The following is a 144,179-nucleotide window of genomic DNA, read 5'->3' as shown; positions in this document are numbered from 1 at the left end:
GAACTTCAGGGGAAAAAACATGAGCAAACACATGAAGTAAAGTAGCCTTGGATTTTTCCAGGTCCTCTAAGTGCTTCGTTTCAGTCCATCAGGCAATAAACTAAGATTATTTAGGGAACACATATACAAGGCACGTGTAAAATGTTCCCTGAATGGTTAGCTGGCTATAAGACTGATCACCAAAAACAATGCAAAAAGGCCTTTCGTTCTCACACACAATCATTCTTTCTTGATTGGCTAAGTGTATGGAAAAATCCCTTGACATACATATACTACCAATTTCCATATAAGTAAGTGCAGTCCAGCACTATTACATTCCAACTAGCTGTGCAGTGAAGACAATTGCTCATTGACAGCTATTGGGAAGACAAAGTTCATGTGCTTTTCTTTGTTCAAAAAAGAAAAAGCAAACTTTTGACTGTTAAAGTCCATTATGCATTTTGCAGTTCTTTACTTCAATGAAGGATCTCACAGAAAAGCTGTTACAATAACAATGAATAACACATTGCTTTACATGGTGCTTCATTTGCGAATTCCCTGTGGCTAGTGCATTTCTTTCCCAAACTGAAAGAAATGAAGTGTCATGTGTATCAGCTTGTTCTTCATTGCTCACATTCCTCTTTGTGTTGACTAGAATTTTGCAGTACAAGGATGCAAGAATGGTGCTTTACTTAAAGATACTGCGTTATCTTAAGCAGACAGTATTGTCATTATTTAGCTGCTGTGGTAGACTATGGATGCAGTCCTGTTGATTTTATTAAAGAGGCTGTCAGGATCTATAATTCACACATCATTAACCGCTTCATTAAGACTACAGCAGCTCTGTGAGCCCTAAACTTGTAGCAGTTTCAAGACAATACAAGTAAATGCTCACTGCCTGAGACATGCAGGCATCTCCAGTGACTTGTTCACTGGATAGTTAAAAGGCAATGCTGTTTTTTAGGAATTTTTTTTTTCAAATTATAAGCACAAATGCATAAAACATGTTCACTTACAATTGATTTGATTTAAGTTAAAAGCATTACTTTGCAATGAGGTGTGCACTCTCACATCGTCAATCAGGAAAAAAAGGCAATAACATACCAAAATGTACAGTTATTTAAGTAATGTCATATGTTTTGGTTTTTCTTTACTGGAATATGAAGCAGCCTGTGTGTTGAAACAATGCGAAGCAGAGCTCTAATAGATGTGAACAATGTGAAACTTATTTATTTAAGAATTTAGAGTTAATGGAGCATTAATTATATAAAAATAACTTCTATTTTCCTGTTATTTTCCCAAAGTCTTTCTGTATTTCCATTTTACTCTGCTCAGTCCCTTGCACTTGCTTTCCCTTCCTCACCTTCGCTAGCCACCTCCTTCCCTCTCTCTCCCTGCTTCTTTTGTTAGAGCTACCAGCTCAGACATCAACATGTAACACTAGATTTTAAGCTGTACTTTGGAACCCGATACGTTTGAGTGGATTTAAAAAACAGTGAAAAGACTCTGTGGGTGGGATTGCTATGCATCTCTTTGGCAGCATTGCCCAACTCTTCCCCTGCTTTCACAGACCTTCTTGCTTTCTTCCTTGCTTTCCTGTTGCATCGATGCAGCCATTTGTGCACTGGGCCGGGGAAGGGGTTCTGTGTCTTGAGGTGGCCCGTTTAGGCTGGTCTGATGTCTCCCCTGGAGGAGTTCATGCCTCCTCACCTGCTACCAGGGCACTACTTGTTTCCTGCAAACACACAGTTGCTGGCAGGGAAGGACCTTTCCAGCCTTCCCCCAGCTTGGGAGCTGCGTGTTCAGCTTGCTCGAACATAGCTACTAACCATCATTCCCCCTGCAATAGGCTCAGGGCTCTTGGCTCTATGGGGGTCTCCACAGAGGTCCTGCCTGCCCACACTGGAGGCTACCAGTCTCTCCCCACAGCTTCTTCTCCCTTTAGTGACTTGGCACCTCAACCACCCACAAATGGAGCAGATGCTACCCGCGGGCTCCAGGAGAGGCACCTGCCCCTGGGAGCTGCTCTGGCTCAGGACAAAGATGCCATGGACAGACCCAGGGGTTTACACCTTGCAGTGGTCTCCACCATCGCTGCACTGAGTCTAGGTGTCCTGCAGGGTCTCCAGCAGCGTATCTGGGCTACATACATGCTCTCCAGTGATGGGAGCCTGACATTCCCAAACCGGGGCTGAGCAGTTAGGCACTCCCTAACAGGAAACCACAGACGAAAAGAGCCAAAATCCAGCTTACTTTGAAAAGAAAAAAACAAGCAAATGCTGCGCTGACCACTGGGAAAGGCAGGTAGGCTTTGTGGGAGGCTCAGCCTGGTACTAGGGTTAGGGTTAGGGTCAAGAGAAGAGAAAGCTGAAAGCTACAGTGAGAGTGGGTCTGCTAAGGGGCCGCCAAAAGAAACCGAGAGTCACCTTGCAGCCATACTCCCTGCAGTTTTTTATGACGTACTTTTTGAAGGATGTTGAATAAAATAAATGGCATTGTATTGTATTCGTTGATATTACCCTAGGAGCACTATGCAAAGCATAATTGATTGATGTTGTCCTAAAAGTCCATTTGAATTTTACTAACTTAATTCATTGAAGCTTTACTGACAATTTAAATAGTGTATTTGTTGCCATAAAGCAAGTCTCGGGGTAAACATACTGTCAGCAAACATATTGTACCTTTCTTGGAGCCAATATGGGAATATTTCTGTTGACATTTTTGTAGGGAAATAAGTCAAATTTTTATTTATAAGAAGTTTCTTCTCTTCTTCTTCTCTGCATTTACTTAGAAAGATGTACATATGTACCGAAAGATTTCTGCTCAGTCACGGTGGGTTCTTTCAAGGTTAAATCCCAAGTGTCCATGGGAATGTATTACTCTCGCTGTAAGAGATCAATCTTTCTTAGAATGTTCTAATCAGGAAAAAGAAATCTTTTATCAGCCCACTGCTGATAACTCTTTTTGCTGGGGGAGAGCGATTGCATAATGGTCACAAGTTAGAACACACAATATATTGGGACATCTAGGAGGTAAGAGTGTAGGCAGAGTTGAGATTACTCTTTTTATGCTTTGGTGTGCTGGTGGCTGGTGAGAAACAAAATGGATGGCAGTTTTCCAGCTTTTGTCTCCAGACCTTTACAAATATATGTCAAACAGTATAGGACAAACTTAGCTATTGTAAAAGGGGAAGAAATGAGGAACTCTGTATTTTTTTCCTGTAATTATCACTGGCGAGTATTTGTATTCTTAACAGCAAAAGTGCTGGTTATGTTGGGAATTGGCAGATCTTGTACAAACCAGAAGGGTAGTCACTGTGTAAACAGTTAGAGGCCAAGATTTTTCACAGTGACCTTGCACTGACCTCAGCCTTGAGGTAGAAACTTCTTCACTAGAGATAAAACATTAATGCCTTCCTGTCTGCCCAGGACAGATGGCTTATGATATGGCAGTAAATTCGATGTGCCCAAGGCCGTTCTTTGGCAGTGAGGCCAGCCGACATGGAATAGCACAAATCTCTTCCTTTAAACTATCTGATTTTTCAAAATACGGTGGCCAAATGCAAATCAATAACGGGGAAGGGTCCCAAGGGTCCCACTCCATGCCAGAAAGAGTCCTTCCCATGAATTGGCACAGGCCAAAATTGGGCTGAGGCAGCCCGGTATGCTGTCAGTGTAGATGGATGCGTCTAGTGCCCAGCAGCGATCCCCAGCTCTCTTTAATTTAATAGTATAGAAATAGCAAGAGGGTTTGGGTTTTCTTTTCTAGTGCTCTTCCTTTCTTTCTGGGAAGTAAATCTAACCATTCTATGTTCAATTCACTTTGAAAACTTGAAAGAAATACAAGTAGTTACCTCTTAAAGGAAGGTCAGTAGTCATCACGAAAGTGTCTGAGCAAGTCAAGTCGTATTCATACATTTTCCCAACACAATTAGCATATTCCTTTCACAGCTTCATCCTTTCCCTGAAACCTTTTTTTTTTTAATTCTCAAGTTAAAAAAAAAAAAGATGAAAAACATACAATTCAGCTCAAATATTTTCAGCTGACCTGACAGTATGGAAGACTTTCCACTTAGGACTGTTTGAGTCCCGAGCCAAGATGCCGAGAGGATTGCAGCTATGGTAAATCAATAAGCTGTAAATGCTGCAGAAAGTTAACAAGGCTTAATTAATTAGTCCTGCAAAATACCTTTGCTGACTATCTGAACAAGTCAACAGTAAAGTATTTTTCCTAAAAGATCAACTGCAAGAGCTGAAAACACGACAACCTGTACTTACTGCAAACAGAAATCTATGGAAATGAACATGAGCCACACACGTGGAGAAAATATTTGTGACTGATAATTGTAAAAAAAAAATGTTAAAAAAAAATCCCCAAAAGAAAGTTTTTTTCCAATAAATGCAGATAAAAGCTAAGGCAGAACAGCCATATCCATTCCATATAATTCCAGAAACCTACAAACATTAAAAAAATATATTGTGAAAGCAGCAGGTCTATCTATAACGTTTGTGTGAGCCCCTTTCCTAGTGACAGGGGATCATCGTCATTACTGCACTAAAGCAAACAGTTCATGTTTAATCCGTGCAAAACTAAGAAGTTCCCTTAGGAACATGCAGATATCACCACAACTTTATAGAAAAGAAAAAAGAAAAGAAAAGAAAAGAAAAGAAAAGAAAAGAAAAGAAAAGAAAAGAAAAGAAAAGAAAAGAAAAGAAAAGAAAAAAGAAAAGAAAAAAGAAAAGAAAAGAAAAGAAAAGGGAAAGGAAACTGGATATGTTGGACAGATCTCAATATGAAATGCTAGCTTCCAGAGCTCAGACCTTACCAGGGCTTGAATAATCAATACTAGATGGTGGCCTAGATGGCCAGTATTTGGGCTACAAGGATTTGGAATATGACCCAGTATGGTAGTCCTTAATAGCTTGCCTTTCTGGTGTGCAATTTAAATCTCCCTTGCTGAGATTGCTTTCCTTTTCAGCCTATCCACGTTAGCCAGGTATAATAAGTTACTTTCCTGTTGGTTGCTTCTTTTATGCCTTTGAAGACTTGTACCTCTGATCAGACTCTTCTCAAAAGTGACATCCCTCATTTCTGGCCATTCTTATTCTCCTTTTGACTCACTCTAATCGGTCGCATCTTGAAGTGTCATGTCCAAAACCAGGCAGAGCATGGAGCTGAGTTCTTGCCATTGCTCAGGAGAGAAGAATCATTATTTCATGTGTTGCAGACTATGCTATTTCATATCCCAGCATGATGGTTGATGTTTCCACAAAAGCATGACATTGCTGACATTGTTCAGTTTGATCTCTGATAACCCCCTACGGAGCTGCTACATAACCAGTGCTTGGGTGGTTCATTGTCCTTACCTGCATATCATATTTTGCATTTGTACTGTTTTTTCCAGTGCATGTTGCCAATTTGTGAAAATTATTCAGCATTGCAGTACCACCAATGAATTTCCAAATTGTTCCAGTTTGGTAGAAGCTGTATATTTTTTAAGGATATATACTCTACTTTGATATGTAAGTTACTCATTAATATACTGAAAATAGTGGATGAGGATCAGCTGAATGGGAATCCCTTCTCACTACATATACTTCGGGTTTGATAGTGAAGCACTGATGGTTTCCAAACACTGTCTTCCAGTTGGGTTTGTTCCCACTTCACAGCCATTTAATGTTCAACCTATCTTCCTCACTTATATTTGAGAGCATTGTATAATAAGTAAGTCAATTATTATAATTATATATGTGGTATATAATTATAAATTATTATAATTTGTCTTATAAAAAATAAGACAAAAAATAAATCAAAAGCATACTAAAGTCAAGACAGGTGGCATCCATAGCTATTTCCTAACTGTCCTATTTTAGAAGGAATTCAGTTGTTTTGCCTTGATTTATTGGTGATTAGTCCTCTCTTTGTTCTAAATTATTACAAACAGTGTGTTGTATCATTTTTTTGAGTATCACGCTGTGAGTTTGAAAATAGGTGGTTACCTATCCTCACCAACAAGCTGAGCTAACCTTGGATCTCCTGTTTTCTCCCCCTTTGCAAAGCATATGAGAATATTTATGCAGTGTGACACACACAATAAATCCAGCTGGCCTTACAGTTTAGGCAAAGAACTGCTTTTTGCACACTTGCATAGACACAATTTTTTTGTGATAGGGAGCTTTTTGAAGCTGATGATATCATCCATAAACAGTTGTCTCTTCTTTGTCCTTACAGCATGTTTTACAAATAAACTCTGAACTATCATGTTCTACAAGTCCTAAACTTGTTAAGAAAATAAATAAGAGATGATCAAATCAGCAGCTGAAGATGAAGGAACTATATTAAAAACTATCAGTAATTAAATAGAAGTCTCCTGGTGTAAACACTTTCTCCCATTAGGCCCTTAGCCTTCCCTCTTGGCACTATGTCCTTTTGCTGAGGTAAAACTGACAATTCACACAGCTTCCCAGCAAATTTTTTTTTAAATCCCTTTAAGTTCCATTATGAGGTTCATCTTCCACTACATTATTACTTTAAACAGCATCCATCAGATACAACATATGTTAAACTGTTCATTACTAACTGGGCATTAAAATCTCTTACCAAGATCCTAGAACAACTCTACAAGTTACAAAAGCCAGTCACTTATGGATCGTTATGACTGTGCAGAAACTGAAGTCCCAAAGTAGTCCCATTTTCATATTTATCACATATTTCACATTTGTCATGTATTTCACATTTATTTTTCATATTTATCAGGTATTTATCAGGTATCTCGCATTTGTGGTAGATATTGTGTCTTTGATATTGTTTCAGGAAAATACTGCTCGAGTTCTAGATCTAGAGTAAGCTGCGCAGTCATAAGCACTACAATAAGCCCTCTGCTGCATATGCTCTATAAAATGCCTGTCTGACACCAGTGTGATAACAGGAGTCCAAAATATTGCTCAGCTGATACTTCTCCGAAAAAAGCTTTTTCTCATTTGAACTATATATTCACCATTATCTGTTACAACCAACAGCTTAACTGTCAGACAGCTGGTTATCGGCAAAACTAGTCAGCTAGTGTACTTGTGAAGCCTGGGATCACAGAAAATCACTATAAAGATATTTGTACACCCCATATTTGTTTTTCTGGGATTTGGCCCAGAATTTCTGATCTATTTTTGCTGTATACATCAAATCTGTGGACATGGCCAGGGTGTATGTAATACACAGAGTACGCACGCTAAGGAAGGTACTTCTCAGATGTGGCATCATGCAAACATGGGTACAAGCAAGTGTGAACAGTATAGTGATTCCTTTTTGTAAGCTGATAGCCTTTATCTTAAGTTTGTGTCTTCTCTTTTTTGGGGCAGGGGGGAGGGAGGCTAAATATTACTATAATGGAGTAAAACTTCATGTATAGGTAAGTAGATTTTAGAGAAATAAATTAAATTGCCACTGGCTTTAAAAATGTCTTTTCTGTCTTGGAAGTAATGTGAGGACAACTAATTCAAGATGATAACATTAATGGAAGTTGATAAAGTGTTTGAGTAGACAGTTGTACAGATTTATCAAGTGAAGCATGCATCTAAAATGATCATTTCATACTGATTAAGGACGTAACATTTCTTTCTATTGAGATGTGTTTTATATCTGGGAGGCTGCAATGTGTCTTGCAAATGGCTTCAGTATTTCACAGACAAATTATGTTCCTCACTTCTGCCCATTCTGTCACTAAGTGAGAGGAGATGCTAGAGAAGTTAGAAGGCTCTAAAAAAATGTTCACTGGTTTTTCTATCCAAAGCAGCCTCTTCATTGTGAACCAACCCTTTTCAGGGGCCTTCCTATATTTTATTTCTCTTCTATTCCATTAGTACATTATGACACAGTTCGACAGACATGAAGAAACTTCAGCCCTGTGAACACTTGCCACTAGAGACATGCAATCCCTGGCAGGAGCGCTTAATCACATTCCTCAGTCAGGTGTCAACAGAGCAAAGGCACAAACACACAAGCGAGTTTTGTTTAGAGGACCTCAAAAAACCAGCCAAGTGGCAAATTTGGACATCTGTGCTAGACTGTGGCTGTCCTGTTTTTTCAGTCTAATCTGTCAAGATAACCATTTCCCCATTCTCTTAAACAAACACAGACTTCCTTGTTTAAACACTATAACAGTTCTAACAGAGCACGGAGTTTTTTAATCATTCTCTGCTAAGTACACTAGCAAGAGCCTGAGAAAAGAAGGAAAACATCTTAAATGTAAGCTGCTGATTCTGCTGTGTGCAAAAGAATAGAGTACGCAACCCTCAAATTTTAGATCGACTGTAAATAGTGCTTGTAAGAAAAAGTACAGCTTAGAAGTGGGTGAGCTCTTTTTTGGCCTCTTAATTAACAGAGCAGCTGAATTTAATTTTACTCCAAAAAAACAATTAGGATAATGAATGGGGAGGGGGTCATTTTTCTTTTCCTGTAGGGTGTCCCTTCCTACAGATTTCCCCTACTACTCAGATTATCCTAATGTAACATTAATAACAGATTTTCCACAAGTAATAGAATCATAAAATATGGTAAATGTGGAACAGTAGTCTGTAGGTAATCTTTGTATTTAATACTAAAATTTACAAAAATAGGCCTGCTGCAGAAAGACTATTAAATATGGGCACATAAATAAATCCAATTAAAATCACTGATCTATTTTTGCTGAATATTGACTTTCCTTTTCACTCTCTCCAATCTTTTTCTCCTCTTTTTCTTTCCTATTACCTTGGATTAATTCTATCAACTTCTGTATTTTATATATATATATATATATATATATATATTTTTTTTTTTTGCTTTACACACTATTCTCTCACCTTTCTCTTCCGTAACTACTTGTTCTTTTTGTCACTGAAAGGAGCATTTCCTTTCTGTTCATTCTTTATTGTCTTTATGCTCAGTACACTATGCTGACCCTCTCATTCTCCCTGCTTTTCCTACGACCTTCCTCTTTTTCTCTTTTGTCCGCTTCTTTTTGTTGCATTCTATTGTCCCTGTCTTGCTCTCCACCACCACATTCTTCCTTCTTTGTCTTTTATCCCCAAAGTCTCCTTCTTGCCTTGAATTCTTCCCTTTAGCTGTTTCTCAGTATGGAATTTTCCCATATCTTAGTCTTACATCTTTTCCTGATCTACTATATGATGTCTCCTATTCTCTTGTTTCTCATGGGGGTCTTTCTTCCTGGCCTGCTCCAGAGGATATATTTCTATTGATGGGAATGCTCATTGGAAACCACACTTAAAGAACACACAATGTCTGCAGAGGAATATTTAAAACACCTTATTCTTGGGCAATACAGGAACTATACAGATCCATGCACAAATAAAAACATTTAGATATTGTATTGCAGCAAGAGTTTATTCTCACTTCTTTAGGGATTCTTTAGGTCCAGTCTATGATTGAGGTAGCTATAGTTCTTTTCTCTTTGTTGCTCCCCTCATTTCCAAGGATGGTTCATTAGTGAAGGAGGGAAAGAGATCAGGCAGCTCTGGAGAAGACACCATCTTCAGGAAAAATTTCATTCACCCTTGTCAGGTTACTCATCATTTTAAATATCCTGGTCAGATGGCTCACACACACCTCTCAGAGAAAGACTAAGACTACTGGCTTCTATTAATTTAGTCTGTCTCTAACTGTTCTTAGCAAAGACAGTTAACCAAGTATCTCCCTTCATCTTTTACATTCAGGACCAAAAAATCCTAGGCATCTGGCTTTGTAACATGAGTGGAAAGAAACAATCCCCCCAAAGTGCCATGTACAATAAGTCTGAAATATAGTGGGTTTCAACAAAATGAGATGCAGACAAAATCTTCAGATCATCATGTTTTCTTGCACAGGATTCCAGTCATGTCTAGACAGTGGAAGTAGCAGGTCACATACCTGGAAAATGTTTTTTCCTACTCAAAAGGTGTAGTAGTCTGCCAAGACCAATACTTCAGACTGAGCAAAATCTGAAAGTGCCAAAAGCTGTGCATGAAAGGAGTAGTAGGCATGAAGTCTCACATGCCTAGAAACCAGAACCAAAAGTCTGCAAATTCACCTAGAAAGGAACCCACCACTATTGAGATGCCAGTTGTAACAATGTGGGACAGGAGGGGAAGGAAAAAGGGCCCTGAATTGACTAATAATAAGCAGGACAGAAGAAGCAAATTTTGCCAACAGGACCCGTGACCTGATTGCTTCCTGAGTCTCCTTAGTACCACGCGTATGGAACACAAACTCCGGTTTGCTATAGCGGGCTCCTTAAAGTGCCAAGTGCAGAACAGCTGGTTGTCCATAGTCTGCACCTGAAAGCAGTCATGTTAATGGTTTAACAAAGTTTCTAGCAGCACTTACACAGAAATTCTTTCTGTTGCTAGACAGTGAGAGTGTTAGGTTTGAATCTGGAACTCATGTAAAGATCTCTACAATAATTTTGTGCTTTACAGTACTTACAAAGATAACTTTATCTTTAGATTTTCTATAAATGCTGTCATCTCAGTATTGTGCAAAATAAGTTGCACCCTTCAAAACAATGAGGTCTGTTTTGGAAGATCTGTGGTGGATTTGTTACGTCTACTCTGCTGGGGTCATACATCAAACCAATGAGGTGGTCCTCATTGCCATGCTGAGCCTTCCACTTAATGTTAGAAAGCACTGCTGAGGGCATTTATGTTTATACAACATTATGGTGCCTTTCATCAGTTCTGATAAGAAGGCTAACAAATTCATGGAAGGATCATGGATTAGAGACACAATGTTCAGATTTCCTTCCATAGCTGAATCCTGGCCTACAAGGAGGTCAGCTAAACAATTTCATAATCCATCAAATACTCCAACACTTTTCAATTATTAGTCACTGAGAGGAATTTACTGTTTGTGAAAAGGTTATAGTACCAACGTGAATCCAGATACTAGTGAAAGTTAAGGTTTTAGGGTCAACGAATTTTCTCACAAAGGGAATATTGTGCTGAAGATTTAAATGTCAGAAGTCTATGTGGGAAAATATGAATGACTATCTCAGGCAATGAAAAACTAAGGTTTTCATAAACCTAGATGAAAAGCGTGTGAAAAAAAATGGAATTTAGAGGAAAAGGGAGTAGATTCTGCAACCAAGGACAAAAATTAGAATAGAAATATCAGAGGCATCAGAATGGAACAAGTGGCTACAAAAGGAGAAATCTGGGAGTGAATAAATAGGCCTGTAAAAGATCAGATCTGTCAGATATGGTACGTGACTCCAACTATTTCAGGTTGATGTCCAGACTAGAATAAAATTTGGCCTGTCTCACAACATGCAGGCAGGATGAGCCCTCTCAGAGAGGTTTGAACACGTAGAGCAGGACAGCAATTTGTGAGCAGGCAGAGCTAAGAAGTATGCACAACTGCAGAGAGGTATAAGCTGAAATATTCCACATAATATTCAGAAAACAGAATGATATCTAAATCCTGAAAAAGGCAAAGCTCAGTTTAATGCAGACTGACTAGGGAACATTTTATATGTATGGTTATACCTTGCATTAAATATAGGATTATGAGGACTGAACAGAGTAAAGTGAAATGCAAGTATAATTAAATGAGAGACAATACCTATCTGTATCCATAACTAAGGTGAAAATAAACAAAAAAAAATGGTAAGGCCAAATATTCAACTTAAGGTATTAAAAATTAGAGAATGACAGAATCACAGAAAAGTCTAGGCTGGAAAGGACCCCTGGAGATCAACTGATCCAGCCTTCTGTTGAAATCAGGGCCTTAAATTAGGTTGACTAAGGCTCCATCAAGATAAGTTTTGAATATTTCTAATGAAGAAGATTCCACCACTTCTCTGGGCAACCCGTTTAATTGTTCTGACAATGAAGATTTTTTTTGTTTGTTTTATCCAGATGGAATTTCCCCTGAAGCAACTTGTGCCTGTTGCCGCTCATCCTGTCACCATGCAACTCTCTGAAGAAAGCACCTCCATTTTCTCTACATCTGCCTTTTAGGTGTGGGAAGACTGTGATTAGATCCCTGCAAGCCGCATCTTCTCAAGGCTGAACAAACCACATTTCTTCAACCTTTCTACATATGTTAAGTTCTCCAGCCCACTAATTGTCCTGGTGGTCCTCCTCTGCTGGACCTACTCGTATTTTTTTGTCTCTCTTGAACTGGGGGGATGAACACTGGATGCAGTATTCAAGGCATGGTCTGTCAAGTGCTGAGTAGATCGGGATAACCACATCCCTCAATCTGCATCCAAGGAGCAGGATTTAAGATTTACCTCTGCTAAATCTCATGCAATTCTTTATGGTTCAATCTTCCACCCTGTTAATATCTCTCTATGCAGTGACTTCTGCTGTGTACGTACTACTCCACCCTGTTTGGTGTCATACACAAATTTGGAGAGGGTGCATTCAGTCCTGCCATCTGGATCATTTATAAGGATATCGCATTTGAGCAGTATCGCAACTAGTATTGAACCTGAAGAAGTCCATTTGTGACCGGTTGCCATTTCAACTTAGAGCCATTGACTACTACCCTTTGAGCTCAGCAGTTCAGCCAATTTTCCACTCATCCCCTGGTCCATCTATCCAGTCCATATCTACCATTTTGTCAGCAAGCACAGTGTGAGAAACCATGTCAAACACCTTACTAAAATCAAGATAAGTGAAGGCCACAGTTCTTTCCTCACCGGCTGAGCAAGATTTCTCATCAAAGAAGGCAACTGTGTGGGTCAAACACAATTTACCATTGGTGAATCTGTGTTGGCTTTTCCCAGTCACCTTCTTGTCCTCCATGTGCCTGGAAATAGCTTATATGAGGATCTGTATCACAATTTTTGCAGAGACTGAAGTGAAGCTGGCTGGTTTGTAATTTTCCGGATCTTCTTAATTTTCAGTGTAATGTGATATATATTGGAAAGATAGAAAGGAGATGCCTCTATAATTTGTATATAACACTCAAAGAGAGGTCGTATAAAATGGTGAGGTAGAGGTAGATGCTCCTGTAACATATTTAGACCCTAAAAAGCTCTTTATAGGCTTATTTGGGTCTTACAGCATCCTATAGTGTAGCTCATGGAACAATTACAATAAATCTATGGAGAACTATGGAAGGAAAAAAGAAGAAAAATCCGCTCTAGAAGCTGTAAAGAATGTTTTCAATACGTATGCCAGGGCAAGGACCGATGACAGTACCTCTTGCCTTTTCCCCAGGACCCAATACATGTCCATACCATGGTACCTAGTCATACACAAATACCGTATTTGAATGTCCTCTGGTGAGGCACTGAGCACCTGTAATACCAGTGCCTTCCCTCACATGCCCTCCAAGGAAAAAATGTGCATATACCCTTGGGGTTTTGTCTGTGGATGTGTTAGCATGTGGATGTGTTTATTTGTGAAAGCCAGGATGCCTTGACTTACACCTTAAGATCTCTCTGTTGAGGAGCTGCATCTCTTGTCAGAACACCCCCCCCCCAAAAAAAAAAAAAAAAAAAAATCCTAATGGACCAAAACCCAGAAGGTAAAATGAATATTTGTTTGATAAACTCAATAGATTTGAAGCCTGAATGCATTTTTATGGGGCACCATAAAAGAGGTCTTATAAAACAACAGAACGCTACTTTGAATATTTGCTAAGAGAAGAAATAGGTTTTGTAGAGTTATGCAGTAGTGAAGGAACAAAGTTATCTCTAATATATTTCAATGGTAGTATATCTCTGCTTTCACTTTTAGACATGGTAATTTCATCTTTTATACTGTATAGATAACTGAGATAGATAAAGTCATGGAAAGGCTGCAATTCTTTTTCAAAGGAATGTGTATTATTTTAGCTATTCAACAGTGAAGTGCATTCGAAGCCACGTTGGCACAATCAATATAGTTTTATGAATACTTAGTTTATTGGTGTCATAAATAATTAATTCAATCCAGGTAGACTCCTTTAAAAAGCAATTTACTAAGCTGTCAACCAATACAGCAACAACATACCAGGAATACTCTTTGCTAAGAGGCAAGATTTAAAAAAAGGATTAATTATAAGATTGAAGACATGATGAACACTTTTCTTCTGAACTCTGCAGTTCAATTGCAGTGTTGTCTTCACAAAAATTCATGACTGTAAAATGGGAGACAAACAGAAGATTTTATTTTAAATAATAAAAATTTTAAAAAGTGACATACTGTAAGAGATATTTCCCAGCTAAAAGAGGTGGTAAATGAATGTATTACTTCACAATGATTTAAATATTGTTCAATAATTAATGTGGTGCTGTGCTAACATGGCATTATAGAGAAGAACTAATTCAAAGGCAATTAGTAGTATTAGATGAAAGTTTTGCTTTGGGGACTTTTATTATTTAGAAGCTATTTTTTATCATTAATTTAAACTAGATATCGCGTATATTTAAGGTTATGCGGTGGTGGCTGCCTGCTACTTACTGAGTTTGGAAAAGCTGCGTATTCTCAAGCCAGTCGGCCTTACAAGCCGGAGATAGCCAGGCCAGGGCAGCCTTGCGCATTCAAAGTATCCCATGGGTGTGCAAACATTTTTAACCCTGCCACCTCCTCGCTATTGTAGCTAAGATATAAAGGAAGAATGCGGCAGCTCAGCTTTGTCTTGCACTTCAGTCCCAGGGAGAGGCAAAGGTTAAGAAATGAGGAAAATTAGGCAGACAGCCCTGTGTGGCCCAGAGGAGGACGTGCTAGTCTAGGGGGGGCCGAGTCCCCTTACACAAATGGGCGAAAGCCCCATGAATGAGATCATTTTGACTCCCTTTGCTCACATGCTAATGCGGGCTTTCGCTCCTTTAGCGAAAGCAGGTCAGCCGTGCACCGAGGTTCAGCGCCGCTTTGTGAAATGTTTCCGAACCCCTGGTGCCCGTGCCGTGACTCAGGTCTGGAGTACGGGACTCAGCGGGGCTCCTCCTGGCTCTGCATCGAGCGCGTAAGGCCGGTGCCCCCCGCCGAGGCCACCTTCGTGGGCCCGGTGAGGGCTGACCGGCGAAGACCTCGGCAAGCAGCGTGCCCGTGAGGAAACACGGGCAGTGGGGTTTATTATTTGGGACCGCTGTTCAAGGGCTTGTTAAAATGGTATTTGTCTATGCTCTGCCCTCCCTGACAGCAAATTAAATTTTAATGGGGAGCAGTTCTGGGCATTTCGGAGTGCCAGTAATCACATACTAGTCAGAGTGAGAAGATTTCAGACTGCCAGTCTTTTTGCTGCTGTTTTTGTTGTTGTTGGAGTTTTTTTTTTTTTTCTTAATCTTTGAATTACTTTGCTCTCAAATTCTCTTACAGTTTGCTCACTGAATTATGTTCACTCCAAAGAAGTGAATCCAGTTTCTTCTGTTCCCACAGTAATCATCAATTCAAGCTAAAGTGAAAGGGTCAAATGCAGAGGCAAAGTAAATGATGGTGTAAATTTCTCATTAGCAAAGCAATGCAAATCAGTGAAATTCAGTGTCATTGAACCAAAGTCAGCCCTGCTTTAAGTGAGAACCTCCATCAATTTCTGCAGGAATAGCTTCTTTTTACTCTGCGTTTGATCCATTGGGCCAAATTACACTTACACCCTTGACATCACTGTGAATTTGAATTAATCATGGGAGGGCACTGTCTCTGGCCCCGTGGATGTAAATCTGTATAATTCCCCTGCCGAAGGGGGAAAGGAGCTGAAGTAGCGAAAGAAAAAGAGTGTGAGCAACAAAATAAACTTGGCCTCTTTAACCCTTTTAGCATCCTCTTGAACCTTGCTACTGGTCGCCCCTTCTAGGGGCTCCGTGACCAGATTCATACACGCTCAGTGCAGGCTGGGAGGTGGGCGAAGAAGGGGCTGAGGGGAGGTGGCGGCGCCCGCAGAGCGAGTCGCAGCCCTGCTCTCCATGCGGACGGCGGCTGGAGCTCTCTGGAGTACGGCCTAAGTATGTGCTGGCCAGCAGCAGGTTAGCTCGTACGTGTTCAAATTCTTTTAACCAATTCGGAAATTGTGGGGAAACGTGGAGGGAGAATCCAACGCATCTTCTTGCCCCAAACCTTTAAGATTTTTCTTCAACTAACTAAAAAGCTAAACCACCGGTCACACTCCGCATATGCTGTCTGCTCGCCTTTCCAGAGGCTCACAGCCGCCTTGGCCGCGGGGAGCCCCGTCTGTGACTCGCTGCACTGAGGAGGAGACTGGTGCAAAATCATTTCTTGTGGCATAAGAAAGGAAAGCTGCCACAGCTGCTGGCTGGCACTGGGGCGCAAGCTGGCCCACAGGAGACAGCCGTTCGCCATTTCTATACCACAGGTTTTGCATATGTTAATGATGCTCCGTGATCCCCACCAGTGGTTATTATTTTATTTGTGTCTCTTGAAAATGCAGTGTGTAATTTAGCCTTTTGAAATTCCAGAATATGTAGTTGTGTGTGTGTGTGTGTGTGTGTGTGTGTGTGTGTGTGTGTATTCATATATATATCACAGAATCAGTAAGGTTGGAAGGGACCTCTGGGGATCATCTGGTCCAACCCTCAAATGAGTAGTCCATACAGGGCTCAAACCTGTGACTTTGGCATTTTATATATATATATATATATATATATATATATTTTTATATATATATATATATATATATATGTGTGTGTGTGTGTGTGTGTGTGTGTATGTATATGTATGTATATGTATATGCATATATATACGTATATATACGTATATATATACGTATATATGTATGTACATACATGTATGTATATACATATATATTTGTATGTATGTATACACACACATATATATTAAATATATATAAAACACTTTAAAAATAGACTTAGATATTTATATTTAAATTGTAGCATATCAAAAGTAAGAAGAAAAGAAAGGGAAAGAAATATTCTTCATTGTGAAATTAGGTCTAACCATAAGCTTTTAAATGAGCTTTCATTCATGCAAACTTTCCATCAGATCTATTTTTTTTTGCCTCCTTTTCCAAGACATCTTTGCAGGTACTATATCATATTACAAAACCACTGTGAGACTTTTAAATTCTTATGAAATGGATGCATTAGTCAGGATAGGTCACCAGCAATATTGTCAAGGATAGATTCTGTTGCTTTTTTATTTATTTTTCACATTGTCCACATTTGCTTGACGTTGTTTTGCACATTTAGCACTGTTATCTCCGAAAAACAGGATGAAGCATTATACCAGCATCTTGTTATAGTCTCTGAAATACTTATGAACAAAGGCATATTCTGCAGTGTAAGTAAGTAGTTTGGACAAAATACTATATTCAACCCTAGAAATATTTAAATGGATCACATACTAGTTGGTACCTTTAGGCAGACCTGATTCCCCCCTCCCCGCCCCAAGGTTATTAATATATTTTTAAAACAGATTGTTGGCTTAACTCTATGTACTTATATATATACTTATACTTACCTGTATAAGAGCATTTATAATACTCCTATTAAGGCTAGAATAAATCTGTGAATGAATCAAAACAGGATGATAATTCCTACAGGTGTAAAGATCATTTAACTGTATGCCACAGACAGGAAGAGTCGTCCACATTTTCAGCAATACGTGTCAAGTTAAGTTGGCATGGACCATACTCTAGAGTTAGCACTGGAGTCTGGGCTGTTGTCGTGTATTTGTGTACAATAAAAAAGTTTGGTTTGAAGTCTGTAATGGTGCTTCTCATTTGACACCTACTAAACATATGTTTTCATATTGGTAGAGAATTACAATAAATTTCAGGATTATAGATCTGAGTAGACACAGCCGGTGTTCAAATTCTTGGCTCTGAACATTTTAGATTTCAGATTTGGATCATAACGTAAGTAGACAGTGTCGGATTTGCTGTGGTCAGAGTCTCATGCGAGCTGCCAGTCGTATTTCCTATCAAGATAGCAGGAATTTTATGAAAGCAGCTGTTCAGGAGAGATTTTTGCTATACTCCAGCATAAGCTTCAGCTGATTTGTCTTTATCTATCTGCTTCACAGTCATACTTTGGGAAGTGTATTTCAGTGTACTCTTCAGATTGACTGAGAGATATTTATCACCAGCAAACTGAAAAGACTCAGCCCACCTTCCCACTTTACTCGCTAGTGGACTCATACATGAAAAAGGCAGTGGAGATGTGTGTGGTATATACTGTCATCTAACATACCCTCAGACAGGGGAGCGGTCACCCAGAAACATAGGCTTGGACATGGAGCTCCATCACTTCTGCCAGGAACCACGTGGACATCAACCACGTGGCATGGTCTCTGGTGAGCGTAAGAGCCAATAGTTCGAACTACATCAGTGTGGCCAGCAGTTAAAACCTCAGCTGGTCTTTGCAGAGCTCATCGTACACTGATGGATCATGTATTGGAATTACTTCAGTGCAAGTTAGAGCATCCTGAATTGCTTTAATTTCTACCAGCTTTTGATGGCCCCCTCAGGGGTCGTTATTCTATTAGGATTGTTCTTCCTAGCCCACACGTTCTATCCTGGTATGTACTGTACATGTTACATAATTCAGCCGGTTCTTAAGGAGGTATTAGTCATTGACTTCCAATGAAATTCTTTAGATCTAACCACCTGTTCTTGAGCAGCCTAATTAAGAAACTCGTTAAGGATTTCTTCCGACTCCATGTGGATAACACTAGCCTATCCCATTCATTATTAAGATCAAGATTTGAAACATGCTGCTGCTGTCAAACCAATGTATCACGTCTTTTTGGCTAAAAGAATTGGTTTGTTCAGCCTTAAGAAGAGATGGCTGAAGGGAGATTTGATTGCTGTCTGCAACCACCTAATTGGAGAATGTAGAAGAATGGAGCCAGGCCCTTCCCAAAGGTGGACATGGGCAGGAGAAAAGACAACAGACACAAGTTAAAACACAGGAAATTCCAATCAGGTATAAGGAAAATAATTTTCACCATGTGGGTGGTGAAAAGCTGGAACAGGGCCAGGAGAGCTCTGGGATCTCTGTCCTGGGGGTTATCTGAAACCCAGCTGGACACAATCCTGAGCAATGTCATGTAACCAGACCTGGCTGATTCCAGGGTTGGACTAGAAAGGTCCACAAGTTTCTTCCAGCAAAAATTATTCTGTGGTTGTAAGAACAAAACAAAAAGGTGGACTTAACAAAATGCTGCTGAGGGCACCTGTCCCTCATATTCCTAACTTCCATCCTGCAGAGTCTCACCTGCTCTATTGCTCTGTTCCTACCTTGACTGTATAAAACCATAAGAGAATTCACAGAACTAGATTAAAAAACGTCAAAGTTACCATGACTTTGAGCAATTCCCTTTCATACCAGTTACTAATACAAAATACACTTCCAGACTTGGCTTCTGTATACAGTTTCTGACAAGGGAAGTCTTGCCTTGTAAACCTCTTGATGGTCTCTCACGGGATGACCAAGCATGTGGAAAAGAGGGCATCAACCATGCCATGACATTAGAGAGCAACAGAGCAGTAACTTGCTGAAACCTAGGAAGCCAAAGGTAAATGGGCAGTACTCACAATGGAAATGTTGTGTGTTCCTACAACTGTAAAGGATATAGTAGAAATAACAGAGGTTCAGAGAAAGGTGTCAAGGATGATTAATAGGTTCCATATAGGGAAAAAAAAATAAAAAAGACGACGATTAGGCTGAGAGATGTTAGTGTAGGGAAGAAAAGATGGTTTGAAATGTTGATGTTAAAGTCTACAGATCATGAGCGGTATGGGGTAAATGACTAGGAAAGAAATTGTTTGTTATTTCTTCTAATACAAAAACCTGGAGTCACCAAAGAAAGACAACAGGAATTACACTCAGAACAAACAGAGGTTCTTCGGGTGATGGATAGTGGATCTGGGAAGCTCCTTGCCAAAGGACATTCTGAATACAAGTTTATATTGAATTCAAGAGGAGACTGAACAGGACTTTGAAAAAAGATTATAAATTATTGAATAGACAATGAAGTCAGAAAAATCCCCTGGCTGAAAATTGCCAGGAGATGGGAGAGTGTTAGCACAGATATGTACCCTGTTCTTGCTCTCTTCTAGGTTTGTGGTCACTATTGACGACTGAGCTAGCCAGGATATGGTTGAGTTTGTATTCCTTGACCTCCAAAGAGATTGACAACCTGGATGATGATTTTGACCTTTCCTTTACCCAGAGCTGAGTCAGTAAATCCTCATGCCATGTCTCAGTGCAGTCTGGAAACATTCAGCATTTACAAAACGCAGTGCTGAGCTCCTGCAGCTGCACTGCCGCTGGACCTGAGCTGGCTCACCTATGCCATTAGGTTTTCTCCCTCTTGACTCCCCAGCACCTCTAATTCCTGGGACGGCTGGCATATGTGCGTCCTCCTGAGCAACGCAAGCACATCCGATTTCAGAATTTTAAAGCTTGGCCCTGAATCTTGGAAAACCTGAGTGGTGGAAGGGGAAAGTGAAACCGCTGGTCACTTCTGCTGTGTTGTCTGAACTTTTCTACTCCAAAACCGACTGGAGTCTAGGTAGCAGGCACCTAGACAAGCTCCTTGTGGGCATCCCAAAATCTGCTTTACAAGATAGCTGCCAGATGCCAAACTGCCCTTGACTTCAGTGCGATAGTACTTCTGAAAATCTTTTTAAGACACCTATCTACATCTTTAGGTGCTTAAATACCTCTAGTGTGCTGACCCTGTGCCCCCCAGAACTTAAAAATAACTTTGTCTAATTGGAATCCTACTTGACCTTGTGTGGTTTGAGGCCTGCTCCATCTGCATAGGCTGACGGGGCAAATGAAAATATATTAATATCTGAAGTGAAAAGAGCTTATTGCAGATAGAGTAGGATCCCTTGAGGTACATGTCTGATTCCAAAGTTATGGACAGGCACAGCAATTTTAATATTAATACTATGTTTTAAATAATAGAGAAGTGTGAGATTATCAACTTATGGCCTAACAAAATATGAAGCACACAGTTATATGCTAGATTAAAGGACTGCAATCTGTAACTTTTCATGGTTCACTATCCCAACAATACTATGATGGTAAATAACATTAAACAGGAAATTACTGATTTTTGTGTGATTTTTTCCCCCAGAATGCAGCAAAAGAGAAAGAAAAGAAGAAGGAAAATCACTGAGACAGGACCCTGTCCTTAAAAGTGTTTGTATAGCATTGAGCTAAGTGGATTGAAATCTCTGGACGGCAGGATAAAATAAATTAACCAAGAATACTAAATCACGACTCCAAACAAAAGAGCTCAGAAATGCAAAAGACAGAGCAGGAGGGATGTCAGCCAAGAGCGTTATAATCACTGCGTGTGCGCATGTGCCAGAGATGTAGCTGATCACTAGGTGATCTTGTACATATTTAGCTCAGAGTTCCAGTATTTTTTTCTCTCTGAGAGCAATTTTGTTATTAAACAACCACGGGCATTTTCTTGTTTGGCACATTCCGGATTCATCCCTTTGCTCTGTTTTGCTTTGTTTTCTCCATTGCAATGTCGGGAGCTGCAAGCACATCTTTTCAGCTCCTGATTAGGTGGAGAGGTCTTCTTGTCTAATTCAAGGACACACTCACTCTCAGTTTCAAAGCAGATGATTAGCTGTCCCGGGCTTTGCCAAGACAGTGGGAGTTGTATGACTGAATCCTTGTGCAGGTCTTTTTGAAAATATTCTCTCTTGATAATTAACTGGAGCCGCTGACCTTCCTGATTTCACGCCCCACCACAGTCTCCGAGCAACGGTGCAGCGTGCCACCTACAATGCAAGTTAGCCAGTGGCCATTATCTGCAGAGCTGCACCAAAATTATTTTTGTTGTCTGTACTTACTCCACTGCGTTACACTCCAAAGCAGTTAACGTCGTCACCTGTTTGCAGTAACCTTGAAGGGGCTTCTTTGGATTACAGTAACAGTTAGCTGAGTGTTTGCCAAATAAATTCAAAGGAGAACGAGATGTCTTCAGTAACCCAGCAAAGGGCATTTGGTTAGCAGCGCAGACCAGCCTATACCAAAGCTTGGGTTCAAACGTTTCAGCTGCAGTCAGGATGCACTCTTGCCTCAGCTGTTTATTTAGCTGAAATGTGTAAAATACACTTGTCCATGCAGTTTGGGTGGGGTATTTCCTTTTTTTCTCTTCCAAGAGAAGCATCATTCTCAAAGAAGAAACAGCTCATGACTAAGAGTAAATAAGTTATCAAAACAGCTGTGTCAATGGGAGGCACGAGCACTCTCCCTTCCCTCACAAAGCAGCTCATTTATTTGGACGGAGAAGTAAGAAAATAGATGTGTGACTTTAGGTGCCCAAGTTTGCAAGTGTTGGCCTGTGTTCCTGAATTGAGTCTTCTCATGCCCTGATTCAACTCATATCTACCTTTTTACAGCAGAGCTGTGAATCCTAAAAATGGATGTTTGCTGTAAGAAAATCACAGCTGCAGCTTCAATTATAGTTATCTAAGCTCAGCACTGTGATACGGGTATGGTCTTTGCTTGGTATTTCCTAACACTAACTGAATATGTGCATGAAAGGGAAAGAAAGACCCCAGAAAAGACAGACCTCGCCAGCCTCACTTGAACATTAGATTATTCACTTTCCCAACTAATCAATAATCGTTATAATTAAAATTGATAGCTGCAAATAACATGACAGAGTGCTGCTGCCAGAATACTGATTGTGTATTTGGCTTGGAAAGATATGCAGTAGCGTGGAACACTTATTTTCCAATTTGCTTTTAGCTGTGTGCAAATTGCTTTAGCTGTATCCAGCTGATTTAGACCTTGCCTGGAGGTACACTAGATTAATTGGGAGCCACACATTCATTGCTTACAGAATGGACTCTGTAATTGGTGAAATTTGTTAGTGCCAGTTATAAAATAACTATATAGTTCTGCTTTTCTTCCTGTTGTTGTTGTCCCTTCATTACTCTTTCAGGAGAGGGGAAAAAACAATTAGAACCTTTCAGACAATCAAGATCGCTTTCAAGTCTTTATGTAAAACCGCCAATGTGACTACAGTCAATATTTTATGCAAGCAAACACTACTGTGAATATGGTATTGATTTTTTTTTTTCAAAACCGAAAGGCTCGTCGGCATACACAAGAGGGATTTGCTTCTTTGTCCTTGTTGTGACTGAACTTTAGATAATGAAACCATTATGTTGTTACTACCAGTGGCTTTCAAAACTAACTCTTTGTTTCTTTTTTTATCTTAACTAGCTTCTTATTAAACAGCGGGAAAATTCATCGCTGTTTGTTGGCACCTAAAAGCACGAAAAAAATATCTATGGTCATAGCTTTTCTTAAATCTAGGCTCCTCTTTTGTTTACACACACACACACACATACACACGCACACACACACACAGTAGGGATGTGTAAAGCCTACAGCTAAAAACATAAATATCTCTATAATGGACTGACTCAAAGTTATAAATTCTTCTGCTTATTGATGGATTTAGGAGTTGAGAGCCTGACCCAGGCTTATTTCAGTTTCCCTTGCTGTTCATGTCTTTACCTTGAAAACGAACAAATGACAAAACTGTGTTTACAACCTCTGCATCTTAGATGTGGTGCAGAGCATGGGGCAAGAAACTGGAGCCTGGAGTTCATTTCACAGCCGGGGGCTGTGCTGGGCTCTGACCATGCCCCATTTTTGCGAGAGCCAAAACTGTGACGCTCACGGCTGACTCCGCTTGTCCACAGCTCACAATTCCTGCACCGCCGAGACCCTCGCACAGCCCCTACGCTCACAGCATGTGCGTGGCCTTTCCCTCGCACTAGCACTTGAGCCTGTTGACCAGCTGCAATTAAACTAAAGGTCAGTACTCCAAAGATGTTCCTCTCCTATAATTTAGCAAGTATCGGTAAGCAGGAGAGGACAGACAGCCTGTTAGTGGCCTCACATAGGAAAAATACCCACTTTACTGAACATCTGAGAGCCCAAACAGGCATTGAAGACTGGTCTTCATCAGCTCCACTGGTCCCAGAACTACCGGTTCCTCTTCAAATCGCTTTAGCTATTAACCAGCAATTTGCTTTTGATGGTTTTGGAAGATGGGAGTATTTCTACTGCTCATTCAAACTAAGCATCCGACATTGATGCTATCACTTGGGAATAATGGATAGTAAATACAGTAAGAAGTGGGGCAGACACGTGAACTAAAAAAAGCGGGTATGTGAAAGGGAGAGGGGAAAGGGGCCTGGATTGGCCACCACCCTTAGCTGTCCTGAAAGATGCATAGACTCAAGAAGAACGGAAGAGCTACACTGAACCAAAATGATTGCTCTGTGTCAGGGGACCAAACTCTTACCTAGCTGCAGCAGCACAACTCACCCGAGATTAGTGAGAGGTGCCCTGGCATAAGAAACAGTGGACTCTGTCCTGCTATTTTGGGTATTTTCTTTCTATGGTAGTTTCCTTTGCAGCTTTTTGGTTCTTTAGAGCCATAAGCTGATGGAGACCAACCTTCGGCAGATGAAAAGGGAAAGAGATCAATTGACTTCAACAGCGTTGTAACCATCTCCACAGGCTGAGGATATGGCAAATTCTCTGTTAAAGGAAGTTGGGTAGCCAGCCAACTTATTTTGAAGTAGGAAGACTGTGAATTAGCCCAGCAGATATTTGAGGCAAGGGTGTAATGTTCAATGGGTATTGAATTGTAATGTTCCAGGACACGGTATGGGGAGACATATTGAGCCATCAACATTTTCATGTAATTTTTCAGTATGAAGCTCTACTTAAAAATCAGTGCCTTGATGAGGCTAAACACTGCAAACACTGGAACTGACTTAGGACAGATCTGGAGAAAAGTGTGGACAAAAGGAGACTGTAAGAGCCTTGCTCTGGCATGTATAGAAATGCATGAACAGAACCTTCCCTGCAGTCCTTGGCCTGCTTCCTCCCATGGTCTCTGCCGAAACACAGAGACCCAAAGGAAGGAGGTCGAGTCGTTTCCACAGTGGCCAAGAGAGGTGGTGACCACTGCTGAACGGGGGGTGGATCAGAGAGGAACACGAGGAAGCTCCCCACGGTTGAGCACACATAGTAGAGGCCAGTTCCTGTTAGAGTAAATTGCGAATTTTGCCCTTTTCACTGGCCCATATCGGATGAGGAGACAAAAATTGTCCCCTCTCCCCTCTATTCATTTCTAGTGTCACTGAGATAATTCTTGGATTCTTAAACACAAGTTTATATTATTGAGAAAATGAGGGAAAAATAATTTTAAAGGGGAATATTTTTTCATGGCAATCTTTCAACTATGCAGGAGGTTCTTAAACCAGAAAACTCTAGCACTTTTTGTACTACACCTCATTTCCACTCTGCTGTACAAATTTGATCTGAACCACATAAAGCCAGAACTCCTCTTTCACTTTTCATTTGGCTAGTTCTTGGCTAGTTTATTTTAGCCAGCATTGCTATACGATTCAGTTCCATGAACATGCATTACTCTCAAAACAGTAAATAAGCACTAGTTCAGCACCAGCAAGTTCACATGGCCGAAATCCTGTAATTAAGGTATGTTACTGCACCATCCAAAATGCCTTCCGAATGCTGCTGAAATGATCAGCTGCGAAGCTGTGGAAACAGAACTACAGGCACTAGCTTGGTCTACAGCAGTTCAGTCATCTATAATGAAAACTGCTTTCAAACTCCTCAAAGCACTTCTGTGTAATATTGCGGTGAAGAATAACAAGCTTTCTGCATGATTAACACTGCCAGGTTGCAGCTAATAATTACCTTTGCTAAATCCTGAAGTTTCCTATTTTGTCAGTCCAGATGAGAAGTTTCTGAGTTGCTACCGAGGCTGAAAGCACTACTTAGCGTACGCTCCATAAAAATTACTAACAACCACCGTGAGGATTTTAATAGGGCCAGGCTTCCCATCACCGCACGTGTGTGACTTCAGCTTATGCTAATGGTTTTCTACATGCATCACAGAGCCTTAAAGAAATGGTTAAAAGTAAGTAAAAAAACACACTGTCTTCAAAAGGCTTTCTCCCTCCCCTCATAATAAAAGAGATTCAACCAGTAAAAGTCAGAGAAACCAAAAAGGACATTCCTGGCTCTCAGGGTAAAGCAGAACGCTCACCGGCTCAGTAAAAAGACAACCAGGGGAAAAAAAAGCTGAGAAGTTCTTGTAAGTCATTAGACATTTTTGTTTTCAAATCTCTCAGAAAATACAAAATTTTCTAAATCTCATGCTATAAAGAAAGGAGTAAAGAAGATAGAGATGACAGCACAAAGCAAGACTTAGGCGTTTTCCACACTGAATTGGAAGGGAAAACTTACTCTGCCACCAAGTCAAGTGTCTCTTCTGGCTCATGCAACCCTCTTGTGTCGCTCAGTAAAAGTAACAGAAAAAGACCCCCACAAAAATAAAAAACTTACTTAAAGGAAAGGAAACGCTGAAATTAAGTGAACATAGGAAAAATTGACCTGAGCAAAATAACTACCTCAAGGGAAACCATAGTTCATGCTAACGGTATAGAGAGATTAGTACGGAAAGCCAAGTAGAGGGCTAAAACTTGAATAAATGAAGCAAATAGAGCTGCCTTTCTTTGTAAAACAATACAAAGCTGGTTCGGTAAGAAATGACCGTATGTCTGCAATTCACTCTGGTACATGGAGATAGAGCTTCAAAATGCCTATGTGGGCTTGGTTTCGTTCCCAGTTTTTGAGGGGTAAGGAGCTTTCAACAGACCTTTTAAAATTGTAATGGCTTTTGTCGGTTATCCTCAGCTCCCGGTTAATAGTGGCCTGCTCTAGCAGCCCATCAAACATCTCGTGCTATCTCCTGTGAGATGCTAAAAGTATCCACTGCTGTTATTCAGAAGGAACTATAAATATGAACTATGCCGTATAAATTTGAAGTGAGACATGTTCCCTGTCCCAAACACTTCAAGCTGAAGAGAGACAGGATACATTAACACAGCGTAAGATATGGGGGGGGAAGTACAGGCTGAAGTGGGGAGTCTGATAAAAGCAAAGAGAGAGAGGTCGTCACGGGCGGAGAACACAACTGCATGCAGATGATTTTAGCTGTACAAATAGAAAGAAGAGTGAGTTTTGATGACACCAGATGGAAGTAAGTTAGAGGGCTTATTAAGTGGGCAAGAGGAGGAGTGCGAGAAGAGGAGAGAGAAATGGGAAAAAGAGAGGGGAAAAAAGTGAAAGAGCACAAGCGTACGGTAAGCAAATGCTAGAGTGAGATTCTGGGGCAGAATGATGAGGACGGCAAATGCGTCAGCTGTCAATAAAAGTGTGTGACAAGACCACGACTCTGGAGGGGAGCAAGAGCAGGGCTCCCTGCTTGGTGCTCTCCCTGGCAGAGCCGGGGCAGAGGAGCTCTCCGGCCTCCCGGGTGCAGGGCCGTTTTTGTGCTCTCAGCAGCGCCTGGCATATTTTAGGACAGATTCCCTAAGGTCACCGGGGAATCCAACGACGACGAACTGGAGGAAGGTCGCTCCGCGCCGCCACGTGAAAAGCTCCAGTGCCGCTCTGCTAGCCGTTCGTTTGAGACCCGTCCTTCTCCAGCCTCTGAAGCTACCTGATTGCTCGGGGAAAAAAAAACCTTCTCCGTACACATCCATTCTATTGCCACGCAAGCCCCACGGGCAGCAACTCCCGGGCTGGGGTTTCCGGGCCCCTGTGAGAGGCTCCCACCGGCAGACCCTTCGTTCCTCTGCCCCTTCCCCGTGACCGGCTCCCACGGCATTTCGAGAGCTCCCTGGTTTGTAATTCTCCCTCCCGCTGGCGCTCCGCTGTGCTCGCCCTTCGGGGTCTCCCGCAGCGGCGGAACGGTCGCAGCCACGGCGCGTCGCAGCCCGGCGCGCGGACGCCTCCTGGCTTTGGGGAGCCGGGGAGCCACGCTCAGCGCTGCGCCGCCTCCGAGAGGTCAGCGCGGCAAGCGTTAAACCAGGAGGAGCGCCACAGAGACGGAGGGAAAGTAACACCCTGAAGTGGAGGAAGGCAATAAATGGCAACGGCCGCTAGCCCCTCTCACAGACTTCAAGGATATAATAAAGCTATAACATTAATTATCATTTAAAGTGCTGCTTACCCCGTATCAATTGGAGTAATTCATTCCAGTTCCTTACGACACTAGGCCTTAAACCACACTAAATCAAAATCACCAACAGTGTGAATTTATAAGATCTGTTTTGCTGCAGAAACATTAATGGTCTAGGCTGAAAAAAAAAAATCAATGGTGCATTTCAGTGCAAAAGCCATCAGACTTTTAATACAGAAGTAATAGGGCACTTATTTAATTGCTCAGGAGCTCTGCATTCGCCACATCCCCACCCCTCAGAAAACACCCCTTCCTTCCCATTTCTGATGAGGCTAATTTGTTGCATGTCAGCGCTGGGAGATTTCTGGATGTGTTCAGAACGAGATGATAAGAGTAAGCCAGAGATGAATAATGTGCAGTAAAAAAAATCAATAAACCTTATTACCAGTCACTAAGGGGACTGATTTTATGTCTATAAAAATAAAACAATTACAGCAATATTAATGGCAAATTCATCATAGTAATATAAAAAGTCCAAGTGTGCTTGTCTGTTGGGAATCTTTAATTCATCCTTTATATTAAGTATTCACAAGGCAAGAGAAATGGAATCCACTTCATAAACAAGCTCTGACCTCCAGTAATTCATCTTGTCAAAAAAAAACCAGACAGTAAAACTTTAAAACTGATTTTGCCGCCCAATGTAAATGGAATGTGCAGGAAAGGATAAAAGTTAAAGCCTTAAAAACCTGACCAGAAAATCTTTTTTTTCATGTCATAAATCAGTGCTCTTTCATGTTACTGTGTACTGTATTTACAGCACGAGAACAAAATAGGAGGCAAGCCTATAAAATTACTTATTTTTTGGTAATATGGGTAGGAATGGGACCTTTTCTATCCGCATGTCCTTCGTTGTTAGGTGTCTGTTCATTTTATTGGGGCAGTACAGATCAAATATAAAAAAAAACACCCTATAATTTATAGTGCACGCAGCTGCTCTACAAAAGGCATTAGAGATTTAAGTACCTCTAATACCAGCCAAGGTTATTAGGGGCCTTCCTCGAGCCAAGGGAAGGAGACCGACGGCAGTCGTCCAGCTCGGGCGCCGTGCCGCCACGCGGGAGAGGCGGCGGAAGGTGCTGCGGGCCGGGGGCCACCGCTAGCCTGAGCCGCGGACTCAGGGGGCTCTACGGCCCGCACCGATGGCACCGCGGGCCACAGGAAAGCAAGCTGAAACAGACACCAAGGAAGTACAAAAACAACTTTTTTTCTTTATTCTGATTGCCAAATTATTTAAGGCAGGTATAAAAATGAAAGCATTCAATATACATTTTACATAAAATAAACTAGATTACAGCATAAAACAAGTAACCAGGCAATGGCATTAAAGTCTCTCTTCTAAAACTGGATAATTGTAAACATTAAAAAAAAGACTGCAGGACTATTCAAGTAATAGAACAATCACAGATGTCTTCTGGTATGCAGGCTATTGGGTTATTTGCCATTCAAGATTATCAAAAAAGACATTTCATTATTCACAGATGCTCATTATTTCCCCATTTAAAATCTATACATTATGTACAACACAGTTTTTGTGGTACTGGCAACCCCATGCCTTCCAAATGTATATCTTTCACAATACACAATTACAATGAAACAGTGAATACAGTAACATTTTACACTGATGCATCTTAATAGGAGCCACCAAATAGACATCTACATTGTACCAAAGTGTCATCACAGTTAGCCTCTCTGAGGGCTTGTAGGAAATATCAGAAGGGTATGCAAGGTTCAGGCACACTGATACATAACATTATTTATTTACAATTAGAAAAGCAAAAAAAAAAAAAAAAGGGGGGGGGGAAGGGGAAGAAGAAGAGAAAAAAAACAAACAGCCTTTCGCGGTTAACACTTTCTAAACATGACAAATACGTTTCTCCTTTCTGTGTGGTTTGCAACTTAGCAGCAGACCCTGTGTGCGAGCCTGGTTACTGATACAAAAAAAGTAAAGAATATATATATATTTTTATATATATATGTATATATATATACGCATATATATATATAAAAACAGAAGTCTAATTACAGCAACATTTGTTACTCTGTGATAAAATCTGCAATTTACAAAAATGAAATGACTGGTTTTTGCCTGCCATTAAGGCATTTCAAATTAACACCATGGAACTGATGTCTGTAATAAAGCGCTTCCTCATGTGATCCAGTCACATGACAATGTACATTTCCAAACTCATCATTCTCTGAAAAGAGAAAGAAGAACGTTTAAGTATGACATGTCCTTTTCTCTTAACGTTTTCTGCACGTCGGATATGCTGTGAAACGAGATCTGCACAGTACTCAATCTCAAACCGCAAAGAGAGCAAGTCACTTCCTCTTCCCTCCCCCACAAAGGTCAACATACTACTAACAAACGTGTCGGGATTTATCTTCTGAGTTCCAAAACCCTGGACTGCATCGGGTCTTTCTGAGTCAGAAACCTCCTCTCCTCTTCAAATAATTCAAGCTACGAGTCTTACACAGTCATTTGTTTCCAGAAAGACACCAAATAACCACAGAACTTTATAGCGCTATATAACACGTTAAACTCTCTGAGACTTAACACGCAGGTGATGAAAGAGATCCTATTGCTACAGGTGCAATGGGTTTTTCACTTAAAATAGGATGATTATTACACAGAGGGGTGTCTCTCCTCTTGGAGGTGAAAGAGTAAATCTTATTCACAACCTGGTAAATAACTAACAGGTGAATGCATGGAAATCCTATGTAACTGAAAAATGCTGTAACCTCCAAGGGACTCCCTAGCAAACCCTCTGAAAATAAAATCAGCAAACCAGATTTGCAGATTGCATAAAAGCCTAAGTTTACCTGGTAGCAGACGGATCTTAACTGAACATGGAATTTTATCCACATCTTAAGATCATTTGGATCTTAATTATATTTGATAATCACTTGTTTTTTAAAAGCTAAATCTAAAACACATTCTACGGAAAAACTCAGAAAACAGACTATTTGTTCCCCCTTAATGATCTACATTATAATTAAAGCACACATTTCAAAGACAAAATGTCATCTTAATGAGAATAAAACTATAATTCGCCTCAAAAACCAGCCAACCTTTCCCCCCTCCTAAAAAATCGTGTCTTACAAGGAACTGCAGCCCTCTAGCCTATAAAACCTATGCTTTGCTTTCTGCTCTCTATATTAAGATGTAGAATTCAAGATTTACTGGATATTTACCTTCTTTGTGCAGGAAACATACCAGACGCAGATGCCTGAGCAGCCACCTGCTGAGTGGCAACAAGGGCAGCAGAGGTCAATCCTGAAAGAAAGGAGAAACAAAAGACTGTGGATGCACTTCTGGTTTTAATGGATTTTTGTGTTCAGAGAACGGTAGGAAGAATCCCTAACACAAACAAATAAAAAACCTCACCATCAGAAAATGGCTTTTAGCACTACACAAAAGGCGAATGTTTCAGGCAGCAGCGTTGAGACAGCCTGCCCAGTACGACCAATATGCCTTCATAGAGCAAGCTGAATTCTCCTTGATAGGTATTTTACAAGAAAATACAGCATTCCGACTTATTGTATTACTTTCCAAGTACTGCACTGCATGGTGCTAAATGGTTTATATGAATTCCTGAATAGGAAGCTCAGTAGAAATAATAGGTACCAGGAAACAACAAGAACAAAAAGTCACAGTGAATTACAGAAACGACATGCTAGCTGCTCAGAATACAATACTTTCATAATAACTTATCATTTTTACATTTTTCCTACTGAACAAGCATAATGCATCCCATAAGGCACATGGAATCACTGAATCAAACTGAGAAATTTCAAGACTTTTACACAGGAAAAAGAAACTGCTGAGGCACTGAGTGAACGTAATGAATTAATGTCATTTTAGCTGCCAATTGTGATAGTGTGTACTTTGCTGCATAGGAAGAAATCTCCTTTTAATTCAGCTAGAATCCAGGGTTAGAGAAAACCAGTCAAAGACTGGTATAAAACCTAGGGAGAATGAATCGTGCCTTACTGTTGTGCCTTTTCCCTGACTGCAACTCTGTGCGCTGCATTTGCTGAAATACAAAGAGTTCTCTTTCAGAAGCTCAAACTGTAACAAGCTGGAACCCCTGTGACTGCAATGCCCTGTACGTAAAATATGTTCCGTATAAAAAGCTTTTGTCTTTGCTAGACTTCTTCCATTGCCCGCACAACCCTAATTATATAAAAAGAGGGTTGTTTGATTTGTTCTTTTTTAAACCGCCTTTTACCCAGTTAATGTCAGTTTGCAGTAGGATTCAAAATGTTCAAGTGACTAGTAAACTAGTCACTAACTAGTAAATCTTTAATAATGTGCTGACAACTGGTTGTAGAAACAAACTTGCTATTTCTCAGGCACAAAGCTACTTACTTGAGGCTCTCCTTGTTGTTAAGTCCTTGCCGGGAATCTTCAAGCCTTCTGCCTAAATGTAAAGCCCTTCTGCTTTAACAACGGGATCTCTATTCAAAACGCTTCATGTTTGTACACATGGCTTGCAATGTCAAGGGAACACCTCCCCCAGGCAAGCTAATCCCATTGCTGCTCACCTTGAAATGGGTCGTATTGACCAGGTATAAGTGGGTAACCCATTCCAACGTGTGTGTGATGATGCGTATGGAGATGCCGCTGGCTGAAAGGAGAATGACGGTCTCGTTCCCTCTCTGCTTCCCGTTCACGCTCAGCTGCAGATTTTTCCACAGGCTGACGATAAAATTGTGAAAGAAAACTGACATGAGAATCTTGAAGGAGAGGAAATCGTAACCAAGATACACTTGCTAATATTACCTGGCAATGACCTTTTAAATTCCGATGATGAAGCTGATTCTCCAGTGTACTGGAGATTTGCACTTGTTCTTGTACAAAGCTAGTGTATCTGGTTATTTCTGGTATTCTGGTTATATATAACCTGGAAGATTTTCAGAGCACAGATTTTCAAGTGACACCCTGTGGCATGAAGCCACCATGCTGGCCTCTATTTTTGGGCTCCCTTAAGTCTGGCTGACCTGCCAATATCTGAACATCCTCTTTGGGCTGCTAAGAGCTGATGTAAATTAGTCATCAGCCCTCTTTAATGCACACTAGGGAACAAACCTGCCTAAGCAGTAAGAAAGCCATTTTAAAAATAGAATCAGAGTCAGTGTCTTGCTCACAATTAAAGATAGCACCAGCTTATCTGACAGCAAAATACCAGTGTTTGTTCCAATATGGAAATATTCAGAAGTAGATGCTAGAAATCTGCTATTCCGAAGATATGACTTCATGGCTAATCTATTACCGAATTCCACAGCTGGACTTCTTACTTCATTATCTGTTCTCAAACAGGAGCCTCCCATTTGACTGCAATAAACTCTGCCATGCACCAAGAGTTATCTCTGAATCTAGGTTTCTATAGGAGTCCATTTATTTAAGTTAGAAAGACTGTGTGTACAGAACTCTGCTATACATATCACTTCCAATTTATGCTTTGGAAGCATCTGGACTTTAAACTACTTTAAGTAGCAGTAAAGAGAAGCATCATGCATTCATAGCTTGATGTCAGATTGTGTGTGCGTATTAAAATGATATTCTCTAGCCCTCCCCGAAGGTACAGCTCTTCAGGAACAACAGATGAAGCCTTACAACAGGGGACTTGCTGCGATACTGGTTGGCATGCTGCTGGAGCAAATCCAGTGCTTTGGACTCAGTGGTTGATTTCGCATTGAGGCTCGGGCTGGTATTGACTTTCTCCGCCTCTTCTCTCCCTGACATCTTCCCATAAACAGGATAATGAAATCCTGGAGAGAGATAGGCCCCTGCAGGTAAACAATAAATGTCACATCAGGTTACTGCTTTTACATTTGGTTATATCAAGGTTGGAGGGGGGGGATGCCAAGGCAGAGAGTAACATCAGAAAGGGATCACCTGACTATCAAACTGTACCTTTGCTCTTCGATTTTTTTCGCCTAATTTGCCCTGATGAATGGAGGTTATAAAGAGGGCTGAGCTGATAGCCATTTCAGGCATTTATGGGTCCTCTTTAAGTGAAAGAATAGTAACTGTAATGGTTCTGACAGTAAGTGTTTAGAATATTTTTATAGACAATAAACTACCTGTCAGTCTAACAGCAAACTGTCAAGGGTTGAGGAAACTGTAGCAGGGAACTCTGACAGCTCCTAAAAGGAACACCTTGTGTTGACTTTTCCTAGCATAAGCACGAGCAAGAAAATGTCATCTATGAAACTTCTAATTTACTCCAGCAGTGAATGGAAATATTAAAATGCAAGTTTGCTTAATTTTGAGTCTGTAAATCTTTACCAATGAGCAAGGCAAGTTTCAGGATACGTACCAGGATAGCTGTGCATTAGGACAGGAGAGACTGCACGATAGGCTGGATGGTTGGGATCGTACATCTGTGGATAAGGATAAGCATGCAAGTACTGGATATATGACTGGTGTTGACTCATTGGTGAAGAAACTGCCACTCTAGCACCCCGAGAGTCCTTCCAATTTACAGGAGTCTTTCGATCATCGTTTTTTATCTTGCTCTCATCCACTGATTGAGAATCAGAACGCTTGATCTCTTTAGGCTCCTCTTTAATGCTTGCTAATGAGACAGGAAGGTTAGGCAGAGAACTTTCCTTGTTAGGTGTTTTTCTTGGACTGTCTTCTTTTAACTTTTTCTCACGATCAAGTTCTTCTGATTTTTGCTGATCAAGGTATTTGGGCTGATAGACATAATGATGCCATGTTCGTGAATCTGGGTCCTAACGCAAAGGAGAAAAAAAAATTTATTCTGAATTTAATGTTGAAATAGGATATTGGCATTTCCCCTATTTTGGTTAATGGTAATGGTAACTAATGATAGGTGTTCTAGTAACATATCTCTAATATATAGGAGAGAGGTGTACTTGCTACAGAGCGCCTTAAGCTCAAAGTCAAACCAGTATTACCATGGAAGAGTAAGAGACTATTATCAAAATGTAATTCAGTTGTTTCACCTTACATCCTCTGTCATCCTTTAAGTAGTTTGATCATGAAATACATACACATTGTATCAAAGTTCTGCAACCACACTGTACATAAAACATGTTAATTAAAGCCTGCTGAGAGATTTTCCCACTAGAGAGCAAAAAGTATCTGTGAACCACAAAATTAAAGCTGCCTAATGATATGCCAGAGCACTTAGATTACCTGGAACAGTGAACCTGAATAACTGATCTAGCTGGAAAGATGCTTGTGCTACCTCAGATATTGCACACACTGACGAATTAGTGGAATAGCAGACATTTAGGCAGACTCCTGCACCCGGCAGACAGTCCTGTTCTGAGTTTTTAAAATGACACATGTAAGAATTTATAAGATCAGGACCACAAGGTTTAAGGAATGAGTACAGGATAGAAAAAAATATATTTTTGCATAATTATTATCTAGACTAGTTTACAAGTATTGTATAGAAGTAGGTAGGTGTATTCTTTACAAGACTATATTAAATCCGTACTGAACAACAAGAAGACTTCTCTTTTTTTTTTTTAGCACACGCTACGCAAGGGCTAATTGTAAACGTTGCCTCCAACAGATACACATCATGGCAGATGCAACAGAAACACGAGCACAGAACTAGACGCTTGGACAGTCTGGTTCAAATACTCATTTGAATTAGCAGAAACCTCCTCCTCTGGCCCGTATCATCCCACTTCCTTTATAGCTCCCAACTCCCACTCACCTGACCCCACCGAACCTTGAAAGACGGCCTGTTACGGTGAAGTCTAGGATGTACCGTACACCAGAACATGAAAGCGTTGACATTGAGGCTCTGGCTCAGAGCACAGAGACAGTAACATTACCTCCAGTGAAGGAAATACGACATCTAGGAAGGTCAGCATGAGCCACTGGATGAAATTCTGGTTCCACTGAAGTCAATGGCAAAACTAACACTGACTTCAATGGAGAGATGATTTCATCCATTGTGTTGGCCTGTAGGGGCTTGGGGTGGGTTGAGGAGAGAAGGGGAACTTAACTGTTTTGAAAAGGTCACCTTGGGTTAAGATAAAGAGCTGAGTTTCAAGCCAACTCTTCAAAGAATCAGCTCACCCATCTTTAGTAAATGCCAACTGTCACTTAACAAAAAAAAAAGAAAGAAAAAAAAAACACTTCAAACCATGTTTCACATCTACTTTAACTCCTCTCACAATGAAAGCTGCTTATTTTCCTTCAGATTTCTCATTTCTGAACTAAGTAAATTGCTTGGAATTTACATCTAAAAGAGAAATTTAATTCTATTTTATTCTTGCATGTAATTTTAAATAGTCTATTCATGTCTTAAGCCTGGATTCTGTCACCACCTTGCTATTTTTTTTTCTTTTCAAACAGCTCAACTGAAAGATCTGTTGCTTTATTCACCAACTATAGTACAATCCAGCAAGAAAAAAGGGATAGTGGTGCTTGTTTGGCTGCAAAGGTGAAAGACTGTAACAAAATCAGGGACAAAATCTCACACAATTTAAGAATGAATTGAGACACCGGTGTCTCATCTCCTGTGATCTCACCTGTTTAAATCTTGTGGTTGGATCTACTCCCGTCTGCTTCATGGAGTCCATAACAGATTTCATCTCCACAGCCTCTTTTATGAGTTGATGGTTTTCCATTTGCTTGGCTTTGAAACTGTCAGACTGAAGCTGCTGCTGGTGATTGGAAAGGATCTGTGATTTGCTCGTTTCCTCACCTTTGTTAGGGATTGATGACCCTATTTTAGTGTTATTTTTGCTCGACTCTGGAGTCGAAGGGGCCTTTGAAATAGTAGCAGATGGGATATTCTTTTGCTTATTATCATCTTTTCCTATTTCCTTCAAGGGAGGTTCATTCTTTCTTTCACAGTCTCTTCCTGTTTGTGCCATTTTCTGTTCTGCTAGTCTCTGGTCCTCATAGTATTTTTCATACTGCTGTCTGTAAGCGGGGTTGGAGGCCATTAAGGACTTTTGGTCCATATAGAGTCCGTAAGCATACTGTCCGTAATAAAGTGACTGGGCAAGTGCAGGGTGTCTTTGTGTTATTACTGACTGATGCTGAGGCTGCAAATTAGAGGAATTGGTTTCACTTTTCTTGGGGTCCGATGGTTCAGTCTTCTCTTTCTTTTCGGCCTCTTCCTCGGCCTCTTTTTTGATCTTCAGTCCCTGTGGGGTATTACTGTTCCCAGCCACCGGGGCACTGACCTGGCCAGAGTGCATGTAACTTGGAGAATAATAAGGATCGTAGCCATGGTAATAGGGAGAATGGGACTCTTTTGCTTGAGCCGATTGTGCTGTGGTTGAAGAATGTCCTTTTACAACACTGTCTTTACTAGAAATAATATCTGAAGGAGAGCTGGCCTTTGACCTCATGCCCTCTGACCGGCTGTCAGAGCCGCCGTCATCAGCCGCATCAGAAATATCGGAGTAAGCAGGGCTGTTGGTTTTAGCGGCTGCGCTGTCCGCGCCATTTTGCGTCAACACATGCAGCGGCGCCATCGAGGACTGTCCATTCACCAAAGTGCTGCACTCCATCCGGGAGGCGCTCCCTATGGACGGGCTGGGCGCGTTGTCCGTGAACGTGTAAACCTTATCGGCTTCGGCCTTAATACTTGCCATCCTGCTCTCTTGTGACTCCGACAGCCCGTTAGCTAACACTTCGTTCTTGTTGAGATGGTCCTTTAAAAAATGGCCAGATAAATCTTTCCCAGACCCTTTCGAGTCGTCCAGCTTTCCCAGCTTAGAATCCATCTTCGGGCTCCCGGTCTCTTTGCTTTCTTTGTCCTTTAGCTTTCTCTTTTCTTTTTTCTTTTTGTCTTTGAGCGATGCGAGAGCTGGGTTTACAGTGCTTGGCTCTCCCATAATTGTGGGCTTTGGTTGAATGGGTTTTAGCGGAGGGCTCTTTGGTGTAGCCTGAACAACAGTCGTTGTTAGAGAGGGAAGTCCTGGTATTGTCCCTGTAGTGGTGGTTGTAAAGGCCGTAGTAGGTATCGCTATTAATTGGGGAGGAGTCGGTGCTGGCGCTGGGGCAATGGGCCTGGCTGTTTTCAGTTTGGAAAGGTTTTTATCCACTTTGCAATTATTAGCTTTTTTGCCTTTGTCTTTATCACCCAAACCTTTCTTGTCTATTAACCCTTCAGCCTCCAACTTGGGCATTTCAGTCTGCAAATTGCCATCCGCTACTGAGCAATTGTCCAGGGTGGCTGCCATATTAGAAATTACCGGAAGGCTGTTTAATTCACTGTTCAGACCCTTCTTTTTGCCCGAATTCTTGCCAGTTTTAGAACTGATAACTGAACTGGGGCCATTGCTGGTCAGCTCCCTTTTCCCCTTGGGGGTTCCTGGGGTAGTGATGGAAGAAGGAGACATTGGTGCTTTTAGCGGATCAAAGCCGGACAAATTTGTGCTTGGCTCGCTGCATTCAAGTGCCACATTACTCAGTGCTTCCTCGCAGTCTGAAATTTTGTCTTCGCTGTCAGGCTCAAACTCCAGTTTGTTTTCTGGGTCTAAATGTGCATGAGCCTGGTGGTATCGCAGTCCATTAATGTGCTTGTACTTTTTGTTGCAGTTGGGGTGAGGACAGTCAATCAGCACTGGAGAAGAGCAGCCTTGGTCCAAAAAAGTGGCCTCGGGTTTGCCCTGCGGAGTGGTGGGAGTGCTTCTAGAGTTAGTACGAACACGTTTTCCAGATTTATTGTCCTCTGAACTGGAGTTCAAATCTAGCTCCATCGGAGGCTTATTTTTCCTCTTGTTGGTGGATGAGGGGCTGGCTTTGACGTCATCTACAGCGCAGTTTGGGGGTGTCCTGCGCCCACTCGAGTTAAGGCTGCCCCTCCTTCCCTTCCCGTTGGCACCACCTCGATTCTTGTTCTGAAGTCCTCTAGACTCCGCAAAACTCGCGTCGCTTCCAGGTACAGCTGCAGCAGCAGCAGACCTTGCCCGCTTCCCTCTGCCCCGACCTCCTCTCATTTCCAGGTCACTCGTTGGCGATTCACAAAACCTATATAAACAAGAGCAGATGTCATCAGCAGGAGCTGTGAACTAAATAAATACAGAAACAACACTGCTTCCTGTAACAGAGCCTTCAGCCATGTTAACGGAAGGATGTGCTTCTTCCAAATGAGTCTCAAAGGGAATGTCAGTTTAAAAAGGAAAAAAATGGAAAAAACCCCATCTAATTAGAGCAACAGAGAGAAAATTTTTCCTAACTTATAAAAATTTATTTTAAAATTAATTCCCCTTTGATTTAATCCCATATACTTCTCCTCCCCTCTCAAAAACACAAAACAAAATAAAATAAAAATGCTCACCATAACCTCCCCACTTTCCAGTGCGGAACAGAGAATTACTCATTTCACTGATGCACGTTTTTAATTACACTCAGTTGTTTTTTTAATCAATCTCTGTATAGTTTCTTGACAGGGTTGAAAACACAAAAGAGTAAACCCAGACCCAGGGCGCTTGCTTACCTAGGAGGGGCCCAGTCGTGCTTTGTGCAGTCCAGCAGCGTTCCCACGTAGGTCTTGTTCCTCCATGTAACATTTACCACCAGAACACCTGCCGGGGGGATGAAAATGAAGTATTATCACAGTCAGAACAGTAACTACGGTAGGTTTTTTGTTTTGTTCTATTTTTTTTTTCCTTCCCGGCAAAGTGAGAACTTTATTCTCATTTGTTTTCAAAAGCTGTGGTCTGTACTCTTCCTCTTTTCTGGTTTCAGTGACCTCAAGCTAAAACCCACAGGAAAGAACAAGCAAGAAAGAACAAGAGTGTGTGTGCATAAACGTGTGTGCGCGGGTGCAAGAGAGAGCATATGCCTGTGTGACTGCGAGTGTGTGTAATCAAGATACAGCTGACAGAAGGAAATGGTTTTTGCCATGTCCTGCTGTAAAACAGCAACACTCACCTCTTAATTTTGCTATTATTGCACATAATTGCTTTCGTTTGGCAGCCAGCCAGCAAAACTGAGCACCAGTTACAGTGTTTAAATCAGTAGGTGACTGAGAAGAATCTGCTTTGCTTTAAACAATATGATAATGATGCTATTTATTTGAAATTGCATATATCCAAACACACAAAAACACACACGTATATGCATCGTAAGTTTTGTTCAGCAGAGAGAGAGATGAACACGTATTATCTGCCTTGCCTCTTCCTATGTAGAAAGGGAGAGATTAAATGAGAAACTACAACCTTACAGTAAAGCTAAGAGGAATCAAAATATAAATATTTAGAAAGAGGGTTATTAAAAAAAATGTATTGTGTCATTTAATTGCTTTTCCATTTAAGACCTCTGCTTAAACATAAATACATCTGCCCACCTAAGGCAGACTTAGAGTTTTGCTTTATTCAAAACATCTGTGTAAAATGTATACATGGTAAGGATGTCTTAAATAAAATTAAAAGGTGGGGGGAGGGTCAGTCAAATGTTTTCAGGCTCCCCTCAAATTGGCCTTCCTGGAGATAATTTATCACCATGTTTATGGACTAGTCAACGTAATTACCCCTTTAATTCATTAACTGCCGCAGATAAACCCAAGGTAAGCTCTGGAGCCAGCCCTCTCTTCCCTTCCCCGCTCCCACTGAAGTAAGAGATTATCCCTCCCGGCCCAAGGAAAACGTTTCCAGCTTGTAGGAGGTATTAAATGCTGAACGCAGCTGCCAGCCCCGCGTCTTGCTTTTCTCCTGCGCTTGCCTTGCCCCAGCGCTCGCCTTCCCACAATGGATGTAACAACGGCGCGCTGCCAAAACGGATCCGGCCTGCCGCTGCCGCCGCGTTACCAGCGCCATTTCTGGTACTGCACTAAAGCTCTCCCTCTCTGCTGCACCAAAGTAAAGTAAACATGTAACCAGCAGCTTATTTCCTCAGGGGCCTGTTAACAGCAGGGAAGTATTTGAAGTGTTGTTAGCAGAGGTACATGGGAAGAAGGGATTTCCGTGAAAATTCTCAATAGCAGATTTGAAAATTATTCCCCGTAAGGTTTTAAAGTTGCCATTGTGATGAGACGCCTGTATGGTTTCAGCCATTGGGGGTAACGTGGTCTGAGGGACAGAACAGCCTTCCCAACAGGGCCAAACTTGCGATACGGACAAGGATTAAGCTGAAGCTGACACGTAGGCAATCAAAATGAAGCTTATTTTTATGATCTGCAACACTTTCGTAGCCTGGAGAAAACCGCGATTTGCCGCTGCCCCCCGCATACGCCAGCAGGCGCCTGCAAACGCGCCGGGGCGGGGCCGGGAGGGCGGCGGCTTCAACCGCCACCGCGCAGCGCCCCTCGCGCCGCCCGCCAGGCCGGGGGGCGGGGCAGGCGGCGGCGCGCGCAGCGGCCGTTGCCTCGGGCGGGCGCCGCGCCGCTAAATGGCCGCGTGCGTACCACGGAGAGGCATTGCAACGGTCTCTCTCTGGTGACCTTGCTGCTTTCCCCCGCTGTCATAGCTTCTCCGTGGCGACGCTGTAGCGCCGGGGGCCAAGACGATGGTATTTACCCTCTCCGGGCGCTGTTGTGTCCCACCAGCCCGCCGGCGCTTGTCCGTCTCCTTGCGGAACCGCAGGCGAGGAGGCTGTTACGGTCTCCCACAAAAGATTACCAGAGGATTAAGCCTGCCTTCCATCCCCTGCTAACTAGTCCACTTGTATTTTCTTGTATTGTTACACTTGTATTAAGAGTAACATAATTGTTACACTTAATGACGGGGTACTTCTAAATAATTCTGCCTCTTCAACATTCCTTGCCTCTTTCTGTGTCCTGTATTTATTAATTTATGCAGCAGAACCATAGGTAGTCTGTTACCTATTAATGGAGCAGAAGGCAAAAGAGAAGGCATAGAGTAGGTGTAATTAAAAAAAAATGAAATCAGTAAATATTTCAGTGATTCTTAGAAGACATTCAAATGACCTGCCAGTGTGAGAAAGACAATACTTCAAAGCAAACACAAACAAGCTCCTCCTCTAGTCAGTTACATTTAGCATCTCATTATTTTGTTGGTCTTAGCTAAGGCCCCGGTATGTAAGTAGAAGGGAAGATTAATCCCCATGCTGTGGTAGAATAACTGTAGTAAGGAATAAATTTCCTTTCCCTAATGAACAGCATATTACTCAGCCACAGGTACGATTTCACAGAACAAGCACTGAAGGGAGCTCATTTAATCTATTAAAATTATCATAGAAATGGGTCAAAAGAATAGAAGTAACATGGGAGATAGGACCGACCCCTATGGAAATGTGCAACTGGGAGGCTAATTAGACCAAAGCACTGGAAAGCCAAAAGGGATCGCAGAAAGATGCTATATGCTGAATCTAGAGAAAAGGAAGGACTCGCCTTGCTGCACCCCATCAGGGTGTACTGTTACCAATTCTCTGCTCCAAAATATATGTCCTTGGCACAATGCTCAAGTGAGCCTACTTCGAAACAAGAACCTCTCCTGGGACTTCCTTCCAGGAAGCAGTACACAAGTAATACTGCAGCAGTCTTCAATACGCCCCTGGGTAATGCATCTGAATACACAGCACAGGTAGTCACAGACCCACCAGCCCATCGCTAATGCGGGGTGGTGGTGTGTGGGGAGGGCTCCTAGTCACGAGACTGCATGTTCCATAATAATCATTTCTTTATCATTGTCTCAACAGGAAGGAAAATGAGGAGATAGTCTGAGGAACCCACAGGTTTCATACTACCTGAATACAAAATTGCATTTGCACATGAAAAAAGCAAGAGGCTAAACTATTCAAAATAACCACTACAACAGAAGGGGGGGGAGGGGAATCAGATGCTTGTAATACAGTGTATCTAAGGGTATCTGGACTCCTAAGATTGCAATTCAGGGAACCTACCTGAAATCCTAAATTGAAGCTGCCAGGAATAAGAAACCATCTTTTCACTATTTCAAAAGTTACTACCCATGCTACTCGTTATTACTGAGCAGTAGCTAGAGTAACCAGTAAAAATATGCTCAAGGGCTGTCAAATACAATCTAGTACAGAAAGATGGGGCAACGTTACCTAGAAATTTTTGACCACCTACACTAGTCAGTGCCTTTTCTATCCAAAACAGTTAGCCAAGACAGGATCATACCCCAAAGCCTTAATGTAAAGTGAAGGTGCATGCTGGATGTCACCCAATGCCTACCACTGTCACTTTTCTAACATCAAGGGGCATTTCATCAGCCTGTTAAAAGCAAGAAAAGATTGTGTATTTGGGTATTTTCTTTCACACTGGATATACTTTTATAAGCTTTTCCTTATCACACTGAGAACTACAATGTGGGAAACTGGATTCATGGCAACAAAAACACCCAAGAATAGTTAGAGCAGCATTAAAATGTCATTGGCTATTTACTATTAATTAAATTTAAAGAACAAAGTATGCCACCACAATTTGGAAATGATCTAAATTACTTCCAAAGCACTTTAAAAACAAAAACAAAAGTAATTCACAGTGGTTCTGTATAAGTTATCATTAAATCACTTCTTAATTCTGTGATGCGAACACATCACAGAATGTAACATGATGACACATGTGACACTGATTGTGACATTAACAGAAGACTGAAATTATGAATACTGTCCAATGCCCAGCCTTAGGCTCTTAGCTGTATAATACTGATCTTCTGTAGGTCTCATACCTGAAACTGCAGATTAACACTGCGACTCTTTACAGGGCTTGTATTCACAATACAAAGGAAGCAACCCACATTCTTTCAATGTTAGCATAACAAATGTAGATGTACTATTTTGACATAAAAACATCACAGTGACAAGGCATCTTTAGCACCACGCTAGGATACTGTGCACATTAATTATCTTGAAGTAAAAAAGACATGGCAGTTTTAGCAGCCACCTCAAGCTTGTAGGGATCTACTCACATCTAACAAGATCTGCTCTTGCAGATGTTCTCTCTTCTAATGCAGGAAAGACCAAAGGATCTAATCTAAAATAGACACTTAAGTTTTTTGCTTTCATGACTCCACTTTCTGCATAGCAATAAACATAAGCCAAGAATTTTTATGCTTTGTATTCAAAACTTTGAAAATGAGATCATGTGTTTAGGAATCAAATTTATCACATTAATAGCTTAAATGTAGGTCCCAATTTTTGAAGAAGTTGGCTTCAGAAAATAAACACCTTCAAAGTCCAATATAAGTAGACATTACTCAATTAATTAGACTAAAAAGCCTGACTTAATGTTTACAGCATAAGCTGCTTTGGTGTTCAGATCATAGCACATGCTACAAAATTCTGCTTTAGTTCAAGTTGATCATTTTCCCAGGCAACTCAAAAGACTAGTTATCTGAAAGGATGAATGGGTATGGCTTCATTTTTGTAATGAGAAAGCGGGAGCTCTCCCTTCTTAATACAGAATCCAACCCAGAATAACTGCAGAATTTTGGCGAAAGCAGATCTGCACACAGGCTTTCTCAATACGTATGTAACTCATTTGTGGAAGATTATCCAGATGATCTTCCAACAGTAGGAATTGTTTGTTTGCTTTTCAGTTATCAAAAACTACTGTTTAAACATCAGTGCGGTCCTGCTTGCTCAAAATTTCTATTTGGATAACAGTTCTGCCTACCGCCTTTATTATGCTGAGCATTATGTTAAACAACCTTTGCTGATGCCAAAGCAAGACCCACCAAATTATACTGTGCTTGGTAGTCATTTTTACAAGATTATTTTTAGAAACTTTAATATTACAAATTCTTGCAGCAATACTCCTGTGGTACAGCAGGTCTTCAAAGTTGAGTTGGAAGTCTCAGTACTGAGATGGCATCATATCATCACTTGATATAACATCAGAGCAAAATCAGCTCCTCATATCTTTACGATCGGTGAATCTACAAGTTCATTTGCAAGTCAAATTCAATTTGCCTTTTGTGCCAGCCTTGCTAAGTACAAACAATCCCGACATGCCTGGAATAGCCAAATTGTGTGGTGTATGCTTCATCTCTGGGTTCACGACCATCACGGATTAAATCAACACATCTTATTCTGCATGTGGCACTGTCAACATTTAATCCCACACATACCTACTTGACATCATTATTCTAACAGTAACTAAAGCATTTCAAATGCCAAAAGCAGCAGGGTGAAAATCCGTAACTTTAGGATTATCTCAAGCTTTTTTTATTGCCATTGGTTTCGTAAAGAACGCAGTAACTCATTTGCCTCACAACATCTACCACAGCCTCATCGAACCCTGATCCACATATACACCTGCCATCCATCCAGGCATAAAACCCACAGAACAATGTTTACATTAGACTTGCGATGCAAATGCCCCACTCTCTCCTGACTGCTTCCGTCAAGGAGGTAATCTAAAATTAACAGCACACATTCTACGTAGAAAGTCAAGTCTTCTCTGCTGAACACTGATGTGGTAGCCACACAGTTTGTTTACTGCCTTAATCATACGCTGTGCCTAAGATGGCACAAGAACTTAACTGTGTCTACAGCAGGTGCACATGTAACAGACATCAAGATCAGCAAGGCTGAGAATGTAATGACTGTCAGGTGGCCAGAAAATGCAAGACTGGGGATTTTCTTTTTTTTAAGCACCACGCTGCTGGGCTGTTTGAAGAGTCGCTTTAACCACATCCTGTAATCAAACCATCTGGAGCACAGATCTGCAATTAGTCATCCTGGACATTGGACTTTATCTGAACAAATACTGTATGGCAATGAAGCTGAGAAGATTGGACAGCATTAAGGAAAAGAAGCAAAACGAAGTACTGCTGCTACAGTCATAAACCTTTGAGACACTTGGATGTGGTGTTAATTTACTACTTTATGAAAGCACTGTAAGCTTAAAGGTTAGAGGGCTGAAAGGCTAAAAACTGCTGGTTTAGATAATGTTGCCCTGCTGGTAGCTAAAGCAGGTTGGCATTACTTGAGCCACATAAATTATAGTCTCTTCAACAGCATAACAAACTTGATTCATATCCGTGTGCTTTCCAGTGGGTTTTGAGTAACGCCAACCTAAGTTTGATGGGTACTTTATCCAAATGTCATGTTCTTTCTTTCTGCTTTAATTGGGAAGCCATCAGCCAAGATACTTAAAGTAGTAACCACCACCTTAACTTAGCCTGGAAACTGCTATTTCCCCCTGGGTCCATGTGCTTTAATACACAAAAGAACACGCAGCCACTTCCATCACTGTCACGTCTCCTGCAGCCTTTGTTCTGAAGCCTGATGAGCTGTATTGATTTGGGAAAATCGTTGAGCTTCTTGGAAAACTAGAGTCTAGCTTATTCACCACCATCTATTTCTTTCTCGTGAAGACAGTTGGTCAATATTCAGTTGACTAGTCAGCTGCAAGAAGCTCTGGTTTCTTTTCTTTCCCTTGCCTCCCTAGTAACGCTATCCTTTCCCAGCTTTAGTGTAAAATAAATGTTAGGAAGGCTTGTTGCTAGGGGTGATATGAAATGGTAGTACCTCTGGACAAAGCAAAGACCTAAATGCTAAAGTTAGGTTGGCTCTGGAAGATGAGGCAGCATCTAATCAAAGAGCTAATGTCCCTTAGCAGTTATAATAATAACAGCACTATAATGTTTTCAGTGTAAGTTTGTCTTAAAGACAGTCTGCCTAACAAATAAGCAATAAGCAAAATCTAAATGCAAATGGAAAGCTGGGAAAAAAAATGGCCCTAATTAAATACAAGGCTAAATTCTATATTCATTAAAAGAGCAATAAAAGACTCACTGAAAACTGGGAAGTAACTCCAGAAAATACACCAGATTGGGTCCCAACTGGCTTGTAGGTTTATCCGCAACTGAATAATTCTACTAAAATATGAGCTTCTTAAAATGGTGATTTCTAAAACTATGAAGCCACAGTGACCAAAATAGTTTTCTCTTGTGAGATTTATATCAAAATGATTAGTTCTTGGCATAACTAGGAAAATTTGGGAATAAACTGCTGTTACACCTCCTGAATGTCAGACCACGTTTGCAGTGTTTACAGGAAAAAGTGCCATTAATGTTACTATAAACTAACCATAGGTTTCTGACCTCCAGAGTACAACTAAAGATTTATTTTTATACAAAATGTACCTTTTCTTTGGCCAGAGTAACTGAACCACTTCACTGTTCTACTGAAGCTTGAGAATAAAACTTCACTCTTACCCTATTTCAGCCAACACTGAAAATGTTAGCTGAAAATCATTTAACATCTGTGTGTTCTGAAGAAAACCAAATCTGTTTAAGACATAAAGTATTTTGTTTCTGGAAGATCTTTTTCTCTTTGACTTCTATAATCACAACTACCATTCACATAGCCTGACACTAAATAAATAAATAAACAAATAAATAAAAGACACATAGTCTCAAATTCAGACAAGGAAGTGCTCTTCTGTAATCCCCTAAATTTCCCACTCACTTCTCAAAGAGTATTATTTCAGCCCCTACATTGCTGCTCAGTGGAACACATGGCCACTCTTCTGCTTTCTACCAGAGTGAAAGAAAGAAAAAAAACAAAAAAGAACAAAAAACCCCACCAACCCACAACCCACTGCCTTTGCTTGTACTCCTAGGACCATATGTCACTTGAGATAAGCAACAGAACACAGGGCTTTTCAACTCATCTGTCACACTTGCTTCCTGCAGTTTATATTAATTACAGGATCTCTTCAGCTAGTTATTTCTCTCCCAAACTCTTTCACCCTGCAAAGCAAGTAAATAGGAAAGCAAAATAAGGCTGCAGTGTAGGGAAAAGCACTGTTGTTTAAATATGAGAACTAAGACCAAAAAGGGAAAACCAAAACCATTTTTTCTCACCCTGACAAGCATTCAGGAGTTCCTTTAATAATTATCTGCCTCCTTCCTATTCTTCATCTTAGACACTAGACCACAGAAGTACTGTTTTCATCAGCAGACTGTTGAGAAACAGCTGCAGAAATAAGGAAGCTGATATATATATATATATATATATATATATATATATATATGTCTGTATGTGCATCTACCTACCTATCTAAAAAAACCCTTAAGGATCTTATACTTTTTTATTTTTCTTCTTCAGGTCAGTAATAGCACATGTCAACACAAGTTTGCATCCCAGCTCCGAACTCTGCTACCGTAAGAACAATTCATTGGGCGAGCAAAAAACAAACCAACAACAGATGATAAAAAAAACCCTCAAACCCTATAACCTTTCAAGTGTCTTTGGTGATGAATCCCCCAGTGCTCTACATCACGATAAAGAGTTGTCAGGTGCAAACAGTGGCACAATTCTTTATTGAACAGCAGAGCAGCTAATGCAACATAAAGGAGTGGGAAAAGGAAGATGTGGAATTTGTAAAAAAGAAAGCAGCATGGATAAAGAAAAAATCCCAAGCCAAAACCATGAAAATGCTCTCCAATCTGTAGACTGCAGATATCAGAATGCAGTACAGCCAGGCAGACAATTCTGCTCAACCTCAAAAAGCTGCTGCTGATCCATGTACCTCACTGGGACTGAGAAGCAGAGCCTCTTATAAATTATGATGCTTTATTTAAAGTCAAAGCATTTATTTGCTTTTGTGCCAGCTTTGGATCCTTTTCATCTCTAGCTACCAGGCCCAGGAGAGAACACATTCCTATAGCTCTGCTGGCAGCCAGCTGTGGCCTCAGTAAATCATAAAGCCTCCTAACAAGCCATTCTTTTACAAAGGCCAACTGCAGTTACTAGACATGATAACTTCTCTATTATTCCACTCACTGGAATTTAAAATAGCAATTTAAGGTAGTGGCTGAAAACACTGAAATCTCTTGAACTGCATTTTTACCTGTGTGTGTATGTGTGTGCGCATTTATCACATGAAGACATTATTGTCCTCAGCCTGGTAAAACTGTAAGAAAACCTGAGACAGATGCATCTGAGGAAGTTGGGGGGAAGGGGGGACATTTGGGATTTATTTTGCACAACGCCTTCAGGATTTCTTATTACAGCTAAAAAGAGGTAAGTGCTTTCCCCTCTCCCATCCCTTTAATTCAGTCTGTGGGGCTTGCAGGGCCACATCTTTTATACTTGTGAAGGTAAACTCTCTTAAGATCTTAAGATAGTAATACTGCACTATGAAATGTCACAGTAAAATACATACAGCTACAATTTGTGAATAGTTGATCGTGGGATGTACCTCGAAGTCCTGTGAGTAAATGAAGAATTCTGTCCCTCCTACCTCTCTTTCCCACCCATACACCTAAAATACATCAGTCGAAAACAGCCTGGTGAGGCCCATCATTCCACTTTCACCTCTGTCTAGGAAAAGCAGATCAAAACCTTGTAAGGCCTTCATACACAATTCTTAAAATGAGTGCCTCAGTTTAGGATTTGGAGTAGGATTGCTGAAAGGTCTTTTGTGGCACAGTTAACAGATAAAAAACAAAACTCTGCCTGAAACTCTACTTTTTAGATTTCAGTACCACAATACATGTATTATGCATTGCCAAGCTCTTAAAAAAAAGACCTAGAAGCATAAAGGTGGCTAAATGCCACATAAATTTTACAGTTCTTACCTGACAGGATAAATTTTCTCAAAAATAATAGGTAATGGTATCCTTCCTATTACAAAATTCTTGTCTTTTAGCGGGGAAAAGGGTGCCCAGAACAGTCGCAAGTATTTCAGTAACACACTCAGACACCAGCTCTTTTTTGTAAGCAAGCCTAATGAAGTATGACTAATAATGTTCTCCTTGAGCAGAAGAAAGGTAAAAGGCCCTTTGTTAGCATCTACTGAAGCAAAGTAGTCATTTCGCAGGGCCCGCACAAAAGTTAGCTACTTACAATTGACCAGCTTCAATAGGTGTCAGGGTTCTGCGGAGAACTTCAATGTGTGTGTGGTTTGTTTCTTTTTCTTTTTTTTTTTTTTTCCTCCTCACTTATAAATTACCTCCCAAGTGGGTAAGCTAGTAAAATGTCTAGTTAACCAGTTGGCTTTGCCCAACTGCTCATCAATACCTACCCAACGCAACAGGGAGTTACCAGCAAACTGATTTCCCATTAGTGTTCAAGTACACTCCATGGCAGGCTTCTCTTCGTCTGCTAATGACTGCTTGGACTATTTTCCTGCAAGTCTCCTTTGTGCAGCATGTCCCAGTATCTCCATTTAGTAGTAAGTGACAGGCAAGTTTTCCCTGACCTGCTGTGATCCAGGCTGCTACTACCGCTTCACTTGGCTTTTTCATGCACTAGAGCTGATCCACCTCTGACCTTCAAAGGTTTATAAGTGAAAATATCCAGAGACAAAGTATGTAAATAAAATCTTAAGTTTCCAGCAATCCTGGTACTTAGGACTAAAATTTGCTGGATTAAGAATCCTAAATTCAAACCTAATCTGAGATTAAAAATCTCTGCTTTTATTTTGGCAATGCAACTTCCCTCAAATGACCAACACTGGCATGCCCTTCCTCATTAAGGCACCACTAACAAGACGACAGAAACGTATTTCAACGCTATTAAACGATTTTCCCACATCGCTAGGAGTGAAAAGAGGTTGGACTTTCAGCCATGACTTATTTCTTTCTTTGCTCAGGCAGACAATGCTTCGATAAAACTTGCTTTGCTCCAGAACCTACACCCAACTTTGCAAATAAATTATTGACTGCGCTTCGGCTGCGTCTGAAACACCGGCCCCCGGGGGCCGATAAGCTCTGACCCCAGGCAGCACACGCAGCCCTCTCAGCAGAGGCAGCGACGCTACTGCTTTGCGTGGAGGCCTGCGCTGGGAGAGCCGATCGATCGAGGGCCTCGACAGCTTTTACAGCCTCCCCGCACTCGGCCCATGTCAAACTCCGCGGCTCCTCGTGCTGCCGTTATTCGCCCTCTCGCTGCTCTGATGAAGCTCAGGCGAGTCTGAGGCCTCAGTGAGGAGGACTGAGCAGCTCCCTGCTTGTCGACTTGGCCAGGACCACAGCCCCAAAACAATGTGTCCCTGAGGCACATTGGCCCTTAGATACCCACTGCTAGGAGAGGAAGGTATAACTGATGTGCAAATAGCTAGTCTCATGATCTTTATATACTAAAAAAGACTTCCTGCAGTAACGGTATGCACAGCAAGAGCTGTAACCGTTCAGTCACACAGAACCGTCAGAAAAATACTGACTTTTTCCATAATACAACCAGTGTATCAAAAAACTAGTGACCAAAACAGATTGTGATTAAAAATATCTTTTGCGGGATCATGCTATGCTAGCTGTGGGCAAGCGGGTATGTTTTTCTTTACTCACTCTGTAACATTTCAAGATCAATATCATGTTGTGCTTAAAATAGAACAACACTTTATTTCTCCTTAGCATTTTTCTGAGGCCTAAAGATCATTTAAATGAAACTCGTACCTACCTGACATGGAACCATACTGACTTGCCAGTGATAATATTAACCCTTAATTATTACAATTATTTTTAAGCAACTGCATGTCACTCTAGCTGCACATATAAATCTTACTACCACCAGCAGGTCATTTACACCCTCTTAATGTTCCATTGCCAAATGCACACACACACTCTTCTTCGTGTAAGAATTTCACCACGGCTTAGTGTGGCTAGATTTTACAGTCAGTGAAGGTGTCCATCTCTATTTCCTACCTATCAAAGCTAAAACTGGAACAAATAAAAGGAAAGGAGAAAAAAAAAAAAAACCCTAAGAGCTTGTTTAGGTAGGAACGGAACTCTTCATCAGCTAGCAGAAACCCACTGCAGTAACTCCAGAAACCATTTTTTCTGGACGCTGAGGAAACAGAAGGAAGAGAACGACTCTTTTCTATCTTAACTGTAGCTTAAGATGATTCTGCCATAAAATCTTCAGCCTTTAGGAAAAGATTACCTCATTTTAAATTATAGAACAGCCCTCAATACGAGTACATGAATATTTATTTACTTTCTTAAACCTGAATATCAAGATAGCGAAGGGCATTTCCAATTAAAGTGTTTCACCCGCACGTTTGTTAGTGCCCTGCCTTCCCAGCTCGGCTGGAGCGGGTAAGAGATTCAGTGAGCTTTCTGCAGAGATGCTGGTTGAGGGAACAGCAGTTTCCTCCTGCTAAATCCCCTGATACAGCAGCTTGCTCTTTCAGCTGTCATTCAGTCCAGCACAGCTTTTCATACAAAACCAGAGGAGATCAAGTGCAGACTAAACGCTTGTTTCAAATGACAGATTTCCCTCCCTCTCTGGCTTTCAGCTTCCCATATTTACACCCTGAAGAATAAAAAGAACTCATAATTTGTAGTCCATCAAATAATGTGTTTTCAGATTGTGCCAAAGATGAAGTTTCACAGTTTCTTAGATGGACACCTGAATAAATAGAGCAGTAAAAGAAGCACTAAGAAGCACTTCTGGAGTAGAATAACAGAAATTAAAATACAGCAGGTTTTCCAATTTATTTATGTAGTTATTGCGGATGAAACAGTCGCACAGTACTTAATAACCCATGTTCTTCCCCTTACAAATATTTTTTTATTTCCTTTCTTAAAAATAATAATGATCAATGCATGCAATATCACATTTCTTGTCCCTACAGGCCAGAATCAATCTTCTTGGATTTTAGTGAGGTCAAGGAGAGAATGAACAGCATAAGAGGCAGCTGAGAAAAACTGGCAAAGCAGCAAAAAGGTGTGAACTGCAGCAGCCTGCACCCAGCACCTGCACTTGTGCTGCAGGTAAAAAGAGGATTCCTGCTTACAGCGCTGTCCATTAGCTATCGCTCACAAGCGCTGCATTCAGCTTGAGAATTTTTTTTAAAAGAGAAATAAAATTAGAAAATCAATATGGCATGCTATTCTTGTCAAGTTACAAAGCTGAGAAGTAATGCTGCAATATTTAACCTAACCTGATTTTCATAGGTCCTCTGCAAGGTGGATGATACCTGACTTAGAAAAACGACAGTGATTTTGCTGAGCTTTCCAAAACCAACAGCCATTTTCCTTGAATGAAACCAGAGGCTGCTGAAGCACATTTGTCTTTCCGCTGATATACGTTCACTAAGTGCAGCCCATATCCCACCTACCCACGGCAGCTCCAGACAGTTAGCCTCACCCACAGCTCCTTGCAATTTAATGAACAGTCACATCCAACAAATCTCTTACCAACAGCCTGACAGTAGTTAGACGCTGGGCCCAAAAGAGAAATTTGTCACTGCTTAAATAAATTTTACAGATGTAATAGATAAAGGCAATAAAGAAAACGGGGCGTTTATAAAACAAAGTCGACCGAGCAGAAAGCTGTTCCTCCAGACGGCGCGTCTGCATGCGCAGGCGCGTGGCGCCTGGGCGCACCGACAGCACGGAGATGGTGCGGGTTAGGGAGCACGGAGCGACAGCCTGCGCTGCCTCAAAGGCAGTGCAGATTTTATTTGCAGAATGTAAATCTCAAAGCCGTGCTTTTTAATCTGCGTGTGCGATCACCAGAAATTGATTTCAAGGAGATTTGGAAGTATTTAACTTATTGCTCAGAGATGCAAATCCTATCTTGTACAATTGCTCTTGTATAAAGGGAGGAAACCTGGGTGACATTTCTGGGTTCTGCTTATACGTTTTCATTTTTCAGCTGCTCACAGCTCATTAAGCTTTCATTTAAAATAAGCACCTGTCTATACTGAAGCACACAAACAAAACTATGCATGTTCCATGTGTTTTAAGCCAGTTTAAAACTCTTAATGAATAATACAGTTTAAAAGCAAGACACTCTTGAAAACATTTGCCACGATATAACAGAAACATGCTTACGTCCCTCCCTAAATGGGCATGAAAATACTGTTCAACGGCTTCAGCAAACATGGCAGTGGACGCAGTGCTAAGAAGTTCTCGGCAATGCACAGAAACATTTCCTGACCTTGGCATGCCTCCTGCATCTCACAGTGGCTTTCTTATAATTTGATACTTTCTTCTTGATACCTCACTGTTCAGCACAAAACCGATCAGGTAGAAAAGCTGTTGCTGTTAAATGAAGAGAGCCCAAACCACAGATTCTTATGCGTGGTGTGTCACGTTCATGCACAACAGTGTTAAAAATATCTCTGAAGCACAGCTCTTTCCAACAGAAAACAGAGCTATTCTTGAGCACAGATGAGCTTCCTCTGTGTCAATAAACACAAATTGACTCTGTTTAAAACACAGAGGAAACTGGTTAATTTCTATCTCAATAAAATTTATGAAGCAATAAAAACTTTGTAGTACATGCTGTGTGGTTTGCTTCACTTCCTTGTCACATGAATTCATGACGAGAATTTTTCCTCTCCCTCAGATGCTTTTTTTTGGCTGCTCAGCCACACGCTACAGAGTACCTTGCAGAGATCAAAAGCCTAACGAGGCTAAATCTCATGCCCACTCTCACCCTCAAATTCTCCTGGAGTTTGGCAAGGAGCATCTTAATTCCTCTGCAATCTTTGCAATGACAATATTTGCAAACTCAATCACCACTACAGTGTGAATTGTGCTGAGTAGTATAGTCTAACTGGGAAAACAAAAAAAGAAAAAGAAAATCATGTCTGAATTTGGGTAACTGTCACTAGACGACACTAGTATAACTCTTAATCCTAGCTTTTTACGATAGTGAAAAGGTCAGGCAATTCAAACTCCTGCAACCCCTGAACTAGGACCGAAAGGAAAAAGCAAATATACTGTCTGAAACCATATGTCTGCAAGAGCAGGAGTCAAAAAAGCTGATAAAGACTTTGTGCATAGTATTTGGTAAGATTAAGTATAACTCTTCCCTGCATGTTTTACTGTCATTTATGTTCTCTCTGACCACTCGCAGAAAGCTACTTTTGACAGGCCACAAAATCAAGGCTTCTGGGAATGTTTTGTTCTCTCTCTGCAAATCCCCCAATGCATTAATTTCCTGACCTCTCTCCTAATATAAAACTACAGCTCGCTCCTTACATGATCATCTTTGTCGGAACAACTCCCATTCAGACAGCAGCTAATCCACTCCAAGTAATGGTTTCTGTCAGGAAGGAAGCCGGCGAAATGATGCTATCATTACACTATACAGAAGCGTCTCTGCGCCTCGTGTGGCGATCCCCCTTTCGGCAAATACCACCACGATGGATGCAACCCCTAAGAAGTCTAGCTTGCTTGGTCGCAACGCGTGCAAACTCAGTTCCACTGCGGCCAGGTTACACCACTGGAGGCTGCGGGGCCTCGCTGCGGGGAGTATTAGCTCTCTCATCAGCTGGGAGGTAGGCGCGGGGGAAGGTTCTCCCTTGCTCTTGGTCCTCTGTGCTACTTGTAGAGTTGCTGCAACTTGCTAACTCACCCACCATGAGACGTAAAGATGGCCAGGTTACACCACCGAAGTCACTGGCAAATAAAATACCGTCTTTCTCTCCTCCCCCTTCCACTCATCCCTCCATACCTTCTGTGCAATAACCACTGACAAATTTAAGGAGACTTGGGACACTTCATCAGGAAAAGCAGAAGGCACCAGTGACAGAGGAAGAGGTGCCGACGGGGAAAGGGCAGACCTCCGTATGTCCCCTCCTGCGGGTTCCCGCTAATGGACCATGTCTCTAAACAGCCGACAACCAAACGCAGTATCAACAGATGCCGTGACAAGGAGTCTGTAACACGTCGGGAAGGTGTGAGAAGAGCGACAGTTGGCTGCCTTTCGCGATTCCTTGGCACAAGCCTCTCCACTCGCCCAGAAGGTGGCCGAGGCTGTGGCACCATTTCCTCACAGCTTCACCATGTGTACAGCTCCTACCAATGATCCTTTGGCTACGCTATTTTAGGTAATTAGATTAAACTGGCTTGGTTTCTCTCTCGGGGTCTCTCCTCTGACAGAGGAAGAAAAGAGCACTAGAAATTCAGGCTGTATGTGTAGCATAATGGCCAAGAGACACAAAAACATGGAGGTTTTCTTCTGCCTGTTTTGGGAATTTAACAAAAGGTGTCTGTCCAGCAGTAAGGGTTAGAGCAGAAAAATAAGGTAGATCTTGTGTATAGAAATCATGTTTTCTCCTGGAAGACTTTTCTTGTTCTGGTTGAATAGCTATCACAGCCACCACCGTGGCTTTTTGTGGGCGCTTCCTAGCTCACAGGATTGGTAGGCGGGTGGAAAGCTGCTGCCTTTATCACTTCGTTTATGGGAAGTGTCAGAAGACTATGAAAACTGACGGGACATTATGAAAAAAAATCTTGGCAAATGTTCCCTGTTCTGATAAAATGTTGCTGAAACAAACCCATTCTAACTTTTCTTCAGTTTTGCAAATTCATTTTACTTTTTGTTTCTCTCATCCAAAAATGTCCTTTCCCCCCACCCTTTACAAAACTGTCCAGTGAAGAACATCTAGAGATGTGTGAGAATTAATACCAAAACCTGTTTTTAGTTCATCACACTGCAAAATTTACCAAAGGTTTTATACAGACTCTTTACATAGACATTTTGTTCACCCTGACAAAGTCTTGAAAGTAAAGCACACCTGAAGCAACCTGTTTTTTCTCAAACAATGATGTATTCAGCAACCATTCCTTTCAAGAAGTTTCCATTTTCCTGAAAAGATTTCATATTGTCTTTAATCATTTTTAGACTAGGGAAAAGACATCCCTCATAGTATTTCAAATGCCTCATGACAAAAGGCAAATTTCCGGAAGCAGGTAAGTTTGAAAAACTGGAATGTGGAAAGAAAACATCCTTAAACCAAAAGATTGCAGATAATTCTTTCAGTATATAGCCCTCAAGAAAGTCCAGACATTTAAGTCCCACCAGACAACACCAACTGTTTTACAGATATGAATACAACATATTTTTTTGTGTTTGATATGTCTTTCTTTAAGGGTTAAATATATCCACTTCAAGTAGATGAGGAAAGTGCCCAAGAAGAGCTCTGTTGTCTACAGACATCTATGGAAAGGAGGATGATGACAGACCAGCAGAAACAGTCAGAATCCAGTGAGCAGAACAAAGAATGCCTTTCTCTAAAGGTTGTTCTACTTATGTAACTAACAGGCGTGATTTTTCAAAGGAAGAAAATAATTTTGTCATCTAGGTGATTCCACAGGATCTTTCAAACTATTGCAACAGGATCTCAAATAAGAGGAGTTTAGCCTTCTGCAACAGAGAAGGAAAGCACTATTCTCAAGGACATCTCTAAAAATTGCCAAATGTTAACAAACTTCAAAAAAAATCTTTATTCTCTGAATGGAAGACTGAACTGTAATTAGGATACCTCACTGGACAAATTTAGAGCTGTGAAAGTCAACACAGCTTCTAAAGAGACTTAAGTCAATCTTGGGCTAAGTTTCTGAAAGCAAAGGCATTATATACAGAACCTTCCAAATTGCTTTGGATTTCAGATATTCACAATGAGAGCTGCTGCAGCCGTAAAGGATGAATTTGCATCGAGGGAAAATTGCCTTAAACTTATTTTTCAGACTATACCATTTCATCTATCCCATCTAGGGGATGTAAAAGAAATGAGCAAAAGCCAGGTTGTTAATGACTGAGGATTCGTTTTCTTCAGAGACTTCTCAATGAGAGATAAATAAAATACACAAAATAGTTTTAGGGAAGTGCGAGTTTTTCTCTTGTTGCCACGAGTAAAGCTCCTCTTTCTTTAGAGAATGAATTTGCGACACAGTTGCTCACCAGGGGAAAGCAAACAGATAGATAAGCAAATGGGTAAAGACTGCTCTCTGACCAAACTGCTATATGGTGAACCAACTCAGAAGCTCATATGAGAACTTAAAACTTCACCAAACATCAGAAAAAAGAAGGCAAATTTTAAAGAACTTTCATTAGTTGTACACTGACACAAAAATCACATCTGTCTCACAAAGAGAGATGAGAAAAGGTAGTGATTTCACAACCCTTTGGGGTTTTCTAAGGTGCAAAGAAGGATGTTGGTGTCCAGGTTTGCCTATGAGATAGCTAAATCACAAACACATCTGCTTAAACTGATGATTCCCATGGTTGTGTCTTCTGATCTTAAAAATGGTGCAAGCAATGACTGCAGAAAGGACCCAAGTGAATGATGAACAAAAGAGAATATTGTTTGGTTACACTCACTGTTACTCTGTTTCTCTGTCACAATCAGTCATTCATAGGGAAAATAACAGAGAATTCAGAAAATCCTAAATACTATTCCTGATAGGCAGCAGGACATAATGAGAAAAGAATGAGAAGAATGGAAAGACTAAGAGTGAAATTCTTTTTTTATACAGCTGACCGCCAACTACTTTACAGACATCATAAATAAAACATACCTGGCCATATATTTGAGACCTTGAAGAGAATTTTTCTTCTTTCCTCCGAGTAAAACTCAACGTACAAACAATACCCCCTCAAAAGAAACAAATAAATGCTAATAAATATTTACTGCTGGAAAAATATTGCATTGAAAATAGTTTGAAAAACTCACGAATAGTATATCTTATTTACTTTCCAAACTGAAACCAAGAGCTGTCCTCGCAGAAGGAAGATTAGCGTTATTTATGTGCCTCACTCAGAATCAATGGTATACATCTTGGATCTCAATATGCTGTACTATGTTTATAACACTGCCTTCCTCCTGTCCTCATAAGACAACTTTAAAAGGTTATGTTACAGAAAAGAGTAGGTTACTGGATAAGGCTCCTGCAAATTTATGAAACATCTACTAGTTAGGTATTGCTATGAAAAAGGAAGGTTTAAGCCAAGCACAGGGGTAGATTTCCAGTCAGAGTACCTGCACACCCCCTTTTTTCCGCATAGCTGTATAGATTTAACAGTTGGTCTCTTCATTACTAGGCTGTCCATAGGAGAGTTGTTCTCAGTTCATATTCATATTCATTTCTCATGGGTTCCTTTGACTAATAGGTGCCTACTATAATTCATATATAGCTCTCATTCAGGCAATACTATTTCCTTTTTACTGCTATTTTAAGCATTTCTCAAAATGTTGACTAATTTTAAATCTAAAGAAAATTAAAGGTGACACCTACAAAATCCCTGTATGATAAGATTAAAAAAAACCAAAACTATCTTTTAACTAACGTTTAGACATACAGAAACCTAGGGCTGAGGGGGGACTTCAAGAAGTTGTCCATGCTGTTCCCCCAGCCTCTGAAGCAGCAACCATGTCCTTCCTGATAAATGTTTGCCCAGCCTTTCCCATAACAGCAGGCTCCACAAGCTCCAAGACAACATAATCTATGGCCCCCATCATCCTTGCTGTTGGAAATGCTTTTTTAGCATCTAACTTAAGTCTTTCTTGCCATGATTCAAAACCATCATGTCCTGTCTTTTCCGTCTGGATTATGAAGACCAGACCAACTTGTGACACACTGTGGCCCTCACATCTCACCTGGCTTAATACAAAAAACATCACTAAATCAATCAATTTATTTTCACTGTGTTATTCAATAGCAGGCTCTGTGCAAAAGAGACTGATAAAACTCAGATTATGCAATTTTACAGTGAGCATTTCAGTACTGTGGTATAGTCTATGCTGTCTTCAGACTTCTTCAGACAAGATTTGAGTCTAAATAGAGCTGGAGGCAAAACGGACACTAATTAAATCTTGTGGTGAGGAACATAATGCTCTTTACTACTCTATTTCCACCAAACTGTATTTCCAGCACAAATGCATTGTGGTTGACCCAGACTTTCTGTCATAAACACCTTATATTTGAGTGGCAGCTAACACTCATTTTTCACAAAGTTTTTCAAGGAACGGGTTTGGTGGTTTGTAGGGGAGTTATTTTTAAGGCCTGAGGCGGAAAGGCTGTTGCGCTGCTTTTTTGCACTGCTTCAAACAGAAACCTCTTGTGAGGTCTTCTAAAGTAACAGTTCAGCAAAAAGTGAGTGCTGAAGCCACTGACTCAGCCCTTAGATGCCTTTTTTTCCCCCTCTCTCTCCCTTCAAAAATGCAGCTTTTAATGAATCCATTTTAAATGTTCCTTTTTCCCCCAGTTATTCTTACATAAAAACTTTCCCTCCCAACCCTTTCTCTTTGGAAATTTGGTAACCATAGTTTCTGTATCCTGCTGAGACTTGATATGTAGAGCTGTATTCTACCTGCTATTAAGCTGCTGATAGCAGTGTTTCTGTTGCAATTTATGAGAAATGTCAGTTGAAGGCAGAGAGTATTGTACACACTATATTTTCCCAGCTGGATACCTCCGTGAACAGAAAGCAAAAACATGAATACACATGTGCTCAATCTTTTGGGGGAGGGGAAGTGAACAACTGCAGGAAAAAAAGGCTGCAGGTTAGATGTGCTGTTGGGTGGTCTGGTCTAAAGCCAGTAGGAAATAAATATATGAATGGGAAGATGCCTCTAAGATTATTAGGAAACACGAGAGGATCTCAATGCAGTTGTTGGTGCTGCATCAGCAGTTGGGAGACCCCTCCACAGAGTCCTCAGATGCCCCTTTCCCCTGCACAAACTGAATTTTCACCTTCGGAGAATTGTAGCATTCCTCCGTGGGTTTGTATGAGCCAGTCCTGAAGGATTTCGTTTAATGTTTAGCAGGAAGACATCTTCATCATGAATACCGTTTAGCCATTTTTGCAGCAGTCACATCTGGGAGGCTTTTTTTCGTCTCTTTTAGTTTTTGGTAGAGAGAAGCAAGCCTCCAAATGCAGGAAATGCAATCGTGTCTCAACTTGCTCCGCAAAGCTCTTCCCGATCAGTTTGCTTCCTTTAATGCTAGCGATATATTTGCTGGCAAAAATACTTCAGCCTTTCCTGAATAACAAGGATAGCAGTTTCTGTTTTTCTTCATCACACAGGCAGCTGAAGGTAATGGACCTTACAGGGAGAGAGGAGCGTAAGTCCAATTCAGCAAGGAGTGAATGGGCATTAAAGGAAAATGCCTGCTCTGTCTTCTAAAAACACCATCGGACCATAACCTTTTCTATACCAGAAAGTATTGAGGATTACAGTAGAAAGCATTCACCAACTATTACTATTTAAAGGCACTGGCTCCCTCGAGATCAGAGTTCTGTGGCCAAGACTTTTCTCTTCACAGAGCTCTGTATTGAGCCAAAAATGTTACAGCAAATAATCTAACAAGTCCCAAAGTTTATGCTTACTTCACAGCCCACACTATATGGAAACATAAGTCATCAGTAAAGAGCAGCCAGATTATTACAACAGCAAAATAATTTACTATGGAACACGTTGCTCAAATAGCATATGTGCCTTCCCAAAAGTTATCAACTCTTGACACAAGTAACCAACTTCTAAATTTGCAATTAATCCTCAGCATTCCCCAAATCACCTCTTCCATTAGAAACACGGAACTGAAAATAGTGAAAATTGCAAACCTACTAAAGTTAAAATGCTCACAGTCAAACTGCGGATAGAGCCAATTACCATTTAAATAACAACATAAAACTCTTTGAAGGAAAGGCCTTTTGATCTCCAAGACTCAAATGCTGAACAGTGGGAATTGGAGTTCTTTAAATTTCCAGGGAAAAAGCTACCAGAAAAGAACTATGACCCAGGCTGTCAGTCATGTGCTTAAATCCCTAGCATTTTTTTACTGTTAAATGTAGCTCTCTTGGCGTGTAATTAGTGGCAATGTCATCATCAATACCATGGTTATTAAATGCTAAAGTAACTCTTTTCTTACAGTCTGTTCTGGTGTGGAGAGGGAGGGAGTAGAAACGGAGCGAAGGGGAGACACCTCAAGGGTGAAATACAAGTTGTGTTCTTCTCCCTTCTCCTTGGGCAACGTCAAACTGCAGCTCTCCAAACAATGATCAAAAATCAAATCCAAAAATCAAAAAGCTTAGTTGTTAATACAAGTTTTGTCAATTTGAGTGCCTCGTTTATCTTAAAGTCCAGATAACATAAGGTCAAACAGCATTATATATATATATACACACACATATATATATACATACACATATATAAATATATATAAATATATATAAATAAATATATATATCATTTGTGGCCAGACTAAGATCACTGTTCCATTTTGAGAGGCAGATGCAAACAATAAAACTGAACCGAGCTGCAGTTTCCATTTCTGGCTCTTTTTTTTAGCCTTGCTCTGGAAAGCTGTGAAGGAGCGACGCTTTTGCAAACAGCCGTAGCCCTTGACAGCCTGTGGAGCTTGCTGATGTCACCTGTCCTAACTGACACAACACAGGGCCTGCACGGCACATCGCTATAGCCCATGTTTTACAAGTGCACATTTCACAGGAAACCAACCATTAGTTTTCCCAAGACTTACAGGCATACATTTCCAAAAAGGGAAAAAATAAAACTGCTATATATCCATACAAATCAAAATTCGTAGAACGGTGGCAGTCAGCCAGCCAAACCACTCCAGGTCTGCTCTCCCATCTGCTTGGCCTGCTCACTATGTGAAAATAAAAGTAAATTGCTTCTTCTGCAATTAATTCTCAGAAGGGCTCCTTAAAAAATTTCACTATAGGGCTTCGATCACGTGGAGCACCTGAAGATGACAGAGAAACCACCTAGCACCCAACAATGTAGACAATGCTCAGCGAGGGCTGTCGAGCAAAGAAGAGCTCCCTTCCCCCTGTGCTAACAAGGCAGTGGTCCAAGGCACGATTGCCGATCAGGAACCAGACCTCTCCTGAGCCCTCTCGCAAACCAAGCCTGCCAGCAGATGAGCTCGGCCAACCCTTGATGTGGCGGCTGATGCCACCTCTCCCATCCGTCTGCCACAAGCCTTTGGCAGAGGCTCCAGCCCTTGCGGCAGGGATGGCAGAAACAAACAGGTGCCAGGTCCTCGGTCACTGCCATCCACAGCATTAACATAACGTGGAACTGATGCTGGCTTGTGCCAGTTCGTGAACGTGCTGGCACTGGGGAGCACACACCATTCCTCCTTCTGCCTCTGCTAAATGGGAGGTAGCCTCCACAGATGAACAGGCCGAGCTGTTGAGGTCAATAACGCCTTCAGCTATTTGTCTGCTGAAGCCCTGACAAGTGATTCTCAGTTTATGGTAACATACCATGTCAAAATCATTACTTTTTCTTTTAATCTATAAATTAAAAACCCGTAGTAAAGACTTGCACAGCTTTTGTCTGTCTACCACTGCAGTGGTATACAGTAATTAATATACTACAGGTTTCTATTTCACAGATTAAAAAATAATTTGACTAGAAGCACTTTCAACAGCTGCCTATAAATCATCCCGCTTTGCTTGCAAAGTTCAACTCAAGAGTTATTGTGTCTATTGTGCATCTTAAGGTTCAAAGAAAGATTATTCATGCATTCATTCATAGCCAAGAACGTATCCCAGCAATGAAACTTACCCTTCAAAGCTGACCTAAGCTTAACCACTGCGTTGACTAAATAATTTAATTGCTCAATGATATGCTATATCCCTTTTCTGAAGACTGTATTTTTGGTGACTCGAGCTAGGATTATAACCAGTGGTATGTTAACAGCACAGATTCTAAAAATGTAAATGGTCGCTTTCCATAAACATTGCCAAACTCTGAATAAGGGAATAATAGGAATGCAAACAAATCTCGTAGTATACAGATAGGCTTTTTAAAGTATTTAAAAATTGTAAGGCTATAAAATTAGTTTTGTGGAACAGACAGAAAACAGATGAAAGCAAAGCTGTTATTTATAGAGAGCCCCTAATAAATGAGTAATGTTGCCAATATAAGAGCATTAATTCTGTCACCCACTTTTCATACCCACCAATTTATTTTCCTTTCTGCACGAGGTTTCTGCACCTTGATCTAATCACAAAAAGCCCAGTGAGCATTCTCAGAGGAGCCGGGAGAGTCTGCAAAGCCCCTGATCAACTTCTCCGGCCTTTCCGAAGCAGCTCTCCGGGGCACTAATTCAGCAAACATTCCAGCCTCTCCTAGCTACGCTAAGCCAATGCAACGAGACCAAAGATTAAGGAGAAGGGAAACAATTACATTGTGTGCTACTGCCAAGGATCCAAAGACTCTAAATCTCATTGAAGCTGAAAACAAATTAGCAGCTTTGCCTGCATCAAGCTGGCTGTCCAAATGGAGGTTGCTTTGCACAACCGCATTACTGACTGTGCTCCTCCAAGATAACGCTGGAGGGATACAAAAACATTTTCTCTAACTTATTTCCTGTCACTTTGTCTAGACCAACAGAACAGTTTGTAACTCAATCACCCCCTCCAACCTTGGAGCAAAACCAAGCATGGATTTACTCCTGCTCATCCTGCTCTGCCTTTTATTTTTAACCAATGTAATATGCCACTTCCTTGAGCAGAATGAAGGTAAGAATAAAGAAGTCAACTTTGTTTTCTGGTTCTTGTTTCATAGAAATGCACCTTCTGTGGGTAAATCTCGGTCTCTGTGCCACCTGTAATCTTTATCTGAAGGAGAAACTGCCTGTCAGTTCTTGTGGAAATAAATGAATGACATGCTGTACAGCTTCATTCCTACTGGCATTATGAAGGGGTTAGCGGACAAGGTGTACCGTTGTTCAAAATGTGATTTAGTGCCTACATCCTCTCTGGTCAGCAGCTTGAAGCACGTATCTCACTGTAACAAAGCAGAGGTGAGGGCTGCAGAACTGCATGCCTGGGAAAAGGGACAATTCAAAGAAATCAGTCCGAGCAGTTTTCAGGACAAACAGAAAACCAAGGAGAAAACTCCCAAATAAGACACTAAATCTAGTAAGTTTGTGGCAGAAAATTTGCAAAAGAGCTACACTGGAAAGAAGTGCCTGCTGTTAGATGAGTGCCTTGGGCTTTCAGGCAGAAGCTGGGCAGAAGATGGAAGCGCTGTGGAGGCGTCTCAGGCTTGCACTGGCATCTGTGAGGAGAACTCTGCTGCCTTCCCCGCCAGAACTGGGTTTGAAGGCGGTCCCAGATAGTTCTGTTTCTAGCAGACTCTGACTAGCCAATTTAATTAGAAACAAACCATGGTGTCACTGTGTTTCAAGAGCAGAATGTTTCACTCCCGTCTTAACTAGCTCTTGACTCTTGAGGAAACAGGGCCCAGTTAGGGTTTGCACAAAATTGGCCAAGCTGAGGAAGTTCAGAAGCAGCTACTGTCCAGGGGCTACACTATAAAGCCACTTAAAAGTCACACATGCCCTCTAATGTGCTTATAAACATTAAAGGTTTTTAATTTTTACAAGATTACCAAATAAGATGTTTTCCTTCCTTTACACAATAATGGAAAATGAAAGACTTTTTGAAGTGCATTTGGGTGATGCTGAAATGCCATTCTGTATTTTAGAATCCATGAAACAATAATATGATTTTCTGAAGTAACGAGCATCAGGAGCTTCCACTGATCTTACTGCAGGTTGTATCATCTCTAAATACAGGCTGCTACTGGGGAATTGTTCCAACCCTGGATTTGTTCCTTCTCTCTCCCCCCCCGACCCTTTCTTTTTAATTGCTTTGAACTCCTGTAGCCATTGATAGTTCTTACTCTGAAGCTGAGCCAAGTCTCATGATAGCCAGAAGTCTTTCTGGCTGAACCTGGCTTAGATGCAGACAAGGGGAAACTTGTACTGGCTTCACTGCCACCAGTCCTGGTTTGAGCAAAAGTTCTCAGGAAGCAAATATGAATTCATTGCAAAACTTTTTCAGAAATCCCAGAACCTTCAGTCATAACTTTCATGACTTTAACAAAATCGCAGAGAATAATCTGAAAACTTTTTTTTTTTTTTTTTTTTTTTTTTTTTTAATCCGTAACACACATTAGAAGTGATACTCTTCTAAAAGTTAACATCAGCTTACCTCTTCCCTAAGGAAAACAGCTCATTCAGTGAAACCTGAGACTCTTCTTTCTATTTTTAAAATCACCCAGTTAGAGGGGGTCACACAGCCTTAGGCTTTAAAGATCCACAAAAGCCAACTCTACATGAATGCAAGGTTAGGAAGTTTAGGTTCAAACACTGTAGGGGAAAGTAAACAGGCAGTAAAACATAATTAATTGCTTCAACTTACTTAAAGGCAGTTTTAAAGTGATTGGGAGAAAAAATACCTCTGGATTAACTGAAGATTTATCTGAAACTGCCTCTGCTTGAAACTGTTTCTCCACAATGCTTGTTTCAGTGTTAAGGATCATGATAGAACTGCCATCTACTCACACATAACTTCTTTTTATTAACGGAAATCTTTATGTCATTAGCTGAGAGAAAATCAAAACAGCCTGACCTGGTTGTTATGGCTATATAGAAACAGCCCCCCAACCAGAATAAATCCCTTAAATACAGTTAAATATCAGGTAAAGGAAAGCCCTAGTAACCTTCTCAAATAAAAGACTATTTAACAAGTAATAGACATCTACCCCCCAAAAAATCTGTAACCTCAGATGATGGGGAAAAGAAGGTTTTCTTAAATTATTTTTTCAATTAAACTTTTAACAAGCAATTAATTCTGTCCTTAAAAAATTAATTCTATAACCTTTTATCTCTATAGCTATATCCATTTAAAAATTCTTCAAGATTTAAGTTTGCATCAAGAAAATACAAACAAATGTTAATGTTGATATAAACATTTCTGTCTTAGTTGATACTCCTTCACAACACAGATTTAAAACAAAGTGCTCCAAAGTGGGCCTTTTCTCCTACCTCCCGATGTTATTTTTTCCCCTAAATCCGATGGAGTTTGGGACTTCAGATGAACCTTAGATCAGGGTTTCCATTGCAGCGCTAGCTTTAATAAACCCAGACCTGTTTTTTCGGTCTAAATCAAGAAAGCTATTTCCCTTGAGTTTTTCCTTTTTGATATTCTTCATTTTCACCCTCGACCCCTGCCTTTTCTCTCCCCCTCTTTTGGAACAAATATAGTCTGTTCTCAGATATAATCTTTTAGTCACCCTGAAGGCCAAAGAACCCTTTGCTGTTCAAAATTTTTAAATGGAGGATTTCCTTGTGCTTCTGGGATTGTCTCTTCTCACCTCTAGTTCCAGACTAGTGGCTACCTACTCCTATTTCTGTAATAATTTGAATGAATTATGAATATGCCCTCAGGGTGAAGAAATGTAAGTTCCCATCAATCCTAAAGCACGAAAAGCTGGATATTAAGCCAGATGTTGGTATTACAGAGGCTTGTCAGTCCCAATACCAAAAGTAGACTTTTACTACACAACCCAGAAGGCAAAAAAAAAAAAAAAAAAAGCAGAACCCCTACCCCAAATCACACCTTTCTTACTAAGCTGCTATTAATCTGTATTAGTAAAACATGCAGTCCAGCAATAGACCCCCTCATTCTCCACACTGTACAACGCAAGCAAAACTTATGAGCATAACAAATTAGAAGACCGCAGCTTGTCCTAACCAGTTAAACTATATACAAAATTGTCATAGAGTGACTGTGAGAACATCTTTAAATAAGTGGTTTAATCCTTGAGTCACACCAGTTAGAGATAGCATTTCAACTGTGTTTTCATTCCTTCCTCCCATGGTATTTGTTCAGTAAGAAATCACTTGCACGCACACACACTTTCTTCATTAACAGGCATCCCTCCTCCCCCTCGCTGTCCACAAACCCAAACACCACATGTTGCAAGTATTTTGTATTGAAATGGTCTCATTCCTAAGCAAGCTGCAGCTATTGTGATTTTGCTTTTGAGTAGTAAATGCTCAAAACTGTTGCTCTTCGTAAAGCAGCTCCTTCAGTGTTCATAACCTCACTGCTTGAGCAGGCTCAGTTTCATGTTCAAATAGCTCGAAGCCAATGTTTCCAATCTCAATTATCTGCCTTCCTTTCTCTGTGCACCCACCCTGCCCCCATATGCTTGTTTGCAAAAGGGATAATTTTCTATGTATGTACAAGCAGTGCAGGGAGCCTTCCTCCGCAGCAGTCTGGCAAGATACAGCTTTTTATGTGAACACTGTCTGGAATGTGTTAAGTTTTTTTTCACTCTCTGCCTTGGGTTATACCAAGATAGTTGCAATCCATCTTCTCACTGAGCTGTAAAAAGTGGCACTTGCCAGTTCTCTTCAGACAAGCTGTCTGTTCCTGCCCTGGCTGAAGAGATGCTTTGGATATTCTTGGGCAGTTATGTCACTCTGCTGTGGCTATGCTCTGCTCACCATTACCTCTCTATCTGTACTGTGAAGCAACATGACCAGCAATAGGTGATAAACAAATTACACCCTCCTCCACGCAGTACAGATGCACAGCCATACAATACGTAAAGACACATGATAAGAACTAAAGCGCATATATGCTTTAGGGAGGAAAGCTGGCATTTAAAATCAAATTTAACATTTAACAACAACATCTTTACTCACATTTCCTAGGTGCTTTTATTTCAAGTGTCTGCACAGCCTTAAAAAAAATCTGCTGACTGAAGTGACAGTGTTGGGAAGGAAAGAGAGAGGAGATGAACCAACTTGACTTCTCCGCTGCATATAAAAAGCCTGGAAAGTAGAAGTGGTTCTGGTTTTTGTCCTCGCTTTTTTTCAAGTTTTCCCTGTTACAGATCTTCACTACTCTGTGATACCTAGACAAATAACCTCCAACTTAAATTAATGATAAAAGGAAAGACTAATTGAACATCTCTGGAAAAAGGAGCGCTTTGTTAAAGAATCAAAATTAAATTGGAAGAGGTCAAAATATCCCCCGCTGACATATAACTCTGCCAGCAGGGAACACCCAGCATCTATTTCACATTTCTCCTTCACTAAGAAGGTTTGTATGGACACGATTTATCTCCTGTTTGCTGTCAGCTAAGAGCCTGCAAAGGTTTGGTTACCGTAGCTCAGCTGATTCATGGCAACTCATTAAAGCCACATCAACTCAACCATGTACCTGGGTCGTAAGAGTCAGTCCCAATGGCTTAAAACCACTTTAAGGGGATTCTGTTGATACACAGGGACTTGCCTTTAAAATTACTATTTGCTTCAATTATCTAAGATGAAAACACTAACAAATAGACAAGATGTAGTAGTGCAATTTGGAAACTGAAGGCTGTATATGTAACAGTTACTTGGTTCCTTGGTTGACTTGGGTCAGAACCGGTTCCATTCTCGGTTTTCTGAGCACAAACGTTTTGCTGCAGTTGTGTCAGAGCCCTAAAACCTGTCAGTATAAAACTCCTGCCGTGCTGCCTCAGACCAAGCAGTGTACCTAGCCTCACCAGCTTGCCTCTGACAGTGGCCAGCACTGAACGTTTCAGAGAAACACGTAATATGTACACTGCAGGAGCCAGTCAGAGCACAGTGTCAGAATTTATACCCTTAAACAAGCGCATACACTGATCAGATAAAGTCAGGCATATCGGTGAAGTGACCGGCAAGGCACCTCAGCACACCTACTGCCAAATCCCTCCCACGAGCCAAACCCTGTAACACTACTCTCAAACTCCTCGCGGACTCGCTGTTTACATCCAGAAGTTCGATCTCCCAAACTCCTTTTGTAAAGGGCTGCCGTAAGAGCATGGCACAGGTTTGCATGCCAGCCTGACTCCCCATGGTGAGACAGGGCCCATTTCTGCTTTGCTACAAGCTTTGGTGTGGCATATAGTAGGGGTCAGGCTGAAAATACCCCAGGAAATAAAACGAGACAGTTGAGGTACCTCAGAATTAGGTACCTCAGCCTTCCTCAAGTCCCTTAACTTACGGGGTCTGCTATTTCAAACAGTAAAAAGAGGAACAATAAAACTTAACACTCAAAAGTACAAAACAGAAGTGTGTCTAGATTTTTTCTGAATAGACTGCATTTTGATATTTGCAGATGTTCACAGTGGTCAGCAGCTGGTTCACATGAGTAGAACAGAGCTGGACTTCAGGTATTCTCTTAAGGTAGCTGGCCAAAAAAGGCACCTCCTCTGCGAACCTCTTCCCTCTACCACAGATGTAAGGAAGCCTCATTTCTGAACTTCTCCTGTGTTTCTCTCCCCTAAAAATCCCCACTGCCTTTACAGCTCTGTGCTGGACATGGGAAAGAATACCAGGCTGCTGCTCCCCATATGCAGCAAGTCTATGCTCTACATTGCTCAGAACAGAGAGAAACTAAGTGCGCTGAGCTTGAAAGCTTGTCTGTTTTCTCAGCTGTATCACTTGGTTTAATAAAGCATATTACCTCTCTCTATAAACCTTGCCTGAACTTAAGATGACAGTGTTGATTTAATCATGTTTGTCTGAATTTCCATGGTTTATTTTAAGGTTCTTTGATGAAAGAGATTAGAAAAACAAAAACAATTTTCTCTAATTTCTGCATTTGTTTACTTACACGTTTGACAGTGCTTTCAACGTTACAAGTTTCTTTGTTTCATCATGCCTTTGTATTTGTGAAAGTAGGAAAGTGCGATTGTTAAACCACAAAAAATGCTAAGGGGAATCACAGGCAGTCAGACTACTTCTGATTCTTTTAATTCTATATACACATACACACCCTTGCTTATGCACACAAGTACGAATACATATAGAACTAAAGAGATTTCAAACTGACTGCATTCTTTTCAAACAGTTTTTGCAAACCTAACACTGTACAGTAAAAAACAGCGGAATCAGGCTCAGCTCTGTGCAATAGGTATGTTTTCAAAACGATGCCTATGCATACAAAATGCAAATGTGGCAGGCGGGGAAACCCATCCGTGACAGGTATCAGCACGCCTCTGTGTAAATTATGTCTTCTCCTTTCTACTGGCAATTTCTGCAAAAGAGTGTCAGAACTGATGACAGTACCCATCTGGAAGACCCCCGCACTGAAACCCCATCAGATTTCCAAGATCCAATATAAAATTGCTGCAACCCCCAGATTCCTAGTTCTCATGTTTGACAACCAAACCGGAGTTTAAAAGCCAACACACTAACGCTGACAAGGGAACTTTTTTTTTTTTTTTAAAAAAAAAACGTTTCTCCATTATTTATGGCCAAACAACAACGGCAAGTTGTACCCAAACTGCACAAAGAGGAAGGATGTCAGCGCAGCAGCGCGAGGAGCCGAGCGCGGCGCGCTGACAGCTCGCTCTGCACACAAAGGCGGCGAGGTGACGGATGGCTGTCTCCACCGCCGCCTTCAAGCAAACAAGACATCAGCAGAACAAGCGCTCCTCACCACTGCAAGCTGACTCCACTACTAGATGCAGCACCAAAAGCAGGACATGACCCCAGGCAACCGACTGTGAGAAATAAAACCAAAAAAAAAAAAAAGCTCTAAGCAATTTAGAAAGTTGGCTGGTGGTTTCCCTTTTTCTGGGTCATTTTTGTTTCCTCTAGGTGGTAAGAAACAATTACTGCTCTCGTCAGAGCTGCTTTCCCAGAAGATAATTACATCGTTTAGCAAGTACCTGATTCTAGATTAACCTTGTTTCTCAAAATAGAGAAATACAGACTTTTAGCGGTTGTTTCCCAGGGAAAACACGGAGTATCAGAAGAACCAACCAACCAAAAAGCACACTCCAGTAACCCTACCAAGCTGCTTGATGTAATGGATTTTTACTGTTACTGAATAGTAGCTCAGGGTATCAAATATCCACACCAGCTGCCAGCTTTCAGGTTGACTTGGTGATAAACTATTTCTCATTCCACTACTGCAAGGTAGCCTCAACCAGTTTCTTCGTTTGCCCCCTGCCAGCCATTAGCACCACTTTGAATACAGACCAAGTCACAGCCAAACAAGGATGTTACGCATAAGGAAACGCCTCCTGTGCCAGCATGTAAGAATTAAACGATACACAACTGTGAGCAGTGCAACTGAGACATGCCCACGTGATAACCAGCCTTCTCAGTCAATTATATTAGTAAAACCACAGCGATGGTTAGTTACAAAGCCCCGTAATCAAATGTGACAGACTTCAGATGCCAGCTTCCCTCTACACATCTTAAGATTGAAACACTCCGGGAAAAACGGTCTCATTTATTAAATCCACTGATCACATCAGCTGCATAGATTGGCATGGGATAAATGAAAAGAGCTGTAGTAGTAATGCTGTCTTTGATCAGCCACAATTTTGTCTGAAATCCAATGCGTTTCCTCCCTTCCCCCCCACCCCCGGACTGATTATCTTAAAAATGTGAATAACAAAACCAAGCACTATCCTTCTTGTGACCTTGAAGAACAAACGCAACAGAAGGTGACAGCTTGTTTAACATCCCTAGAAGAAAACCAGTTAGATCAGATCCTGAAAACCTTCACAGCCGGAATTCCCAAGTACACGCTTTCTCTTCTGGAGAGCAGGATTGGCGTTAGTAGTAAGAGCTACATAAACTGCCCGATTTCGTCTTCCTCTGCTGCCTGCGCTGTTCTCATTCTGACTCCGATCGCCACATCCTTTCGGTATTTGCATTCCCGCTGCTAGCCGGGGCAGCGCGTGAAGGCTGCCCAGCACGCCCATGGGGCTCGTAGTTCCCGTACGCTGCAGGGCACGCGGACAGCCTCCAAGCGGACTCTACCTGCCTCGCGAGCCACCTTACGGAAAGGCTAAATCATTCAAATATCGCAAAACACGGGCCACCGGCAGCAATCCCTGCACCTCAGCTTCTTCGCTTTACCGTTTCACCTTAAAAAAGCCATCGCATATGCAGACAGATAGATGTCAGTTCGCATGTGTGTTTTGTTAGGCCTTGGAGAGCAGTGGAGGGGGCGGGTATGAATGAAGCCTATGGGCATCACAAAAGAAACTTGTGTTTCAGCTGGACATTGTGAACACCACAACGGTTTTAGATCTCGCCAGTCGCAGTGATTCCAGTTAGAGTATTCTGGATTTACACCAATTTAGCAAAGGTCAGGTTCTGGCCTAATTAAAGTCCAAATCATAACTGCAGAAAATGAGTATCTGATAATCGTCCTCTGTTAAAGATAAATAAAAGACCCATCTGCATCCTGCTTTTTAAAATTTGGCAGACACAGCTTCTTGCAAGCTGCTATATAGTTGCTTTCATGAACATATCAGGAAATTTGAAAACAGTTAAATACATACATGCTCATGTGCCCCAAGCATCAAAACTAAATTAAAATGCAAAACTGATTATTAGGAAGTCATTTTTTGTAATACAAAGTGAATTGAGAACACTTTGTGGGGGGGAGAGATACAGTAAAAATAATGACATTTTCTTCAGTAAAGCAGGCTCTCAAACAGTAACACTTCTCTAAAAGAAACCCATACCTATTATCTTCAGTCTTTTAAACAATCCACACTCTACCTGTATCACTAGGGTGGTGTTTTAAAATCCCATTTTGTCTATTCCTGTAGTCCCTCACACCTGTTACGTCACTACACACTGTTTGTAAACCCGTGGAAACCGGCACATTCGAAACCATTTCACTCGAGCCCGTCTGCATTGCACCCTCAGTTGTTTCAGAAAATTGTTTTAGACAAACTGGGAAAAGGTTAAGGGAGTTAATTTCCATTAAATAACATGAGCTTTTAAACCAGACGAGCGCTGAGAAAATGCTAAATGGAATGTCATCCTGGCCAGAATGCACTTCTTTAAATACTTCATTTCTGGTGCCAAACCTTTAACAAGGCAGGCTTCTTAAATTCAGTGGGGGTCAGAAGTTTAGTTTATTCAGCAAGAATAACACTATTAACAGCTACTGCTCTTTCATGTCACCACAGTTAACGCCCACACATTCCAGCACTGGTTAATACAGGCCAGTCAAGGAAGATTGGAGCTGCTAAGGGCAGTCATCTCTGCAGGGATATTTTAAAACAGAATTTATACTGTGCTTTAAAAACAATCTAAAGGGATCAATCTACCTTATGAATCTGCTGTAGACATAGACAGAGAGAAAGATGGATGGATGAGAGCATATAAAAGCAAGTAAATCTGACTCTCTATATTGATTTTTGAGAGGACAGTGTAGAGCACTTTGGTGAGGTCTTATATATCACTGGAAAGGACCAAATGCTGCTGTGCATATGTCTGAAGGATGTCAGGATTTATCGTGAAGCAATGCACCGCTGTATTCTTTCATTATGTTCTTTCGTAAATAACCTTGTTTTCACGGCTGAGGAAGGCAGACCATTGCAAATTAAATACTCCTCAATACAAACAAGAGAAAGCAATCACAGGAGGACTCTCGAGCAGCTGTAACTGGAGAAATGCACCACTATTAAATCAAAAATTGCAGGAGCTTAAAGTACACATGCAGTATTTTTAGCATTAACAAGAGAAAGCTGGTATTTTAATAATGAGCTTTGAAAACCAGAATGGAAAAATCTGCATATCACAGCATAATCCTCTTTTTACTGACTTTGTTCTCATCACAGCCAGTCACTGTGGAGCACTCTCCAAAGCTCCCCAGCGCTCCTGCTTGGCCAAACACCGACCAAGCATATTCAAGACATCAGTCTGGTTTAGCTAGCACTTCTTCACTGGATGGAATGTTTCTCTTTGAACACGCATGTTTTCCTCCTAAAACATGTTTCAAGCAACCAGAATGCATACAAAATCACAACATCGAATAGTTTTTAAGAGGGCTCTGGGGCCTCTATTCCTGTGTAATGGTGACAGTTTTGATCATAGGATCTCAGTTCCAGAATTATTCAGCTTTGTACACTTTCACCTAAACTCTTCATATAGCCACTCCCATCCTTATATTCCCCTCATGTTGTAAATTTAATTTAACTAAGATCCTTCTGTTTAGCATATTTATGCTATTCTGCTAGCTATTTTTTAATATGCTTTTCTGAATATACCATTAGAAAACAATTCGGTTTCAAAATGGAATTATCTGGTAGGCCATTTGGAAAATCTGATTGTTTAAATTAAAAGTTGTTGTTTTCTATAAAAGAAAACGCTCACCAGCTTAGCTACAAAGCTGTGACTGCCATTGCACGCAATGGCATCCCAACAGATTAGCGAGGCCCCAGTTAGAGTCCAGGCAGATACAGCAGTCTCCTCATTAACACATCTAATAGACAAGCCTAATGAAAAAACAATTTACCTTCTTCAGTTTCATGCCACACAATTCCTTCCAAGTTCACGCTGGTCCCAGGCTCACAGGGTCCAAGGCATTCGGGTTCTGTTACTACTCCAACCTCGCAAGTATTTACACCCACTGAACGAGTCCGTACCAAAAGCTGCTCGACTGGTGCTGCAATATTGGATGAAGATGGGGAAAAGTAGGAAGGCAGAATCTGAGGTGTGATACTGCTGGAAATCGGAGGTGGAGGTGCAGGCACTGTAAACAGGGGATCAACCTGAAAACAACAGACAAACTTACTATAATGGTGCTGTGAGATTTCAAACAAAACAAAACAAAACAAAACAAAAAACCAAAACAAACAAAAAAAACCCCCAGTTTGCTTAGACTGCATTTGTGTATGCAGGGATTTGGCATTATCATGGGTGATTTCAGTCTTAGGAGCCCATCCTTTTTTTTTTTTTTTTTTTTTTGGGGGGGGGGGGGGGTTAAAAAAACATCAGCCCAAAAGCTGCACATGAAAAATTAAGCACAAAAAAATCTATCATGCTAAACACGCAAATTGCTACGTTTCTACAAGACTATTCCCTGTTGTCATAGATCGCTAGCATGAAATAATAATAAAAATTAAGAAAAAAAGGATTAAAGCCACTTTTTTCTTGGCACTGACAGAGATTGATTTGTGAATGGAAATTAATTTTGCAAACTGGGAACTGCGTTTTCTATTAAAAAAAACATTTAGAAAGACAGTACAAAGACATATAAACGCCTTTTTTTCCCTGTGTATCACAGAAAAAAATAGCACTTGGAACAATTCTAATATCCATATGCCATCAAACATCATCTCTTGTCATCCAATCATTTAAAATACATTAGGATCACCCACCTAACAGCTTACAGATAACATTTTCATCTTTCTACTTGAAATAACAGATGAGGACTTTTACACGAATCTATCCAACCCCTCTAATTTCTACAAATTTCCAAAATGTGTACGTGGAAAAACGCAACTTGCCAGACGACCAGCCTGTACCCAGCCAGTTCACACAGCGACACGATCTATATATGAATTGAAAGAGTTACTGGTCTTTCATGGCTTCCAATACAACCAGGAAGAGATTTTCTGTACACAGGTTTGGTGCTGAAGTTGCTCAGTATTTTATGGTGGCCGTAAGGTCCTTTGTCACATAAGGATTGAATGAGGAACATTAAATGCGGAAATGAGTGCACCCACTTGAGTAGCTGGTGATCCTCCACCACCTTCTTGTCCGTGCCACTCGGAGATCCTCCCTCGATCTGTTACATACCGAAACTCATGTTTGTTTGGCCCACTGCATCATACATTTCACACCAAGAAATCCTTCTTCAATCCAAAGGTTTAAAATAAACAGCACTACCTGCTTTCAAATTAAATACCTTTAAGTCTGTGTTGCTTTTCATTCCGGGCCCCAACAGAAAAGACAGCCCATCTCACAGCACATGGCAACCTAGGGTTCATTTAAGTGTATCTTAATGTGGCTCAAAGGTAATTTTGCTTTCTTTTAAACAGGCAAAGAGAGGAAAGGACTGAAGGGCATATCCTCGTGTCACGTACTCTTTGTAACCCATATCAGCTCATTTAATCATGTGGTCGCTTTTCATAGTGAGAAAATAAAATGGAAATCAAAATTGTAAAGAACTTCTTAAAACACCAAATGACCCTTCCAATTGTGGATCCCTTTTCATCCTTTTTCTTTAAGCATTATTCAAACAAACTGAGAACCAGCCCTTCTCAACTGTGCACTCAAGCCTAAGGGTGCTAAATATATTTAAGTTCTGTATGATCTCTTTTTGTTTTTGTTCTACCTGATGATAAGCAAACACACACACACACAAAAAAAAAAAAAAAAAAAAAAAAAAAAAAAGGAAGAAGAAGAAGAAATCTGGATTCTGATTTTGATTACAATTTTTTTTTTTTGCTTTGTTTTTAATTAGGAGCAGCTCTGCTGCAGTGGAGCAAGGAATCAGACTTCCTCGCTTTATCCCGCTCCGTTCGCCGCGGCGGGTTTGGCAGAGCGCCGGCGAGGCCGCTTTGCGGAGCAGGCGGATCAAACGTCGGGTGAGCCCCGAGAGCAGCCGTTTCTTGCAAGCCCTCCCGGAGCGAGGGAAGGGTGACGCCTAACCCCATACGCACCTGCCGGGAGAGAGGGAGGGGACGCTGCGCGTTTTGTGCCCCGTGGTCGCCGGCTCTCGGGGGCCGAGGGGAGGCCAATGATTAGGCAGCCCCACGCCCTGGTAGAGCCAGCGCAGCGGAGGCAATGCGGACCCCCGGCAGAGGTTAGAGGAGCTCTCCATGTATTTTGCCTCCAGCCAGAAGAGAGAACTGGCAGCTACGGGGAGCCTGGGTGCTCCAGGAGCCAACCAAGGCCGAATTTACGGCCTGCTTCCAGGTTTGCATGCTGCTTTGGAAACCTGGGCAAAAGCTCCCAGGACCCAGCACCCTGCCGCAAAACACACTCGTCCCAAAGCCAGGGGAAACAAACCAAATGCTTGCTGTTATCGTACTAAAACAGCAAATGTTTTACATGTCTGCAGAAGAAATTAGTAGGCCTTGTGTTCCCTTTTCCAAGCATTACAAGCAGGGAGGGGGAGCCAGAGAAGAAAGCCCAGCTCCAATGCTGTCCCCTGCTAAGTTCTTTGTTACAAATATTTGTACTTAGTTCTGGTTTATTTTGACTTGCTCATAAACGTTCACATTTTCCACTAAAATCACTTGGAGCAGACAAGGCCAGAAAAGCGGCCACTGCTGCAAAGGGGACCGTTACTCTGTCCAACCGGAACACTAAGCCTTTAGTCACAAAGTAAACGGACAGATGTCTGTTGGCCCTGACGGTCACGTTCGTTGTGCAAGGACAACCTCCCTCGTGAGAATAGATACGCAGAGCTTAAACATCACTCCGTTTTCCCCCGTTTTCAAATTATCCCATCTTGCTGGATAACCAGACCATCGGCAGAGCAAAGCAGAGGCTCTTGGCAATACTGGAGGGACGCCGTTGCTCTCCTGAATCCTCCGAAGGGCACTGATGTAAGCGATTAGCAGCCAAGAGAGAGGCGGGAAGGCGGCCATCTCCAGCGGAAAAAAGGCACATAAGTCTAAACATCTGGTGGTGGCAGTCTGTCAAGCTGAGGAAAGTTAATGTCAAGAACAGACGCTCTGCAGTTTCTCACTGTTATTTTTGCGTGATTATTCCCAGGTGCTGGTGCACGCCGAGCAGTAGCCTGGCTATTTATCACACCAGAGATTCCAATAGGAGGACAACAAGCTAAACCTGAGCAAGGTTATTTACACAGATACTCTCTGAATGCACATAATCAAAGGGCTCCCAACCAGACAGAAATATTCAAGCGGCATTTTTTTCATTCACCTCGTTTCAAGGACTTTCAAGAGCTGATTAGCACCAAAGGCTACCAAGCGGGAGCGTTATTTGTGGCAGTGCTCCAGCATCAAGGGTTTGTTTGTATCTGGCAGTGATGGTTCCTGGCAGTGGAAAGCACGAGCAAGGGATAGGAAGCTCTCCACAAAGCCCCCTCCACCCTAGAGAGGGTACAAAGACATTTTGGTGGCTGCATCACCTTAGTCTGTAAGTGGGAGAAGGTATGGAAGACAGAAGACATGTCACCCCAACCAGGAAGAGGAAAGCTTTCTAATATACAGGGATTTCCTACAGTCACCCCAATACTTTAATTTACGTGCTCAAATTAAGTTCTTCTCATGAAAGCTTATCTTCTGGATGCAATGTAAACCTCTAAGAACATGTTCGAAAATTAAAATTTTGTGTCCTTTGTGATTTCCTCATAACCAGGAAGGATCTGGTGGATAATGTGGAGCTCATGGCAGAAGGGACACTGATTTGAGCAGACTTCCTAGGTCAGAGTGCCCAACATCATGCTATCGCCATCACCCACATCCTAGTCCCCTTCTCGCAAGGATAGAAGGGCCTTATGTCTTTACAGGACACAGTCTCTTACCTACTCCTGTGGAAAAGCCCCAGGAGTGAAGGAAGAGTGGTAACCCAGAAACCTACAGGACCCTAATTTGTTACGGAACTAATCTGACCAAAAGGGGTTAGTTTCATCATTTTACTCAAAATAACCTAATTTTCCCCAGATACTTAAACAGATGGCTTTTGATTGTATTACCAAGTGGATGTATTCTTCATGCAAGCATTTCATTCAACTCTGAAGACTTTGAGGGTCTGTATCTGAAGTGTAAAATATGTTTGTCATAAATCACAACATGCAAGCTAAATAACTAATAGATCCCAAACTGTTCAACAGTGTGACGTGAACCATCAAAGTACACAAGCAGGTATATAACTGTAAAAATATATGTAGTTCCACCTTATTAATTAAAATACTCCTTTGGCAGTGATCTCTGAAGGACAGGAGACAGAGCTACCAGGCTAAGATCCATCAGGGTCACACACTCCTGCAGCGTCACTCAGCACATGATTTTGAAATGCACATGCCACACACCATTTAATCCAGGTACCACCATACAGCTCGAACCAAGGCATAGGAGCAGGTTCCAAGCTTGGGATAACCCCTTTCAAAAGGGCCCTGCTTTTTAAACTGAGAAAAATAAGCCCCGCCAGTTGGAGTGTCTGTAGAAAGAATGCAGAAATAAGAAGATCCCAAATCTATTATGGGATATACCTGAAAACAAAAACCTCACCCTTTGCAAAACTAAGCCCTTCCTTAAGAAAGGCTCCAACACAAGACTGAAAGGAATGAGAAACTTCCAGCCTTGAAATCCACAAGGACAAGTTCCTTAGAGCTACAAAGTAATACTCCACAGAATCACTATATCTGAAATGAAAAGCAAGAAGTAACAAAAAGCAGGAAATAAAGGAATTTGTCTCCATATGGAAGTGCTGCTTTTCTCCAAATTCCTTTGCCAAGATTTTAGGGTAAAAGGGAGATTAACCTGCTTCTGTATGAAGTATGCCCGCCCTGCCTTCACATGGTTATACAGCAACAAGGACCCCCAAAAGACCTCATTCTGATCTCATTCACAGCACCACAAACCAGAAGTAATGCTAATGAAATCAATAAAACTACTTTGGAAGAAAATAAATGTGGAAGAATGTAATACGTGAAAAAAAAATGTTTGTGTGCTCAGAAGTCTTATCTTTTCCAGGCATCTCACTGATCCAAGAAAAGATGCCTCTCTTCCCAACAAACCATGCCCCACAAAGAATTTGTGCATCTAAAAACCAAAGATATTCCACCCATATTCTACCACGTAATAAAAATGGCCCCTATGAAAAAAATCTCTTTGCATCTGAAAACTCTCAATTTAAAACTCAATTCAGGATTTTCTGCATCTAAACTCACCCAAGAAGCCACTCAAGAGCATTCTGCCCCCTGACTTAACAGAATTGATGTTTAAAAAAAAAATCAACAAAAAAAACCCCACTTCGTATCAGTTTTTAGAGTTTAATTATATCCTTGGAATCTCTGGTCATTTTCTAAAGACATTCTGTTTATTACAATACGTTTATTATTTAATAAAGACATTTAGATGAACAAACTTTCTACATCAAATTAATGGAGGGGGAAAAAAGAAGATCACTGTCATGTCTGGAAATTAGAAAGAAATATTACTTGCTTGGCTGTAGAAAGGAATTTTGATCACCAGACATGCAAATCTACAAGTCTTATATTCAACATACAGAAAAATCAGAGGAACTAAGGAGGTTAGTTATTATGGTCAATTGAACTAAGGCTCACAAGGGTTTGAAATGTGAAGGAAGGATGAAGGAGATTCAGACTGCCTGAATTTCACCCGCATTTTAGACTTAAGATCCTCTGCCTGAGAGTAATCCAAAAAATATGCTGTAGCATGGACAAGAAACCTGAGATGTAATTACGTTCAACTGACTAATACAAGTAGCATCTACTTGGACATTCCAAGTATTTCCTACTCTTAAAATGAACGTTTTCTGCTTCAATCGAGTAGTTAAAAAAGGGGAGAGGGCAAACAAAAAGACACCGCTAAAAAATCTGCTGCGCTATTCTTTCAGCAATTCACTCATGTCTGGAATAATTTCAATATTGTGTGTACCTTGATATTAAGCAAAATCTTCCACTTAGAACTCTTGCAATACTATTATTCTTTTACTAAAAGGAAAAGGGAAGTATTTCCCCTTTGCATTCAAGATCTTCTTACGCCACTCCAACCAACTGTGCAACCAGCAAATACAGTTCTGCCAACACCCGCTCTGTTGATGATTGTGTATTCCTTCTGCATACAGATTTCCAGACCTCCTCAGACATTGTGGGACTACATCAGCAGCAGTTCCACAGATATGGTAATGATAATGCTCTTTAGGACAATAATAACATACAATGATGATCACAATGGGAACTCAAATCTTTCAGTAGGGTCTAATGCAGATATAATGGTGCTAAACTATTCTGAACGTGGACTTTTAAGAGAGATCAATGAAAAACAAGAAAAACAACAGGCAAGGAGATTTTCTTGTTCTCCCTTATATCTTCTATTCTAGCTCAGATGCTTGGGATTTCCCAGAGCCATTCAGCCGTTTTAGTATGGGAAAGATTAGCATTTGACAGCTGCCGGCAATAACCTTCTGCCAAAGGCTGCATCTGTGAAAAACTGTATGTCAACTCTAACGTTTGGCAGAGGCCTGGGAGGATGCCCAGATTACCACCTGCAAATTTCAAGTAAAGACATTTCTCCTCTCTCAGTCCAAGAAAATCATATTGATTGAGATAACTCTGCTTGAAAGTCTCTAGAGCACCTTTCTCCATTAAAACTTGATTTCTCATAGTCAGTTTCTCAATCTGCTCTTCCAAACTTTTATGTCAGTCACTGCCTGACCTTCTGCTGAGCTTTAAAACAGAACAAGCACTGAAATTCCCTTAAGATCCCTATCCTGTCTAGACAGATTCACAATATTCCAAGTCAAGAAAGGAATTACTCTGTTTGTGTTTAGACAGAGTATTGGTAAGATGAGCTCCAGTATCAGATGGTGTCTTGCATCCGAATATGGTAATACTTGAGGCATAGTCATGTCCTGGTAAGGGATTAGACACTTCTTTACCTAGTTCTGTGACCTTCTGGAAAACTGAACGATGAAGATTTTAATTTTAAAGATGGTAATCACATTCTTTTTTTCCACAAGTTTCTAGACACAACCCCTTGGGGTTCTGAACCTAGATAAGATGAGGTATTTATGTATGGCAATTCCACAGCATTAATAATGCTGCCAATGTTCAGTTCTAACAGGTCTGAGACTTCGATGAGCAATGAAGCTATACTTGCTGTACCACTTACCAAGATTTCAATTTATCAAGGAAAGTTTTCCCATTCTGAATAGTTTATAGGAAGATAACGGATAATTGAATTGCACCACAACTGACTTCCTGACAGACTGTGGTATTTCTTTCCTCATATGTTTCCTTATATGTTTCCTCTTATGAGGAGGAAACTATTCCCTCTAAAATGTTTATTCTTTTCCTCTTTTTAAATTGAACGTGGTACTGATGTGAAATGTCAAACAGATAGTAGTCAAGAGTGAGACTAAAGGATCAAACTTACAATACAAGGTCAAATACACTATTTGGGAGTCAGTTGGGAAGATCTTCCCAAGTTTACTTACTATCTGCTTTAGCTTTAATTTTGGCATAGAGGAGAAACCTAAATTTGATGTTTAGTTAGTCCTCTTTTATGAAAGCAGCTAGACTATCAGCACCAAATCATTTGATTACAGGCCACTGAACCAGACAGCACATCTTTTCCTGTCTATGGCTTAGAAGTAGGTGACCTTGAGATCTCTGTTCTCATGTCCCTACCTCAAAGACATTAACTCCTATTGATTTTGCCTTAGTACCTTGGGATCCTCATTAGCATGCTATGTGAGCACCCAAACACAGACACAAGTTCATATTTGCTGAGTTCTAACTGGGGCTTGTGATACCTGTTTTGCTGAGAAAGAACAGAGAAATGGAGAGCACACAATTTCACTCAGAAAATCCCAAGCACCACAGCTGAAACATCTTGCGTTTCAGTACGTCAGCCTACCCTTAAACTTCCTCCTTTCTTACACTGTCTCACAGACTATTTTTACAGCCTGACAAAGTGATCAGCACCTGCTGCAAATGAAACGTCCCTTCTGTTCAAGCCAGAAAGCAAAAGAAATCATTAGTCCAAATATTCCACATTTCACGTCTGATATTCTAGTTACACGCACCTTCTATTCTCTGCTCTGACTGTACATATCCTTTTTATTCTATATCACTGCATGATGAGATTAGTAACAACAAAAACCAGTTCTTTCTACACTTGGTAGAAATTCAAATATTTTTCCCAACTAAAATAAAAATATAAACCTAATCTAAACTGTCATGAAATCATGAAATGCCCCTGGCAGTTCTATCAAAGTATATAGACATGTACAGACTCTTTGAAGAAATGAAACTGCAGTTTATCAAGTGTGATTTATAAGCAACACTGATTTAGCTGGGAGATAACACTGCTGTCTAATCATTAGTAGTCAGACAACAGCCATGTGAACACATCAATTATGGGCCACTGCCAAAAGCCCTTGAGATCCCAGAGATTAACAGCCAATCCTCTGTTTTACAAGCTCACATCAAAAAGAATATTAATAAGAGGAGGGGCAATGTGAAAGCTTGTCAGAGTAATTCAGGCACTAAAACAAGGCATTTTTTCCCTTTGCTCTGCCTTGAACTGGTCCATGAAAAAAGCTGGCATCAGCTACAAAGCACAAAGCTGCCAATTTCTCAGAAAATGTTTTTCATTAACATATGGGAAGTTGTAAAGGACTGCAAAAGCTCTGTTTGGTGGATAAAGGCTATAACTTCTATGCATTCCTTTCCTGAATGTATCAATTATATAACCTCAATCATTATTCAGGTATTTGGAAATGAACATCCACACACAGAAGTGTTTGATGGCTTTTCTCTTCCCTCAAAACCAGAGCCATTTACTATTATAAACAAATTAGCCAGCCCTAAAGGCATCCATTTACTCTATCTCGCTAATGACTTAGAAAAACTATAGACCAGGAATGCTAACAACTCATCTTCAGGTTCATTTTGGTCTTCCAACTTGAGGGGAAAAAAAATCCCACAACTGTGCCTTATTGACTTACTCACATCCTGAGTGCCTGAGTAAGGGTTTAGTGTTCTTGCATATAAATGAAGGGACAAAAGAGAAGAAAACACTTCCAAAGGGAATACTTATTCACTTGTACAAATGTAAACATGCCCATTGAGATGGAGTTCAAACAGCCAGTTGCTGGCATTTTAAATACAGCAATATTAATCGGCATAGTTTTTGCGCTTGATCCACTCATCAATTAGCCCTGCCTGGACCCTAGTCGAGGGCCTAAAAATAAACAGAGCTGTCTTACAGCCTGCCTGTGAACACCCTGGCTTCACTTCAGCCAAGGACATATTTTAGGGTATGCAATGTGGAAGAGAAAATTTGGTTTGCAGGGTCTTACCAGAGCTCCCTTTGCACAAGCTAGCAATGAACCTCTGAGCAGAGAGGGACGAAGAAGGAGCCCCTCAGGCTGGCTCTTCTGCCCCAGGCCCTATAAATTGACACTTGTATCTTTAGGCACTGCTCCAAAATACATATTCTTTGTCAGATGAGCCAGTTTAAAAGGTTCCCATTCCCGCCTCCCTCCTATCTTTCAGGTACTCATTCTCAACTTCAGTTGTTTTTAACTGGACTACTACACATACACAACCCATTGGAGGATGGCATATTATTAGTCAAATTGACCTAGCTGTGGGGGCCATAATCACGCATGGAAGGACATGCAGGCAGGAAACTTTTCAAGTAGCAGATTGATTTCAAAGAACTGCCCCTTCTGGAAACAGCTGCAGCGAAAAGGTGCCGGTCCCTGGTTGACAGTGTTAGCTGCTTTAACAGCTTTAACTGCTTCTGGGACACCTATAATGACAATTTTAACTAAGGGTACACTCCTGTATCAGCCCTCACGTTCATACAGCCAAGCAGGCAAGCAACTCGCATCTGGCCAGGAAGGGGGGGGAGGGGGGAGGAAAAAGAAGAAGAAGAAGAAAAAAAAAGATTGGTTTGGGGGGGATTCATCTCGACACGCCAACCAGGGCCCAGGCAGGCAGGACAGCGACAGCTTGCTTTGGGACAGCTTTGTGCAGAGGCGGACGCACACGCTAGCGTAGGCTTTGAGCTGAAGAGGGTGGAGGACTCTCATGCAACCCATGCTGCTCACAGAGTCATGGCCAGAGCAGCTAGTGGCAGAAGCCTGTATCATCTTAAACTAACACGGACATTTTATAATTAAATATGGTGTGCCAGAGTCCTGGGATAATTTGGATTAATGTGGTTTTTTTTTTCTCATAAAGAAAGCAGTGCCTAAGAGCAGAGCCTCCTGTACACACATTAAGTCCTTAAAAATCTACTACTTTCAGCTTAACGGCTGATAAAATTTTAGCAATACCTTTTCTTTTTCCTAGACATGGCTTGGGAATAAATCCACTGGTTTAAAGAAAAGAATCTTTCTGATATATACCCAAGGTGAATGCATGCCTCTTACATGTCCAATAAGGCCACCTTGCTGTGAGGAGTCATCTACAGAAACCTGACATTTTTGATTTCTCTCTCTCTCTCTCTCTCTCTCTCTCTCTCACACACACACACACACACACACACACACACTAACTTTGATATTCAGCTGCTTAAAAGCTAACCTGGGAAAACATGTTTTTCAGGGAGATGTCTTTTAAATCAGTAGCTTACATTTGTAACCAAATCATAAAACAAGAAAGTGAATCAAACACTACGGTGCAAATAGTGGCCAAAAAAAAAAAAACCTTCAAAGTGAAAAGAAGCTGAATTTAATAAAAGGCCACTCAGCTGGCTGAGATAGGGAATTTGTCTTCCAAATGTTCTCCAACATTGTTTTCAAATTTGAATGAGCTAATACAAGCTAATGCCAAATGTTGAACTTAATGTGTCCAGTGACATAAGTTAAGTTTGACAGGAGAGGCCTTTCAGTATCTAGCAAATTATGAAGATACATACCTATTTTTAGTCTGTATTCCGAACAGAGTCAAGATTTTCAAAATTTCTAGCTGAAGACATCATTCTCAGAAAGTGCTGAGCACTATGTAAAAAAATCTGGGACTTCTGAGATGTCTCAGATCAGGCTATTATGGATCTCTTAAATCAACACGGAAAACTTCAGCTCAAGAACATGAACAATTAATGTAGTGGCTGAATCAATGAGCTCCTATTAGAAAAGTGGGAAGACTGACTAACTCCAATGACTTTTAGACTGGCCCTTACTATGCCCCTTAACTCGGACGACTAAAACACAGGCTATAACAGTAAGCAAAAATAAAACCTTTCATAACGTAAGTGTAGGGCAAGACTTTTAATTAATTTACTCTTTATTGGTGGTGATCCTACACAAACTTTCTCTGCACTCTATACAGCACAGCTTTGAAGGAAGCACTGAACTGATGTAGATATGATTGCTGTAAAATAGAGAGTGCTTAAGAAGTCCAGTAATTACTGGACAACTGCCTTAATCCAGAGCTCGAGAAGATGCACAGTGGCACTATCTTTGTTCTAGGCAACACTGCTTACTTTTTAAATTCACTATTAGAAAGTCGCTGATATACAGGTTTTCAGCACTAAGCGTGTCAGGCTTTAAACACTTATTTCATTTAAGGCGGTGTTAATGACTTAGCCAATCACACAATTTTATAGTTCTATAATGTACTGTGCTGTAAAAATTAAACTAGTGTTTATTACACCTCTGCTGCCTTTACTTTCCTTCTTATTGCATGTACTCTTAAATGGGCTAAAGCAAATACTATACTACAATAAAGCATAAAATGTGCACTGGTTGACAATGCTTCTCAATGCAGTACACAGTATTTTCATTCTAAGCCATTTACACTACTTTCAGATAGTGAATATAATGATATACTTATTTTTCAGTTTTGAGGGAGCTATTCAGCATGATAATGTAGAAAACATTACCAACACTGAATTATCTTAAAGGGATACTGACAGATTAAAAATGAAACTACCTTGCTTTTATTATTACTAGCATTTTAGGTAATCGAAAATAGAAATTGTTACATTTGCTTGTCATTGTTTTTACTTACTTCTGGGATTTCACTTCTTCCGGACACCAAAGGCAGACTAGTCCATTTTCCTTTTAGAATGTGAAATGTGAAAGGTGAAAATATAACTGGTTTGTATTTTTGCCAAATTATAGGTTTCTGCAAAATCTCTTTGATGTCAACAGTATAGATGTGACAGGTCCTGGTATGTATGGTTAAAAACACATTGGGGATAAAGCTTCCTTTATCACCGAAGTATCGAAGTATTGTTATGACTAATGGTCAAGCAGAAAAGACTGAATGAAAGCTTCCTGAAGAGTGATGAGGATAGACAAGACGATAAAGCACACCCAAAATAACTTTAGGAGAAGCATAAACAGACAGGTAAGATACCGAGACGAAGTTAGCAGATCTCTAAAATAGGACTTCACATACATCATACACATTCCTACACTGCAACCTAGGTTTTCTACAGAGGGGAAAAAAAAAAAAAAAAAAAACACTGCCAAAAGACTCAGACCTCTTGGATCTTGGTATGCGTAACCTAGAAATTTCTTTAATTCTACACAGCAAAGAAACAAGTGTTTAGCATGAGCATGCACTGAAGACTTGCTACTAGCTTTCAATACTGTTAATTAAAAGAAATCACCAGCTAACTGCATATGCTTTTTTTTACAATTAGCTTTGCAGCCTTTAAATTCTGCAGAATATTTGTTTACTATTTATTTATTATTTGGTGTTCTACTAAGTTAAAAACAAGTATTAATTCACGTTCTCAACCTGCGTTGAAGAGACTGATGTTAATACAGGAATGGATACCACCAATCCTTATGGCACAGTATGACCAATTTCCTGGCCATAGCGTAATTAATGTGCTTAGTGGTTCTACAGCCTAGAACTGTTGAAATCGTAGACGTATTTCTTTCGGTTTGAATTTAGGCACTAAAAGCCGCTTCTGAGGGAGCTGTTCAGTATGAAAATGTATTGGCAATTTTCAATTAGCCAGTGATCCATCCCAGTTTCACTGTCTCTAAAATAGGGATAGCTTCCCCCCTACCCCACGCACCGGGTACTGTGAAGCTTATAGCCAGACTGTGTACTATATTTAATTAGAGCTTAAAACCCAGAACTGATGACAGATTTTCAAAATAGCTCACAAAGCAAAACAAGAGGCCAGATGTTCAGAAGAACAAAGCACACTGGGTGCAGGGCTTTCCCTCAGACTCTCCTAATGGCAGAAGTAGGTGCTAGACTGTTGAAAATTTTGCCACAGTTGTACGTGTTAACCACATAAAAATCTGGCTTTCAGAAACCTTCTCCCTAATGCCTAGAAGAGCTCTGAGGTCCTTGGAAGGAGAAGAAAACAATTAAACACTGAGTTATTTAGACCCGAGTCCTGTTTTCTTTCCATTAAAGGAATCTAGCATTCGGTCTCTTATTTGCTTGGGGGGGGGGGGAAAGGAAAAGATGAGAGAGACCATTTCTTGGCTTGCAGAGAGAAAGCTGTGTGTGTGTTTTCTAATAAAAGTAAGAAAGAAGACTAAGTCGGACAAACAAGGCTATGTTTCCCTCTCCTACACACAAGCCTTCAGCTCCATCCCATACGTCACTGCAGCACAACAGAGTGGAATGTATTGGCTTTTTCTGTTACACTCGCATTTGCATGAAAAGGAGCAGTCAAAGGAAAATTAAGCACTTAAACAGCTTAAAAAGCACTGGTTCAGAATACTGTACTTCAAGGAAACATTCATTGTTATTCAGTGCTTGGCAAATGACATTGCCATCAAATACTCATAGAAGAACTGTGAAGAATAAACGCTATCTGAGAAAGAGGCTTGTACTTATGCAGCGCTAATGACCATCTAAAAGAGCGATTCTGCATGGTTACATCCTCTTTTAGATTCACAGCTGCAGCTGCACAAGAGCAGCCATACATCATAATCTGCAGCCATTTTAGGCTATCCTTGCGCTTTAAAGAGCGATGCGGGCAGTAAAGAACTGCTAATCGGCGAAGCAGAGTTCCCAATCAATAACAAGGTTATTTAGCAGAGATGACCAGGGAGGAAGCATTCAGATTTTAATACAGACAACACAGCTCATTGTAACAGCAGGGACAAATAGCGAGGAGATCTCTATATTTAGTTTCATCAGCGAGTAAACACTCCCATTATTAGACTGTGATTTCTAATTAAACATAGCACAGACACAGAGTAGCACATAAGCCGCATCTTTAAAGAGGTCAGATAACGGTATTTTAAGATTATCATACTCACATTTTAATTAGTGTCAGGAATTTGTTCATTTAATAACACACTGATCCTATAAACATCGCTAATTAACTGGTATACAAGCGTGACTTTTCAGAAAGTTAACATCTTGGGAACAAACACCGTTTTGCCGAACTTTGAAACAGTTGCTGAATCAAAAGCAAGCATATGGACAAAACCCTTAACATCCACTAAATTAGTTACAGGCTTTGCGGGCAGGCCAAATACAGCCTTTACTTTCCAAGGGCGCAGCGTTGCGAGCCACACACCCATCCGAGCAAAGCCCTTTCTCCACTCCTGCGCACTTACACAAGCGCAAGTAGTATGGAAGAGATCTATGCTGCTCTCGGCGCAGCACAGATCTGTGGCTTATTAGCGTACCTCTTCAGATCTTTAATTAGGTTAGTCAAAAAGCAAAACATTCTGGAAGTCCTTTTGCTGTGGTAACGTATCAGGTGAACAAGTACAGTAAAGAGCTTAGCCTCTTTTTTCCAACCAGCTAAAGCCCATTTGTCAGGCCAGGCCTTTCGAGCTAGCGCGCCGGTGCCCAGCGGATGACATCAGTCTTCATTATGGTAACTCCCAAGATATCTTTATGTACAAATTTGGAAGAGGAAGTTCCAGAATGGAGAAATGGGGTCGGTGCCAGTTTCAACCGTCCTGAGTTCAAGTAGAGGTTAACTGTAACCAGGAAAGATGGTGTTTTGCTTTCAGCCCTCGGTTCTAAAGAAAGCAACTGCTGATATTCATCTCCCGTGCTCCTTACGCTTCTCTGGCTGAGATGAAAGCAGTTCGAAATCCAAGTTACTACAAGCATAAGCATCTATATGAAAATGTGGGCATACTGAAGAAAAACTAACTCTTTGGTAATTAGTTACTGCCATATGCTCCTCTCCACTGTGAAAACGCAGCTAAGAGGAATGAGCACATACCAAATGCTCATATGGGCGTATACTGGTTGCTGAGAAGCTACATTTCAGCTTCACATATCCAGGACTGGCAAAATCACTTTGGGGCCATATTACAGCCAGAGGAAGACAAGACGACCCACATTCATGGGTTATATCCCAACCTCAATTTGGCAACACAGCGACTCGCTGAACAGACCACCCTGCCCTCACCAAGGTCTTCTTCTGCTGCCTCTTCCCTGCCAAACGGGCACTTTTGTTATTTCCATGCCAGGGAACAACTCACCTACCTCTTAGCTAGCTAATGTGTATTACATTCAGAAGAACGGTAGTGCAACTAGAAGCTTCAAGCCATACCATTGCTGCAACTGGATCGTAGCCTGCTCCCCTAAACAACACAGGGCTGTCACACAAGCACAAAATCCATCAATTAAACCCGCTGCACAAGGAATTATGCTATTACCAAAGGTGACCACACCTCAGGTACAGGGAGCCATCAACAGCCCTAAGGAAGATCCTCAAAGACTGACCAGAACTCGAGAGAGCCACAAAGCCAAGGTTGTTTCCATCTTGTGCCAGCTCCAAAATGCCTTCCACACTGAAAAGTGACTTTTGCAGAATCTGGCAGCAAGTGTCCACAAAATCCTTCCCCTTGCCAAGAAGGCAGATGTTGTTTGACCTCCCCCAATCCCCCCCCAAAAAAGCTTTTCCTGAAAAATAGGATTGTGAATTTCCTTCTTTTCCAAGTAAATTCCACTTATGTGAAGTGACCTACTGCCAGCTCCTACCACTATGCTTCAAAACACTGTTCTTGTTGCTAGCTGGGATATCCTTCCCAGCGACCACCACAGCCCCTGGTCACCGGAAAGGCCGTTGAGCACCTTCCAACCCTGCTAAAGAGGGGTTCTAGATGAGGGCTTCCAGGGCAGGACAACGAAGGACATACGGACTTCTGCCCTCAGCTGTCATTAACCCACAGGGATGGTGCCCGTCAAAACCTGGTTGGTTCCCCAACAAGAAGCAAGCCCTGGAAGAGTTGTTCCAGATACAGTGCTTACCCTGGAGACTTCTAAACATTTCTGCGGTTTCACAATGCATTTTCCTATTAATTCATAAATGTTTTTTTCTCCTCAGTAGCTGGTTGATAAATCCACAGAAACAACAGGGGAACCTGACTGACTACACCAGGGAACTAGAGATCTGATGATACACACAATCTCTCAAATGAATGGGAAGATTTGGGGGAAATTTTTCTCCCTATACTGCACCTGTTTGACTAATATTAAATACAGCACAAGATAGAAAAAATAATTGAAAAAGGCACTTCAACACGAGAATACCATGCAAGGAATTAGTATCACATCAAATGTGAGCAAAAGTAAGGATAATCACTAATCTAGTGGAAATAAGGAGAATGAATTATGCATAAAAAAGTGATAGCCTTCATGATGAAAGCAGGTATTGTGATATAATAAAGAAAAAGATTTAAGTGCTCAGTCCTCCTGTTCTTTTTTTTTTTTTTTTTTTTTTAATAAATTGCTCTGTATCAGTCTAAATGCCCAAACAAACTCAGTACACATATCCTGCTATGGTTGCAAGTAAGCCACTGACTGAGGGTATTGAATCCAGGCCCCCAACACCGATATGAGATGACTGCCCCCCCCACAAGTTGTCCGTGTAACCCTACGTGCAGTTGCTTTCCATCCCAGCCAGGTCTGACATTGAGTTAGAAAAAAGCTCACTACTTAAATCATCTGGACTTTTTTTTTTTTTTTTTGACAGAAGCACACTAAGAAATGGCCCATCTTGTGGAAAGTAAGGTGGGAAGAGGAAGTGATGAGTACTGAGAGTACTCTGGGTAGCTGCAGCTGCAACCAGATGTGGGATCACAGTTGGTGTTTCTTTTAGAAGCCTCCCAAAATGGTTTCACTGATACCTCCAGGCTGAGACACACTTGGGCAATCAGCAACCAATTCTGTCCAGGCATGGATCCATTTACACTCATTTCACAGGTACAGCCTCACTGTAGTCTACGTAGTCTATGAATATAAAGACTACAGCCAAGACAATTTTGATGACTCTCTTCTGCAAGAGAGCTATGCAAATTCTTTTATAAGAGAAGTGAGCAAAAATGTGGCATTTCATGTTCTGAAATCAAGAAAACAAGATTTAGCATAGCCCACTTCCACACTGGCAAACTGATACAGATACTAAAGAATCATCATAGTGCTGTAACAGGATTTAGCAAGCGCAGCCTGGCTTAAACTAAACCAAAGAAATTACTTTTCTCTTCTTAAAGAGACTTGTAATGATGCTTTGCTGTCATACCCAGTGAATTTTATTAATTAAGTTCTAAAGTAGGCTACAGGTGTATTTCTAAGCTAAGCTGTGATTTAAAATGAGAGTCAATTAATCTCAAAACAGCTTACATTTCCTCCCTGTTCATAACCTAGTTTCTCAGGGAAGGCTTTACAAATATAGCAATGTCTAAAACAAATTAGCCTAGTTATCTGGAAAAAAATGGATATACTAACTTTCAGTTTCCAGATCGGGTGACCTTCTCTAGGTCAAAACAGTGAGAATACTGCAAGTATGGGAATGAGCAGCACAGGTGTCACACTCTTCATCCGTGGAACTGGAGTCCATTCACATGAGTAAATCCACTGACCTCTTTGTGCAACAGAAGCAAGAGGCGATCGAAAACACCCATGGGCCATACACACAAAGATTCAGCAGTACAAGCGAAAAAAAGTACTCTGACCTCTATATTTAAACTTATCAAATGTTTGCTTCCTGGAAGATTCTGAAAATTTGTTGGCAGATTAATCTGCTTTCCTCACCCCATGCTCCCATTCAGTCTTGAAAGTAATACTACATTTGCATAGCTTTTCTTGGAAGAATTAAAAGTGGTTAAACATAATTACAAGGCAGAGAAGCTTTCATGCTGCCATAAATATTATCTGCAGTTATTTTTATCTTAATGAGTTAGAATCATTTCAGCAACTTCCTTTGTTTTTCTCAGAGCTTGACCAGTCCTTTGGCTCCCAGTACAAAATGAAACTGAGCTCATATCAAATTTCACAAAATCATGAGATGCAATAATTTCTTGGGCTTAAATTGTTCAATTAGAAGGCAAATTTCCTTTTCAATGTAGAGGCCCACATTCATGGCAACACTGCTTAATTATCATTTTTGAATCTACCAAGGAGACACAGAAGTTCAGTAAGTCTTCCAAGCATCTGGACACAGTACTACTCACAAAAAACACATATACATGTTTATGTACTTTATTACATTGATCAAAAAGCTAAAAATTACCCTGAGACAGATTTGACTGCCTGAGGCGTTGTCTACATACACAAAGGAATAACTTCGTCTCGAGATTTTCTGAAACTTTGTCCGTTATTTCAATGCTATCATTTTCACCATGCAGCGTGAAGACCACCCATCTGTGTATGTGTTAAAAGCAGTAACAACAATGAAACTATAAACCTGTAATTAGATGCAAAAAATATGACCACTTTGAGGCTACATTTTCCAAAACAAAATTCCTCTCACAGGCTGTTTTTCTAACTCTACCATTTATGTTATACAAGTTTTAAAGCACAATGTGAGCAAAGTCACAATACTAGAACATAATGTAAAGTAAAGTTCTTCAAGGGTCACTTAGAACACTGCTTTCAATCACTTAACATATGATGTTAATGCTCTTTTTACAGAATAGATATCAGATAACAGACTGTAGTTTAATGTTCCAGAGGAAATAGCCCATTCACTGCCAGGGAAAAAAACAAAGGGAAATACTGCGTACACAGATATGCATATAATTAGACTGCATACAACAGACCCGTTTCTTTTATAACTTTCAAGGCCGCATTCTGTTCCTGGAGATTTTAATGCTAACGCTGCTACTCATTTCAAAGCGTGCAGAGCCTACATCTAGGTGCAATGTCTGAAATGGCCTGTTACTTGGGAATACAACTCCATGCACTTACCATATAGGATCTCTTCCCATTTGCTGGATACAGAAACACAGCAGAAACTAATGTAAAAAAATATATATATATAATAGAGAGAGAGAGAGAGACAAGAATATTGTTCTTAGGGCAATTATTTAGTACACTACCGTTCTTAACAGAGGACTATTTCTAATAGCACAAGTTCCTGGCAGTGTTCCTGGCAATGTTACTTGCAATGCTCATCTATAACCAGAGAGGATAATGTTTTATATAGGGGTACTAAATTTCAGCGAAGCCATATTAAAAGAAATCACAGGTAGCATCGCTAAGCTTTTAAAATGCCACACCTGAAGCTCATTAACATTTTTATTGTCCCTTACAATTATACACACAAGGTACACTAAAAACTTACCCAGTCTTTCACTGGATTTCAAATGTGAACAATTGACAAGTTATTCTTTACATAGATTTGTCCTAGTTAATGAAAGCGATGCAAACCTCAATGTCTACTTTACTACAACAGGAATAACCTAAAAATGTTTTTTAAAAGACCTCACACAACCAGACACAACATGCCAACCTCAGCTATGCCACTCCTTCCCTCACCCAAAGTTACCACAGCCATTGCAGATGGGAAATCGGGTATTTATAGTCTTTCTTACATAGGCCCAACATCATCATGTCCTTTCATAATCTGATCAAATCAAAACCAATTTCCATATAAACAATCATGGTATTTTTCAAGAAGGCTTTGGCTACCAAGCTATTGAAAGTGAGTATGAGACTTCTTTGTATAAAGAAAACACATTGTTCTGATGGGATTTTTTTCTAATATACTTTTTCTATATTCAGACTTGGCAAATTCTGTTTTATGGTGGTCACAGTGGGAAAATAGGTAAATGACTGAGGAGTAAAAATGTGACAGAAAATTCAGCTTGTAAGAATTTTGAAAAGTTGCAAATTACTGAAAAAAAACCAGAGGCACAAATAATAAAGAAAGGCTTGAACAACCTTTAATGTAGAGGTTATTCCACTTCTGCTATAATACTTTCTTTCTTTTGATCTTTAAACCAATGACTCATGAAAATGATATCTTTAAATTCACAGACCACTAGTAAGTGGGTCTTAAAATACATATATATTGTACAACAATAAAGCGGCAACTGCAAGCCTAACCATTTGAACTGTCTGCTAATTAATTAGGATACTGAAACAAAGGCTCATTTTCACAACTTGCCATTAAAGGGGGGAGGGGTGAATTGTGAGAAAACCAAACTACATTTCAGGGAGACAGGTTAAAAAAAAAAAAAAAAAAAGTATTATGTTTGCTCAGATTAACAGAAGCATTTTCAGGCAAACGAAACAGGGCAGCTCTTCCAGCCACCAACTGGTGCCCCTTAGCTGGCAGCAGCTCCAGCGGCAGGTCGGAGGCAGAGCGCAAAGTGCACTCACGCTTCCCTTCTCCCACCCTTTTGCTCCCTTTTGTTCCTCCTAAGGACATGCACTTTGCCCAGCAGTCTACCTCGAAACAATCCCGTTTTTTCCTTGTCATCCCTGCTTTAAGAGGGGGTAAAAATAGCAGAATTTGGTCACAAAATATAAAGCCAGACACTCATTTCCTGCACCTTAGTGCCTCATTCTTTCACCTCCTTGTCCATAGGATTTGGCTACCAAATAGGTCTTAATCTGTAAACAAATGATTTGCTCTACAATTAAACCATTCATTTCCTTTTTTTTTTTTTTTTTTCCTTTTTTTTTCCCTGTGGCTGCTTGGCTGCTGTCCAATGTGGAGGCTCACAGGTTCTTCTATTATTTAGTGCTGGTTAAAATGCAATAAGCTCATTTAGAGTTTATAAAACTATAAGCCGTCAACAAAAGCATTTAATGCTTCTCAGAAGCACTGTGGCTTCTGCCTGAAAAATTAATAATGTGTAGGTATATGTGTGTGTCTGTGTATACATCTGTGCATATGCGTGTGTGTGTGTTCTTACGTGCTGGCCTGGTTAAACACTTCGGCTGTCTTTAAGTCAGTTATAGTAAGCTACAAATACACACATTCCACTTGAATTTTAATTGTCTGTGTACTTTCTTCTTAACAGCTGACAATCACAGCAACTGCAATTCACCCTGCCTACAGAGCTGAACCTCAAAGACTTTGATGTTGTATGGGGGAAAAAAAGTCATGCTGCTGGAGCATTTCACAATGTTTGCAAATATTGTTCCCTCATAAAACGATGCTGTGAATCACAGGAATCTAGTAGAGTAAGCAAAATCTTTGGAGAAATAAAGACATGTTAGATTTCCCATCTCTGCAGTAAGTGTCATTTATGACCCAAGAGAAAACGAAATATCAAGGTCGTTTTCCTTTGTCTCTATTTTTACATTTTTGTTCTTGACGGAAAATAAGTTACAGCGAGTGAACCTGAAGACTGTAGGTGTGCGTGTGTGCGTGCTTACCTTTGTTTAGGTGTGCATACCCAAAGAATATGGGGCCAGCAGGCTACCACCTCAATCTACGATGGGTAAAGATAATGATACGGTAAAAAAACGCTGCCTATAAATAAGTGAATTATTGTAAACGAATAGCTAAATTTACAGGTGCAAATCTCATTTAGAAATGACAGGTACTTAGCAATATCAACTTCAGCAATTTACTTTCAATGAAATTCTGCAAGCCTATTTAAAGTCTATTACGGCTGCTGACATCAATCTGCCAAGCTGCAGAGTGCTAAGCTCTACTAAAGATTTGCACCTATAAATTTAGCTACTGGTGTACTTGAATTAAATACATAGCATTTCTCCACATAGGCAATACAGACTTTTGAAGTAGAAGGGCAATAAAGTAGAAATGTCATGGAGACTTTGATGCCAGTTTTGCCTGAACAACGACTGAAGGTTCAGACTCCTCCAACTTGGGTGGAGGTTTCAGTCCTTCCTCGGTACATTAGTCTAGGTCTCCACACTTTCCACGCAAAAATTTCACTTCTTCCCCCCAAAATACAACTGTATAGGCTATATTTCTAATGCAACTACCCTCCAGAGTATGAACACTACCTGAGAATCCTACAAACTCCACTCATCTCAAGTATGTGAAAGGTGCACTCATGTGCCCACGTATACGCATGCATGCCCAAGCACAGGCACATACACAAGGACACACATAAATATGTCTTCATCAGTGGTATCTATTAACACTCACTAAAGACCAGATGAATCTCAGGCGCCTCCTTCCAAACTAAATGAGGGCTTCTGGAGTTGCAGATAATAGGTGGAAGGCAAACAGCTGGCAAATAAGTATGTTCCTCCTTATGAAAAACCGCAGTTATAGGTGAAAAAATTTCTTTGTGCTAACCCTGCAGAACAGAAATGCTTCACATCCTCAAATGATACGGCAATTACAAACAAATTATTCTGACCTTAATTGTAAGTATTGTTCATTTGCAGATTTTATCCATATGCAATGTATTTTCAATAATTACCAAACAGCTGGAAAGGTTTTTTAAAAAAATAAATAGTAAGAGACATTTTAAATCTGTGATAAATATTACAGTTTGAGGAAAAATGTAAATCTTGGAAGTAATCTGAAAAGAGTTGGCAACTTTTCTTCCCAAAGTAAATCCAAAGGCTCAAAAAATAAATATTCAAGAGCATTAATTTGTTTCTAGATGTGTGCGTGCAAGTAAAACAGCAGTCATAATGTGGAAATTTGAGTCACATTTTGCAACTAATTGGAAGCAGATTAGAATTCTGCCTCAGGGGAACATTGTCAAACTAGAAGCTGGAGCAAATGAAGAAAGAGGTGAAAGCATCGTGAAGAGCTGACAGATTTACAGTGCTCAAGGCAATAAACGGGTACTAGATGAAAATGAATGTGCTTCACTGTACTGCATGCAGTTCTCAGTCATATCTCAGCAATAACAGCACACAGCCATGAAACTATTATTTTCAAGAGATGGTGGAGAGGAAAAGAGTAGGAATGAAAAAGCTACTATTCAGACTGTGTGCAAAAAAATATAAATCATATAGTGACTCAAGTTGTTATAAGAATAATCAAATTGGTAATACTGGGCCCTGTTTTGTAACCTGGACTCATCTCAAGTAGGACTTATGCAGACATAATGCAATGATCTACTTCTGTGAGTTGTGAAAGGACTGCAAACTCACTGTCAGCAAGAGACAAAGCATTAAGCTCTGAATAGGAAAAAAAAAATCAAGCTAAGAATAACACACAGTCCTATAGACAGATAAATCAGAGGCAGAAAGAAAGAATTCTTTTGTAAGGGGTGAATAGGGAAAGGTTGGAGGAGAATATAAAAATGAAATGAAGTGTAAGGGATAAAGTACCAATGGTGTAATGGAAACAGCTGCTAGCTTTCTCCTTCAGTGTTTGGCATCTGGTGCAGCATCATAGGAAATATTGTTAAAGGATCTGGACATGGAATGTAAATATAAACAATCAGCCAAATCTCAGCTGCTGTATTTATGAAACAGTAGCAGGGTTTTATATATATATATAGATATAGATATAAAAATATATATATATAAAATATATATAAAAAACTGTGTGTGTGTGCACGTGACTATATAATCCCACCCTTTAACAGCAACTAGTAATACTAAGTTTATTACATCAAACTACACCTTACTACCAGGTTAAAGGAGGTAGAAATATGAATTTAGTTTTCTTTAGTAACATAGGACGTAGAAGAACGACCTTGTTTGTGCACAACTTACTACAATATGTTTCCCTCAAATTCCAGAACACAGTGCAATTCAACATATGCTGCCTGACATTAAACCACGACAGTGAAATTTTATGTCAAATATGTTCAATAGATCCAACACACTCCTGGAGTATTAGAGCCGTACTTTCAGAGCAGGTCAACTAAACAACTTCCTGGACATTTGCTCAATCAAATTTGAAAGTTCTAGCTGCAAAACAAAGTCCAATTCAGGTATCAAGTATGTTTTTAATTGAATTTGCTTCTGTTACCTTTTGTTGCAGAGACAGACTCTCATTTCCCTCCTCCAAAAAGGAAGAATTGGCAAGAACATAAAACCCAGAAATACACAACTACTGCTGTTACTCCACTGTTATAAGCCTATAATAAAGCACAGATTTGATAGTACTATCCATGTACTGTGGCGAACCACACACAAATAAACAGTTCTCCATGAAGAATGAAAACCCAAAGACCAAACCTTTCCAATTTAAACATTATTGTTGCTTTTAACATGAGCCATCCGCAAAAAAATCAGCCAAGGAGGTGACAGGAAATCCAAAAATAATTTGGTCTGGCCCTATGCACTATGAGAACAGAGGTTACAAGTTGCATTTGACTCTTCGTAACCGTTGAGGAAAAGGAAGCTGTGAAAAGTATAAAATCTAAGCTTATGTAACAGACACCTATGGCACTACAGAGACGTATTTCCATCATGGCTCAGCACAGCATCACTGCAGTTCATCAGTGAAGGTGGCACATGACTAGGGTGAATTTATGGCGAGGGGGGAGGGGGGGGGCCTTAACAAAACCCCTGAATTAAGTCAATGGCTAATGCGAAAGCCTAAAAGTGTGCAAAATCAAACTGTCTAGTGTCCCCAGTTAAAGAGGCCAGATGTGCCTCAAAACTTTCTGGGAAACTGAGCGTAAACTTGGGTGCTTTCTTTCATTAGAAGGATGAAAGAAAGTGACTTCTAGCAGTTTACAAAAGTGTGACCAATTGGGACTTAGTCTTCTCTTGCTAATTGAAGCATTAAAAAAAAAAAAAAAAAGAAGCGCCTGCTTCTGAGGGCAAACTACAAACTACAAACATGTACTTTTTTTATAATCCACTGCCACATGATAAAAAACAGAATCAAGCTGACTGGTAGAAACTTGACTGGCAACCAAAGACCAAGCTATTATTTCAAACTGTCATGGGAAAGCAATAAAATTGCTACTAGGTCTCCTCATGTTACTCTTCAATAAAAAGAAGCCGTCGGGGAAATAAGAGGAAAAGAAAACACATCAAAACCTCTAAAGTTCCTTTAAGTAAAAGTATACTTTTGTGGCATAATGCCATCTGCTTCCTGCTTAACACGACAAGACAATTCAACAACATGAATATCAGTGTTTTATAAATACCAAGCAAACACAATCAATATATTTTAGTTTGTTCTTTTAACTGTAAAAACTGCATTCCCATACCACTATTGGCACACATTTGAAACACCCCCATGGGCACATTTTTCTTATGGTACTGTACTAGTTGACAATGGATATTCCCAGGGGACAGAAATACCTCAACCAAGTTGAGTTTGTGGCCAGAAATAATATTTAGGCTGGGAAGACTTAAAAACTGATTGGGGGGGAGGGGAGCGGGGAAGATAGGAGAATATGAAGGAACCAAATTTTCAGTACTTATTTCTTCCTCAAGACTGGTAAGTCACAATGGTAAAGGAAGATTTACCATAAAGGACAATTCAACGCTGCACAGTGTACCAACAATTTACTTACTTCAAAATTTACTAAAACAAAGAGCTTCCATTTTAAATTCACACTGCCTTTGACCTGAATAGCCTCACTGGATGTTACAAGAGACTTAGCAGTATTTGCCTACCTACAGGAAATGCAGACATTCATATTGCCAAACATCTCTCCCTAAAAATGCATCATTTTCACTCATACTGTTGGCTTAAAAGTTCAGTAAGTGTAAAGTAATCAAATGCCACAGATGCACAGGATGGAAAACCTACAGTCACCAATTCTGTTTCACTCCATGCAGCTCGCTACCCACTCATTCAAATCAAATTTAAATGGCCCTGTGTACAAGCATCTATTTCATGTACTTGTACATGTACATGCACACATAGGAACCATCAGAGAAAAACTATCTATTCCCACCCCCTTGAATTTTTTTTCAGCTCTCTTTTTCAAAGAAAAAAAATACAAAGATTTTGCTTGTCAGTCAAGTCCTTCTGAATAGTTTTACAACTTTTCATTCAAATGTAAAGGCTTTGTTCCAATTGCCAAGACCATTTAGTCAGAATTAAAAGAGAAAAATGCAACAGAGAAAGTGAAACAGTGAAAAGTGTACAGTGAAACCTTGGCTACAGCACAAGGAAAAGTTATAGCCTGATCTTCCTATTCGCCCAAATGGCTACTCATAGCCTGTGGTAAATCGCTGTTTTAATTTCATGAATGTAACCCAAAAAAACCTGCAATTTAAGAATCTCATTTTAAGAAAATCCCTCAAGTCCTGTTATGAAAACTGGTAATTATCTTTATTCAAATTCTCATATTTCAAACATATTTTTAAGCAAATTAAAAATGATAGCTTGTATTATTATTCACTTAGGTTAAACACTACACCACAAAAGAGCTTCACTGGGCATAAATGTTTTGGTGTGAAAGGGGAAAAAATGGCGAATTGAAGAACTAATGAAGAAATGTAAACAATTATTTCTATTTTTTAGAAAGTTACTTAAATTTTGTAATTACACAATCATCAAAAGTTTCAAGGGCCACCATTTTGCTATCTTTCACCCAGCAGGTAGTACTACCTACAGAAACCACAAAAAAAGCAAGGTCAATGTAATTGCTGTGATTATTAATAAACAAAACCTCCCTGACATGTAAACATACCAAAACCAACACAAGACTTTAACAAAACTATGGATAGCCCTCCAACTGAAGTCACTTCATCCACAGGTGTGACACCTTCTGAGGTCTCAGAGGGTGTGTATCTAGTACAAGAAATAAAGCACAGTTCAGAGCTGGATAATCTCTCCAAACTTTTCAGGAAATACAATGACATATCAGAGTCTATGTTATGACATTATGCAAGTGCAGTGTAAAGCTGGTATAGTGCTACGTGCTACATTAATTGAAGAATTACCTGGTTGTTGGACCTTCTTTCTATGTCCAGCAGGAAGTATCCTAGCTCAGAGCAAGGCAGACTGTAAAGCTAGATTACATTCAGGCACCTCAATTGTATAACATGGAAAAAATTCTGCAATATGTAGCTGATATACAATTCAAACTACATAAATGAGAAGTATAACTGAAAAGCAGAGAGCATTCAGTAATGACATCCAGAACGTCAATACACACAGTTGCCTAAGTAGGCTGAAGTGATCTAACCTTTTTTTAAGGGTGCGTCACGGAAATCTAAACTATAAACAATCTTTATCAAAACTAGAAGTAAAGGCGGTATTTCTGATGGCATAAATGTTAGCATTTTCAAGACTATTTTTGATAATGCTTGTAAACGTACTCAGATATGACACATGCCAGTAACGTTGCACAAAACTTTTTAGAAACATAGCACATAACTGAAAAAGAAAGCTTCAGCAAGACCACTACAACAAAGAGTATGGCTGGAGGCGTAAACATGCATGTATGGTCTGTCAAGACACCGCTGACATAGTAGGCATTTTGCAGAACCTCTAACACTAAATATATTTGGCCTAGGTCTCCCAACTCCATTTCTTTCTGTTCTCTCTTCATACTAGTCTTCTGATCTAGTGCTTCACAGACCATGTTCTGTGACCTTTAATCTCTGTGGTTCCTGGATACGCGAGCCATTTAGTGGCTTCAGAGAAGGGGAAAAGAAAAAGGCTCCAGGATACAATTTTGTGCTTAATATTAACTCCATGCTTGACGTTATTTCAAGGACGTCTCAGATCAACTGCTGTGCCACCCCTCTCCCTGGATTTGAACAAGTAAAGACATCGAAGTGCCCTCCAGTCTAATTCTCAACTGGACCAAGGTCTTGAAACAACCTGGGTAGCAAATGAAGGCAGTAGGACTTACACAAGTGTTCTGAAATCTAGTGGCTCCTCATAGAAACCACAGCAAGTTTAGAGTCCCCCCTGCTCTCCCCCCCCCCCCCCCCAAAAAAAGAAAAAAAACAAAACAAAAAAGCCACGCCACTGGGAGCAGCCAGCTCTGGGGCTCGATGGCATGGAATACATTCACGGACTTTCTGGACATGGTGAGTAAAGTGCTAATAGAAACAGAAGCAGAGCTGCAAAGCCCTGTACCATGCCTGGTTTTTTAGTATGTAATGGATACTATTATGTCCCCCTGTCCTCTCAGCAGGAAGGAAACTTTTTTAAAAAAGAATCCACCTGTTTTACAAAGTAAACATAGGACAAATCCTGCTCTCACTGAAGTAAACAGCCTGCTTTTACAAATGCAAATCCCATGGCTAACACAGACCAAAGGGAGGGGAACACTGCATTCAACATCCAAAGGATGTGTTCAATTAATGGGAAGCAGGCCACAGAATCTCCCATAAACGTCAGCATTAGGCAGCCTAGAGCTGACACCTTTTCTAAAACTAGACACATTTCTCATGGAAGAAAAAAAAAAAGTTTTAGCATGCAAGAGAAACTTCACATTGCAGACTTATGATTTAAGTTGTTGTTGATAAAATAGCTTTCCAATTATCACAGTCCTCGTAGGAGAAGCAGGAATGCATTGTGTGTTAATGATCACAACCAGGGGTCCGAGCTTTACTCTTTTGTCAGAACTAGAGCAGATCCTCCCCGCAGCTTCACCATTAACATGTCTGTTTCCTGTCAGACCACTCAGAGATAATGTCATTTATCTCAGGGCGGCACAAGACCAGTCATTAGCTTCAATAAAAGACCTCAAACAAAGGCCGGATGGCGTTTTATCCAGGGCTCATAGGCTGCAGCCAAGAATCTCATTGCCTAACAGTTCAGAACTTAAGTTACCTTTAAAAGAATAATTTTCCAGCTATCAACAATTCTACAACACTTCTCTGAAGAGCAGAAAAGTCGCTGCATGGAAAATTTTAATCAATGGTTTTATCATATACAATTAGGTGACTGATAAGAGCTTGCTAAAGTTATCCTTTGAAAGTCTTCTTTTTTCTTTCTCTCTTTCTTTCTTTCTTTTACCTCTCAGGGAAAAACTGACAGAATAATTCAGGTTCTAGCTAAATAGTATGATCTTTGAAGAACTGACCCTTATTGTGTTTGCCTGCAGGAGGTGATTCACTATTATAAATTCTTCAATGACTGAGCTTCTGGAAATCTCTTTAAATGAAAGTGGAACCGGTTAAATGTATGTATGAACATGTGTTTTCACAGTCTCTCCTGTATTATTGCATTTCAGAAAGCGTCTATAAAGTGCCAGGTGAACTTTTTAAAATAATGATAATAATAATAAAAAAGAACGAGAGTCAAAAAGTATGAGCAAATCACAGCTATCCAATTCCTGTTTTTATGTTGAAAACTAGGAACAGATGGTACTTTCCATGTTACTTGAACCTGGTTATTGAACACCTCTGTGGTTACGGGAGATTTTGCTTAGCACTTTTAACATACATTTCATTTATTGGACTATAAAACGCTACTTTGGAAAAACAAGTCTTTATTATAACTGTAATTAAAACAATCTTGCAGCAAAGCCCTTTAACACGGAGAACATGCTTAACCTCATGACATCTGGACAATCAATCCTTTCCTTTTTACTGGGTATTTATGAAGTTATTAAAATTGTAAAATTACCGATGCCCCAAGTGAAATATTTCCCCGGGAGCTCTGAATAAGCTCATCAGCGGCAATACTTGCCTGTAGAAATGTTCGGGGCCAGCCCCCGCTGTGCCGCGCTCGCCCCCGCTTTGCCCAGGAATTCAATGGCAGCTCTTGGTCATACATATTGGCAGGGGGTCAGCAGGTTCACGCCAAAAGCTTTCCTCGGCCAAGGGGCAGCACCTCTTCACCCAGCTCCAAAAGCTCGGTCACACCACTAGACAACACTACAGAACTTGAAGAACCTTGAGCTGCGCTTATTGTTCGACACCCATAGTTATCAATGTTTTTAACAGCTAAATCCCTTATGTAGCTTTCAAAACAGTTTGCTGTCAAACAACAATGGACTTTGTTCTTTAATTACAGCAAGTGACCCCCGTGCCCTTTTATTTCACAGCGAATAAACTGCACCCAAGGCCAGCGAGAAGAGTACATGAAAAGCATATCTCCTTAGCATCATTAATCGCGGCACGCACTTAAATGATTTACATCAATGCGTAAAACGCACACAGAATTTCCTGATGAAGTGTAAAACGCCCTCAATCCTGCTATAAAACGTGAAGAATGAAATAAGCAATACCAGCCAAAATGTTAATTTATTGAAGTCAACTTTCAGATGTGAAATGTAGTCTTAATGAAAAAACAATAAACTAATACAAAAGAAATAAATTCCATCCTGGAATATTACTGGACTGATTCATTTTAAAATTGTAACCAGAGGTTTTACAGCTTTGACTATAGGTTCAGCCTTCTGTATTATTTCCACTTAAACACACAGATTTTCATATGCCAAATATAACCTTCCCATATCTCAAAGTAAAGTGAGCCCTTAAATCCCAAACTCTTCCTGTAACACACAAAGCAAAACTGTGTAGATAATCTGAACACTTTTCAATGTAACAGCTGTCAAAATTACAAAAGCATAGCAAAAAAAAAAGGGGGGGGGGAAGATGAAGAGTTCATGCTGACAAACCCTCACTAACTGTGCTAAAAAAAAATAGTGTGGCTGAGGAATGGAGAATGGAGACAGGTTTTAACACCAAAAATCTTAGGAGTGGTTAGCGTACCTGTCAAGGCTACTTATTCAGACATGTCACTGGTGGCTTAACCACAAAACGGGCTGCACGAATATAGCTCAAACATCCTAGAATTACAGCATACTTTGACTTTATCCACATATTAGGGGAGTGGCGACTTTTACAACATACTTGCGGTTTCTGCATAAAAGAGCCAGCAGAACACAGTCATTGATTTAATTAGGCTTCATAAGATCCAATTTATCATGTTTTACATGACTTTCTGCAGCAAGGAAACAGAATAAATAGACCAAAAATAGACATAGAAGCATGCCTTGAAAATTAAACAGTGACTACAACTCTTGGGAATCTGCTCCAACCTTTTCACAAATAGTAAACAAATGCAGTATTATATTCCACAGCACATACAAAAAACCTCTGATCTTTAATCAGTAGGCATTAACTCACTTGGATCTAGCAAAAAAAAGCATACAATTTAATGAGACATGTCTTTCATGAACATTAAGACAACCAGAAATCGATTAAAACATGCAGGCTTGAGAATTATATACTCATCTAGAGACACAAAGGTGCTTCGTGCAAGCGTTGCACATCTAGTGTGTAAACAGTCAAAACGAGAACATTTTAATGAATCTAAAATCCTTAAAATATATGTGTGTGTGTATGTGTGTGTGTGTGTGTGTATAAATAACGATAATTAAACATTTTTGGGGAAAAAAGCCAGAACAACAAGCACAATAATACCACAGGCAAGGCTTAAAGTTGCAACTATTGTCAGCAACGAACTTTATTGTTATCATATGGCTAGGAAGGAACGTTCTTTAGGGAGAGAAGCGCTAGGAGATGTTATTGGAGCCAGCGAGCAAGCACACTATTGTGCCAGACAATGGCCAACACTGCACGACTCTAATGGGCGAAGCCTATATTAAAGTCACTGTGTGCCAACAGCAGCGGCTGTTACTGGAAATGCAAGCTGCAAACCTCCCAGAGAAGCAACAACTACAACACAAAGTGCACTCCCGACTCTAAACCACTCCATACATGTTTGCTCTTAATTTACATATGATCCGATTTACATTGCACGTACGAGTACTCGCATGTGTATGAATTCTTCATACAATTTCCTGTATGACTAGAGAGTGAAAAGAACACAAAAACTGGAGAAACCACACCACTCTCTAATCTCTGTTGCCATGACAGCAGCCTTTGAGATACTGAAATGTTCAGATTGCCAGCTAAACAAAATTGTTGAATGTGAACATTTGGCTGAAAGATTAAAAGGCTAAGGGGGTTGCAAAAGGGCAGTACCTCCCACATTCCAGGCAGCCACTGAATCCAATCAAATGGCTCTGACTCTTTAACCACAACCATTGTGAAGACCGGATTAGGGCAATTTATCTAGATAGTTAAAGCAGATTAGAGAACTGCAATTTGAAGACTATTGGCAACAAAAGTAAATGCCTACTGTACTAAGTTAATAAAAAGACCATGGGATTTTAGGACACCTTTCTACAGCGAGCACAACTTTCGTAAATCAAAGTGCAAACATACACCTATGAATTAAAACAATCTTTTTTTTTCTCATCTGCATTTAGAAAGGTTACAAGGCTCATTCAAATTCATCTGTAGATACGATATCTTAAAAGCAATAATATGCACACAATATGAAATTTAATTCGCTCCTTGCCTTGAACACAAGCCCTTGAAATTATCGTCGTTTTCTGAACAAATATGTGATGCCACAAACACCCGAATCTAATCCTTAAAAGTCTACCGAAGAAAAAAATTACACAACCTTCAACGTCACTGAAAAACAAAAAGCCAGTAACAGGTCATAAAAAGGCATAACTTTCCCCTGAGATCTTCAGCCCTCCCAGACACTTGCAGACCACTCCGTACAGTTAACACCAACGCGAAAGTTTTCCCGTCCCCGAGCATTCACCCAGGGAAGCTGTAAAAGCAGGCAATTGCAGACAATCAAGGCGCAGTCTAACACCCTGGCACTGCTCGTGGGGAGGTGGGGAGCTGCTGCTTTCCCTTTCGGGTAGGCTTCGTCCTCCCGGTGTAACAACCTGTGGAATTCGTCTGCCTCGTAGTCCCGGGCCAACGCGAGCCCCCGAGGTCCCGGAGAAGCAGCCTGCTGCCCTCTGGACCCAGCAATTCCTGCTGACACCAGAACCTGCCCGAATGAGCAGTAACAAAAGGCAAACTCTCCCTCCGCCCTTCCCTAAGGGCACGAGGCCATTTACTCTTCCAGAAAGCATCCTTCACACGTTAATAGAAAGCAAGAAAAACACACACCCCCATTTGATTTCTTTCATACATTTCAACCACTCGGCAAACAAGTAGTTGACATCCAAGAACCCACAGGGCTCAGATAAGGAAGCTCCCCAGGCAGGAGACAAACTGTTCTGCAAGCTGTTTTGCACACACAGCGCAGTACAAGGTGCATTCCCCTCCTCCCAGCCTCCTCCTTCCAGGAGGACTAGAGGCACCGCCTGTCTGCTGGCTCACTCCTTCCCCTTCTCCACACCAGCTGCGGGGGCCTCGCGGCTGCTGCACCAGCACAGGAGCCCCCGGCAACCACAAGCATCCCACATCTCCACCAAGGGCAGTGGCGCGGCCCGGGTCTGCTGATGCCTCTCTTCTCCCAGGCGCAACCCGGGCTCCAAAGCGGGGGTCAGGGAAAAGGGAGGGAAGAGTCCCCTTAAGCCTGGGACAGCAACGGCTGTGAATATCCGCCTGTGTCATAGCAAGAGGCCGGTACATGTAACTCCAGGACCTGCTGCTGGTGGAGCCTGAGCTACACAGCCCCCTAGGCAAACACACGAACCTCCAGCCTGACAACACGTGCCATCCCACTGGTACCAGCACCGCCACTCACTGCTAAAACCAGAGACAGCTCAGTCAGGGTCATCTCGGGGTTTTGTCCTTTTGGGTGAATGCAATCAAAAGAGGCAGACAACATGAAACAGAAATGTTCTCCAGGTCTGCGGATGGGCAGAGGAAATCAAAAGGAAAAGCTGCACACTCAAAACATGGTGTCTTCTGCCTAGGGACAGGGATTTTTGGTTTAGAAGAAGAACAGATGCATGTCACATACACAACAGAGATAACAACAGGAGCCAAGCACACAGTTGTGGGAAGTTTATCATAGACACAGGGAGACACAGAAGAGAGGTGGTGGAGAGGAGCTTGTCCTACCTTTTCTGTTTTCAATTTCTTGATTCGCCTGTGGCTCTCCTCCTCCTCCTCTTCCTTCTTTACCAAAATAGAGTTCCCCATTAACCCTGAATCCGGGGTACTTTTGCTCACCTCCCCCACAGCGGAGGAGGCGCAGTGGAAGGGGCTGCTGCTCCCACCACCGCCTCCCTTGGCCCCGTAGCCATACAGGTGCCCAGGGGGAGCTTGGCTGCCGCCACCCCCACTGCCGTTGGGGTGGCCCTGCTGCAGGTCATGCTGCTTGTCCTTCCTGGATTTCCCCGCATCCTTATCCCGCTTGGAGCCTCTGCTGCCCTGGTTTTTACCTGGTTTCTCCTCTTTGTTTTTCCCACAAGAGGCAATAGTGTTGTTGTTGCTGGTGCTGTTATTATTGCCGTTTGGGTTACTGCTCACACTTTGACCCAGTGCTGAATTCATGCCAGTTGCCTCTCCAGGGCGCCCTTGGACTTCCTGCCTCTTGCCAGCACTGCTGATCTCAGGAATCCCATACAAGGCAGCAGAAGGCAGAGATTTATTAGCATCCTTAGAAGTTTTACTCCTTTTCACTTTTGATTTGCTAGTCTCTTTGTGAGAGGAATTCCCCTGGGGAGCAGAGGGCTGAACAGAAGCAAATTTTAGGCCGTCAGCTAAGGCTGAGGTAGCATTAGCCCCACTGGAAGCCAGACCCCCGCAATCCTTGGAGCTGGTGTTGTTGCTGCTGCTGGTATTCGTGGAATTATTCATCTCAAATTTCTGTCTGTCCTTTTCCAAATCGGCGTCCAAATCGATTATTAAATTCCCAACCCCAATTTCCCAATCATCGCCACTGTCGTAAGTATCAACTGTGTTTGGATCCACACCTTTTCCTGCAGTGGAAGTGTTCACTGACATCCTGAAGATGAGATCTCTAGAATAAAAATCCGATGAACTTTCCTTTGGAGATGTGGGGACATTCGTTTATCTCCGTTGGGCTTTTTTAAATTTAACTCTTCTCGTCTTCCTCCCCCAGGTATGTCTAGGTTTATACCCTGCAGTCCACGTCCACCTTTTCCTGTGAGGAGGGGAAAAGTCGAATATTTCTTGTCTGGGTGTTACCAGAATATAATACGATTAATAAAAAGGGGGAAGGCAGGGGGAGCAAAATCATTCGATATTTCCACGGGTTGCTTTGTTTTTAAGTTTGTTAAACCGGAGGCAAAGGCTGTGATGCTTTTATAGTGAGCATCTTGAATCTAGTTGTATCCCAACATCCACGATCTCTCTTAAAAAGTCATGTCCAAAAAAAGAAGAAAAAAAAACACAAAAATTTAACTACATGATTTAAATCCACAAAGCTCAGGAAATACAGACTTAGGACTCGTGCCTAGCTGTTGGAGCACATGTTGTAATCTAACCCCCTGGACCACCACCTAGGCACAAAGGGAGAAAAGGAAGGACACAGATTCACTCTTCAGTGCATTCCATGAATTCTGTGGTTTTAAACCAGACCCTTGAAGTTTTGTTACTTTCCTGTATTATCTTTACCTCTTTCTACTTTCTACTTATTTTTTTTTTTGAAGGGGGGAGAGGGAGGAACAGAGAGAAGTGGGAAACCTAATTTTCCTTGGCACAATACAGGTTCTGTTAAACGCCAGCAACCTACATATACAAATGTTTACTGAAAATTACTAAACTCCACAGGTTAAAAAAAAAAAAAAAAAAAAAGAGAGAGAGAGAACAAAAAAGAAATAAAAAAGTCTTCTTTCTTTTAAAAATACACTTAAGATAACAGTTCTACAAGCAGTTCTAATGTACTCCTAGGTCACAAAATTGTTAGGTCTGTTAAATATAGTATTACTGACTGTACAGGAAACTGATTAAGACATACACTTTAAGTGATCTGCACCAAGGTGGCCTCAGTGACCACAAATGAGTGTGTGTTTGACAAAGCTTAGTTAAAACGATTTTTAAAGGGATCTCTCCCGTTTACAGTCGACTGTTGAAATATTTATACATATATATATATATGCATATTGCTTACCTTTAATCCTTTATCTTTTTTTTTTAATTAAACCAGCAAATCAAAATGCTGTTCCCACTCGTTTCAGCAACAACTCTGTGCCTCATTTTACTTAAAGAGCAAGTGATCAAGAAGTAGAAAGCAAGTAACATCTCAGCCAGTATAAATCGGTCAATAACATATCTCCCCCTACTTTGGCACACGGATCAGAAGTCCTTTTTTGTTTGTTTTTCCTCCTTGCTTTTTTTTAAAAAAAAGGAAAAAAAAAAAAAAAAAAAAAAAAAAAAGCTGTTCCTCACAACTTTACAAGCTGGTAGGTCACATCTCACATTCAGAACAGAAGCATCGCGGACCAGATTTTTGTTTGCTTTCCTGAATAAGCACCGAGAGGTAATAATAATCACAGTAATCTTAAAAATGTTTCCCCAACTTCACACTCCGTCTTCAGCCCTGGACCTCGGAGCCATCCTGATCAGTAAGTAATGATCCCATGAAACAAACCTACAGGCGTCCGGGTGTTACAAGACAGAATGTGCTAACATCGGGATAAATTAGTGAAAGGGAGGAAGGAAAAAAAGAAGAAGAAAGGACTGAAAATCTGGGCTGGATTCCGCCTGTTAGTTGGGAAGTGGCATTTTTTTCGCCCGTCCTGACAGATCTGATTTCTTGAACTAACTTGAGGGGAAGCGGAGGGGGAGGGGGGCCGAGGAAGAGGAGGAGCGGGAGGGGGAACTGCTGATCTTAGAAACCGGTTATCAAAACATTTTGTGGGAGTGGAGGAAGGAGAGCGCGCTCTCAAATGTAGTAAATTTTCCCAAGGATAGGGATGGGGAGAAGGGGTGGGTTTTTTCCTTCAAAATAAACGTTTGGGGGAAAAAAAAACATACGCACAGACCACAGTTCCGAATTTATGTCTAGGAAGAAAAAAAAAAAGGAAAAAAGGAGACGCTTGGACTAATCAGTCATGTGGTAAGCAATTCAGTAATTAGAGTCCAAAGAGATAAAACAGATGACCTTTTTTCAGGACAGATCGCTCTCCCCCCGCCCTTATTGTCTCAGCAAGCCTCGCAGTCTATTTCTTTCCTCCCTCTCCCTCCACCGGCCCTCCTTCCATTCCCCCCCCACCCCCGAAAGTCAGACGGGCTCAGAGCTTTAGCTTAGTATTTTTAATTAGCCGGCGTTGGGAAGCTAAAAACCCGTAATGAATTGCCGGTGGCGGGCGGGGGCGGGGGAGGGGCGGCCGCGCCAGCAACCGCCAACCCCCGAGGAGCGGCGGTTCCGTTACAGTTCAGGCCTCCCGCGTCACGTGAGGCTCGCGGGCTCAATTGGTTGTCGTGAGAACAAAAATGGGTGACAAGCGTATCAAGCAAATACTGATCTGGTCTTTAAAAAACACACACACGCACTCACACCGCAGAGCCCGTAAGGTCTCTCCCTCTCTCCCTCTCTCCTCCCCCCGCCTCCCCCCCCGCCAGGCCTGCCCGCCCCCCGCCGCCGCTGGCACCGCTACCAGTTACAGAGGGGAAACGTTTTCCTCAGCCAAGGGGATCCCTCAAGTTGAGGAGAGAGGGGGAACGAATGCCATGGCAAAAGCTTATGTTTCGGAGAAACACCTTATAAACCTTTCCTCGACCTATCTGCAATTTGTAGTAGTTCGGAAAGAGAAGGTGGCGAGGGTGGGAAGTTACTTGGAGGTTTCCACGTCCTCGCGGCTGCAGGCGGTGGCTGGCTGCTCGGTAGTCCCCAGCCTGCCGCCGCGATGGTGTCTGCTGGGGGCTTTTTTGGTGGGAGACGTCGGCAGGAAACGCTCAAGGCACCAGGAACAAATGGGCGATGCCACCACCACCGCCCCCACCCCTGGCTTCAGCCTTACATTTCTGGCATTAACATGTGACAGGAGAAATACCTCCGGTGCCACCAGGATCCGTCTGAACCCCGTCACTCCTGTTAACAAGTTACTTGCTCTTTAGGGGCTGGGGTGGGGGCGAGGATGCAGACCGGTCTGTAATTGTGTCACTTATATTTCCCCTCTTGGTTAGTTAAAGCCCCCCAAAGGCACTATGCTTTAACCCCCCCCCCCCCCCCAGTGCACCGTCAAGTATGATTTGTGTGACTACAGTGCTTTCACCCTCTTATTTCCCTCAAATAACTCATCCTCCTGCTTGTGGGATTTTTTTCACCCCCCCAAAAAAAACTAGTTATTTCAACGCCCCAAACTCTTAACACTCCCCTTTCCATGGAAAAAAAAGCCCCTCTAAGTGCTATAGACACACCACGCAACCGTACTTACGATCTGTATTGGATCGAGTTGACCTTTTCCTTCTAACTGCATTGAGTGTGTTTTTGTTGCAGCCGCTTTTTATTTTTGGAAAAAAAAAATCTAATGTCTTCAACAGATTTATTGTGTGTGGAAGAAGAGAGCACCAGATACCATGAACCTTCCTTTCTTAAAACAAAATAAAAACAAAAAACCAACAAAAAAACTACAAAAACAAAATCAGAGTCCCCCTGCACACACACATGTACACACACACACTACACAACGAGCTGCCTTTACGGCACCAGCGAGCGGCAGCGGCCGGGAGCGGAGGAGGGGGACCGGGAGCCGGCTCGGGCTCGGTACCTGAAAGGGACTTTTCTTTGTTCCCAATGCCCTTCCCCACGCGGCCAATCAGAGGCCAGCTTTTATGAAACCGGGCTCTCTGATTGGCCCGCCGCTCCTCCTGCCTGCCGGCGGGGGTGAGAGACAGAAACACGCACGCACGCACACACACGGGCGCGCGCGCACACACACACACACGCGCGCACATACACGCAGACACAGACAGACAGCCCCGCGTTTTGCAACCCTCCGACTACCCCCAGTGCTACAGTAGGCAGCCTCCTGCTGCAGCGAGATACAAATCATGTTTCCCATTTCAATTACGGCATTATCCTACATAGTGCTTAAAAGAGAGAGAGAGGAGGGAAAAAGAAAACAAGGTGGAGAGTAGCTCTGCCAAGACTCACACGTTGGGAGGAAGACTCCTTCATTTCATTTTAATTTAATTTCAGGGCAGTTTTCGAAGCGATGATGAATGATTTTTCTGTGCCGGTTTCAAAGAGGCAATTTAGAGTCTCACTCATAATTTTTAAATGCCCCCTCATTCAAAATTATAACAGCTTGAACCCAGCGAGAGAGGACTGGCAATACACATGTGCGATTATTTTCGTGCTTAGCGAAGGAGAAAAGCAAACAGTGTCTAAAGGAAGGGGCTGAAGGGAGGTTCAGGGGCAGGCAGCCCCCCCACCTCTGCTCTGAGAGACACCGAGGTACTGCAGTGTGCTCACACCAGCCCTATTTCTCAGCTTTACTCTGCTTCCCTCCTCACGTATTTTATTTCATGATCATTTTTACAATATGGCTTAAGTTAGGCAGGTCGCGTTTTATTCTCCTTTTTTTCCTCTCTCTCTCTCCGAAGGAGGGGGAGTAGAAAATAACCCTTTTGTTTCCAGGCTCCTGATTTACTGCTGCAAGCACTGAACTGTGAATGCAAGCGACCATATAACTACCACGTGAACATCCTTTCACAGGAATTAGTAACACAAATCTTCCCTATCGGGCTTTGTGTAGCTCGAAAATATCCCCCTTAATCATTCCTTTTGTTTAGGGTGGGAGCCATTACGCGGCACAACTGCAAATTGCGCTTAACCCTTTGCGCGCTGCGGGGGCGGGCCGGGGCCCACGTGTGCGCGCCGCCGCCACCCGCGACACGTGGGGCGGGGGCCTGGCCCCGTCCCCGCCACCCGCGACACGCCGGGGGGGGGGGCACGGACCTGCCCCTGCCTCGCGCCGGCGGCGGCCGTTGGTGCCCGCGCGCGGCCCCCTTCAACGGCCCTAACGGCCGCGCCCGGGGGGGGGGGGGCAGGGAGGACTCGCCCCCTTTATTTTTCACCCAGGGGCACGATTTGCTCCCTTTATTTTAAAATTTTATTTCTTTAATCTCGCTCTCAATGATCTCCCTGCGAGAACCAGTTGGGGATGGCTTTTTCTCGCCACACGCAAGCCTTGCCCTTGCCGTCGTTTGAGTGAAGGCGAAGCGCCGCGTTCAACAACGCCCCGCGCGCACGTGGCCGCGTGACAAAATGCACCTTTAGGTTCTTCCAGCTGGGCAAATTACGGGCATTCGCATCTCGCATCCCCATGTTATGCACCTTCCATCAAGCAGAGGACGCGCCCCAGGACAGAAGCCACCTAAACCTGCTCGCTGCAGGGGCGCTGGCGAAAACACCACAGTTATGGGGGGGGGGAGGAGCTGCCTGGCCGCTGCCCCCCTCACCTCACAGCCAAAGGGCCCTTTCGGGGGCACCTGCTGCCCCATGGCGCCCACACCGAGGCCTGAGTGTGAGACCAGCCCACCTCAGGGCCCCGCAGAGGCCCCGGCCCGGCAAACACTCGTTTGGGAGGAGGGACAGGGGTCTGCCGTGGCGCCACCAAGCAGGGAGGTGACACCCCCGTGCATGGTTTGTGGCTGCCTGCACCCGCGCATTCACCACGCGTGGGGAACCAGCATGCCCGATTTTACCAAGCACCAAAAATATCAGGCTCGCCACAGTAACTGAGGTGATTTTGGTGGGTGGTTAGCGAAGATTTTTTAAGATCAGCAACAGCCAGCCTACTTTTTATGCTACTTAGTCGCCAATCACTGTTGCTGTTTTTTATTTTTTTTTAATACAATATGTATTTTTCAGATTTAGGTAATAGCCCTGATCTCTCAAAATCAACCTCTGTTTAGACATGTTTCACTTTGGGCTGCTTCTCGCCTGCAAAATTACAGTCATTTTCACGTTATTATACAGTGAGTAGGAGACAGATTGTATTTAGCATTGGGTGGGGGAAGGGTTATTATGGGAAGTGATCTGCTACGGTCAGCACATAATTTCAGCCCAAAGAAAATTGCTTCTGAATAGCTGGTCTGTTAACTAGCCAAGGAACGGTCACTGGGAGAGATTGCAAAAATGCCTCTGCTTTATCTGCATTACACCATCCTTTTAATTCCTCAAAGCAGTGGTCAATGAAAGAGCCGTTTTTGCAACCGCAACTGCCAATTCCCGGGTAAAATATCTTCATGCACTTGCTTAGCTCATGATACTCAGAAGAGAGCCACCCGTCTTGCCCCCCTCCCTTCTGGCTTTTGCATATGTCTACACAGTGAAAGAGGCTGCCCAACGCACTACACTGATTATCAAAGAGGGGCTTTTATGTATCTATTTCCGAGGCAGAAATTGCAGCAAGCCCGCTCGCAGGCCTGAGGGTGCATCTGCAGCAGTCACCTTCCATAAGCAGCTGCAAAAAGACCACTTAACTCATACCCTCTTGTCAGGGTGGAAATGTCCTTATTTCGAAAAGAAGCCAACGCCCCTTGAATGATTTAGTGGCTTTTTCGCCTTCATTAATTTCTGCCTGCTCGCCAAATTAAATTACAACTTCGTGCTCATGTACATTTTACAAGACAGACAGAAGGCCAATAAATTAGTGATGTTTGTCTAAAATAGGAAATCCCTTTCTAATTAATGCAGTTGTAGACTGCTAGTGATCTCACAGAAAACCTCGGGCTTTTCTTTTCCCTTTATCTTGCAGGACATATGCATCATATATGCTAAGAAAAATTACCAGCAAACGTCTATTTTTAGCAAAAGGAATGGGAGGCTCTTATCTTAAACTCCTGGATGGTTTAAAAACACGTTTGTTACGAGCAAACACTCCTTTTTCCTCCTCCCAGGACAGCTTGGCAACAAGATAAATCAGTGCAATCGGTCGGAGAACATTTAGCGAGAAGCGGAGAAGCAGAGGGCCGCTTCCCCGCCGCCCGCCGCGGCGCGCCTCTTCCCGCGCCCGGGGCCGCGCCCGGGGCCGGGCCGCAGCAGCCAATCACCGCGCTGGAAATGTGCTTTCCCGCCTCCTCATTGGCTGAGCCTCGCCGCGGGTTCGGCGGCCGCAGCGCGCCGGGCTCCGCGCCGCGGCCCAGGGGTGCCCGCGCGGGTGCTTGATCCTGCCGCCCGCCCCCCGCGCGTCTCCTTGGGCAACGCAGGGTCACGCCACTATTTCCTAGCGGGACGACTTTTGGAAGGAAGAGCTTCGTAGTTCTCCCTCGTATCCCGTGGAAAGGGCCAGCTTTAAAATCAGTGTTTGAAATGTATTCGTGTTTGAAAGTGCCAGATAGCCTTACCGTCATTTGCAGCCGGGTCTTAATTACCTTTCCTCGGGAGAGCTCTTCCGATTGCACCCTTTGTTCCTCAATTTCATGTTGGGGGAGTGGAGTTACATGTATGCACTGGCAACTGCAATATGAAACATGGCATGTCTGCAGTGATTAAATCAGCATTCTTTTTTTCGTTAACTTTGCACTAAAGACAGAACAAAAATCTACTTGTTTTGCGGGTTTATTTGCCAGGTTAGCTTGCTAAACAGAGAATGGCATTTCTCTTGTATATAACTTTTTTTCCCCAAAATATAAGGTTGTTCACAGCAGTTCTGAATGCAGTACATTTAAAACTATCATATTGATCCAAAAATTTGGATTAGTAAAACATTAAAACTACCCAAATTTATCATAGCCTATCCTGTAGTCTTATGATCAAACTTCTAATTGATGTGGGCAAAAATTGCTGGCTCTGCTGATTAGCGGTGGTTCATTTATTACGGCTCTGCAGACTGCCAATGATCCACAGACTGGACTGTGGGAACCGGTGATACAAACATACAGACGAGTCATTATATACTTGGCAAATACTTACGTTAGATACTGCATTTTTTTGGAAAGAGGCAATGCTAACAATGTTTTCTTCTTTAGAATAGTCCATAGACTCTTACATCCATCTGCATACTCACAAGAACTCTCAGTTGGATAGCTAATCTAAAGGTCAGTATCTCTGATGGTTCAGCACACAGATACATGTTATATAAGGAAACAAAGTACTACTGTGGTGTTTACAGAAGAGCAACAAAAATGACCTGGCAAGTAGAGGCAATGATTTGTAAAAGACTGCTCTGTGTGTGTGTCTGTGTGTGTGTGTGTGTGTGTGTGTGTGTGTGTTTGGAGACAGGGAGAGTGTGCAAAAGGTAGACAGGACAGAATATGTCTCTCCAAGAACAAAGAGGATAAAAAAAAAGAAAAAAGTTTAAGATTAAAAAAAATAACAGTAAAATGTGCTAATCAGTGAAATAAGTAATGTCCCAAAGGAAGTTGTTAAGTCCCATTGCCTGGGACTTTAAAACTAGGCTGGAAAAAGCATTAAAAATGTACTACGGGGAATGAGTCTATTTTGGCATTGGAATGGACTGAATGACCTAGTAAGTCTTTCCCATCTCTTAACTTAGCAGCTCTGTGAAATCCTGCTGTAGAATTTGAACTACAAACCTTTGACCCAGACATGGGTATAGCCTTCAGTTTGCTATATAGACACTCAATTTCTGCTCAAGTAATTTAAACAACAGATTATTTATTTATGTGGTGTGTTGTGTAAACATTCAGATCATACTAAAAAGTGTATTTCTTGCTTAATAGACTGTGTGTGATGAGAAACAGACGATATATGTTAAAATCTGTTATAGCCTTTTGTCATAGCCCTAATATTCCATTACACAATGATTTTTTTTCACAGCTTCTTTCATACAAACTAGCAGAATGTTTCACAGTCAATTATAATTTGTAATACAAATGATGGATGAAAGTACAGTATTTTACCCGGGCAGCATCCATGCTATAGTAGTGCTAAGGTGGAAAATGTACAAAAGGCCAGTGGCTGGGTGCCATACTTTACGTTTTCAGAGAGAACAAATGAGCATGAGGAAATGAAACTGAGGTTTAGAGAATAGGATTAGATTGTTTTATTAGAGAGAAGGCTAGGAGTCATAGGCCAGGGAGAGAGAAGATGAGTCTTGAAATGGAATTTGCAGAGAAGCAGTCCATTAGGCATAAGGAGTCTGTGGCGGAAGCTGGGGTGAGAGGGATTTGTTGTCCAATGTGAAAAAGAGAGAGACTAGGCAGAGGTCTGATGCTGGATGGGCAGCTGAAGTGAGCCAGAGATAAGATCAGATAGTATGTTAGGAGTAAGGTAATGATGACAAACAGGCAGAGTATGTACTGGCTGGCAGAATGAGGAATGCGTCTGTGAAAGTTTCTGTGGCCAAGATTAGGAGGAATGAGGAAACATACTGCCACTTTTTTGACAGAAAGAAACTTGCGGAGGAATGACACTGAAAACTCACCACAAAAGTTATCAGAACGTGTTTGGCAGTTGACAGCTGTAGATTTAAAGACTGCAGAGGTGCGGAAGGAGAAAAGAAATGCTTTAGGACAAGATGAATGCCTGAGATCTTGATAATCGAGGCGAGAGATATAGTAATAAATGAAGTACATGGGCCACTGGAGCTGCAACTGAAGAGAATATCCTTCTCTTCAGGATAAGTAATGCTGTATGAGGGCCAGAGCAGGCAACTGCGGCTTCTTGCTTTGCTGACTGTCCCTGCTCCACCATTGTTCCCTTTGCTGTGGTCGGGCAGGAAGAGAGATACACAGAGACCTAGGTACCCTCAAGGGTACAAGGAAGAACCTTCTGGAAAAGCAGTATGTGGACGCAGAGGTCAGACAGTAGAAGAAAAAAGAAGAGGGGGACCTAAGACCAAGAGAGGGAGACAAAGAAAGAGGACAGTGTAAATGCAGAAGTGGAAGAATGTGCTCATTAGTGCAGAGGATGGGGAACTGGGGTTCTTTCCTCAGCTGTCTTGTGGTTATTATGTGACCTCAGGAAGGTCATGGTACCTGCCTCTGTGACTCAGTCATCTTGCCCTGCAAAGGAACAAAACTAATGTAGGTAGATAAAGACTTCCTTAATTCCTCAGCCAAAAATAACTCAGTTAAATCTTTTTTAGCAAAAAGGGAGCCTGAATCAGAAGCAGCATTACTTACTTTCCAGGCTTGCATTCTCAATAGAGCTACCCTAAACATTGCCGAACTACATTGATGACATATGAGAAGAAGGCCCATTCAGCCTTCAGTTATTATTTGTGGAGATATGATTGTGAAAGTTTAATTTTAAGAGAGAAGAAGCCAGATAAATACAGGAGAAAATGAGAGAAGAAAATTCTGAGGTATGCCTTGATTTAGAAGTCTGATGGAAAGGAATACCTTGTAATGAAAAAGATGGAATGCTGTGAGAATTTCCCACAAAAGGAAATAATGCATCCACAAATGCAGAAAAAGTTATCCAACATTCAAAAAAGCATTAATGCATGATGTCTTAGTCCATCAATCTGTGGCATGTGTACAACTTGCCATCAGGCTCATTATGCTCCTTGGTGTCATGTCTAGGACTTGTAGCACAGCAGAGGTTCTGAAATTTAGCTGGTGTTTCCAGACATAACTGTAAGACAAACAAATAACAAACACCATCACTGGCCGATCGTTCTTCTTAGTAGCAAAAAAAAAAAAAAAAAAAAAAAAAAAAGAAAGAAAAGAAAAGAAAAGAAAAGAAAAGAAAAGAAAAGAAAAGAAAAGAAAAAAGATATGATTGTAGCTATTCTGAGTGCATTACTAGATAGCAGCATGCACTGAAGCTGCCACTGTTCGTGTGGGACTCAAAGAACAGCTGATCTGTCTAGGAAGCTGCTGAGCCTCTGCACAGTCTAGCCTTTCAAATCTGTGGGTCTTCTCACTGCTTCTGCTTCCTGCCCTAATTTGGTGTAACAGTGATTACTTAACTTACAGGGTGCTTTGAAAGCTGTGTTTGTTAAGGTGTATTGAGATCAAGTGTAATGTGATTAAGAATTAGCTTTACAATCGTGTATAGTAAATAACTACTATAAAAGCAGACCGTTGATGCCCGCAACTGCTCTCTTCTATGGACCTAAAGCAAAGGATTGGCCAACAGTCCAAAGAATCATCCACAGCCCTCAACTATATCTACTTGTGTGTAAGGACTTTCTATGCTTCCAAACTCTTTAAGAGGGGATGTGTGCAGACGTTTTGCCTTGTTCCCTGAACCGCCACAGAGGTATAAAAAAGGCACAGAGGCCTGATGCACAGATATCCATCCCTGACATCCTCTGAGCCAAGAAGGCCTCTGAATGTACCTCGTAATTCTGGTTAAAGAAGTCTAACTCATTAGGAGATGCCCAGAGATCCTTGTGGAGTCTGAAGTGTCCTGGAACCAGAAACGCCATGTTTTCAGCTGTCTTCAAATAGAAATTCCAGAAAAAGAAAGTGAAAGAAATTCCATGAGGATCACTCCCCCATTGTTTTACCAGAGTGTATTCCAGCTCCTATTCATCAAGAACACCTAACAGAAGATCTCCAGATTAAATGACACAGAAATTTATGAATTGTGCCATACTCTAGAATAATTGTATTCTGCAGAGTACATACTCCCCCTTTCCTTTTTCTCCTCGATTTGAAATTTAGGAATAATATCTGTATAAAAATCTTGCTTTCTAATTTTACACTTCTGTAATTTTAAGTGCTCAAATATAATGCCCTCAGAATTAAAACATATTAAAATTTTGCCTTGAGCAAAGTTTTATAGGTTTTAAACAGGGTTGTTGGTTTTTATTTTTAATGGTGATATTAAAAGACACCTTTAACTATGCTGATATTAGTAAGAAGTACTAAATTATGTTGTTTTAATTTGGAGAAATGAGTTTGTGTGAACTATGTGTAGTCATAAATCTTTTTATCTAGCGCTCTGTATTTTGCTGGTTAAAAGCATTCTTGTGAGGTCAAATGAAAGTTTGTGATCAAATGCAGACCAAATTTCTCTTGTAATGCTGTACAAAATGGTGAATTAGTTCTGAAATATAATCTGTTAGCATATTATTAATGAAAACATTTAATCACTGAGGTCAAGGCCTTTTAGGGAAAAAAAAAGTGCACTTTTCCAGGAAAATATTGAGTGCCTACTCTTCTTATGTGTTCTGTGTACTAAAACTAGTTTATAATTTGTCTTTTCCGGAGAAAATACTATTGGCAAGAATGCATGGCAAATGCCATTGCCATATAAGAGGGCAATGGCTTTCTCCTGATTCCTGGGGACTAGGTGTGAGAATTGTGCTGATGTCGAGCACGAGATGTCACATCAGCAGTTCCATGGGCTTCGAGGTGAGGAAGGGTGGCAGCAGGTGGCCCTAAAGCAGAAAATATGAAGCCCTGTATATTATCTGCCCAACATTTTTACATGTTCACACATTTCAGATGGATCAGAAAATTCCAAGGGTACATTCCTGTATTCACACATAATGTCACAACAACTCAGACTGCAGATAATTATTCCTAAACTCAGTTCTCCAGAAGGTATTTACAGAAAGAGCTTTGAGGAGAATGTGATTGTGTTTCTTTTATTTCTCCCTATTTTAGCCTTATTAAAAGGAGAAACTATGCATCTGAAAAGAAAAACATGAAGAGGAGACCCCAATGCCATTACTTTGGAGTGCTGAGAGGTGGAGAATGAAAAAGCCATTGGTCTCAGTTTTACTACCACAATGGCCTTTTATGAGAGGGATTAGATACGCCTAGAGCTGGTGCAGCATTCAGTGCTGCCCTGGACAACAATCTGGAAAGAAAGACGATAAAAATCAGTTTGTCATAAGGTTAAATCACCACAGACTAGCTAGATTGGCTTTTCAGATTGTTTTTCATTTGGGGAAGGGGGGCAAAAAAGAGAGAGAAATATGGCTTAAAGGCTATTTTTTATTTTTTTCTTCTCTCTTTCTTTTTTTTTCTTCCTGCAAGATGTAGCATTCAGAAAACATGTTGAGCGAGTTGAGGCATTAAAAAGATCAGTCTTTGGTTGCTGAATGAAAGACTGTTGTGCGTGTGACTCACATACTAAACAGAAATCTGCCTTCAAAGCCTATTTTACTGCCTAATTATATATACACAAAATGTAGCTGTCTGTTTCAATCAAATCCTAGGAAAAAGAATATAACTCCTCTTAAGATGCAATTTTCATGGTTTGTCATAACCTTAAAACACACACTGCTAATGCAAAAGGGGGAAGTACAGCTGCAAGGTCCAGATAAGGCACTAGTAATTGTTTTTCTTTTAATTATTACTTTATAAAGACATTACACCTCCTACTCAGAATGAGGAAAATTAGCGTCCTCTCCATTTTTTTTCTTCTTCTTGTTAAGATTTTCCTTTTATTTTTTTCAGAGAAATCTCGTTATGCATTTCAGGAGCAGTCAGCAGCTATGGAAAACACTTTTAAGTAGCCTCCCTAATAACAAGCTTTCAGGAGGGATCTAGGAATTCCAGTTTCTACAAACCTTTGTATTGAACTAAGCACTCCATATGAACAAACCCGAATATAGAGAGAAAGAATGTATCATAAAATATAAAATAATAGTTGGCAATCTCTTGGAAACTTTCAAGCTGGACAACATGTGTAAGCCGTTTCTTTTATGAGACCAAAACCCCCAAACTGATTTCAGTCCTTCTTGCAGTAATATGATTGTGTGCCTTTGTGAGAGTTTGTGTGTGTGTGTGTGTGTGTGTGTGTGTGTGTATATCTCCATCATTTTTAAAATCTTCTAATATTCATAGGTCTTTTTTGAATAACTTAAATGGTAAAGTTTAATAGGCCATTACTAATTTACATCCTCTTGCAGATACAAATCATTAAAATGAAATGATGTTTTAATGGCTTGTTCAATATATATCTAATTGCTCCTTAAAAGTTTCTCACTCTGAAGACATCACTGGAGATCTCCCCAAGAGACCGGAAGGATAGAGAGAGACATTCACTCTGCAGATGGCTCTGCCAGGGGAAGAGAGACTGCCCATAACCTGCCAAATACTCCAAACCAAGTACTCCTCCCTCTGCTCCATACTGCCCATGCAACTACTTATTTGAATGCTCCCTAGACTATTTCAGTCAAAATGAGATTAGCAAAACTCCTGTTATTCGCACTGTTTAGGCCTGAGCAGGTTGTAGAGGGCTTTTCTTGGTTCAGCTGGCAGAGTGGAGGTTTAGTAACTTCTGGGAGGAGACATAGGAGTCCAGTGACAAGCAAGTTGTGTAGACTTAGAGAATAACCCTCTTTTATCAGCACAGTTGTTTGTAGCCTCATAGTCCTGAACCTGCCTCCATTGCTGTTAAACCACTGAGCCTTATGCTTGCTCATTACTAGAGCAAATAAGGTCAAACTTGATCACTGACAATTTCATTCAAATTACATTTGCTCTCCCAGCCACTGGCATTACTTGTGCTTCCAAAAAGGCACATCTCTCCCAAACCTGGCAATGCCTGTTAATTACAGAATTAATCAGATAAGGGGCCCCGACTTGTTCTGCCGTGCAATGTATGTGCATTCAGCTGGAAGAAGTTTCCTGGCAAACCTTCCTCCCCCCTAATCTAAGCCCCGCGATTGAACCCTGATGTAAGGCAGTGACAGGGAATTGGGGGAAACTTGGGCAAATCTGGTTGCTGTACTGAGCGAAGGGGTTTGCTGGGCCACGAAGCAGCCCTGCAGAGGGGCGCCTGCCTCGCAGGGACCGTGGCCTGTCCCTCCCAGCGCGGTTACAAGGGAGGCTTGTTGAACATAATGACCGTACTTTAACCAGACAATAGGTATGCTAAGGAGATTAGCTGAAGCTACTTCCCTTACCTGCCTGCAGGGAGGGAATCTGGGGACTAAATGCGCAACAAAAGACCTCTGGATCGGGGGAAGTTGCTGCAAAGTAAGGGAGGGTGTGACTTTATAGCACACCAGCTGCCGCAGGGCTTCCCATGGGGGCAGCCCAGCCAGACACTTGAGCTGCTCTAACAGCCTGCTGCTGCCAAAAGGGGCAGGCGCAGGCCCCAGGCCCCGTTCTCCCACTTTTCTCTCCAGCCCTTCCAGCTGTGCAGTCTCATCTTCTCCATTGCACTCCTGGCATTCCTTTGACCCCTCAGCGAGTCAGCAGAGTTTGTTAAGCCAACAGAAAACTGTTGACTTTTTGTGGGGTTAGTTTGCTGCTGGCTCAGTGAGCTGAATCAGCTCCCGGCGTGGTGAGAGGGGCACCTGCACCCTGGGAGGGAGCTACCACCAGGCAGCTGGGAGCGAGGGACAGAAGACTGAGGGGTCGAGCAGCGCAGGACCCCTCCTTCTAGTGGCAGTGAACTATGAAATTGGCTCCTGCCATTTCATCTCACTGTAGCCTAAGGTCAGAGATGTGCCCCCAGCAGCCATCACCAGGTATGCCAGCTGAATTACCAAAAATGCATTTAAACCATAAACCATTCCAGCTCATTTTAACTGGAGCAGGCTAACACTCACAACAGCACCTGACACCCAGTCAAGGGTAGAAATTTTTGGTAGGTAGGGACAGAAGACACTGGCATGGCTGCAGAGTAGGAAAAAACAAAAACAAACAACCCCCCACCCCTACCTCTGCCATCAGCACATCCACACTGTGAGGGAATCAGTGAATTAGTGCAGAAAAATGGATGTGCAGTAAATTCACAAGTTTCCTTTGCTATAATTTCCTTGCATAAAAGAGCAAACAAGTTGAGGTGTTGGGACAGGGATGCACACATGGACTCACAGGGACACATGAGAAATTCTAGATAAATGAAGGGGAGAAGTCAACACACTTTGATGGCAGAGCAGAGAGATTTGGCTGTTATATCAATAAATGCATGAAATTATGAGCTGAGCTGAAGGCAGTAAATGGTTTGGAGGACAAATGATTTTGAAGAGTTACCCAGACTATTCTGGACCAGACCAGGCCATCGACTCCAGAGGAATGCTCCAAACTGTAGTAGAAAGTAGAAGCAAGGAAATAATTGCAAGAAATATTAATTCTCCTCTTGATCTGTGTATTTTTGTGTTAAGTGAAATACAATGAGCGATTTTAGAAACCCAAGGCAAAGTCAGTCTCTCTATGGGTTCTTTCCAAAATGAGGAAACCGACAGAAAGTCACGTGGTTTGCTGTCACATTGCCCACTGGCTTCCTCCCTGTCTTCTGGGCAGGCTACATACACATCAAAACATCGCATACCTTTGGCTCAGGCTCACCCAAGAAGACTCCTTTGCGTTGTATCTTCCTTGGCCTTCAGTACATCGGTCTGGCACTCATGGACTCACAGCTTTGCTCCCATTCACAGAGTTTTGACAGTCTTATTCTTCACTCTGAATTTAACCAAATCAGAACTTTCTAGTGACATTCCTAACACATTCACTTTGATTTGTCAGTTCTAAAGCTAAGCATGGAAAAATATTTCTGAGAGACAGCCCAACTCCTCAGACTGGCATAGGTTTACTGTTAAATTACTCAATAACGGGACATCAGTCATTCAATTAATCAAAAAAAAAGTATATTAACACGGAAAACCGGTATCAGGTTATTACAAGGTGGAACTTTAACTGTAGTAATACTGCCGACTCAACATAATGTTATGGCACTGCATAAAACCAATCAGACAGTTACTAGTGCTATTCAGCCTCAGATAAAGCCAGTGACATATTCCCCTTTCTAGAGGCACATGCATTTTGATATCCTGAAGGCATGCAAGGCCCTGTCAGTCAACTTTAAACTTGTGTTAATGAAGTTTTCAGAAGCGAATTATTTCTCAAAGGCAGAAAAGAGGGGCAAAACTATTTTTTTAATCTTTTCTTAAACTTTTGTTTTCTCCAAACAGTAAAAGAATAAGAGAGTATGTTTTCTTTGTAGACAACATATTCATAACATACCATTTCAGAGGATGTGACAGACCCCTAAATATGACAGAAATATCCAACAGACAGATTGCTAGATAGACAGATAATATGGAAGGGTACAAATTCAAGTACTGTGCATGAAGTCTGTGGCAGAACCAGGAGCACCATCTAAATCACTGGATGCTTTGCAAGAGAATATAAGAGTACAGGTCTGGAAAGGACACTTTGTTCAACAAATCCATATTCCTTCCATTGCAGAAAATGGTGCAATAAATACCTGTATTAGGAGATGCACAGCATATGTATTCCACTTCCTACCACAACATCACAGGCCACAGAGTTCATTCCAAAGTCCTACAGCCAACCTCAGACTTGTAACCAAACAACAAAAGCCACGGCTATAGTATGTCCCAGGGAGACAGCAGGCGTTTTCCCAAGGCTGTAAGCCTCTGCACAGAAGGGAACTTATTAGCAAAACCTCCCAGATGACCACTGGGAAAAGACGATATTTAATTCTGCAGAGGAACACCACGAGTACATGCCAATCAGATCTGAATAACAATTGTTTCCAGACCTTTGGCATAAGTGTGGGAAAGGACACATGAACCAGATGCTTGAGAAATTTCAATGCTACTAGAAGTATCTCCAGCCTTCAGTTGTGACCAATTTCCACTGCTTCATAGGAAGGAAACTCCCCACTCTGCCTGAGCTCCAGAGGGGAAAACGACACAAAAATAAGAGAAGGAAACAAATACCATTTCCCATATGGAATTCCCTCTGCTTGGCACTTGATTCGATAAGAAAGCTTATGTAACTTGAAGACTTATTTCAAAAGTTTTTAAATTGATTTTTAAATTTAACTTTTCTTGCAAGACCCCCCCCAATTTGTTACAGCAAAATATTATAACTTTTCCACCAAGGCTTATGGGAATATAAGACGAGTATGCAGGTGGGTTTCCTTAGTGCTATGAGGACAGGAACACTAGTGAGCTTTCAGCTCCTTTGGGGAGCTCATTCTCTCACCCCCCCCCCCAGCTCCTAGATACCCTACAGGGTAGAGTGCCACAGTTTCTGCTCCCACAGAGCTTCTTGAAATCTTCTTGCTACCATTTCTCTACAAAAAGACACTCATTTGACTAAGCACATGGAGATGCCTCAAGCGCTGAAAAAAAAGCACATTAGAGCTGAGCTTGGCACCAACCAAGCAAGCGGAGTGGCACCAGTAAGTTACATTGCTTGCAAAATTGTTTACCACAACATATACCAACATTTTTTTTCCTGATCTTGTGCTTCCATATTGCCAGTACTTCAAAACTGAGTTATCCCATAGCTTCTCTGTTTCTGCTCAATTTCCAAAGCAGTAGAAATGCCTCCTGATACAGAAAGCATAAAAAATAAGCAAATCTGTCTCTGGTAAAAATGAGCAGTCCATGAACATTTGAGTAAATCAAGTGACAAGCTTGTTATGAGAAGGACCTAGATGAAGGAGAACTTTTTCGCAAGAGGAGATCTAGCACTTTTCTTTCTTCTTCCAACTGCCAGTCTCTGGTGGTTCACAGCAGCAGGACTTGTTCTGATGATCCATCAGAGAAACGTTTACTTCTAAGTGCAGGGAAGCGTTAGATTTCTCTGCTTTCTGCCTTTGTCAGCTACGAAGAGCCCATTGTTGCTCATGAAGGTTCAGAGGGAAGGAGATTATAAACTTAATAACATTTGAATGCTAGAGAAACACCTCAGGCTTGTGGAGTTTGGTGGCAGTGGTATTTTTCAGGATGAGAGTCTTCACCAAGATGAGACGCCACTTACCCATTCTCCAGGATCAGACTTTCCTCTTGAGGATCCCAAGGAGATGACATCCTTCCCACACATCACAGAAAGGAAGGAATACGGGACTTGTCAACAAGGAGAGAAAGATACCCTTCAATATGCAGTCCCTCCCCCACCAGGAGTATATTCTGTGTGCTGAGAGCATGTTTCATTTTTCTCTGCGACTCTGTGGTAGGCCACAACCTTATAGTTACAATTAGGGCAAGTCTAGATTTTGGGGGTTGGTTGCATGAAGAAACTTTCTGTTTTCATTGAAAAATAAAGCATTTGGTATTACCAGGACCTTGCAAAAAGGCAAAATAGAGTTAATTCACCTCCTTAACTTTAGTCTTTGGAGTCTGGCATGTTTAGTTTCCATTTTAACGCTATTGCTGGATTGTCTAGTACCCTAATTTTTCTAAAACATGAATCTAGTGGTTTTGACACAGCAATATATTCTCAAGACACAGATAACTGACTGTAAACCTCATGTCACTATAGGTTTTTGTCCGTGGGGTTTTCAGCAGGAATTATTTGTGCTTCAGTTACCCTTTTATGACAGAGTAATGCACTAAAAATAAACGTTTAATGGAAGTTTACAAGAACGGACAAAGGAATTGTTACAGTCTACCATGTAGAACATAAAGGCAAAGTTAAAAATGCATAGTTTATTCTTGCAGCATGCAGCCACTTTAAATGACATCAGCATCAAATATGAAGCATTATGGTACTAATATATGTGCACACAGAAGGAATAGAAAAGAATACAAGAAGAACAGAAAATGTGTAAGTAGTAACTGATTTTAAATATCCTTTTACTCTTAACTTTGCTGTCTTAAAATACTGCAGGGTTCTATTACCTGGTTGTTAAAAATCCCAGAAGCCTAATCTGAGTTACATAAGAATGCATTAATGCATTTTTAAAATATATGAATAAGTAAAAGGGAGAAATCACTCTTACAATCCAGAACGGATTTTAGTGGTTTTATTTAAAACTTATAAAAAATGGGTTAAATAAAGGAGACATCAACAAAGCCTTAAATATAGATGAGCTGACACCAGCACAGTAGGAAAAATCCCATATCATTCTGAAAGCTTGCTACAGCACTGCTAACCTATTTTGTTACAGTGCTCTCTTAGTCCTTCACCAAATGTCTAATTTCAGATCCGTTTCACATGCTTTCCTTGCAGGGTTTAACGTACGTGATTAATCTTGACTCGGCTTAATATTGCTAGGAATGTGGCAATGACCTCAGCTGAACACTGGCAAAGTGATTAATGTTACATGAACTGGGATATTTTTTACTCAGGATCCTGAATAAACACAGACATGCTGTATTCCGTTACAGACCTTTGCTCAATTGAAAATGTACCGTGGTTTCAGAGAGTAATGTTTCAGATGCAATAAACAACGTTAGAGGAAACATAGCTCTTGTTAAAGAAAATGCTGTTTCAGGCTAAAGTCCCAGTGATCATAAAAGATATATGATGCAATAAACAAAATGAACCACAGGCAAGACAGGTCCATTCGATGACTAACCACTGATTGAATTTTCCAACACTCCTGGACATTCTGCGAGATAAACTATTCACAAAAGGTCCCTATTAAATATAAGCTTGTCATTTCTTTTTTATTTTTATAGTGAGGTCCACGAACTGTATGAATTTCCCCCTATTGGTTGTTTGTGTTTTTGAATTTTTTATGATGTGGGAAGACAGGCAAACAGTTGCTGTGATTGTCAAATGTCTTAAATCAAGTAGAGAAAATGCAATAAAACACAGTTTCCATGGCAACGCATTGTAACCTAGTACCTCTGGATTATGAGCCAGCTCACATCTATGATCATTATTTGTTGACAGGCATAAATTGAGCCTAAAAGCATTAATTTCAGAGATAAAACTGGAATGTTGAGCTAAGTTATAATAATGTTTAAATATTTCTAAGGCAGTGGCAGCAAATCAACAGTAGTTATGTTGCCGTTTACATAATGTTAATAAACTAAATGAAAACACTTTTATTTTCCAGCCTTTCTTTTTCTTCTTTTTTTTTCAGGGAAGAGGGTGTAACAAATATATACATCTCCAAACCTGCAAATAGTAATTGACATGTATTCCATGCTGCTAAAGGAAATACAATAGGACCAATTATGCAGCATGATATGCAAGACGTTTTAATCAAATAAAGTGAATTTGATTTGCGGTTGCTTGACAAAAATAAAACAGAAGAACAAACATTAAAACCACCCATTCACTAAGACCATCTCCCTCATATGCGCTCTATCTTCCATACTAGCCACCGGCATTTTTGTAGGATGCTATGAAGCAGTCAGAAAAAGGAAATGAGCTGTGTAGGCAGAACATATGTGTGCCCATCGCCACCACATACGTTTCCAAACCATAGAGGTGATTGCTCTGTCTGGTTTTCACAATTCGATAATAATTGACCAAAACAATCGACAAAGATGATGGATCTGCTTCTAAGTGCATCTTGCTGTTACTACTAGTAGTTGACACCATGGCAGCGCAGAAGCCCTCGGAGCCCCAGAGGGGCTGGTGGCCAGTAGGGCAACTCCAACACCAGGCATGGGGCACCTATCACACTTGCTCTGCAAAGCTGCTCTGAAAACCTGTGGAAGGACCCTGGGCTGCTTGGGCACCCTGCGTCTAGAGAGGGTCTAGTTTGTTAGTCTGTGGCTTTACTCTACTAAAGTTAAGATGGCAGAATTTCTTTGGAAATCTTCTAGTGGCCTATCAACAGCCATAAATGGCTACACATCTTGCTGTCTCTAACTCAATATCCCTGACATTCAAAGGCTGTGGTGTAACCTTCTTTAAGCGTATGTGTCCTGAATATTGCCTTTACAGCGCTGCCAAGGTTTAGAGAAGAGGCTTGATAAGATAGCTCATAAACATAGGTTTGTATTCACTGGAACCGTGGAACTTACAGCTCAAGGGGCTATTAAAAAAAAAAAGAAAGAAAAAGAAGATTGTTGTCCTTGTTGTCCTTTTAGCTGCAAAAAAAATCATATTTGACCAGCTCTATCTACTGCAAAGGGCCATTTCTATAAATATGTGCAGCAGCTTTGGAAACAATGGACGCATACTCACAGCCATTTAAAACTTCAGTCTAGTATGTGAATGAATGAATGCTTCTTAAAAATGCATTCTTTTCCCCTGGCTAGATAGCAACAGCTTCATAGGAATTCCTGTAATATTTTGTGAAAAGGCCCTGTCAATTATAGAAACAAGTGACTTACAGAGGTTTGCGAGGCAGAACACACCTACTCCTTCACAATGATTGTTAGATAAATATCCATTTGAAGATCTTTCAAAATACAAGCTTCTTGGACTTCTTTATGTGGTACCGTTGCTGTGACATATCTTAATGGCTATAAATAACGCATCAAAGACTTTAATTCTGACCATCATTACGCCTTAAATATTTTGACATTTTGTGCGTTTTAGGCAAAAATACAGAACTGGCTTTCATTCAAATACAGTGAAGCAGGAATTCAGCATTCTGAAGCTCACACACATTCCCAGGAAGCACACTCTGGGTACCTGGAGGACAATGCCAGTGCCTTAAGGGACTGAGGGAAGGTTGAAGTGAGCAAGCTAGCTACATCTATTTTTGGAAAATTGTGTGCAGGCTAAAGACACTTATTAGAAGTTCAGTGATTCACTAAGTGATGCATTATACTTGACAATAATCTTCAGTGGAGAGCGAATAAAGTGATATTTAAGCATCAGAGCTGCGTAGGTCTTCTCCGTTTACCAGATGTCTACCATAAATACATTCCAAGAGGGAATAAAGAATTGCCAGTTAACCATTGTTGTTCTAACACGGGCACAGTCAGGCCCTGCCTTTTTCCTACAAGGTGCAAGGGCACAATAGAAGACAAGGGAAAATTGGAAATCTCTGTGCAGCAATTTACCCTTCTTCTCCTGACCTTTTTGTGATCTGAACCTGCTGTCTGCCAGCTGAATCTCCCTGTGTTGGACAGAATAAGCACGCTACTTGGATTGTTTCTCCTGCATGTGTACCTACCTTGGGTGTTAGGTGGCCTTCAGCTGGGTATCTCTGCATTAAATGGGTGCTGGAGACAAGCTCCTCTTTTCACAAGAGCAGTTCTGCTCTGCGTTCTTCTGCTGTGTTGGATCTCAACAGCTGCACTTTTCATGTGCATTGCATCTGCTCTGTAGTTTGCTAATTATAAGGTAACTTTGGAGGTAATCAAAGCTAGAATTTCTGTCTAGCATCCAAATTCAGTTCGAAAGTGGGTTCTGAAGCATATACTTGTCTGAACCAGGAATCCCATAATGCTGGATGAAGATAGATGCTATTATCGTTCTCAAGACAGCACTAAGTATTCAAGGACTGTAATGATGGACAAAGTATGAAAACCTAGCCAGGTTACATAGGTACATATTTATCAATTATGTTATTAAGAAAAGAGAGGTTAGAAGAAAGAGAGCTATAAAGCCTGAACTTACTAGCATCAAGCATGGGCTTTTTTCCAGAAGGGGCCAGGTTGATGTAACTTTAGGGTGATTCCTGGACTGTATTGTTTGAAGCAGATACTTGTGATTTTAATGATCAAGTATTCTTTGGTGCTCTTCAACAATGCTTGGAGTCATGAATTTTAGTTTCAGTGACAGTGGCTGAAACGTTCACCAAAGAACTAATGCTTCTCTTTAGGAAACTCTTTCAACTGCCATATTAGTTACTTGCCTAGGTTTACAGCTTGCTCCGCTTGCTCCACCATGGTGCAAATTCTACTCGTCTTCAGCTGTGCGGTTGACATGGGCCTGTTGTGTGTTGCGTTCATCTTTTCGTCTGAAGTGCCCCTTCCTCAAAGTCAGTGGAGTTATCTGGCATTAAAAGCAAAAGAACATAACAGTGGATTGGAAAAATAAAGGAACATCTCCTTTGGCCGTTAAATTCCCAATTAAACACATCATTGGTCCAAATCATCTCCAAAGGCCAGTGCAAGGTTATGTAGTTTATGTTACTTAGGCAGAATAGTTTACAGCTGGCATATCTGTCCTGCTGAGCAGATGATCTGCAAAAGGGAACTGTACACTTACATTTTTAGAAGGCAAAAGCAAAATCCACAGGAAAGCTTTAGGTTGCAGGAACTGTTTAAGGTCATCACATAATATATATTTAGAGACTTAAATGTTGAAAGACTGTAACAAATCTATTGAGCTATGCTTTTAGCTTTTCTTTCTCTTCCAGACTGTTTACGTACCACTATGGATATTAATTGCTCTGTGTTCGCTTTCAATATATCTTGGCATATATACTCACAGTTTCATGCTAAAAAAATCACTGTGAAATTTTGTTAAGCAGAATTAATAAACATACGAAGTATTCACTTTGCTCTATAAACCGTCTAGTTTAAAGGGTGTAGCTCACTGAATTCGGTGAGAATTTACCCAGAACCCCCCCCCCCAAAATTTGCACCCCCCCCATCTTGATCATTAACACCTGTCTGCTTCAAAAGCAGCTTCATCTACATTACAAAGTATTTCAGATAAAAGGGATAATCTATGTTGAGTCACAGAAGCTTAGAAAGAATATTACATCATAAAACTCAAGGGAATTTATACTGCTGATATATCCAAGAAGTGCTAGAAGGGACTAGATAGCTGGTACACTTGTTATTGGCGTGATGTTTTAAAACGCTGCCGACTTCACATTGCTGTTACTGGATGTTAAGAAAGGACCCCCAAGTATGTTGTTAAACAGTCTGAAGCAGCGTGCCCGGTTGCAGCCCCAAGGTGCAACCCCGGCTCCCGAGGCAGCCGCGGCTCTCACCCAGCGGTGCGGCGGGCCGGGCGCGCAGGAGCTGCCGCTCACGATCTGCTCGCTGAGCCCCGGAGGCCCCGTACTGGAGGCCCCGTACTGGCCGACAACGCGATCTGGAAAGCCTCCTTCGCCCTCCGCTGCACAGGCACATCGCTGCCTCGGGAAAGGCACATTGCAACCCTAAAGGTTTATGGCATTTGCATTCCCTCTAATGCAATTACGACTTACTGACTTGCGTGCGGTGAGGGTATTTTGCACTGGGAGCAAAGTTTTCTGCTTTTCTTTTTTCTTTTTCTTTTTTTGCCTTTTTTTTTTTCTTGAAGCTTCCCAGCAAATATTTTTTACTCTGCTATAATTAATTGGCTCTTGGATTGGATTGAGAAGGTAACTAACGTGTTTGCCTAGCTGCAAGGGAGAGCACTTTATTCTTTAACTCCAGTTTCACAGAATGAAGTAGTAGCTGTCATAGCCAATCTGCAGCATTTAATTCTCTAAACTCGATCTTTGAGGGAAGGAAAAAAAAAAAAAAAAAAAAACACCTTACTACTACCTAGGGAAAAACAAAACAACAAACTTGAGATAGCTGAAAGGAAGATCTATCCAGATTAGGTGGGGGAAGGAAAGGCCGCTCTGCTGGCGTGCCCTCCTTCCACCTCCTCTTATCATTAGTAATTCTATGCTGTTCTTATCTGATTATGCAGGGACACATTAACTCACTGGCAAATGAATACGCTATGGAAAAACCTCCCTCGGATGCTAATGGCGCGGGAGCTGCTGATAGGGAGCACAAGGAGGCTGCTTGTCCTCCTGCCCGGCTGGAGCCGCCCCGCCAGCATCTACCCTCCCTGCGAAAAGAAAAGCCCTGAGCTAGCGAATGTTACAGAAATCACGCCTTCGCCATCTCTTTGGATGAAATCCGATATTCAGCAAAAGCCTTAACATTCCGGCTTATTACTTATCTGACGTTACATTTCTAAAATGCCACGTTTCAACCTTTAAGACGAAGCAAAGGGCGAACTCAGCTAAAACGCGTTCGCGTCGAGCCCGGTCGCTGGGCCCACGGACCCGTGGGCTCTGTCCTCGGCGGCGCACGATTTTTCCGGGGGCTGAGCATCTCGGCCGGGTCAGGCCAGCGGCAAGAGTGAAACTCCAGCACGTTGCCGGATCAGACAGATGGCAATGGCACCAATGTTTTTAACATACGAGTTTTAGGGTTTCTCGTCATCTTTTTTAATCTCATGGAACCAAAAATAGGGAAAAAAAAAAAGAAAACAACAATAAAAAAAGACTTTGAGAGTATAATGTCAGTCAAACCAAATAACAACTTTTTTTTAAAAAATAAAGTATTAAAGGTCACCCCAGAGAGGCCATACACCAAAATGAGCACAGTGGAGAGTTACTCACATCTTTTCAGGTTTGCTAGTATTCAGGTCTCATTTCTGGATTAAAGGAAAATCCTCATAAAGTTGTTTTTAGGACTGGATTATTTCTAAATACCATTAATGACCACCCTTTACAAAACGGACTCTTTTGGATACTTTTTAATAGCGTGAAGGGCCACCATGTACAGGAGACCATATTATGAAGTATGCATTTCTGTGCCCTTTGAATGCCACCTCCCGGGCCCGATTCACAGGCAAAACAAGGATTTCTGCCTCAAACCAATGCACACACAAAACTCAACATTCAGGAATACTTGGGTTTGCAAGTGCATGCAGCTGCATATGTTCATAACCCTTTTATATTAAGTGGGTACTTGTATTGTGGAAAACTGCACCTGTAGAGAATGCTGAAAAGCCTTCAAACCTTGTCAGGTTCACAGAAAAAACTCCCCTTTTTTCTAGCCTGTAACAACAAAGCTTTTAGCAAGCAAGTGTGGAAGAGCACACGGAGGAAGAAAGGTTAAAAAAAAAAAAAACCCACAAGGTACAAATGGCAGCTTCTGTTCTTTGAACTGCTTGCAGAATAAAAAATCTGCTCCTTTATTGACTTTCTATAGGAACAGCTTTCTGAGTGAAAAACAATTATTTTCTGTTTTGTGTGTTATGTCAAATTACTCATACATTTTGTTATTTTGTTTTATCTGACACAGATTCTCTTCACTTCATCCTTCAGGTTAAGGCAATGAAAATGAAGAAGTTGCACAGTATGAACTTACAATTTATTTAATACTTTGACTTTCCAGAGCTCAAATACCTCTGATCCATTTGTTTCATGGTGTTAGTTGGCTTAACCTTTTTAGATTTCTCCAAACAAAATAACTCGAGCTGCAGCAAGCTGTTTGTCACAGATCTGAAATCTGAAAAGAACGGGGGAAAAAGCCACTTAGCTCCTGCAACATGTTGGAAAAAATATATTTACTTTCATGTTTGCATGTTAGACTCCTGCTCACCTGCCTTTATTCCTATGAAGCCAACTCTGCTTTCGCTCCTTTTCCAAGATGAATCCTGACGACTACTCCCTGAAATGTAGGAGACATGAGTAAAAGTAGTATTACAAAAAGCATTCGATGTGAATGCCTTTTCAGTATTGGCTAATGGGTAAATGTAACAATTCCCCCCCTACAATCTGTGTTTGTTCCATGGGAAAAACTACTGAAGTTAGGGCAATTGCATGAAAGGATCTCCTGTATTAGCACATGCAGGCTCTTTTAGGCCTGTTATTTTAAAATATGACTTCCTTCACTTTGACACACCACAGTGGCTTTTTTTTTAAACAAAAAGGAAACGGCAAGCGACCAGCCACACTGTAGAGCAATTCAGCGAGGAACGAATAAGAGAGGCCACTGCTTACAGGGGCTCGGACTGCAGCACCTCTGCAAAGGAGCTGAGGTTTACAGGCAATAGTCAGCTGAATGATAAAGCTGGGTGGCTCTCAAATACGATCCAAGAGATTTAGTCTTACCTTTCTATTTCTGGCATTGTGATGATTTGTACAGGAGCACGCTGTTCAAGGAGGATGTTGACACTTTGGAGAACGCTTCAAGACAATTAAAAGAGAAATTAAAAGGATAGAAAATGAGCCTTACTGAAAGATTTGGGGAGCAAAGTCTGTTTTATCATAGAGGAGTTACATGGGGACACTGATCACAGCCATCAATTCCTACAAGGAATCAGAAATTTAGTAACACAGGGCTGCAGAGATCCATAGCTCTATGGAAAGCATGGGGAATAAACACAGACAACCTCAAACCAAGCCATTACCTGCTTTTACAGTTTACCAGAATTACCAGACTCTCTGTTGCTGGTCCAGACACCCACCCCAAGCAATGCCTGAAGGAATATGTGCCTGGGAATACTTGACTGAGCTGGGACCTGCCATACAACAAATTTCTTCATCTTTGGCTTGATTGCTGCGGGCTTCCCTGGCAGCAGCACGGCAAGTACATGGGACAGGGCTTTTCCTTCTGAGCAAGCAACCTAGTATGTGGCCCAGCAGCTGCCTGGGGATGGTCACAACCCCGGCTGCCCGGAGCAGCAGCCCTCGCCCTCGTCCGCAGCCCCGCGGGACGTGCAAGGAGCTGCTGAGGCCTGGGAACATGTGACAAGATGGCTGGGGACGCAATACCTTTGCCAGCCCTATCCCACCTCCCTGCCAAGGTGCCAAGCTGTGTTTGCTTCTGAGTGAGAGTCATTTAGTTTCGGTGACTCATCCAGTCCTTCCTCTTGCCTGAGGAAAAAAAGAAAGGAGGGTTTTGTCATCTCTCTCTCTCTTTTTTTTTTTTTTTTTTTTAAATAGGGATCCTCAACCAAGGAAAAAAACAGATCAAGAGCATTGATTCATTTTGTATGAATCACTAGACAGCCTTCAAGCCACGGTGACACTAGTGACCCAGCCGGGATAGACTATGTTTCTAAAAGAAATGCCCGTGCTGTTTGAATCTCTTTTTTTGGATGGCTGAATATAAAACGGAGAGACTTCACATTATCAGTGGCCTTCAACAGCTTCGCTCGAGTCTCCAAATTATCCTCAGGTCAAATTAGAAACCTCACTCAACCAGGCATCATGGCTGGCACAGGGCAGTGAAAGTTAAAGTCAGAGTAATAGGAAATCGTTTCAAATAATGCCTTCTTATGACAGTGAATTCTGAGGATTTGGTTTTCTGAAATATATATAAACACGCACACATGAAAAGAGAGGCCGTATGCCAGGCAGTACGTTTTCCAACCTCTTACAGCTCCAAAAACAGTCTGAGAAAGATTTTATGGTGTACATTTTCCGATTTAGCACAATTATAGCTACTGAGTATTTGACACTTTTTCCTTGGAGAAGTATTTTCAATGGATCCTTATACAGCAACAATCTCTCCAGTATTGTGAAAACTGTGGATTTGAGGCTGCCTTCCCCTCCCCGATGTAATGACTGCCACATCCCACTGCAAGAAGATTATTACCGCTCTCTTTCTCCCGCGCTTCTCCGTTACTTTGCATTTCAGGTGGCTGATGCAAGGTCGTCCTAACGAGGAAGCAACCTGCGCTCCGCGTCCGAAAGCTCTTCATAGGCCACGCTGGCAGGGTTTTGCTGTGCTTCCCCCCGCTCGCCGCCTCCCCCGGCGCGGCTGCCGAGCCGCCGGAGGAGCTCGGCGGTGCCTGCGCCGCGGCCGGGGCTGGCGGCGTGCCCGGCGGGCCGCGCTCCCGCAGCTCCCCGGCTCTCTCCGGGAGGTGCCGGCCTGCAGCGTAATGCGCAACACCGAGAGCAGCAAGGCGCCCGGGCGGCGAGGTCAGGGTGCCTTTCACCCCTGCAATAATCAACCAGTGTCGCTCTTCCCCGGACCTGGGGAGAGGGAAGATAGGGGTCAAAAGAGCAATTACATTTCACGTTGACTCCGGGAAAGGCTTGGCACACAAAACTGCAAAGGAGAAACAGCGCAGAGCCTCTCCCGCGTTCCTTCCCTGGTCATCGCTGTTGAACCGGTGCAGCAGCCACGTCCATTACAAGCGTTACAACACGAAGAGCCGTTTTCCTCCGGTGCAGGAGATCTTTCTTCACAGATGTTTAGTCCCATCAGCATACCTCAAAGGAATGCAAATGAGAAACACCGGGTATAGCCAGATACGTGGAGTGAAGGCTATTAATTACGTTAAAAACGTTAACCCGAGTCAGCTGTGGAGCAAGTAGTCATGCTAATTTAAGTCTGTAATCAGCCTTTGAATTAGCATAACTAAATTTATTTAGTATTAAGACAATACTTTAGAGAGTGTAGTTTAGTTGGAAACGTCCGTAATTTCCTCTTGGCACATTGTTGTTACGAAGCTGTCTTTATTTGACCTTACAGCTGCCAGGCCCAACTACTTTAACGGCATTAATTGCGCTGACCATTGCAGTATTGGAGCTTTTAATTGCTGCTACTGCATAGCTGAGATCGTTGCAAAACGTGTCCTGGTTGTTTCACAGACACCTTGCTTCCTCACACTCTTACAGCACAGGCTGCCAAAGACTCACCCCCCAAATCCCCACGAAGTGTAAATCTGAGGCAGCCCTTTAAGCAGAGCAACCTGCAAACGCTAATGTTAATATAATGTGATATTAGAGGAATGTAACTGACCCATTTACTCACTGCCCTGCCCTGTCTCTGTGCAAGCTGAATTAGCTCACTGTTGACAAAGGATTAAGGAACTTGGTAGTGACATTCTTCCCTGTAAACAAAGCCTCTCTCATTCCACATTTCACAGCGAAGGCAGCCACTTCAAGAATATTCCCTTCTTTGTTTCCAGCCATTAAATGCAAACATGGCTTTATTCCATGGTTTCCTATGAAACAAAATGAGAATACAATGTCTCTGTCCCACAGAACACCTGATATTATTCATTCCTCTGTTGAAAGCGCTATATCACTAACGGATTGAAAAACATATTTATTTTACCAACCATGACAAGCAACAGGACATATATATATATATATATATATTTATTTTCTCTTTGCAACATTACGAGCATATGGCAGGAGGAAAAGAGCCACATTTAGCTCAGGATCTTGCGAGGGGTGCGGGTTCAATGCAATCACTAGCCCACATTTATAAACCTCATGTGAATGGGGTAGTGCTACAGGCCAAATCCTAAAACTTAGACCTGACCAAGTCAAAACAAACTGGCAGTAATTGATGATGCGGGGACAGCTGAATCAACACTAAATAGGGATTTCATTAGGCACGCAGAAGCTGTTGACACCCTGGTGGGACGTTTTCCCACAGTCCTGCTGGTTCTGACATTTCTCTGGTCACATCAACATCTGAACTGTTGGGGACAGGTTGGGACAGTTGGCACCATTTCCCTCTCTGCTTTCGTGAGATCTGGTGGAGAGGGATGCTATTCAAGCTGCTGATACAGACTCTTTTAACTGCATTTTTTTTTCTAGGGCTCCTGCTTGCTTGAAGAGCGAGTTTCAAGTGGGAGTGCTGCTGTATACATCATCAGGACAGATACGGCCTTAGAAGGGTGATTTGGGATGATATTATAAAGGAGAATTCAGTTCCTTTTCCCTCCTTCCTTAGGTACAAGTGAACCTGACACGGATACACGGACAGGTCACACAGAAGAAAACATTTGTAAAAATGTTCCACAGGGAATAATCCTTCAATACGAATTACCTAGATAGTCTGTGTGGTGAAAGAGGAATAAAAAGAGCACAAATGTTAACTTTCTCATTGCTGTTCTAAAAATCACACTCAATCCCTTCAGAATTTCTGTCTACAAGATACATCCAGGCTCCCTTTTTGGAAGGTATTTGCCTACCAGGATGACATCTTTGAGTCGTTGCAAAGGTGCATAAAACAGCTTGAAAATGTCTTCTTTCCAGCAGGCATATTGATTGCTCACCTCAGCATTACCTTGAATAGCCTTAACGAAGGGGAAACTGCATCAATAAGTGATCTTGATTCTTGTACTGTTGCCCTCATTAAAATAGGTGATAAGACAAGGCCATCCTGTAGAACTAACAAGAGATTATTTTATTAAAGGAGGTCTCAACTCAATGACCTAATCTGACGTGCAGAGACAGATATTCTACAGCAAGGAGAAAACGCCACCCTGGCAAACTATTGCTAAGTCTGTATTATGTGCGTGTTTTCGGACGTAGTTTAGTTGTAAGCTCTGTACCGGCAGCACACGGACGTTTTTCAGTGCTGTCGGATTTATGAGACAAATGAATTCACAGGGCCCTCGTGCCACAAAAAGTACCCTCAGCATTTACGGCCGCTTCTGCTGCCCCCCAGCCAGCCGCCAAGCAACGAGGGCAGACGCCGCTCGGGCAGCTGGGCCGGCCTCCGTGCACAGCACCGTGCGGCGTTAACACCCTGATGAACTTGTGTCCTCCCCTCTCTTGCCACTCTTCTCCAGACAGAGGAAGCTAACGCTGGTGTATGCAAAATGTGAGTATTAATGAGCTAAGTCTGTCTGACAAGGGCATTGTATTGCTCACAGATGAATTGAAGCCCCACATTTTTTTTTAGTTGTAAACGTCTCTAATTTTTCTTGCTTAACTAGGTACCGTAAAAGCCTTAATTTCCAGAAAATTGTCCCCTACTTCCATGTCTCAAGGTGGTCAAAATGGAAGTGTTCAATGCGGCGGCCTCAGGGCATCGAGAGCAGAGGAGCAAGGTCCCGACGAGGCCGCGGAGCGGTGGGATGTCCCAGCTGACGCTGCTCAGCAGCTTGCAGCAGACCTCGGGGCGAGCATCTGGAGTCGCTCACCAATACGCCTCTTCAGACAAGAAACCATATTAGTTTAGTCCCTGCTCTCTGTATTTTCACTGTAAGGAATATCTTAGAAAAGTACAAACTTCCCAAACGGCGCAGGATAGATTCAATCTGTTAAAAACAAGAAACCTCTTCCGATAAAAGTCAGAGAGAAAACTCTCATCAACATTGTTCAGAGCAGGAAAAAGACTAATAGTCTATAAAATGTGTATATGTGCTCTGTTTATGGAAATATATGCAATATGAAACATATGGTAATGCCACATGGAAGGAAATATTTCAAAGAAATATTTGCTAAAGGAATAAACCTGTCAAGGGAAGAGTTAGCGATGGAGCTCTTTAAATAATGTTAAGCGTTTCAGTCCAGACTTGCCTTCGTTTTGTACCTTCAGCTCTTATTGATCGGAATTATTTCTTTCATTTCATTTTAGTCTTTTCCTGGTACCTATCCAGGCTTCTTGGAACCCTCTAAAATTTAACACCCCATCAGAAAATGTAACGTTTCCCAGTAAAAGATCTTTATTCTTTAAATCGCTTATTATGCATTTTCCAGTTAGTAGAGTCTCACGGAACCTAACGTAACACCACCTAACAACGGCACGCCATAAAAAATCAGCTAAATCATCCATGATCTTCAGCTCCTTCTCTTACAAATCTGCAGACTTCTTAAATACCTACAAAGCTAAGAAGGGCTTTGCAGCATGCTCAGAAGAGCAACAGATGTAACACATGGGACAAAGCAGAAAGATGACGACTAAATTACTCAGAAGCCAGATCTTTTACCACCAGAAACTACTCTTTGAACCAAACTGAGTTCCTTTGAGCTTGATCTTTATCCAGCTATGACAACCTGTATAGCAACTACCATGCAAAATCCCCATGGAGAGCAACTCCACAAACATGCCTAAAATCTCCGTGTTAGTGATCCCTAAATCTCCAGCGATACCTTTCCAGCAACCTCTTAATCTCCATGAATTGCCAACAAGATCTGCTTTAGCACAGCTTGTCACCAACGTCCGTTCTCATTGCATCGTATTTCAAAGAGGTTCACTGCCTCTGATCGCTTAGAAAAACCGGCAACTTCTGAGAGCGCCCCTCAGGAAGCGCTATAATAAACAACGCACTCGCACACTGATCTATCTCTATCATCTCTCATGTATACTGCCGGTGGCCAAACTGCCGTCAACAACGTATAGACAGAAATAGAACAGCGCTGCTCGGCTACCTGCGTACGTAAAAACTGGTCGGACTCCTGTTGTCAGGAAGCACCCCAGAACACTTCTTTCAGTGCTTCAAGTCACAGCTTATCATCTCGCAGCTTCCTTAATGCAAATAAAAGACAGGGTGACCTGTCCGTACTGCAGCTTGTAATTACGTCATATTTTTTCTTTGACTGCGAAACCGGTTTAAGTTGTTCCTCTTTCCACTTAGCTTTGGCTGCATGTGCCTACCCGCATGTCAAAGTCTACTGACCCTCGAGCTAGCTTGGTACGGCAGTTTTGGGCGCCACACTGTTTCCTAGAATACAAAATGACAAATTAAAAAAAGGGGGGGTTGGCTTTCTTGGAGGACATCTCCAATACTTACCTTGTAAGTTTGTCTTCAGCTTCTTTGCTGCAGAAGACAAGACACTTGTCTCCAGAATAAAGAACCTGGAGAAGAACTGCTGAGGAAAAGTGCCATGTAAACCTGGAAGAAACTGTGTAGAGGGAGAAACTTCACAACATGTCCCAGCATACCTTATTATGTTTGTTTTGTTTAAAAGCCTTTTCATGAAAAGTAATATAAAATTTAAATAATATTACATTAAAATATAAGTGATGTGTCAAGGAAAGGTACAATTACCTTTCTGTAATTGTAACTATTTATCCAATTTAATAGACCCTTAAGACTTTTTCCGTGAATTTCCATATGTTGTTGCTTTCCCCAAAGAAAGAATAGCATGAAGCATTGTTATGAAGGCTGCAAGAGCTATTATAGATATTAGGAAGTCCACAGGAATGATTGATGCCCCAGTTTGTAGATCATGAAGTGCAGTTAACTCAAATATACCTCAGTGCAGAGGATGTTAAGTTATTAGGAACAGAAGCACTGAATCAGGAAAACCTTGGGGCAAACGAGAAAGCTGTGAAAGGGTAGGGGCATCCCAATGAAGTATGTATGAGAAGAGGAATTCTTCTTGTAAGGTATTTATTTATCACTGTAAAATATAGATACAAATCTAGCTATAAAAATCCTTCAGAGTGAGTAAGCAAGGATGCTAAAGACTTCCCAGTGACTTACCTGGTTGCTGAAACTTCTGCAGCCTCTCACAGTCAGTACTCTTTACCCTCAAGTTAAATCTCTCTGAAGCCTTTCTAAAGTCTTAAGGTTCCAGGAGTAATGTTCCAGCACACATTTTGATGTGTATATGCCACAGTGCCTCCTTAAGGGGCAAAAAATCCAGA

At 41.4% G+C, this 144,179-nt stretch overlaps 1 protein-coding gene across 5 annotated transcripts; it reads right to left on the bottom strand.

The window, feature by feature from the left end:
- Positions 1-29,213: 29,213 nt before the first annotated feature.
- ZNF608 (zinc finger protein 608) lies at positions 29,214-113,320 on the bottom strand. 5 transcript variants are annotated; one of them, XM_062600109.1, is made up of 10 exons: positions 113,034-113,063; positions 108,748-109,795; positions 74,692-74,947; positions 39,425-39,512; positions 36,498-38,955; positions 34,298-34,715; positions 33,592-33,764; positions 32,520-32,673; positions 31,167-31,248; positions 29,214-30,169 (listed from the first exon to the last, which is right to left on the bottom strand). In XM_062600109.1, the coding sequence occupies exons 2-10, from the start codon at positions 109,633-109,635 to the stop codon at positions 30,163-30,165; spliced, it is 4,524 nt and encodes a 1,507-aa protein (XP_062456093.1). In that variant the 5' UTR covers positions 109,636-109,795; positions 113,034-113,063; the 3' UTR covers positions 29,214-30,162. The 5 variants fall into 5 exon arrangements, with proteins under 5 accessions (XP_062456093.1, XP_062456092.1, XP_062456096.1 ...); XM_062600108.1 differs by lacking the exon at positions 113,034-113,063 and adding an exon at positions 110,765-111,025 and having other exon boundaries at positions 108,748-110,005; XM_062600112.1 differs by lacking the exon at positions 108,748-109,795 and having other exon boundaries at positions 113,034-113,320.
- Positions 113,321-144,179: the final 30,859 nt, after the last annotated feature.

This window comes from Rhea pennata, chromosome Z, assembly GCF_028389875.1.
Source record: "Rhea pennata isolate bPtePen1 chromosome Z, bPtePen1.pri, whole genome shotgun sequence".
Taxonomy (NCBI): Eukaryota; Metazoa; Chordata; class Aves; order Rheiformes; family Rheidae; genus Rhea; species Rhea pennata.
Note: the sequence above shows the minus strand (reverse complement) of the source record. Positions and strands in the feature narration are given on the sequence as shown.

Excerpts from the sequence above, each read along its gene's own strand:
- ZNF608 (XM_062600109.1), bottom strand. The coding sequence starts at position 109,635 with ATGTCAGTGAACACTTCCACTGCAGGAAAAGGTGTGGATCCAAACACA. Across the intron at positions 38,956-39,424 it reads CACGACTGGGCCCCTCCTAG|GTTTTGTGAATCGCCAACGA; the intron begins GTAAGCAAGCGC and ends TTGTTTATATAG. Across the intron at positions 32,674-33,591 it reads ATCGCAGCAAGTCCCCTGTT|CCTGTGGAAAAATCTGCAGC; the intron begins GTAAGGCTTCAT and ends TTTTATCGTCAG.